The sequence below is a fragment of the Notechis scutatus genome, chromosome 3, assembly GCF_049901735.1.
Source record: "Notechis scutatus isolate UNSWTSFEM ecotype Mainland chromosome 3, rNotScu1.2, whole genome shotgun sequence".
Taxonomy (NCBI): Eukaryota; Metazoa; Chordata; class Lepidosauria; order Squamata; family Elapidae; genus Notechis; species Notechis scutatus.
The window spans coordinates 52,304,440-52,448,618 of record NC_142011.1 but is presented as its reverse complement, the minus strand read 5'-3'; the positions used below and the strand labels follow the sequence as shown (position 1 = coordinate 52,448,618).

Genomic DNA, 144,179 nt, shown 5'->3' with positions numbered 1-144,179 from the left:
TGCCCGGAATTTAGTGTGAAATCTTCCATCCCCAATTAGTTGTAGTGAAAACTTCATGGATGGCAATAATGTAATTATCTCCTATATGTTATTCAGCTTTCGTGGTCCTTTTCCCCCCCTGAACTTTTGCAAAGTCCCTCTTCTGAAGCACAACCTGTGGGATCAGTAGGATGTACAGGGAAGAGATCTGATACCCGCCTCTTGTCTCCCTGGGGAGGGTCATACCAGAGATAGAAGTGTCTCTCAGGAGCTGGCCACCATTGTAGTCATGTTCTTGCATTCGTCTAATTTTAATGTATCCCGATAGAAATGGTTAAAACCTTCTCATGTTTATATCATGATTATTATCTGAGTCACAGCTGGGGTGCTGCTAATTAAATGTATTTCTTAATTAACAAGATCATAGAGAAAGCATGCCAGCCGGGTTTGGTTTTCAATCACTGTTGACAAAAGCAGCTGATGCCAACTTTGAGCTGGGGGTGGATGGAAAGGAGGGGCTTTCATCATTGGAGATGCTGGGTTATCTCAAAGCCAGTAAGAACCAGTTTGCACCCAACTGGTATAACTAGAAAGATCAAAGCACATGGAAGCAACAGCAGTATGGTTGTTTTACCATGCGTCCAACGTACTTGTGCCAGTATCAGTTCCTATCAGTTTAGTTTACACTGATTGTTTCCATAAAGCGAATTCTATCTAGATACACTCAATCCTTTTATGATGCATGATGAATAGAGGCTCCTATACAGGAGTGGGATGCTACCGGTTCTGACTGGCTCTATGGAACTGGTAACTCTGAAGAGCAGCAGACACAGAACCGGTTCTGTGTCTGCTGCTGTTTGGCCCACCCGCCCGCCTGGGCTGTTAACTGACCTTTATTTCCTGCTTTTTCAACCTCAGCTGCTTTGCGCGGCACAGCTGAGGTTGAAAAAGCAGGAAAAAGTGGCTTTTCAAACGCTACGCACCCACGCGCAGCGCTTTTCAGCTGTCCAGGCGGCACAGCTTAAGGTTTTTACATGTGCACGCAAAACATAAGTCACCGAACCAGTTGAATCCAACCCCTGCTCCTATACTACATTTTTGTGGCTTATGGAGCTCTCTTTTGACCATACCACCAATCTTAGCATAAAACTGCTGAACATTTTCACTGCATTATTTTGCCAATTTATACAGAAAATTGTGTAAAACTATTAAGTCATAAATATGCTCAGAATATTAAGTTAGCTCCCACATCACTCCCTCTCTCTCTCTCTTTCTTTCAGATACACAGAGAGAGAAAGAGAGAGAGAGAGACAGATAGACAGACAGATAGACACACACACACACACACACACACACACACAAGCTGGAGTTACATCAATAGGTAGCATACAAACATAGGCAAATAAATAAATAAAACTATCCCAGTTCTTGGAAATCCTGACTTCGTTTGCCCATTGTAGTTGTCATTTTGTACACTGTGAACATTCATAGTGTACATAGACAGATACATAGAGAAATATGAAAAATTGCCTTTCCAGATATATTCTCCTACAATTTCCCACTGACTTTTCTGTAACCCTTTCATCTTCCTAGATTCCCACAGCATGGTTCAGAATTCCCACCCACCGTCCATAAGAATTGATGCTGTCAATCTTAACTTAAGATTGCTATAAAAGTAATAGATCTAAGAGATAACGGCTTATAAAGAAAATGATATTATTATTATATTGGTAAGAAAAGTATTAATTACAATACAAAAATTAACTAGCACAAGATATATGTACCCAGTCGACACACTGTATGAATGAAAGATGGAATTACTGTAAATATAAAAATATAAAAAATATAAAAGAGAGAGAGAGAGAGAGAGAGAGAGAGAGAGAGAGAGAGAGAGAGAGAGAGAGAGAGAGAGAGTTGATGCTGCTGGGAATGTTAGTCCTAACACTTCTAGAAGGCATATGGGGAAGGAATATATCTGCCCAATTTTGTTGCACGGTTATGATCCACTTAAGAAGATTTAGCTTTTCAGCTGTTATCAGCTAGCATCATAATTTTTTAGGAAAGTATTTATTCTACAGAAAGCTAGTGCTATTTTTCAACTATCTTTTAATATCTCTCCAGGTCTCAAATAAATGGCACAGATTTATTAATTCAAATAATCATAATGTTCAGTTTCAAAATTATCCGTCATGTTAATATCATGAAAATATATAAATAGAGAAAGAATTTAACAAATATTATTCATTAAAATAGAGTAAGAAGAGCAAGAATAAAGCAAGATTTTTTTTGCTATTAAAAATATAGAAAATGTCAGGCAAATAAACAATTTTTCACCTGGCTCCTGAAATTTACTACCATCAATTGATGATCACAGTCTTCTTCTGATGAACCATACATGGCTGAATGACAACTGCCAGCAGCCCAACCAGCAACTGTTAATGGTGAGAGCTGCTGGGATTAGAAGAATACTATGGCTTCAAAATCTAAGGGACTGGTTTGGACAAAACTCAACAGCACTTTTTCGTGCAGCTGCTGATAAAAATAGGATTGCCAATATGATCACCAGTGTCCAATGACAGATATGGCACAAGAAGAAGAAGAAACAAAACCATCCAGTTTTTCCAAATAAGGAGTGAGGAGTTTTCTAACGAGAACTTCTGATGACGATCTTAAGATATACTGGTACTAAAGGTCCATTTGGTCCCAAACCAGATCTGTCAAACATTCTTAAAGCTCCTCTATGTGTTTTGACTTCTTGAAACATGATTTTAACTAATCCAGTGCCAAGCCTAATTTCTAATGGCGGAAATAATGAATCTGGAACGCCGAGCATGATTATAAGGACAACCAGCTACAATTTACCTCAAGCTGCTTTCTTGGTGCTTCAGATCAATAAGCTGATGGAAAGCAGACGTTTGTCATCTATCCCCCTTTTGCTTTCCAAGAATAATTTTCCTGAATCTGATGACCTCAATTATCATTATCCTTAACCAGGCTTATGTGAATTAATTATCATAATCTAAAATGTTCAGAGAGCACCAGTTTGAAAAAGGCTGGTCAAATGGATAAAAGTGAAAATATAGATGTCAATCCCTTTAGTGTTGTAGAGTGGGTTATCAACAAGTGTTATGTTCTTCTTTATAGACAGTCAGAGAGAATAAAAGAGTTGGAAGGGACCTTGGGGTTCTTCTAGTCCAGGGGCTGCCAACCTTTTGGACCTCAGGGACCACCAAACTCATAATTTTAAATCCCACGGACCAGAGACCCTGGGAAAATCCCCAAAAAAGTCTGCAGGAAAATTTCCCACCCCGTTTTCCTACCGATCGATCATTCTTTATTTGGGATCTCAGCATACTGTCTCCAGCTCTGTTCTCAGGGGGAGAGAAAGGGAGAGAAAGGGAGAGAGAGAGAGAGAGAGAGAGAGAGAGAGAGAGAGAGAGAGAGAGAGAGAGAGAGAGAGAGAGAGAGAGAGAGAGAGAGAGAGAGAGAGAGACTTTTGGCTTCATGCAAGGAAAGCAGCAGAAGCAGCAGACGTCTTTCTTTCTCTCCCCCAAATTCCACCAGAAATGAGTCTTTTTGAGACTTGTCATGCCAGCGCAGCCTCTTGGAGCAGGATGCCTTGCTGGGTTCTGAAGACTCATTTCTGGCGGAGTTTGGGGGAGAGAAAGAAAGACTTTTGCTGCTTTCCTTGCATGCAGCCAAAAGCAGAAGGAAGAAGTGGAAAGAAGCAGCCCGGTGGCCAGGCCAGGCGCGTGGGACACATGAGGCAAGTTTCCCCCCCTCTGCCCTTTTCCCCCTCCCCTCACTACCTCCTGTTGTTCGCAATGCAAGTGACGCAAGCCTTGTGTTCTTGCTGGCCATGTGTGTGGTGCAGCCTTGTGTTCCCGCACAGCCTGGATTAATTGCTTTGGGGTGAGTGCTTTCGGGGTGACATTTCTCTGCAGACCACCAAAATTTTCTCGCGAGCCACCAGTGGTCCCCGGCCCACTGGTTGGCGACCACTGTTCTAGTCCAACCTTCTGCTCAAGCAGGAAACTCTATACCATTTCAGACAAATGGTTCTCTTCTCAAGAACCTCCAGTGTTGGAGCACCCACAACTTTTAGCACCGCAGGAAAAACAATGAACAGGAATCCAGAAAAGCCACTGGAAGGGTTGCCAGGTCTTGTTTCTGCATCCTAATAAGGCCGGTGCCAAAGAAAATGATGCACATGCCAGTTGCTGTGCCTGGGGCTGTTTCTGTATGGTCTGCAATATGCAGGCAAAACCTTCTTTCCTTCTCTTGACTTGAAGGAGAGATTTTGTGCAACCTGATATTTTGAGGGACTTTCTCTTCTGTTGACAGCCTCAGGGGGAACTGCTTGTTCTTTCGAGCACAGTGTGGCATTAGCCACTTGTACAGCTTGCTTCTCGTTTGATTGTGATGCTCCCCAGGCAGGGCTAGAATAATTCTGAACGCCCCTGCCTGCAGCCTGCGTACTGCAGCTCTCACAACTACCAGTATTGCTTTCTGTCTGCTTCCCAAACATCACGATGCAGAGTTTTAGAGACCTTTCTTGACAGCCTCCCACCCATTGCAGAAAGACCCCCCTAGATGTAACATAGGAAAGAAGCTGTCTGCCAGTTACCAAACCAGGAGTGTGGGGGAGGCTAAACTACTTGCTTTCTGGAAAGGAACACATTTCAAGCTCCAGGAATTCCTTTAATCACTAAAAAGGATTTTGTAGTGTGGAACAGGAAGATTGGACTGAAACTGTGGAGGGGGCAGCATTTCAGACTTCAGTAGCAATCAATAAATAGTTTATAAACCAGCTATTTTGAAATAGATTAATAATTATTTTAGCTATTGTTTTGCAATGTGTTTTAACTGTTGGTTTTCATAATCACCTAACTAATTCAAGAAAATAGGATATAATTTGGGGAAGAAGTAGTAGACGGAAGACAGCTCTGTCAAAAGTGGAGCTGACAACCAGGGCAGAATGAAAAGCCAGTGAGTGGGCCAGCTCTTTGATAATTCCTCTCCAGGCAAGGAGAGGACTTGAAGTCACCCACAAATGCTTCAGACAGTTGTTCCTCACAAGGTCTCCAGAGGTTTAGAGCTCTGGGAGATGGAATAGCTAACTTGATCAAACTGCAGTTGATACCTTTGAAGAGACGTTGTGTTTATATATTTCCTTTTCTAATCATTTCAGAAATTGCTTGTTCAGTGCTATTTATCATTTAGGAACTTTTGGATCAATATGTTTTACAGCACAGGATGGGTTTTCTTCAATCCTTAGAAAAAAATGTTTCAACTACAAATTCAAGGACTTTAAAAAAACTTTTGGAGGAGACAAAGAGCAAAAGTGTTGTGTCCGTCGCAAGGAAGGAGACTCGGAGCCAGTGACTTTAGTTCAGCTCATTTATTGATTCCCGAGATCGGCTCGGGTCCGAAAGAAAAACGGCGGCTTTTATTCTTTCGCCATGACAGTCGCGGCCAATGGCACCGCTTTGAATCTCCCGCGATTAGTTTCCATCAATCGCGGGAGATTCGCGGCGGGCCAATCAGTGCGGCTCGCTCGACCAATCAGCTCGCCGTGCATCTTGACCAATCACTGCGCGGTTCTACAAGAATGGTAATGACCGTACAGAACACCCCTCCCCTCTTGATAGGGTCCTACGTAACGTAGTCCCGTAAGTAGGCGGGGCTACGTACTTGTCTACTTGACCTGCGCAGGTTAGTTGGTGCTTGGCTCCCGGCTGGTTCGGTCGGGTTCTGTGTTGCTCTCTGCCCTGTTGATGGAACCGTCTGGAAGGCTGAGCCGGGCCTTTCGTCGCAGCTCCCTCCCGGTCTACCCGGTCTGGTTGAGCTGCGGTTTCCGCTCCCGCCTGGTCTTTCCGGGCTGGTTGAGCTGGCCTGGCTGCTTCTCCCTGGTGAGGTGTCGAGCTGGCTGCTTGCCGGTGAGTATTCCTGGTTTCTTTCTTGTGGGGTTTGGTCCTTGGGGCCTTCCCTCCCCTCTTGGTTTGTGTTGGGGGGGCTCCCTTCTGTGTTTGCTTCTGTTTGCATGTCGGTTGTGTTTCCCGTGGCTGTTCTTGACCTTAATTGGTCGATGTGTCGTTTCCATGCTCGTCCGTCGGTTGTCTGTAAGCGGTACGAGCGTGGACCTGTCACTTGGGTTATGGTTGCTGGTACCCAGAGTGGGTCTCCGGTGAGGTTTTTCGCGTATACTGCGTCGCCTGTTTTAAATATTCGGTCTTTGCTTGAGGAGTTTGGGGTTTTTTCTGGGTTGTATGTGGGGTGCAGTCTGTCGAGTGGGGACCTTAATTTTCTCCCCATCAGTAGTTCTGCCGGGCTTTTATTGGTTGTTGTATTCGGGGTTATGTGTTGTATGAAAAGCATTTTGTTTATTTTCTCTTGGATTTCCCCGTTTTCTATCTTTTGGATAGTTTTTTTTGTAAATTGAACCATCCGTTCCGCCCTCCCGTTCGCCGCCGGATGTGCCGGCGCTGTCAACATGTGTCGTATCCCCCGCTCCGCTAGGAATTTTTCGAATTCCAGCGAGGTAAATTGGGGCCTGTTGTCGGATACGATGACGTCTGGGAGGCCATGGGTTGCAAATAGTTTGCTGAGTTCCTTGGTGACGGCCTCCGTGGTGGTAGTTCTCATGTTGCTTACCTCCAACCAGTTGGAGTAAGCGTCTACCATGATGAGGAAAGTGTGGCCTTTCGTGGGCCCGGCAAAATCTATGTGAATCCTGGACCATGGTCCCCTAGGGGTTTCCCATTCCAGGATTGGGGCGGCCGGAGGGCTGGGCCTGGTTTCCTGGCATCTGTTGCATGCTGCCACCCAGGCCTCGATTTGTTTGTCCATTCCTGGCCACCAGGCGTAACTTCTGGCCAAGGCCTTTGTCCTAACGATGCCTGGGTGCCCCTCATGCAACAATTCCAATACCTTTCCCTGTAATTTTTCCGGAATAACAACCCGGTCCCCCAAAGTAAACAACCTTTTGTAATGACAGTTCTGTTTGCCAGTTCCGGAATGTCCTGAAGGTTTCGTCGTCGTCCTTTTCGGCCACCCCTTCTCTACCCAATGTAATACCCGCGCCAGACGTTTGTCTTTATTGGTTTCACGGGCAATGTCTGACGCGTTATGGGTAGATCGGGCAGAGTCTCTATGCTAAGGGTGGCCGTCGTGGGTGCTGGGTCGGTGTCCAAGTCCGGTAGCGGCGTGCGGCTCAGGGCGTCTGCGTGGGTGATTATCTTACCGGGTCAGTGTGTGAGCCGGTAGCTGTAGGCGGCAAGGAATTCGGACCACCTTGTCATTCTTGGGGATAGAATGTTCGGGGTGGCCCTGTTCCCTGCCAGGATTCCCAGCAGCGGCTTGTGGTCGGTGACGATGGTGAAGGTCCGGCCGTAGATGTACTCGTGGAACCTTTTGACGGCGGCAACGATAGCCAGGGCCTCTTTGTCCAGCTGACTAGTTTCTTTCCGGTTTGGTGAGGGTCCTTGAGAAGAAGGCGATGGGTGCTTCTTTTCCATCGGGGAGAGTGTGGCTGAGGACGGCGCCGATGCCAAAGGGTGATGCGTTGCATGTGACAGCTAGTGGTAGGGTCTCGTTGTATTGGATGAGGACGACATCCAAGGTGAGCAGGTCCTTGGTTTTGTTGAAAGCGGCTTCCTCGCGTTTCCCCCAAGTCCACGGGGCCGCCTTGTCCAGGAGCCTATGCAAAGGCTCCGCCGCAGTCGCCTTCTGGGGCAGGAAAACATTGTAAAAATTAAGCAGTCCTAGAAATGCCTGTAGTTCTGTTTTATTCTTCGGCCTGGGGGCTTCCTTGATTGCTCTGATTTTTTTCTTGGTTGGGTGAATTCCATGCCGATCTAAAAGGTACCCCAGGAACTCGACCCTCTCGGTGTGTAATTGGCATTTTTCTTTTTTAACCTTCAGCCCCGCATTTTTTAATTTTGTTAGGACCTCCCTCAGGTGACCCTCCAGTTCTTTTTGGTTGGGTGCCGACACCAGTACGTCGTCGAAGTAGGGTACCACCCCCTTGATTCCTTGCAGGAGTCTCTCCATGAGGCTCTGGAATATTCCTGGGGCTGACTCCAAACTGGAGTCTCTTACAGCGGAAAGCCCCCTGGTGGGTTACTATGGTTTGCGCCTCGGTGGTTTCTGCGTCGACCGGCAGCTGCTGATAGGCTTGCACCAGGTCGAGCTTCGCAAAGACCTAGCCTCCCCCCAGTGAGTGTAGGAGGTGTTGCACTACTGGGACGGGGTAGGCGCTCTGTTGCAATGCGCAATTGAGGGTGGCCTTATAGTCCCCGCAGATTCTCACCGACCCATCGGGCTTGACTGGGGTGACTATGGGGGTCTCCCATCGGGCATGGTCGATTGGCTCGAGGACCCCTTGTCTGATGAGCTTGTCTATTTGCTCATCGATTTTTGGCCAGAGTGCGAATGGTACCCGCCCTGGTTTCAGGCATATTGGGGGAACGCTGGGGTCTAGGCTGAACGAAATAGGGGGCCCTCGGTACTTGCCTAGGGTGCCGTCAAACACTTCCTGGAAGTCCCTTGCGAGTTGTTCCTCCCAGTCGGCCTCCCCGATATGGTCGATGCCCGTTACTTCGATTCCGAGCGGCGCGAACCACTGCAGTCCCAAAAGGCTGGGGCGGTCTCGGTCCACGATCGTCAGGGGGAGCCTTGCTGTGCGCCCTTTGAAAGTTACCTAGAACTGGCCTGTTCCAACTACCGGTATGCGATTCCCCTGGTAGTCCTTGAGGATTAGGCTCTGGCTTTCCAGTCCTCTCCTGTGGATTGTGGGCACCAGGCGCTTGATTTCCCGCCATGCAACCATGGAGAGGTAGGACCCGGAGTCCACCTCCATCTTGCATGGCTCGCCCTCGATGCCCACTTCCACATATACTTTCTGGGCGTCTGCGCTGGATGAGTGGCCGATGACGACCGTCTGGTGGGTTTCCTCTCTCCGCCAGTTCCCGCCGTCTTGTCGGCCCCGTCTGTCTCGGCTCCATCGGTTTTCGGCTTGGCGGTCTCTGGGCCTGGGGGTGCCGTCTCGTCTCCGGTCACTGCCGTCTCGCCGCCAGGGGCTGTAGTTCTTCTTGAGTCGGCAGACTCGGCGATGTGGCCTCTTTTATCGCAGTGCCGGCATATTGCATCGAAAAATCGGCACTCCGATCGAGGGTGGTCGCCTCCACACCCGGCGCACGGTTGCCCTGACTTACGACTCCGTCGATCACGCCGGTCTCAATCTGCCTGCACGTCCTCTTCCTCGTCCGTGGTGTCGGAGGTGGAGTCGAGGTCGCCATGGTGTGTGGTGGTCTCTCGGTGGCTTGCTTTGGTGCGCTTCTCGGTTGCCGTGCCTGCCTCGGTGGTCGCGTTGCGGTCCCCGGCGTCGGGCCTCCGCATTCGAGCCGCCGATTTCCGGGTTGCCTCAGCTGCAGTGCCGTCTGCAAGGACGTCGGCGAGGGCGATGTCGCCTTTTGCCATCAGCTGGCTATGGAGGACTGGATCTCTGAGCCCCAGGACGACGCGGTCTCGGAGTGCCTCGTCCATATCCGTAAACCCACACATGCCCCCGAGATTTTGCAGGTCAGCGATGAAGTCGCCGATGCTCTCGCCCGCTCGCTGGTCTTGCCGATAGAAGTCGTGCCGCCTGATGAGGGTGGGCACGTCGGGGGCATAGTGGTTTCGGAACAACGGCTCGAGATCGGCCCAGTCCATCGTTTTTACATCCTCGGGTTTTGCGAGGGCTTTTGCCATCTTAAACACTGCGGGCCCGCAGTGTGTGAGGAAGACAGCTCTTTTCTTTTGCCCATTTGCATCCTTTAGATTGCTACTTTTGAGGAACATCAGGAATCGGTCGGTGTACGATTCCCAATCCTCAGTAGCCGGGTTAAAGGGCGGTACGATGCTGGCCATCTCGTCGGTCTTGTTTCCTCAGGACACGTGCTCGATGTGGATCAGGGTTGGCATCCCATCCTCGTCGCCAGTGTTGTGTCCGTCGCAAGGAAGGAGACTCGGAGCCAGTGACTTTAGTTCAGCTCATTTATTGATTCCTGAGATCGGCTCGGGTCCGAAAGAAAAACGGCGGCTTTTATTCTTTGGCCGCGGCAGTCACGGCCAATGGCACCGCTTTGAATCTCCCGCGATTAGTTTCCACCAATCGCAGGAGATTCGCGGCGGGCCAATCAGTGCGGCTCGCTCGACCAATCAGCTCGCCGTGCATCTTGACCAATCACTGCGCGGTTCTACAAGAATGGTAATGACCGTACAGAACAAAAAGGATATTTAAAACTTTGTTTTCAGAAAGGTATAAGCAAATTAAAAAATCCAACTAAATCTGACACATGATTTTGATAAAATTACTATAAAAAGGGATATAACTTAAAGATAAATCTTTCATTCCGTGAAGCATACACAGAACTATATTCCATGCTACTTCTATTTCTAAACTATGACTAAATGCTAAAAGACTCTGTACTGCTGACAAGGAGCATCAAGACTCTTCAATTTAGATGTAAGAATTTTTCTGCCCACATCAAAAGCCTAAGCAGTTCAAAGTCTTGTTTCTAGAAAAACTCGGTCAACCACTGTGAGAAATGATATGCTGAATTTCTCTGATTTTTGATGAGTAAGCCTAAGTTGACTGCCATAAATATCAAGTCCAGGGATTAAGCCTTCTCTATAATAGCCCTCTCCCACCAAAAAATCTGGAATATGTTGTCTTCAGAAGTTCTGTTGGTTCCTACCGTCCTTACATTCCAGAAAGTCTTGAAGACTACCTTATTTCAATGGCCCTTTTGTAATTAAGTTTGAATGAGGGATGGACGAGTGTGCATGTGTGTGTGTGAGAGAGAGAGGGGGGGTGAGAAAGTGAGGAAGGAGAAAGATGGACATTAGCTTCTTACTCTTTCTATTCCAGTAAATTGATTCTGGTGATAGTGTAGCAGTTCTTATTAATAGTCACAAATAGTTTTTTTAGACCAGGAATCTGTCTTATGCTCTTTTCAAGCTATTTCTATTGTTGGCATCTTCAAATGACAAATTGCAATTCCCATCATTCTGCAGACTAGCCCAGGCTGGAAAAATGATTTCTATGCATTTTAACACCGCATTGTTTAATACATGCGCTCCCTATACTATCTCCACTCCCCCCCCCCTAAATAAAGTAGCCCAAGCAATTGCTGTTCTTAATCAGGGGGAAATAATTCTACCCTTCCACTACTAGTCAGTGTATTGTTGTTGCTATTTGTTTTCTTTTTAGTGTCTCCAGTTGGTTTGGGGATGCAAGTGGTCAAGGAGGCAAACCTGAGGCCATCCAAACAGTCCACACAAGGACATCCACTCCACACTAGAAGCAAAAGGTAGATTCTGAGTTGTTTCCCCCTGTCTTAAGCATTTTACCAGCCATTGTAGCTTCACTTCCCCAATAAAAGTCTGCGGGGGTGTCTGGTTTTCTTGGCTGACTAAGAGCAGCATCAATGGGGATGATTTCTTTCCTACATGTGTAATGTTTTCCCTGCAGTAATTGCTCATTCTTCCCACCCCATCACCTCCTCCTCCTCCCATTTTCTCCTCCCACTCTGTCCCCCTTCCCACCGGCGAACGAGAAGGCGGACTAGATTTCTCTTCAGTCTTGACAGCCGAATCGTGCGCCACCTGAAAAGCGGCAGGAATGAATCACATTTGAGCCTCTGTAGTGACTCACACATTTCAGGCATTCAGAGTACAGGGAGAACCACAGGTGAACCCAGTGAAAGCACAAATGAACACACTCCCATTCTCTCACACGGGTTCATTGTAATGCTGCTGGAAATCCTACAGGCGTTCTCCCCACCCCGCCCCCCATACACAATGGCTTCTTGCCTCTAACATGGAAACTAGGAGGTCAAATTCTCTGTTTACACTGAAGATCCTTTATCCTACTTTGGCAAAAATGTGTAAAAGCAGTTGGAGGCCTCTCTGGGAGCAGCAGCAGGCACAACAATGTTTCCAGTATCAGTTGCACTGCCAGGACTGTACTGGTATGTCACACAATCATGGACATATGTATATATACAGCAAGCCGGCACTTGCCAGAGTGAGAAGTGATGTGGGAAAAAGGAAGAAAGGAGAGGAGGAAAAATGTCTGTGTGGTTTGATATTATGGGACAGTTGTCGGGAAACCACATGGAGTGACATGCAAGCTCAAAGAGTATCTCTGGGCCTAGGAGGTATTTAAAAGAAATAAAAATTGGCAGAGTTTTCATCTTCTTTTGCTTGCAAGTATGTCTGGCTATCCAGAAAGTAAACAAAGGTAATCTGGAATGATAGTCAGCATCAAGCAGAGGAATAATAACATTTATGTTTTCATCCACTACTTTTCTATCTTGCATTCTATCCTTGTGTTCAGAGTTGCTAAAACACTTAAAATAGAACACAGGAACATAGAACATTCTTTTAAAAAACATAAAAACACATAAAAAACATAAAAACATTTTTTAAAAACATAAAAACATTTTTTTAAAAAACACAAAGATAAATAAAAGAAATAAAATCTGGAATGTCTCTTGGGAGAATCCTCACTGGTTTGCTTTCTAGTAAGTGTTTTTTTGTGACACAAAATGACACCAGTCATTTCGTGAAAATCCTTACAACATGCTCATCATCTCAAAACATTTTTAGACAGGTAGCTAGGCTAATTTCTGTTGCAGACAAAACACCAACAATTCCCATGGCACCTTGGAGACAGAATGGAAGGACAATTTTGATATTAGTGCCTGCCAGGAATTATGACCTTGGTTGTTGCTACCTGAAAACAATTTTGATGCTAAGCTTACCAGTGCATATGGAAGTCGATCTAAAACCCTCTCTCTCTTTTTAAATTTGGTAGTGGGTGCTATAGCTAACCAATGTTGCAAATGTTAACATCTGCTGAAGTAATGGATCTGAAATAGGGAAATTCCAGGAAGCCTAATAGAATTAATTTCTGTTTAAATGTGCACAGGCTTGAATGGATAAATCTACCATCTCTCTCACCGGTACTAAAATACCTGTTTGATTTATTGAGGTTCTTGTGACTTTGTATAGTCACAAAGAGCCTGATTTATAAATCACAAAAAACTTTGGTTTGAATTTCATTTCTCCCAGGAATTTACTAGGTAGCATTTATACAATCAGAGCCTTGGATGAGGACTCATATTTGAACTGAGTTCTAAAATGTTACTAACCCTGTTTGTCCAATATACTGTATTCCTATGTGAACAGTGAACAGCAGAGCCGCCTTTCTAAGTCATTTTGCAGTGCTCAGTTCTATATGGGAGCCTACTGCTTAAACAGGCTACTGCTTTTCTGAAAAGAGAAATGAACACCACATCCTTAAGATTAGCTGCTGTATCACAGAAGTGGAATATGGGGGTCATAACGGGGATTAACCAACGAAGCTGAATAGCAAGAGTTTTAAGATTCATAAAATAAAGTATTTATTCTTGGGGAATTTGCAGCTTCTATATATAATTCATTTCCAATTTCTACGGCTTGATAAAGGAATTGGATGCATCAATGTAGAATGTTAACAGTGATACCAGTATGTTACGATGGGTATATATTAGATTCCCACGACAATGGAATCTAGCCATTATAGCACCTGTCTATTTTTTAAAAAGGCAAAAGGAGTATTCCTTCTAACTATTGGCCTATTAGGATTGCTTTCAGATCTCTCTAACTTTTGAAAGCTTGGACAGTTTATTTCCAGCTCTGCTCTGTTTATTTGAAGATAAATTAAAGCTGGTGTTTTTCTCTAAACTGTGGGCCATCTTTTCCCCCATTGATAGGAAGTCTTGGCTCATCCCATCTACCAGTTCCTGAGTTGTTTTACTCTTTCCTACCCTTTCCAAGAGATCTAATATCCTATTTCTGGGGCCAACAAAATGTATTGTTTAGAATTTGTTTCTCCTTCTGCCCCATGCTGGTTATCATACTGTAGTATCATAAAATCATATCTATATGCTTAGTGATATTAGTAAAAAGTCTATTTGCAAAAGTGCTGGCATGCCATCATTTTCTCTTTAGAATTCACAGCATCCTAAAGCATTTAGAATTCATTTATTAAAACATAATAAGGCACTTATGAAGACTTTAGAGGATTTTGGTGCTTTTAATTACATTTTTTTTACAGTTCATCTTCCCGTACATAGTCCCTCCCCTTAAACACTATGCAGCATTTTTTTTAAAGACAATCAATGCATTCTGGTGAGAGAGAAGTCCCCTAATGATGGGCTCCAGCATAAATCTGAAAGCTGAGAAGACTAAACCTCTTCTCCTAGTGACCAACCCAGATTGGATCCTGAAGCAATCATAGCAATGCACACAACACCATGTACTGAAAAACGCAAGGGGTGGCATTGGCTATTTATTTTAGTTCCTTTTCGTACGAAATGGAAATGAAGGATTTTGGTTATTCTAGAATTGGTGGTAGCTTATTAGTAGTCCAGTGACTGGATCTTCTTCCTATAGTCCTATTGCTCATTTGGGGATTGAGCTGGGAAATGCCACATGATGTTAGTTGTAAGTTTGAAGTTAGCAGAAGTGACGATCACAAATTAGTTTTAATGTGAAGATGCTTCGTGAGAAAATGGAAGGGTACTAATGCTGATGATACCTCTTGGTATTAGTTGCTGGGGAACTTGGGCTCAAGAATGCTAGTGCGTTCAAGTTCTGCTGATGAGTTTTCTGCCAGCATGGCGTTGGCCACAATGGGCATATGCTAGGATAAATGAACCTTTTGTCTGATCCAAGGGGCTGTCTCTGTGTTTTTAACCTACTGTTTTCTAACCCCAGTGCTACTATCTTCAATATGAAATATAATAGTAAAGGCTTTGTTTCAGATATACAGATTACAACAGGACAGGGGAACCTGTAGCTCTCTCTACACACTGATTTTGGAGGCTCCCAAAAGATAGCTAACTCAGGGATGTTGAGGAGAGGCAAGTATTTGTGGTCCCGGGTTGCAAATATAATAAGTGTGTGAAATATAAAAATGCCATATAAGCAGTTGTTTTTATTCGGATTGTTTGAAACACTTAACCACCTGCTCAGAGTACAGTAAAGTTTCACTTCCCTTCTCCTTCTTATTTTTTATATCTTTAAGTTGCAGGCAGGAACATTGCTAGTTTTTGTGGAGTTAAACTATCAACTCTTCTTTGTTATAAAGTTTCCATGGACCTACAGCATAATGTAGGAACCAAAAAAACACCCAGTTCTCTATGGTTATTGCAGCATTGGATGTTTGCCTTCCATACTTAGATGTAAAGGGCAAGAAACAGAGGAATGGCCAGTCAGAATTTAAGATGAGCACCAGCCTGGCCTCTTTCTAATTCTTTGCAAGTTGGCTTGAGAAGCAGACAGGAGCATCATGGGAGGCAAACAGCTTAGCCCTAAGTGGAAGTTCAGTAATTAGAAGACACAATCTGAGAAGAAGACCATGAGCCACGACTTTCCTAGGGCTGTAGAATAGACAGGACTAACTCTAGGCATTTGGCATCTTAGGCAAAATCAACTTCTGGCACTCACATATACACACCCATAGTTTGGTTCAGCTTCCGATTTTGTTAGGAAGGCGCCCTCTTGTCTTAGGGTTTTGAGCTTTGCATTCACAATGTTCATCCCCAGTATCGTGTAGATTGAAAGTCATTTGTAGTTTAAAATTTGAACACAGAGTATAACTTACTGCCTTGGCAGTTTAGTTTACCATTATTTACATATTAACAGAATATTTCCATTTACACACAGATACACAGAGAGAGAGAGAGAGAGAGAGAGAGAACATCTGTCACAAGAAGTGGGGACAACCAATTCTCCAAAGCAGGGGTCTCCAACCTTGGCAACTTTAAGACTTGTGGACTACAACTCCCAGAGTTCCTCAGCCAGCAAAGCTGGCTGAGGAACTCTGGGAGTTGTAGTCCACAAGTCTTAAAGTTGCCAAGGTTGGAGACCCCTGCTCCAAAGCACCTGAAGGCAAGACAAAAAGTTGGAAGCTCATGAAAGAGAGATCCAACCAAGAACCAAAAAGAAACTTCCTGACAGTCAGAACTATTAATCAGGGTTGCACAATACTAGAGGTTTTTAAGAAGAGATTTAACAGCACTTGTCCAGAATGGTATAGGGTCTCCAGGGGGTTGGACTAGAGAAGACCTCCAAGGTCCCTTCAGACCCAAGGTCCCTTCCAACTCTGTTATTCTGTTAAGTCTTCTCCTAGCCCATAAATTGATGGAGAAAAGAAATAAGTAGGAGCAATCTCTGGTGCAAGATTGTCAAGTAGCAGCAAGGACAATCTGATATTGTGGATACCTCTAGGGTTCCTTTCCACTTTTTCCTGCTAAAATGTCTGCTGATAAAGATAAAAGCAATCCAGTCTCATCTCAAAGGTATCCTTGTAAGGCAAAAGACTAAGGAAAGCCTTTTCTGCTAAGGATTTCTAAAGCTACCTTCCCTTCTCAGAGAGCCTGCCAGAATTAGAAAGCACGACCAATAGACATTACAGACAATAGATATTACAGATCCTCCATAGACAGACATAGATGGACAGACAGACAGACAGACAGACTCTGTGTGTGTGTGTGTGTGTGAGAGAGAGAGAGAGAGAGAGAGAGAGACCTAGACATAGACATGTGCACACATACTGTAATAACATATAGTTCAAGAGTCCCCACTTCTAATATGCTAAATTCACATGTTTATATACAGTAAGTGCAGAATATAAATGGAATAAAGTAATATAATTATCTATTTCAAGATAGGCAACCTGTAGTTCCAAGGACTCTTGGAGTTTCCAGGGCCTCTGTTGCAGTCCCCAGAGTTCATTTTGATTACTATAACTGAAAACATGTGCTACAGGTTCTCATCATGTTGAGATCAGAAACCAATAAAAATGGTAGTGAAAGCCCTTTAAAAAAAATAACATTGTTTTAAAATGAAAATTTTAAAATTTAAAATTTAAGGTTTTGTATAAAAGCCAAAGAGGAAAAAAAACAAATCCAGTTCCTGCTTATGTATATTACGTGGCTTGCTCACTACAGATGTAAGTCTTGGACTCTCAAGAAGTCTCGTCTCCTCTCCTCTCCTCTCAGAGGGAGGAGGTGATCATCCACATATGCATAATGAGCATATTATAACCAAAAAGTAGCCAAGATTCAGTTTGAGATTCAAAGAAAACAAATGCCTTCTGAAGCAATTCAATATTCGACTATTGTTTGCAGTTTGGGAAGCATCAAAAGTTGCTGCATTAACAATAGGATGAAAGCAGATACTCATAAAGATGATAATACCCTTCAAAGTTTCAGGCAGGTCACTTTACCGGTTTCACTAAATTAAGTTTTTAAAATATTTCCCCTCCACTTGTTAAGGTCAAAGCAGCAAAAATGAGGAAAGGATTACGTAGTCTTTATATTCTCCAGGAAAGTACCTGCAGAGTTCTGCTAAATCAGTGTGGAAAATACCCTACATGACATGCTTGGTGCTACTTGTGGAATATTTTTTAAAAACACACACTCAGTGAACACATTTTATTAAATTATCAACCTTCAAATAGAGATGTCTAAACCAATTAAAGACCCAATTTGGTGCAATAGTTAAGGCAGCAGGCTAGAAACAGGGAGACTCTTTGTTCTCACCCCACCTTAAGCACAAAGCCAGCTGGGTGACTTTGGGCCAGTCCTAGGAAGGAGGCAATGGCAAACCACTTCAGGAAGGAAGGAAGGAAGGAAGGAAGGAAGGAAGGAAGGAAGGAAGGAAGGAAGGAAGGAAGGAAGGAAGGAAGGAGAGAGAGAGAGAGAGAAAGAAAGAAAGAAAGAAAGAAAGAAAGAAAGAAAGAAAGAAAGAAAGAAAGAAAGAAAGAAAGAAAGAAAGAAAGAAAGAAAGAAAGAAAGAAAGAAAGAAAGAAAGAAAGAAAGAAAGAAAGAAAGAAAACAGGGACTTTTCCAGTCTCTGAGAATTGGACATGATTGAACAGGGGGGAAAATAGAAGATAATAGTAAGAGCCACTAATAGCAGAACAGCACACCCCCAAGCATGATGTAAAAGAAAGTTTGGGGAAGTGGTTAAATTCATTCATATCAACACCAGACAGCCAGACACAATGCTCAAATTCTCCTCTTTGCCCGCTCTTCCGCCAGACCTGTTTGGAGAATATATGTAAGAAAGGTTCAGAAAATATCCACTCAATTTTAAAATTGCCTTTGAATCTCTTTGTAACAATTTGAAGGGATCTTCAAACTCAAAGGTGGATGAATCAGTCATGTATCTTTGAATCAAATCACTCACTTGAAGTTTTAACCCTTCTAGAGCAAAGATACAGCTGGAATCTTTTTAATTGGAAGCCTAAATAGACTTGAGCTGTGGAAATGTGTCTTGGAAGAAGAAATGAAACTTGTTGAAGCATAAAATTAAAACATTTTTTTCAACAGTAATTGGATTTTTCCCCTCCCTTTGTTTGCATTTCTTGTTGCATTCCCTTCCTGTTTGGGTTTCAATCTGCATGTACACACAGATAATCTCCAAACATAAATAGTCAGCAGAAAAATGGAATCACATTTTCCACTGCATACCGAGGTATGAAAAGTTGCAAAAATACTAAGCAGATCATCACATTTCTAATCAGAAGATGGTAGCATGAAAATGGTGAATAGGCATGAATATATATATTCATAGCATGATAATTTTTGGATTCTTGTTGAACAAAATGTATTTCCAAAACTTTATTGTTGTCTTACTGCCTTTATTAGATCCAGGTGTGCACCTGATGTACATTAGGCCCAGATAGGCTTTACTGTTCTAACTCTCTGTTCCAGATCTGTCTTTATTGCAAACAATTAACAATGGCCACATCAGAAGTTCAACTCCTCTACAAATACCCACAATACCTGTTTTCATAATTTGTATGTTTGTATTAAAATACTATCAAATTTCTCAACTGAAAAGTATACCACTGCTTGGAATTGCTGAATAGTCTAATTCTCAAAATCTGAATAACTGGCAAATAAAATGCTATTTGGTTAAAAAAAACAATAGGATATACTATACGATGTCATGGGAAAACTATTTCCTGTTTGGTAAATGTGATCTTGAAGTTAATAATTCCAAACTTTTTCATTGCATGCGGCACACAGATATGTACAGTTTTATAAAGTGGAAATAAAGTTATAATCTGCACATCTTTCTTGGTTAATACCATGGTATGCTTTCCTAAAGTGGTAGGATGTTCCAAGAACAATTTTTTCAAGATCAAGTTTATAGTATTAGAAATAAAGAGGATATGCTTTTGCATATGTAATAAAAACAATTAAAAATATATGTATAAATTTGCATCAAAATACAAATTTATTTTTGTTCAAAGGCCTTGAACATAAAAATTCTGTATTAATCTCAAAACAATTCAGAACTTCCAACAAGGTTAACTTACATTTGAAAACAGAACCGATTTTGTCACAGTTATATTATGCTACGAAGAGCTATTGTCTTGCACCTTTGAAGCCCTCTGCTCTGGAAATCCTGGAACCATTTGTAGGAATTCTTGTTTCAGCCCACCTCCCTGGGCCCTAGGAGGGCTTTCAAAGGGAAATACGATATTTCTAGAAATATTAATCCCTTGTTTATGTAACATAAGCCAAATATATTCTTCTTCCTCCTGGGCATCTGCAGAGGGATATGTCTGAGATGCGCACTATGACATGCCTATGCAAATCCCACTCTTTTTGTACTTGTACAAGACACCACACACAAGAACATAAAGAGATGGTGTTTCCCTAGTGATAACACCATGTGTTTTCATTTTGACAACCTCCAATTGTCCAGGCAGCCATGATATTCTTTTGTCAGATGCTAAGAAGCCCATAGTCAAAGGTCTTTTGCTCATGCAACATTCTTCCTTCTATTTAGTCCTTGCTTTTTAATGAAAGGAGATTTCCAACACCATTTTAAGATACGCTGTTAGCCCAGAGGCAATTCTGTTCAACAGCCCCTAAGTAACTTGTTTCTAGCATTGACACAGGCTAAAAATGTAGCCAGTTAAAGAAACCTTAGGCATTCTGTCTGAATGGCGATTACCGTCCGTCCCGTCCCCCCCTGATTATGGATTCTCGAGCTTTTTTATTCTGCCCACCTGTGCCAAGAAAGCACGTGCCAATTTGTTTTCCTGTCTGTGGATGGATCTCTAAGGAGATATGGTTTCCATTTGGCTAAGCACACAATATATAGCAGTCAAAGAATCATACAGTTGGAAGGGAGCACAGTGTAGGAGTTGCTTGTTCACCATAAGCATTTCATCAGACCAACCAGGGTGGGGGAGAACCTGTCACACCATTGGGTGACCTTTCTTGCCTTCTCTTGGTCCGTTGTTTTACTGGTTCTCTGCTGAAACAATATTTCACCAATTCACTGGTGGAGGGGAAAGGCACTTTTATTGTAGGAAGGAATCTTCCGAAGGAGGACAGATAAGTAGGAATTCTAAGATGAAATGGCTGTGAAGAGCAGCTATTAGGAACTGAGGGAGGGAAGGTATTCTTGCCATAATGAACAAAATAGGTTCGCAAGGAAATGAATTAAAACAGGCAGAACATACAGAAGCGTGGCTTGTAATAGCTGAAGTCAGAAAGCCTTTATACCGGCCTAGGCACAAGTTGAGGGTGACACTGTACTCTTGCCCTCAAAAAATGGTCAGTGAGCTATTCTCACACTGAACAAGCAGGCTTAGTGTTAGTGATCTCATCGCTATGGCAACCATCACAAACAGGTGGAAAAATATTGGAACTGAACTTCACTTTGTTCCATTTTAACTAAAAATTACATGGGCATTACTAATGCTTGAACTAAATGACCCTCCTAATAAAGATATTGCAAACCATAAAGTTATTTTTGTTTATGAATGAAATGAGGAAGTTTGATTCGTATAAACTTCAAGACAGAGTTCAGTGTATATCTAAATATACTGTCACTACCAATTCAGAGGATGAACAAATAATGTTTGCTCCTTCCTCCACTTTGCTGAAAATACTGCTAGAATTTCTGCCTTCTTTTGGAACCGCAAGACCCTTGGCAGTTGAGTGTGTGCATATATATATATATATAGCAGCAATTTACTCTCAAGTTAGGGAACCACTGTTATGTCTAAGGCAGGCAAGAATAGGATAGAAATCCAAAGACTGCCTTGATATCTATGGGAAAACCGTTTCCCAGTGACTTCTGTCCATTCTAGGAAGATCTAGCAGGATGGGTTCTCTCTGCCACCCTTTTTCAGAAGTCATAGAATGTGCCTTATTTTATTTATTTATTTGTCAAGCATATAGTAGATAACAGATATAATTAGAACATGATTATGATTACATGAAATGGGTACAAATAAAAAAGGACATTAGGACAGGGACGGTAGGTACGCTTGTGCGCTTATGCACACCCCTTACAGACCATTCTTAGGAATGGGGTGAGGTCAACAGTAGATAATGTAAGGTTAAAGTTTGGGGGGTTTGGGGAAAAAACCACAGAGTCAGGTAGTGCAAAACCACAGAGTGCATTCCAGGCATTGACAACTCTGTTGCTGAAGTCATATTTTCTGCAATCGAGTTTGGAGCGGTTTACCTTAAGTTTGTAAACCTTATTTCTAAGTTTTTAAACTTTACTTACTTGAGAAGTAAAACTTCTCAAAGATAACTCCTGTCTTTGGAATAGGAAATCCCCTGAAATAAGATTACTTTCCACCCTGGTGAGTTTTTAGAAAGATCATGCTGGCTGTGATTATGATAAGTGAATCTATCCTGTTTAGGCTTTCCCCCCACTATTTTGTTGAGAGCATTCCTCAAACACTGGGGTTACCATATTTGTAACTTAATTATAGTTTAAATTTTCTTCCTGGAATTTGGAGTGGTGGTACAAGGCTTCTGAGATTATAGCAGCATATAATTCCTGTTCAGTAAATAAATAGATAAATAAGTAAGCAAATTGTTGAGAGGTCAATCCATCCATATCTGTATTTTGGGGTAGAGAAATCTTTGGTCATCCAAGTTGGGACTCATATGCATACAGCTCATTAAGATAGCTTTTTTTTTTTTTGCTCAAGGTTGATATTACTTTTCACTTCCTTTCACTGGGTGGAGATGGCAATCCAACAGGTTTATTTTATATTAGAGGTCAAATAACAACATAAACAACATTGACCCATTTCCCATAGCTATCGCATGCAGTCTGTTCTCACTTTGTCTATGTTTTTTTGGTCCTGTTTTTTTCCTGAACAAAAGGGAGCAAAGGTAGATTACAACTAGGAATAAAACTATAACTTTGCAAAACAAATTCCATAAAACACTATTGCATCAGCATAATACAAATCTTTTATCTGCAATGCTTTATAAACCACCATTCTTGGGAAGCTTCCAAGTGCTTGAAGTAGGTATGCCTTATGCTAAGGAAGTTCCACAAATCTCATGCTTTCACCGTGTACCTGCGACTTTGTTTTCCTGTAAAATATGCTTGTGTGTGATATTCTGTTGGCTTTCTGTACTATCTGTACACCCACAAGCTGAGCAACTGTTGACAACAAGCAGCTTATATGGATAAAGGGTTAAGAGAAGATAATAAAAGCAATAAGGAAACTGGATGCCAGTCTAAAGTGGTGGGTGCTTTTCCCATGAAATGCTCCAGTGATAGTTATGCATGATATATCTTATAGTTTGTCATCTCCTGGTGGAAGGCTGAGGCTTAGGCCATTGTCAGATTATGGAGATCACACCCAGTTATGACTGTTTGTGTCTTGGGTAAGACAGAAAGTGGAGGAAGCAAGAAGATCAGTTTCTGCCCTCTCTAGCATGCACTTACATCTCACAACTGGGGAAAGGATATTTTATGAATTATGCTAAAGGTTATAGAATGAGATTAGCAAAATGGTGATCCAAGGGACCCGTCTCCTTATGCCTAACGCATTAGTAAAATATTGCTGGGGCATCTGAATTGCTTTGAGGGCAGAAATGATATGACATATGCATACATACAGATACTGATGTGGGGAGAAAGCAATCACAAAAAGCTTCCTCACACACACACACAAAAAGAGTAGCACAGCAGAATGTCTTGACATTGAAATGATTGCCAGAAAGAAGTGAGTTCTAGAAGAAGAAAAAATGGACTTTATCTAGTAAAAGAGAAAACAGCCCTAAGACACAAATATTTTGGAGTGATTTCCCCCTGATTATAGCACCATGTGACTAACTGAAGCCAATGTCAACGTTGAGTAAAAAGCAATCCTATGAAATGGGATTTCTAACAATTGTACCAAGAAACACCGGAAATCTTACTGAAACTGTAATTCCGCCTCCAGATATCTGACAGCTAAGTCCCACAGCAACCAGTAAACTAAGTGGACATGAATACATCTCTCTCAAGTGAAGAGACAAGATAGGCCTGTCTATATTGTTTTCTTGGTAACAGCACAAAAGGGCTCTGCTGTTGCTTCCTTTTGGGAATTATTTTTCTCCCAACTTCCAATCTAGTCTGTAACGTTGGGATTTCCGGGTGTTTCCAGGCAGGAACAGTCTTGCTCTGTGTGCCCATTCCTAACTTCTGGAATGTCTTCGGATTCTTATTTATTTTATTTATTTATTTGATTTGCCAATTGTTTACAAGATAATAAGTATAAATGTATACATAGTTGTGAATACATGAAATGGGTACATATAAGAAAAATAAAAGAAGAATAAGAGAAACAATAGGACAGGGACGGTAGGCACGTTGGTGCGCTTATGGACGCCCCCTACAGACCTCTTAGGAAAGGGGTGAGGTCAATAGTAGACAGTCTAAGGTTAAAGTTTTTGGGGTTTGGGAAGAAACTACAGAGTCGGGTAGGGTATTCCAGACATTGACCACTCTATTGCTGAAGTCGTATTTCCTGCAATCAAGTTTGGTGCGGTTTACTTTGAGTTTGTATCTATTGTGTGCTCTTGTGTTGTTATGGTTGAAGCTGAAGTATTCACTGACAGGTAGGACATTGCAATGTATGATTTTATATACCATGCTTAAGTCAGACCGAAGACGGGCGTAATTCAAGGTTTTCAAGTTCTAGAATTTCAAGTCTGGTGGCATAAGGTATTCTACAACGAGTAGAGGAGTGGAGAACTCTTCTTGTGAAATATTTCTGGACTTTCTCAATTGTGCTAATATCAGATACGTAGTGTGGGTTCCAGACTGATGAACTGTATTCGAGTATTGGTCTAGCAAATGTTTTGTATGCTCTGGTTAGTAGTGTGATATTACCAGAGAAAAAGCTACGTAGATTAGGTTAACAACTCTTAATGCCTTTTGGCTATGTAGTTGCAGTGGGCTCTAGCACTTAGATCATTAGAGGTGAGTATTCCAAGGTCCTTTACAGAGCTTGAGTCATCAACAAGATCTTGACTATTCAGCTTGTATTTTATTTTCTGATTTTTTTGCCAATATGTAAGACAGAGCATTTATTTGTTGAGATTTGAAGTTGCCATTTGTTTGACCACTCTGATACATAGTCAAGATCTTTTGTAGGGTAGCAGTATTGTCTGTGGTATTGAACAGCTTTACATCATCAGCGAAGAGAACGCAATTGCTCTTAATATGATCACAGAGGTCGTTTATGTAGAGTATGAAGAGAGTTGGTCCTAGAACACTGCCTTGGGAACACCACTATTGACAGGTACTGGATTTGATAGTACGCTCCCGATTTTGACCATTTGTTGTCTGTTTGACAGGGAATGCTTCTATCCAGTTATTCAGTTGTCCAGAGATACCATAGGATTTTATTTTTAGGAGTAGTTTGTCGTGTACCACTGAATCAAAGGCTTTACAGAAGTCTATGTAGATTGCGTCTATTCCTTTGCCCTGGTCGAGTTGTGTCGTCCATATGTTTTTGCAGTGTAAGAGTTGCAGATTACAGGATAGTTTTTTTCTGAAACCAAATTGTTTATTGGAGAGTAGGTTATTTGTCTCTAAGTGAAGGATGATGGATTGGTTAATAATTGATTCCATGACTTTACAGGTGATGCAGCATAAGGAGATTGGCCTGTAATTTTCAACTAGGCTTGGGTCTCCTTTTTGAAGATGGGGATGACTGTGGCTTGTGACCATAGGTTAGGCAAGGAGCTGGTTCTGAAAGATTTTCAAAGATTATGCTTAGAGGTTGGCTATGGCAGTGGATAGCTTTCTTAAGAAGTAGGCACATATTCCATCCGGTCCAATAGATAGAGATGGTTTTAGGTTGCGTAGTGCTTTTTCAACATTGTCTTCTGTGAAATCGATATGTATTAGATCATTGTTGTTATCTGTGGTACGGCTAGGAAATACTGGGCATGATCCATTGCTGTTTACAAATACTGAGCCGAAGAATGTGTTAAAAATGTTGGCTTTAATGGTGTCATCGTTGCAGTCTTTACCATCAGGTCCTATCAAGGAGGATGGACCTTGAGTCTTTTAGTTTGTTGTTTACAAAATTGTAAAAAGCACGGGTGGAATTGGTGCTTAGAAGGTTTTCCTCTTGTTTAATGTGATAATTGGTGCATTCGGTCTTTATCTGGTGGCATAAATTTTTGTATCGGTTTTTGAAATTGGCAACGTGACCAGATTTGTTTTTCCGCCAGAGTGATCTCTTTTTGGATTGAAGTTTCCTTATTGATATGGGTAATCTGCTTTTTTGTTTTGTTTTGGGAGTTGTTGTTGGTACATATAGTTTGATGACTCTTTTGACTTCAAGTAAAAATATGTTGTAATGGTCTTCAACAGTATTGCATCCAGTGAATAGAGATTGCCAATCAAGGGATGAGAGATCGTTGTGTATAAGATCATAGTTGCCTTTTTGAAGTTACAATTGGGAATTACATCATTGTGGTGATTTTTGTGTGGACATATGTTGAGACAAAAGTCAATCATATTGTGGTCGCTTACTGGAAAAAGGGTTCTTTAGTTTGTATTCCGTAAATTAAATTCAAACTATTGCAGAAGATGAGATCGAGGCAGTTGTTTAGTCTAGTGTTGTTGGTTACTAGTTGTTCCAGTCCCAGATTTGTAGTAGCATTGTAGAAGGTTGTGTGTATGATTTCAGTTGTACAATCATTTAGGGTCCAGTCAATATGAGGTAGATTGAAATCACCAAGAAAGATAAAAGGGTAATGGGCAAATTCTGCGCCAAAAAAAAAAAAGAAAAAAAAAAAGATTCTGCGCCAAAGCTGACCATAGGAATTTCGAGTCCAAATTGTTGCTGGCCAAAAGGGGTCCCAAGAATGCTGAATTCTGCATTCAGTGCTACTTTTTCTCTTCAATGTAAAGTTGCTGCAATAGAATTGTCAGGAATCCAGTGCATAGCCTCAGTCCCTGATGTGGGATACGAGAGCCTGAACTTCACAGCATAAATCTAAAGCTGCCGCATTCTTGGTGCCAGATCTGACCCATTTCCTTGCTACCCTCTTTAAATGCTTTGTACGTGGCTTGTTCTCTTGTCACTTTTATTTTTTAAAAACCCACATCTTTGTAGCTTTTAATAGATCACCACATTCTCTCTCCTTCTTATTTTATTAAAAAAAGAACCCGATCTAGTTTAGCATTTGATCTTCGTTTTTCCTGCCTCCATTTAAAAAAGCTGTCTTTCCTTTGGCTCTCATCACAGGTCCCTGCTCATGCAGCTGGCAGCCATATAAGAATGCTGGAGGGAGCTGTAGCCAGCCAGCCACGCCTGATAATGCAGCAAGGAAGGGGAGTGGGGGATAGAGAGAGAGAGAGAGAGAGGGAGGGAGGGAGAGAGGTGGGGAAGAGGAGGAGGAGGCAGGGAATGCTCTCCTGTCCTTGGATGAACTCCTCACTGGCTCACTCATTAGAGATGCTGCCACGCGGCGGCTGCTTCTTGGGAAGCTTCTTCCACACAGGGATATTTTTAGTGCCTGCTTTATCCTCTGAGCAGCAGGAACTTCTGCATTACTCTTGCTGCATAAAACAGGCTGTCAAAGGAGCTGCCAAGGCAACGAGCTGCAGTTCAGCCAGTTTTCTCCAGCTGGGACTCGAAAAGCTTGTTCTGCAGGCAGTGCAGAAAAAAGCCGCCCATCTTGATTGCATTCCTTTGCCCTCCAAGAGGAATTTCAGTTGGGAGTCTTGAGTCTCATCCAACCATAACTAGGTTGGAGAAGCTGCCCTGGCCTTAAAAAGAGTCAAGAAAGGCTAGCAAGTCCAAATTCTCCATAGAAAGGGCCAGGAGCATCTTCTTTCCAGACCGGTCAGGAGGATGCAGGCACATCGCACCATACCACAACAAAACCACCTATTTTATTTATTTATATAGCCGCCCATCATATGAAAAATGGACTCTGGGCAATGTACAAGATTAAAAACAATCAATATATAAAAGCAATTATTACGAAGCAATTTTAAAATTCCAAGAGAGCAACAGATTTTAACAATAATATTGCAGCCATCTCAATATCTCACCTGTCCCCCGGGGCCCGCAGGCTTGCTGACATAACAAGCTACTGGGGGACTTCCAGAAGTTCAACAGGGGTGGAGCTAGCCTCATTTCAGAAGAAGGGAAGGAGGATATTACATAAAGTAGGTGCCACGGTCTGATACTTGTGATTTACTACCTACTGAGTAAATCAGGACACAGGTAGTTCTTGACTTACAACAGTTCATTTAGTGACAATGGTACTGAAAAAAGTGACTTATGACAATTTTTCACACTTATGACCATTGCAGCATCCTTATGGTTTCTTAATCAAAATTCAGATGCTTGGCAACTGACTCATATTTATGATGGTGTCCCAGGGTCATGGGATCACCTTTTGTGACCTTCTGACAAGCAAAGACAATGGGGAACCCAGATTTTCATAACAACCATGTGGTTCACTTAACAACTGTGGCAAGGAAGGTTGTAAAATGGGGCAAACTCATTTAACCGCTGTCTTGCTTAGCCGCAGAAGTTTTGGGCTCAATTGTGGTTGTAAGTCGAGGACTATTGATACAGGTAGTCAGGGGTGGGATTCTACCAGTTCGTACCTATTCGCTCGAACCAGTTGTTAACATTCTAAGCAGTTCGGAGAACCGGTTGTTAGAAGAAATTATTGGCCTAATCCTGTAAGGAAGGCAGGAAGGAAACATTCTGGTGTTGCTTACAGAAACTGCCTCTCCGTTTACCCTTATTACATTCTTGGCAGGACTAGACTTCCTGTCTCTGGAACTTCTCTGGAGATTTTTTCCCCTCCTTTGCTGGTACTTTGCTTGTGTGGAGTGACCATTCAAAGTTACAATGGCACTGAAAAAAGTGACTTATGACCATTTTTCACACTTACGACTGTTGCAGCATCCCCACAGTCATGAGAGGCCAGGCGAGAAGATGCATGCCTCAATGTGAGTGATATTGAGTTGGCCACACCCAGCCAGTAACATGACCACCAAGCCATGTCCACCCAGTCACATGACCACCAAGCCACACCCACCACCTAAGCCAAGGCCACAGAACCGGTTGTTAAAAATTTTGAATCCCACCCCTGCAGGAAGTCCTCAAGATACGGCCCTAAAGGAGCCAACCCATTTAGGGTCATAAGTCAAAAATATCGTAAAATGAATGAGACGCAATATTATGACATTTTTTAAATCAAATTCATTAATCGAATCAAACAGGTCGCTAAGTGAATGAAAATCAGTCTTACTATTTCTTCCCCTTCGTTAAATGATTCCTGCCATCATTAAGTGAATGGAGAGGTTTTGGCATAGAACTTCCGGCTGCTGCTCATCAGCTGTTTCCCGCAAGGTGGTGCAAGCCTTCCACCTAGGAATTAAAGTGCCTCCAGGCAGGCAGCTAAAATGAGATGGGGGGAGAGTTTGTTTGTTTGTTTATTTAATTTGTCAAAAGCTTACAATACAACAGAAACAGGATTAAACATAAGTTTAAATACAAGAAATAGGAACTAATAATTAGGGACAATAGGACAGGGACAGTAAGCACGATTGTGCGCTTATGCACCAGTGGTGGGATTACTACAGGTTATGTGGGCGTGGCTTGCTGGGTGTGGCTTGCTGGGCATGGCAGGGGAAGGTTACTGCAAAATCCCCATTCCCTCCCCACCCCACTAACCGGCTTTTCAGCTCGGTTCTCCTGTGCAGGGCAACAAAAGAAGACCCAGCTGATCAGCTGGGACTCAGGGAGGCAGAGAATAGATGGGGGCAGGGCCAGTCAGAGGCGGTATTTGCCAGTTCTCCAAACTACTCAAAATTTCCGCTACCGGTTCTCCAGAACTGGTCAGAACCTGCTGAATACCACCTCTGTTATGCACACAAGTTACAGGGTTCCTGGGGAAAAACCCATTGCTGTCGCTGATCAGTTCTTTAAGGTAAAAAAGACCTGAAAGCAGAAGAGCTGAACTGGGGGGAAAAAAGCTTAGGTATATATCTAGACCAGGGGTCCCCAAACTTGGCAACTTTAAGATTTGTGGACTTCAACTCCCAGAATTCCTCAGCCAGCTTCCTCAGCTCCTGAGGTAGAAATATAAAAGCAAGAATGTGCTCATCAATGTATAACAATCACTTTTACAGGCTCCATTGTTACCACAGTATTTGTTATCACCTTTTATTACCTTTTCATTAAAGGTTTTTGCTTAGCTAAAAGAGAAATACAGAAATATATAAAGAAAGGAAAGGGGGTGGGAAGGAAGGAAAGGACCAGAAAAGAATAAAGTTTTTTTAAAAAGATAAAAGAATTACAGGAGCTACAAACTCATTAACCCGCCTTCCTCCTTAACATTATAATAATCCCTTCAGAGTCTTATTCAATCATTTTTCAATCATCAATTCCAGAAATTACCACTTTTATGTTTTCAGCAAAAAAAGTGAAAAAAAATGTTCCAGTCTTTTATAAAAGTACTTATTGTCCCTGACCAAAGAAGAGAGTTTTGTTATGTCTGCTAGTTTACACAATCAATTCCATTCAAATTATCAAATGCTTTTTCCACATCAAGAAATATCTATATGGCTTGTTTTTCATGATGATGTTCCAAATATTCTAATGTTAATAGTATTTCTAATATTTATTCTTAACTGTCTTTTAGACAAAAAGTCACATTGATATTCATGTATAAAATCTTGCAAGATACCTTTCATCCTTTCAGTTGAAATCAGAGTAAATATTTTATAGTCACTGTTCAGTAAAGATATTGGTCTGTAATTCTTTTGATAAAGTTGTATCTTTGGACATTCTCAGTCATCCAGGTCATGGCTGTCTGTCCCAAAGATGCTTTTCAAAAGGCAATGGGACTTTTCTTTTTTCAAAGAAAAAGAAAGTTCAGTTGCCTTTTGAAAAGCACCTTTGGGGTAAATTTGGGTTTTGGCCTTCTTTAGGAATTAATGCTAGATTTGCGCTTGTCCAACTGGTATTCTTCCATCATCCACAATAGAATTCATCATTTTGAAGGGGTTGTAACAGTTAATTTTGTATTCTTCGCAGAAGAACCGATAGAATCAGGACCAAAATTAATAAAAGAGATCGAGAAATTTAGGGAAGTGGCTGGCCTAACAATTAATAAAGATAAAACCAAAATGATAACAAAAAATTTAACAGGTAACCAAAAAAAGAAATTAGTGGAAGTAACAGGTTTACAAATTGCAAAAAAAAAAAAGTACTTGGGCATCTGGCTTACAGCAAGATGTTTAACAATAAAAGAAGATAATTATATAAAGTTAGTACAACAAATAAAGATCTAGAAAAATGGGAAAAAATACAGCTATCGATGTGAGGAAGAATTGAGGCCATCAAAATGAATATCCTACCAAGACTACTTTTCCTCTTCCAAACGATCCCCGTAAAATTGGATAATTTTTTTAATTGATTGAAATAAAATGACCACAAAATTTGTTTGGGCAGGGAAAAGAGCAAAAATAAAATTGAGTGCACTACAACATAATAGAAGCAGAGGTGGATTTGGACTCCCTGCCTGGGAAATATATTATAAAATGGCAGGTTTAATATGGATCAACGAGTGGGTCAACTTAAGAAATAAAAGAACTTTAACCTTAGAAGGGCACAACCTGCAGGCAGGGTGGCATGCCTTCATGTGGAACCCAGGAAACAAGACTCATACTTATTTTCATAGGCATGTAATTTGAGATTTGCTAATGCGAATCTGGTGAGATATTAAGAATAAACATATAAAAATTCCAGGATGGGTATCCATCATGGAGGCATTGATACACACCAATGCACTAGAAATTGGAAAAAATGACTAAATATTATGATGTTCTAGACCCCCAAGGAATACTAAAAACAAATCAAGAGTTCAGGGAGCAAGAGCTGAACATGGATTGGTGGCCATATCTCTAGCTCAAAACAAGGTATAAAAAAGTTGTGGAAGAATATGGAATAGAAGTAAAACCAAGCCAATTAGATAAACTTTTAGAGGGTACAGATGAAAAAGCAATTTCAAAAATGTATAATTATCTATTAGAGTTTGAAATGGCAGAGGAATTAGTTAAGGGCCCAATTATAGCATGGGCAAGAAATGTAGGGCATAATATTAATTTGGAAGACTGGGAAAGAATTTGGGGAAAAAATTACAAAATAACAAAATCGATGGTATATAAAGAGAATCAATACAAAATGTGTTATTGGTGGTATCTGGCCCCTTTGAGATAAGCCAATATGTATCCAAATTTAAGCCCACTTTGTTGGAAATGCAAACAAACAAAGGGCACCTTCTTCCATGCTTGGTGGCTTTGCCCGAAGAGTAAGAAGTATTGGACAAAAATATGAACATGGATAAGAGAAATTTGGAACATTCAATTAGAATTTAAGGCAGAAATCTTTCTACTGGGAATAATAACAGGTGAATATGCAAAAGAAATAAAATATTTAATTTTACATATAATTACTGCAGCGAGGATAACGTTTGCACAATGTTGGAAGAGTGATCAGATGCCAATAGAAAACTTAATAATCCAAAAGGTCTACAATTGCACTGAAATGGACAAACGTACCCTAAAATTAAAAGAAAAGGAAGACTCAAAATACAATCTGGGAAAATTGGTATAATTGGTTAAATAATAGAAACCAGCGAGTAAATAGATAAAGAAGGATGAATATAAAGAGGTTATAGTAGGAGTATTAACCAGATATATGAAATAAATATTAGAATATTGTTTGATAAGAAAGCACTGTCTAACTAATTTGTAACATACACATTTGTTGTTTTTGTTTCATTTTTAACAAAATGTTTTGTATTTTGTATTTATCTTTACAACGTTTAAGAAAGTTTTTCTAAAAAAATTTTGGGGTTTTTGGCCTTCTTTAGGATTAATACTAGATTTGCGCCTGTCCAACTGGTCTTCTTCCACCATCCACAATAGAATTCATCATTTTGAAGGGGTTGTAACAGTTAATATTCAAAATATTTATATTATCACTATCAGCACTAACCATTTTTCTGCCTGCAATAATTTGAGATTGAAAAGACTTTACACATTTTTTCCCCATTTCTGTATAGGTAATTCTTGAATTACAAGCAAAATGACAACTGGTCCTTGCATTTACAATCATTGTAGCATCCCCTTGGTCACATGATTAAAATTTAGGTGCTTGGCAACTGGCTGCAACATCATGGGATCATGTGAACTCCAACTGGTTTCCAACAAGCAAAGTGAATGGGGGAAGCTGGATTCAGTTAACAACTAGAAACCAGTAGACGACTCATCAACAACCTTCTGTATGCCGATAGCACATAACTGACTGAAATCAAAAATGATCTGAAGCATCTATTATCTAGATCAAGGAACATGATCTCAAAATAGACCTGCACTATAATGTGAACAAGCCAAAGATTGATCATTTTACCTTGACAGTGAATACATAGAAATAATTTCAATTAGCTTGGATCTTTAATCAATAACAAAACTACAAATAGCCAAAAATTACTCTTGGAAAAAAAAGCCATAAAGGCCATAGACAAAATTCTTCAATGCAATGATATTTCTTCTATAAAGATCCAACTTGTTCAGATGATGATATTTTCAATAATATCATGTGGATAAGAAAGTTGGACAGTGAGGTGACAAAAATGGAAGAATATAGATTATTTTGGATTGTGGTGCTGGTAAAATAATATGAGTGTTAAGGACTGCACAAAGAACACATCAGTTAATACTGGAGGAAATTACTCATAAGCAAGCCTATTCCTTTCACAGTTTGGACACCTGGTGTGAAGAGAATGATCAGTGTAGAAAGATATCCTATTTAGCAAGGTTGAAGGAAAACAAAACTAGGAAGACTGGATTTAAACAATAACAAGAGCCATGGATGTCACTGTAGCAACAGGTAATTTCCTGACTGAAAACTGAGGGCAATTATCCACTGGACTGCCATGAGTCAACTTTGACCTCACAGCAACAACATGTCAGAGCTCCTCTGATCTTTTTGCTGTCTCTGCATTTCAGACCCAAGGCAACCAAGTCCTCAATTTGAACATAGATAATAATTCAAAAATGAATCCTGATAAAAACAGATCTTGATGCAAGAGTACCACTGTGATTATAAGAAGATGGCATAGATATGAAGGAGGTGCTGAGACTCTTTGGGACAAAACATTCTGGTAATTAGGTTTGGGTTTATTTGTATTCCTTACCTGGTATATGGACTTACTGGGTTTTGATGTGGTGTTGCCTAAATCTCCTTAAAAATAATTGAGTAATTCATCCTCTACCCCAGGTAGTTTATTCCTTTGCAGGAATAGGGCTTACAGCCACCTGATAGAAGAAAACACATTAGTTCAGGGGTGTCAAACTCATGTCATCACGTTGTTGTAACATGATGCATCATGACTTCCCCCCCTTTGCTAAAATGGGGGTGGCGTGGCCAGTGCATGATGTATCCGTGACACCCCTACATTAGTTGCTCCTCTAGCTTACTTGTTAAGCTGTTTTATCAATACAGTACTAGATAGTTTAGATTTTAGTTCTTATTAGCTACCGCAAGAATGGGCAATATTAGGAATTATAAGAATTAGCAATTCCTGCCTAAGCAGGGGGTTGGACTAGAAGACCTCCAAGGTCCCTTCCAACTCTGTTATTCTGTGCTATTAACATATGAAGTTCAAAATATCTAGATACTAGATTACCTGTCCTCATCTAGTACTAATGCCTACCACAAGTAGCATATGTTCATTGATAACTTTGAAAGTTCCCATGATGAACTTTGTATGCACTATAGATATATATTAATTGTACCATTGTCTCATATTAAGACACTAGCTTAGCTTTCTTAATGATAGATCTTAATTGTATGACAGAGCATAACTTGGTTTTCAGGTCTCATTCCTTGATGGGTGAGAAAGGCTCTTGTTTCTTTCACCAAAAAATTCAAGTCTCCACAGATTCTTTGGTGCACTAATATGTTTCTGCCTTAGGGGAAAAAATTGAAACCAACTTCTGTATCATAAATGAGTTAGTTTTTATTTTAAAAAAACCTCAAACCCTATTCTGATACATGGAAAATTAATGAAAGGTCAAGCGAACAAGTTAAGGACTTCAAATATTTAGGTATACATTTTCACATTTTATTTGTTGAATTCATCAATTTAGCAAAGTCATGACATGACTGCAGAAAATACTTCCAGTACAATAATTAGATTTGTAAGCCATAAGCAAACGATTATGTGCCTGCTGTAGTCAAACTATTCAAAGCCAAGCTAGTCAAAGCTGTATGATGCCCAGATCTGGGCATATAAAAATGTATTTATCTTGGAAGCCATTCAGTTTAATTTTCTGAGAATCTCTCAGTCAAAAAAATGGACTTCTCCACAAGACCATTTGAGATTCTGCCAATTTATATACTGATTAAAACAGATATTTGCAGGTGATTTTTTAGTCCAGCTCACTTTTCTTGTAAATTACCTATCATTAAAAAAATAGGCCTAGTTTTGACTTGTTATGAGCTATTCCTCTCAATTATATTCTAACTGCACAGGGAAACAAGTTTCTAGTTTTAGAAGTCCAATAAGAAAGATTTGCATATCCATTATAGAATTCTTGTGAGTGCCTCTTCATCAAAACTAGCTATCTTCATGATATTCTCTACATTTTGCAGACATTCACCATAGCACAAATCAACATGTTGGCCTTAGTTGTGACATCTAGAAGATACTATAATATTCTTAATGAGCCCATCTCTGTGTCTGCTTTAACACTGAAGTTGAATCTGTGATCCCATCCTATTAAATTGCCCTTATCATGCATGACTTCATTGCATCCATTGTTAGAAAATTAACAGACCTTCTGCAATAAATGAATATAAATCAATAGTAATTGTAAGTTCATTCTACTGAAATGTCTATAAAAGTTGCAACATTTTTAGCCAACTGAAACTACTGAAGGAATAAGTCACAATGAATTAAGTTTAGACTGTTTTTATTCTCACTTTTTATGAAGTCTGATTGGTTTTTATTTTATCAGTCTTGTCCTCAAGCGACAGTTCCAACCAGATGTTGGATTCAATCTTTTTAAAGTCATGACTATTATGTAAATTGTTGTGCTATCTGGATGTCTTTCTAAAGTAATAATTTATCAATAAACAAACAACCACTGAAAGTTGACATCCTTATTACTGGGGGTCCTTCCTCAGCTTCAAACTCCTAATTTACTGTTGAGTGATTTCTCAGCAAAGATATATTCTTCATACAATCTGCTTTATTCAACGTCAATTTCAACAAGAACTTCTGGACTTGCTTTGACTGCTATATCCAGAGATTAAGAGCAGGAGCTGAAGTATGATTTCAAATCCTTTTATGTTTTTTATGTACAATTGCTATCCTTAAAAATATGTTTTTAACACTGATGACCAGTGCACTCTATTCTTAGTGTGAAGCCTTTATGTAGATTATAGACAACTTCTGAGGTTTTTCAGTAGTATCAGCCCCTTGGAACATCTTCCAAGAAATTTCAATTTATGGGATACATGCTGAGATGATGAGGGAATTCCACCCACCCACTTATATGCATTCTGCTCTTACTCTCTGTTTACTTTCCCATTTCTTCTCTGAGGTTGCTGAAGTTTTACTACTCCAATAAAATAAAAATTATAGACTCCTAGTTGTCTCTGCCAGCAGAGTCTTTGTGTTTTAGTATAGTAGAGATTATCTCCTTGTTAGATTTAGGCCAGATTTCTTATGTATGTCTAGAAAAAGACTCACTTGAAAGTATTGAATATTGAAATTTAGCTGTGCCATATGTAGTAGTTGTGTAAAGATCTGCAGGAGCAAGATAGGAGTTCAAGAAAGCATTTAAAACTTACTTTCTCTGGTATATTTGTTCCACATTGCACAAAGATTAAAATCCTGCAACAGTGTTCCTATTCTAGGCCATCTGGATAAATAGGAATAAAGTTAAGAAACTTGAATACATCAATGGAATAATTCCAAATAGGAATAAAAAAACAATGAAATTATGCTTTTAATTAAAATATAGTATACCCTAACATCCATCACCCCCTTTCAAAAAATAATTTCCTTTGTTACATAAAGAGAAGATGTGACTCAGCCAAGATTGTGAATTTGAGATTTGAGTTTCAAAGCCAATAAGATACAAGTTGAAACAATTACATTCAATGAAAGATTCAAACATAGGCAATAGTTTTAGCAGAATGGAATCAAAATAGAATGCTGTATATTTAGAAGACATCAACTTCCAGCATTTCACTTAAATAGCCTTATGAGTTTCATTACAATAAAATCTTGAAATATTTGTTCTCCAAATATAGATAGTTCTAAAGATACAGACAGCTCCCTGTATTTTTTGCGCAGAAATTCAAAAAATTCTTTACCGTACTGATTTATATACTACCCACCTCACACCTGAGTGATGAACATAGGTTTAAAAAACCAATGGAATAAATTTAAAACCATTGCTGCATTCTGAACTAGTTGCAGTTTCCAAGTGTGTGGGCAATTCTGTGAAGAGCACCGTATATATGCCTTATATAGTGTATACTGCGGTAATCCATTGAGGAAATGATCAAGGCATGAGTGACTGTGAACAGTGCCTCAAAGTCTAGGGAACAGTACAATTAATTCACAACACAAAGTTGCATTCTGTTCTTTGCATTGCCTTCTGTTCTTCAAACAGGAACCATGAGTCCAAGAGAGCTCCTAAACTACACCTGGGTTCTTTCTGTGTATAATCTCTTTCTCTATAATCCTCTCAAGAACTAGAGGTAGAAAATTCCCAGATCCAGGAAGTCTAAAGTCACTCAGTCTTTGTCCTGTCTCATGCACAGAGGTAGATTTGTAGCTGTGCAGATGCAGATAGATAAATTCCACAAAACATCCATAACAAAGTACATTTATTGGTACATCAAGTATCTTCATAACTCACGTTTGTGACGAAGCTCTTCTATAATGACCAATCCTTTGTATATCAGCATTGCAGGTAAAAAATGGTTGTTTTCCTAACCCATCACGTAGCAATAGAAAGAAAGCTATTATCAGTCTATGAGTGCAGGCAAGAATGGAGGAAAACCTCCCTCAACCCCTGGAGGGTCAATTTAGTGACCAAGCAGGATTGCAGATGTAGCCCTGTGACATGAACTACATTTCCCAGGATACTTTTAACTGCATTTACCATGATGCATTCCCTTAAGGGGACAGCTCATAATTCCTAAGTAACTATCCAATTCCCATAGACTGGCTGGGACAGCACACTCCCCGCCTGGAATTGTAAATTCCACTATTAAGGGAAGAGAAAAAATCTTAACTATAAATCTAAGATAATCAGAAAACAGTAATATTAACTGAATAGCATATAACTATATAACTAAGATAAACAGCTATATAAGTAAGAAAAAAACAGTAAACATTAATAAAGCATCAAACAAAACAAAGCATGCAAAGCTTGAGGTTCAATCTTCAAGTTCGGCCTCTTGGTGCAGGTCTGCTGGTCACCTCTGGTGGCCTTTTAGGGTGTACAGGTACTCTTGGTGGCAAAGGTGAAAGTCTGGATGTCACTTCTGGTGGCCTTTTAGGGTTGGAACGGTACTCTTGCTTCCACGGTGTCAAGGGGCATCAGGAATGTCAGGAAGCTGTTGGAAAGGGCGTTGCGGAGGCATATGCCTGTGTAGAGTGTCTTAGTGGACATCTGGTGGTTGCTGGCGGCCGTTTAGGGTGTCCTAGTGAAAGTGTACTGATCGGCAGTGGCCTTTTAGGCTAGAATGTCATTCTTGTTTTCAATGGTACCAAAGGGCGTTGGAAGGTTGTTGGAATGGGTGGTGCTAAGGCATTTGCCTGGGTTGAAGCCTGCATCTGGGCATCACCGACAATTCCTACTATTCCCCATTCAAGTGGAGATTTGATGGCCACTGGGCCGTCTACAGGGCCGCTGACTGACTCAGAGAAGATAAAGGAGCGTGGGGCATTATTTCCCAGAAAGAGTAGGATATCAGCCTCCGGATCTAGAGCGGGGAAGTGATGAGCAAGGTGCTGTAGGTGAGGCATGCTACTTATGACCTCAGGTGTTGCGATCTGACTGCGGTCATTCAGTATCCCATCGCATTCAAATACAGGCGGTAGTGGGAACCGGGAACTTCCATCCAAAGACTCTATGCAGAGTCCAGTAGCTCTCCTCCCTGCGTGCTTCTTAGTCCATGGCATGTTGATACAGTGAAAGGAAGTTTGTTCTGTTGCACCTCAAAGAGGTTGAAGAATGCAGGTTTGGCCAGGGTGCAGGTGCTTTGAGTGTCTATCCGCACGTACATTTTCATGGTGGCTTCAGGGTGTCTTTCAGGGTACACTTTGGCTAATCAGATGGGAAGACACGAACGAGGGTGTGGTGAGTCAGCGCACAGTGCTGTGCAGTTGACACTCATGCTTGGTTTTGGTTGCGGTTTGTCAGTCAGTCGAGGGGCCCTGCATGCTTCTGTATTACGTTGCAGCTCCTTGTCCGAAGGAGGGTTACAAGGTATCTGCCATGGTGGCTTGGTGTCTGGATGCAGCGCGGTTGGGTGCTGGTCACTTTTGCAGATGTGACATTGCACTTTGGTTGTGCAGTATTTGGGCAAATGTTTGGATTCACAACACTTGTGGCAGTATTGGTGCTCCCTTAGATTTCTGAAGCTGTTGAGGGACTCTGTTTGCCGGAAGACAAATTCTTGGAGAAAGGCAAAGGGTGGGTCTCGTCTGCGGTTTGCGGCCAGAAAGGCATCGGACAAAACAATCCATTGTTCTAATATTTCTTTTGGGAGTTTGGCGATAATTGCTTCTTGTGTTATGAAGAAATCAAGGCAAGCCAGTCCTGGTAAGTCAGAACATTCTTTGGCTGTTCACAGCTCCGTAAGGATGCTGGAAAAGTCCTCTAGGTTTCATGGATGGTGATGCACAGGAAACTGTAAAGTTGTTCTAGGACCGAGTATTCCATCAATGTGTCTTCACCATATTTCCGGTTCAAAGCATCCCACACTCATTTTAGGGCGGTGTCTGTGTCGTTAAGTAAGCCTGTATAAATTTAGCTAGACCGTGGTCCTAGCCATGCCAACAGAAATTTAAGTTCTTCACCGGGAAGCAGCTGTTCGCTTTGGGCAGTGCTCATGAAAATAGACTTCCATAGTAGGTATTCTCTGCCTGGCTTGTCATTGAATTTGTACACACCGCTGGCTGCTAAGTCTAACCTTCCACACCTTAGTGACAGTTCTCTGTTACTTCTCTGTGAGGGCAAGTCATCTCTTCGTATGACGTCATCGTATGACATCATTCTGGCTCGAAGGCATGTGTTTTGGACAGTACGTGGTTCGCCAGAGAGTACTTTATGAGGAGGTCGGTATTTGCCCCCACATATGTAGGTAGTACCTTTTGAGGTTGGGTGTAGGTTCCACGCTGTGCATCAGAGTTGTTTAGCAGTTGTGGTGAGAACTCTATAGCCTGAGGATTGAGTGTGGCAGTTGTCGACGATGGTATGTCGACTCATCGAAAAGTTGTTGTGAGCACTGTTGGGCTAATTTGCTCACCTGGCAGGCCATGAGATGTTGGAGTAGGGATGCTAGTGTTGGGAAGAGAATCTCGGACCTTAGTACGTACAACATCAGTTGGGTAAGGTTTGCTGGGTAAGGTTGGCGGGAAGTGAATCTCGTATTTTAGGTCGTACAACGTCAGTTGCATAACTGACATGTAAAGTCTGTGTTGAGATTCATCCTTGTGCCTCTCTGATTGTGAGAGACTGTTAGGCAACTGAGGTGGTTCCATCTGCTTGTTTGTAGCGAGTGCTGCTCATCCATGTAGGTCTTGACCTGTGTATCTGGGCTCTCTTCTCCCAAGTCTTCGAGGTTGAAGTTGAAGGAGGCAGCGTTAGCCACCTTCTGCCATGCAGCAGCCCATGCTGTTTTCGCTGCCGTCTGTTTGTCGTTCGAGTAACTCCACTTGGGCCTGAGTTTTGGCTATTTCTGCTTGTTGATTGGCCATTTCTGCTTGTTGATTGGCCATTTCTACTTGTTGATTGGCCATTTCTGCTTGTTGATTGGTTATTTCTGCTTGTTGTTTGGCTTGAGCTTTGGCCATTTCTGCTTGTTGATTGGCCAGTTCAGCCTTCTGCCGTATCACCTCTGTCATAATACATAAATCTGCCTCTGCTGTTGCAGCTTCAACTTGGGCTTCTACAGCTTGTTCGGCGAAACTTGCTGCTTTGGAGGCCTGAGATGCGCTGCTACGACGGGGGGATATTCTGGAAGGATGGTGGGAGCTGGCAACAGAGAATTGGCACAAGACACTAGAACCTGCCTGTGATCTAGCTGGTTTAGAATGGAGGGAAGAAGACACATGTGATTGAGGAGCTATGTCGGATGTGGCCTTCTCCCTTGACGCTACTCCATGCCGAAGCGCGTTGTGGAGAGCTGCCTGGAGGGCTGTCTTGCTTTCCTCGACACTGTCTTCGCATTCTTTGTGAAACTCCTCGAAGTATTGGATGTGTGTTAGGAGTTTGGGGTCACTCAGTCTTGACTGGATGGACTTGAGGTTGTTTTGCTGCATCTCCACCATGCGAAAAGGGCATCTAGATCATCTAGCAATGTGCGGAGTTTCTCAGGGGGCAGCTTATGTTTTGGGGCATCACAGATCTTCTCAAGCTTCGCCCATGAGTCTGTGTAGCAGCGATATTGCTGCTGCCAATCATTCTTCAAGTGTTCTTCCATGGGTTCGGTAAGCTTCTTACTCTTTCTGAGGTTGTAGGCTTTTGGAGGTATCGCGGCTTCTCCATAGAGTTAGACATCTAAAGGCAGTTGTTGGGAACCAGGTTCCATGTTTACAACAAGAGTGGGTGGAGGATTCAGGTCTTCTGGTACATCAGAGACATCTGTCATGGCTGAGGAAGCTGCCATGCTTCAAATTGGCAAAAGGTGACTTTGGAAAAATTTAGTGGTTTTCCATGCAATTCCTTTTTTTTCCCTTTGTACTAAGGTGCACTGCAAGCAGGTACAAGAAAGTAGAATTGCTGCTGGATTTAATACTTGAGCATGTAGGGGCACTGCAGAGTCTGGGTGATGCTAGCACAGCACACAGTATGGCTGCTCCTAGGGTGTGTTGTGAGCTTGCGACAGAAGGGGGCGCTAGAGGTTGCATCACGAAGTCTGAAGACTTGAGGGCAGAATGCAGAAATATGCCTATAAGGGTCACTTGCTTCACAAGGTGGCAGCAGAGGGTCAGTAAGACGCTGTTGCTACACCCATGTTAGGTTGCAGATACTCTTGGGACCTTTTGAATTAAGTTGATTATATGGTGCACAATAGTTTCAAAAAAGGGATTGTCATTGGATAATGACTCTGGTCAACATTTGAGAAACTGTGTAAAAAAAAATCAAAGTTTGGGAAATTTCTTCTTGACCACCAGATGAGGCTGTAGGCTGATTTACCAAGATGTGGTGTTGCCCGTTAGGAGAGGGGTGGTTGGGTCTCAAAGGTATTTAATCCTTATTCAATGGAAGAGAAATTAATCAAAGTACAACAATTCAAAGGGTTATTTGCAGTCCTTGTTATGCTTAAAATTTTCCTAGCATAGAAATAAGATGGATAAACTGTATGCTTTGTGAGGGAAAGGAAATTGCTTTTGTTCACATAGCTTACTTGTTGGAGCTGTGATTTATAACCCCAAGTTAGCTCAAGGAGAGATGAAATAAAGGAAGCTGTTTGTCTGTCCCTTGAAAGATGGGAAGTTTGCTTTCTCTCTTGTTATTTGAAAATGAGTCTTTGAAATAGCAGGAAGAGAAGTTGAGCAGAGAAGAGGGGTGGGTGGGTCAGAAAGTTCTTTGTTTGTAGCATGTGGGGGATTCCAGCCTCTCCCACCATGCAAACAGCATGTAAAGAGTTTAAGACAAAGGGGTCTGTCTCGTGGCAGGCCATTTTTATGGTGACGAGGTATTTTAATGACTGACTTCCTGTGGAAGCTTTAGTTGGAATGGCTAGCTAGATGCAGTCTTTGTCTCAGAAGGAAAAAGGAAGAAAGGGGTAGCAAATTCTCTTCAGTAGCTGAGAATTGTAGATTCAACTGTGTTTGAAAAAAAAAATTGTAGGTAGTAATTGGGGAGAAGCAGGGCAGATTGGTAAAACCTGGCTCCTCCCTTTGTTTTACAAATTGACTCTTCCCAGTTAGGAGTTGGAATTTGAGACACAGCAAATCTTTCACTGATGAGAAAAGGAGGGGGAATTTATTTATTTATTTATTTATTTATTTATTTATTTGATTTGCCAATTGTTTACAAGATAATAAGTATAAATGTATACATAGTTGTGAATACATGAAATGGGTACATATAAGAAAAATAAAAGAATAGGAGAAACAATAGGACAGGGACGGTAGGCACGTTGGTGCGCTTATGCACGCCCCTACAGACCTCTTAGGAAAGGGGTGAGGTCAATAGTAGACAGTCTAAGGTTAAAGTTTTTGGGGTTTGGGGAAGAAACTACAGAGTCGGGTAGAGTATTCCAGACATTGACCACTCTATTGCTGAAGTCGTATTTCCTGCAATCAAGTTTGGTGCGGTTTACTTTGAGTTTGTATCTATTGTGTGCTCTTGTGTTGTTATGGTTGAAGCTGAAGTATTCATTGACAGGTAGGACATTGCAATGTATGATTTTATATACCATGCTTAAGTCAGACCCAAGACGGCGTAATTCAAGGTTTTCAAGTTCTAGAATTTCAGGTCTGGTGGCATAAGGTATTCTACAACGAGTAGAGGAGTGGAGAACTCTTCTTGTGAAATATTTCTGGACTTTCTCAATTGTGCTAATATCAGATACGTAGTGTGGTTCCAGACTGATGAACTGTATTCGAGTATTGGTCTAGCAATGTTTTGTATGCTCTGGTTAGTAGTGTGATATTACCAGAGAAAAAGCTACGTAGATTAGGTTAACAACTCTTAATGCCTTTTTGGCTATGTAGTTGCAGGGGCTCTAGCACTTAGATCATTAGAGGTGAGTATTCCAAGGTCCTTTACAGAGCTTGAGTCATCAACAAGATCTTGACTATTCAGCTTGTATTTTATTTTCTGATTTTTTTGCCAATATGTAAGACAGAGCATTTATTTGTTGAGATTTGAAGTTGCCATTTGTTTGACCACTCTGATACATAGTCAAGATCTTTTGTAGGGTAGCAGTATTGTCTGTGGTATTGAACAGCTTTACATCATCAGCTAAGAGAACGCAATTGCTCTTAATATGATCACAGAGGTCGTTTATGTAGAGTATGAAGAGAGTTGGTCCTAGAACACTGCCTTGGGAACACCACTATTGACAGGTACTGGATTTGATAGTACGCTCCCATTTTGACCATTTGTTGTCTGTTTGACAGGAATGCTTCTATCCAGTTATTCAGTTGTCCAGAGATACCATAGGATTTTATTTTTAGGAGTAGTTTGTCGTGTACCACTGAATCAAAGGCTTTACAGAAGTCTATGTAGATTGCGCTATTGCTTTGCCCTGGTCGAGTTGTGTCGCCCATATGTTTTTGCAGTGTAAGAGTTGCAGATTACAGGATAGTTTTTTTCTGAAACCAAATTGTTTATTGGAGAGTAGGTTATTTGTCTCTAAGTGAAGGATGATGGATTGGTTAATAATTGATTCCATGACTTTACAGGTGACGCAGCATAAGGAGATTGGCCTGTAATTTTCAACTAGGCTTGGGTCTCCCTTTTGAAGATGGGGATGACTGTGGCTTGTGACCATAGGTTAGGCAAGGAGCTGGTTCTGAAAGATTTTTCAAAGATTATGCTTAGAGGTTTGGCTATGGCAGTGGATAGCTTTCTTAAGAAGTAGGCACATATTCCATCCGTCCAATAGATAGAGATGGTTTTAGGTTGCGTAGTGCTTTTTCAACATTGTCTTCTGTGAAATCGATATGTATTAGATCATTGTTGTTATCTGTGGTACGGCTAGGAAATACTGGGCATGATCCATTGCTGTTTACAAATACTGAGCCAAAGAATGTGTTAAAGATGTTGGCTTTAATGGTGTCGTCAAGTTGCAGTCTTTACCATCAGGTCCTATCAAGGGAGGGATGGACCTTGAGTCTTTTAGTTTGTTGTTTACAAAATTGTAAAAGCACGGTGGAATTGGTGCTTAGAAGGTTTTCCTCTTGTTTAATGTGATAATTGGTGCATTCGGTCTTTATCTGGTGGCATAAATTTTTGTATCGGTTTTTGAAATTGGCAACGTGACCAGATTTGTTTTTCCGCCAGAGTGATCTCTTTTTGGATTGAAGTTTCCTTATTGATATGGGTAATCTGCTTTTTTTGTTTTGTTTTGGGAGTTGTTGTTGGTACATATAGTTTGATGACTCTTTTGACTTCAAGTAAAAATATGTTGTAATGGACTTCAACAGTATTGCATCCAGTGAATAGAGATTGCCAATCAAGGGATGAGAGATCGTTGTGTATAAGATCATAGTTGCCTTTTTTTGAAGTTACAATTGGGAATTACATCATTGTGGTGATTTTTGTGTGGACGTATGTTGAGACAAAAGTCAATCATATTGTGGTCAAGCTACTGAAAAGGGTTCTTTAGTTTGTATTCCGTAAATTAAATTCAAACTATTGCAGAAGATGAGATCGAGGCAGTTGTTTAGTCTAGTGTTGTTGGTTACTAGTTGTTCCAGTCCCAGATTTGTAGTAGCATTGTAGAAGGTTGTGTGTATGATTTCAGTTGTACAATCATTTAGGGTCCAGTCAATATGAGGTAGATTGAAATCACCAAGAAAGATAAAAGGGTATGGGCAGGATGCAGTCCATGTTAGTAATGTATTTAGCTTGTTTACATGTTCGATGTCATAATCAGGTGCTCTGTAACATAGTAAGAATCGAATTGTGATATTTAAGGATAGTTCACAGATGATGGTCTCAGGAAGAGCAAGCTCCTGGGTAACTTGGATATTTTTTAGATGTAAGGATTTTTATAGAAGATAGCAACACCACCTCCTCGACGATTTTCACGATCTGATCGGTAAACATGATAGTCTCTTACTGTGGTAATGGAGTCGGGAGAAATGCATTGAGCCATGTTTCACAGACAAATATAATGTCAAAGTTAGCCATATTTAGGAGGATGAGAAATTCAGGTATTTTATTCACGAGGCTTCTTGCATTGAGTAGTTTGCATTTGAGGCCGGCAGTAGTTGGAATTGAGGTAGTTGGGGGCGTGCGTGCCTAGTCTTGGGTGATGGTGGATCGGTTGAGGTAGGGTTGTGGTTGAGGGTAAAAGCTGAGTATTGGGTTGCATGGCTTACTTTTGATACAGTCAGCATGGTAGTCAATGTACAGGTCCTTCTCTCCATTGTCTAGACGGTTTTGAGTTCAATGCGGAGTACACGGGAGCGGGCACGTTGCTGTATGGTTAGGTCAGGGCGGCAACGGAGGTTCTTATGGTTGGTGTTGGTTTTGGCGAGTGAGTTTATAGTACAAATGAATTTACGTTTGCTTGTTTCATTTTGCAAATGACTCTGCACAGGCGTGGGGCTACAGAGCCGTCACTGTTATTGAGCTCTCGGCCAATGCGTGAAATGTCAAGTATTTCATCAGCGGAGATGGTTGATGCTTGAAATCCCGGTGTTTCGGACAGGGGTCATCTGTTATTGGGACCCAGACCAAAAAGATGTTGGAGCTGTCACGCCAAGCTTTCGATGAGGATTGGGATACATATTTGCTGTTGTGTTTTGATTGGTTGGATTGTGGTGTTGGAGAGAGGTTAGCTGAAGCAGTTTTTCGTGTTTTTTCGGTTGATTTTTTTTGGCTCCAGGATGCACATGGTTTCAAGGATCTCTTCCAACGATCCTTGTGCAGCCCAGGATGCACTATGGTTTCAATGATCTTCTCCAACAGACCGTTTGGGTTTGCAGAATCGATATGGAAACCATTGATGATTCCAGGTGAAAAATGCTCGTTCCCAAGCGAGGTTCACACAGAGACATTATGGGTATCTTGTTTCAAGGCAGCAGGGCGGGACCCTTGGTGGGCTTGATGCAAAGACAAAGGAATCCTGCCTCAGTAACAAATTTGATAGCCTTTGAAAGCCAGAGCGTAGGATATTTAGAAAGTCTCTTGCACAAAAGGGGAGGGGGGATTCTTGCCCTTCCCTGTAATTCAAACTGAGGCACAGAACTTAACATGGTACATTCACTCCTGGCTTCAATATTACTTTGCTTTATCATAAATCCAATTAACAATTTTACTTTTCTGATGGGTTAGGACTCATCTTTTACTGTCCTGTCTCATGCACAGAGGTGGATTTGTAACTGTGCAGATGCAGATAGATAAATTCCACAAAACATCCATAACAAAGTACATTTATTGGTACATCAGGTATCTTCATAACTCACATTTGTGATGAAGTTCTTCTATAATGACCAATCCTTTGTATATCAGCCTTGCAGGTAAAAGATGGTTATCTCCTAACCCATCTCGTAGCGGTAGAAAAAGCTGCTATCAGTTCATGAGTCCAGGCAAGAATGAGGAAACCTCCCCCAACCCCTCGAGGGTCAATTCAGTGACCAGTCAGGATTACAGATGTGGCCACGTGACATGAACCACATTTCCCAGGATACCTTTAACTACATTTACCATGATGCATTCCCTTAAAGGGACAGCTCATAATTCCTAAGTAACTATCCAATTCCCATAGACTGGCTGGGACAGCACAGCCTTGCTAGATTTGAGCTGAAACATGTTCTTCCTCATTCCTAACTGACCCCTAGAGCCCAACTTTAGAAACAGAGTCTCACATCTGCAGGGCAGTGCCTCTAAAAGCCATTAGAGAATCACAGATGACCATAGCTATTCCACCACCGCTACCCTCGAGATTGGGCTGATGCCACAGCAGAAATCCAGACATGCACATTTTTGAACTCCCACTTGTGGCCATCCAAATTTCAGTAATACTATACAGGCTAGGTTAGCTCTCTCATTGATAATTAAGTCATGGATGAGGGAGAGTTTATTTTAAGCTGACCTGACATCAAAAAGCTCCATCCCCATCATCAACCTAAAATCACCATCAATGGGTAAATGATTTGATTGATTGGTCCCTTCTGGACAGCATTTGATGGTTTCATGTTAACAACTCCTCCCCAACCAAAATACACACATATGTACACACACACAAATTCATTTTCTCCCATCCACTTTCACTGACCAACTAAGGGTACAACTTCCCCAATCTTCCTAGCTGGAAAACCCAAGGCTGACCACTCCTCTACCCATGAGTTCCCATCCAGGGGGGAGATTGCTAGAGCCAGTCACAGCCTCTTCCTCCAAACCAAATGCAACCTTATCATTCCAGTCTGTCCATTATTATATTTCCAATAGAAGAGACTATCTGTAGCTCAGGGTTGAACTGTGGAGTTCCTGGTGCTCTCTAAGCTGTCAACATCATCATCAACATCACCATTACTGATGATGTTACCCTGTTGTGTAATGAAACATCTGCAAGTAAGCAATCAAGTTCAGGGTACACCAAGACCTCCACATTACACTGTCTTGTAAGTGAAAGACAATACGTTTAGGCATTGATTTGATTGATTGATCAATCGATTGATTGATTGAACTGGATGCTTTTCTGGATGATAGATTTATTGGCAAGTTTAGTCATTGACAAGTTTAGTTGGCAAGAACTCATTGGCAAGTTTAGTCATCTGGAAATAATATATTATGTGCTACTTCTGCAATAATTTGTGTGGGGGGATTATTTATTCACTTATTTTATTTAGAACATTTATTTGCCACTCATCTTGTATTCAACAACTCTAGGCGGCTTTTATTATTAGGAAGTATGTGTTATCTGTCCTGAGCATTTAATACACTATGATACCAAGAAATAGTCCATATACACACAGTTGTTTAATAGCAAACACTCTATTAGTTTTTCTCACAACTGAGGCAGATTAGATCAGGGAGTCCCCAGCCCCTGGGCTTTGGCCTGTTGGGAACTGGGCCACTGAAGTGGTGGATGAGTGCACGAAGCTTCATTTGCGCGTGCGTGGGACCATTCCCATACCAAAACTGCCAAAGCCACTGGTGTCAGTCCATAGAACCAAAAAGGGACTTCCTGATTAACAAGGACTCTATTACAGTACAGGCAAATAGTTTGAGAGGTAAGGAAGAATAAAAATAAAATATCTGAAGTTGTGGAAAGTCAGAAGAACAAAGAATTAAAAAAGAGAGAAAACACAATTTAAAAGTACAGCTGAATAAATCTGAAAAGCTCTTTTTATTTCCAAGCAAGCCTACTTAAACATATTTTATCAGAGGAGTGAGACAAAACAGCAGGATTTTCTCCCCAACCACTCTGATAGGCAGAGTTTGTGCTTTTATAAAATTCATTGGCTGGTTATGTTAGTATCTGAGAGCCCATCACATCACTCAATTTGCCCCTTTAGGTTTCATCATATATGGAAGAAAGGATACAGCATTGTTTCAGACCTTGTAAAGCCAGAAGCACCAAAAACAGCATTAAAAGCCACTCAAGGCACACATGATTCAATTCAACACTTCAGACTGCCCCATGAATTCACCCTTTCAAGAGTTCACATAGTCTTTGAAAGGACATCTGGAAGCTTTGTTGCTAATAAAATTTACTGATGAGCAATAAAGTTGGCTTAAAAAATATGAAAATACTCAGCTAGAAGAATCAGAAACAAGGGATTAACAGAACCTGCACACTTTGAGGTTCTCAATATTTATATTATCGTGCACAACTGGCCCAGAAGTTACTAAAAATGGGCCAGAAGTAAGTGGAATCACCAGTGTAGTGGAATTGTTAGCTATTGCAATTGTAAGCTTATCCCAGAAAGTAACCTTGTAGACAGAAAATAAATAGTTCTAATAGAAGAGAAGACAATACACGTAGCTCAGGGCTGAACTGTGGAGTCCTTTGTGGTCTCTGAGCTTGGTTGCTTGTTTGCAGACATTTCATTGATATATCAATTCATTAAAATAAATGTTTCCATCTAGCCATTTTCTCTATATCTACCTGTAGAAATCTATTGTACCACAGTATATATTTTCTTTTGATACATAATTTAGGTAAATATTGTCTACATGAGATATTCTGTCTTTCAAGATTCAGGGATATTTAATTACTCTTCAGTATCCATTCTCCTTAATCTTGATTTTTTAAAACATTTTTCCTTGGACTTATTTTGCATGAAAACATGATATTCTTCTGAAATGAGTTATTTATGGGGCACAAAAATGGCAGCCTCACCCCCATCACCAAAAGACCATCATACCCACAACAAGAGAAGTGCTTCTCCTTTGAACCCAGTGACTGTGGTGGGGCAGGGGGAGGAAAGTGGATACAGGCATTTTTCCAACTAAACATTCTGAGCCAGAAAACATTTGGCTGGATTTATTAAGTGTTAGACAGATGAAAGATAAATAACGTCTGATCTTACTGTGCAGAGAGAGGGGAAGTGTAATTACAAAGAAATGCAGACGGCTTAAAGTGGAAATCAAACTGTTCTAAGGAAACACTATTTTGAGTGTTACAGAACAAACAGGATTGCACTCAGAAGCTGCTTTTAGCACAGTGACTGAGGGGTGATCCTAACACCCTCCTTAACCTATGGTTGAAGACTCCCAACAAACCCTCTGTATAAGACATGTCCTTAGGATGCAGCATTTCACCTCATCTCTAGCCCACAACTGAGGAGTTCATATTCAGCTTTAGGCACTCTGGTTTTAAAGTTCTTTTTTTTTCTAACGTTTCATCCAAACAAGCTTGCCATATACAGGTAGTCCTCGACTTACGACCACAACTGAGCTTTAATGGCAACTGCCAGCACTTTGAATTGTACACAGAAACCCTGGCAACCAATGCTGCTCACACAGTAGGGGCATTACATATATCGAATATTCACACTATTTACTATCCCTGAGGCCACATTGTGCACCAGTCGAAGCTTCTGAATTCTCTTCAAGGGCAGCCCTATGTAGACTGCATGGCAGTAATCCAAGTGAGAGGTCACAAGGTCACAATATATTTTGAGTTTCTGGGAAATAACATCTGAGCACTGCAAGTCATGGTTACTTATTGCTAGCATGGCCCCTCCCTTGTAGCACTTACAAATTTGGCAGAATTGAAAGCCAGTGAGAAATTGAATTAAATTAGAAATTCTAATAAGTTTTCCCCTTCCAGCATGAGTGACGAGAGATAGGTGCAGAGGATGAGCACCATTAAGGGCAGAAGAGAATGCTCCAATGATCCTTGGAAACTCTCTGTGGTGCATATGACCTGAAATTTCATTTACTTCCAGGTTTTGGAAGATAGTAAATCTGACTCTGAAAGTAGCCTGGCTGAGAAGGCTGTGGCCTGGATCTGCGAATGGCCTTGGGGTACAGTGGAAATGAGTTCTCTCAAGATGCCATGATGTGACTTCCCTCTCACTTCTCCCTCACCCATTCTTTGCAGCTGGATTATTTTTGGACATAGATTTACCTGTTTTCCAGAAGACTGGAGTTCTGTTTTTAGAAATATTCTGAGGGATAGTTTATTGATGCAGAACACTGACATGCCAGCAACCTGTCACTTGAGCAACTTGAAAAATGGCTAAAATATCTATCGCAAGTAGCCAATCTACCCACACATTAAAAAGTGTCAGTAGTAAAAAAAAAAAAAGTGTTTTTTCTCACCAAGTGGTGATGCTGGGAGGGAGGATGCACAAAGCCAGGGGAATCAACCAGGGATGGGATTCAAATGTTTTAACAACTGGTTCTGTGGGCATGGCTTAGTTGGTGGACATGGCTTGGTGGTCATGTTATTGGCTGGGTGTGACCAACTCAATATCACTCACATCAAGGCACGCATCTCCTCGCCTGGCCTCTCATGACTGTGGGGATGCTGCAACAGTCATAAGTGTGAAAAATGGTCATAAGTCACTTTTTTCAATACCATTGTAACTGTGAATGGTCACTCCACACAAGCAAAGTACCAGCAAAGGAGGGGGGGGAAACTCCAGAGAAGTTACAGAGACAGGAAATCTAGTCCTGCCAAGAATGTAATAAGGGTTAACGGAGAGGCAGTTTCTGTAAGCAACACCAGAATGTTTCCTTCCTGCCTTCCTTACAGGATTAGGCCAGTAATTTCTTCTAACAACTGGTTCTCCGAACTGCTTAGAATGTTAACAACCGGTTCTAGCGAATAGGTGCGAACTGGTAGAATCCCACCCCTGGAATCAACCAATCACTGTTCTTGTTTGATCTGCAGTAAATCTGTAAGAACAGCACCATTCATGAAACTTGGTAGTAAAGAAGATGATCTTGACCATTAGGGCAATGCCAGCTACTTTTCTGCCTGTTCAAGGACTAGAAAAATGCACGTTATTGTGGTTGTTAGGAAGAGGTCTGAATTGTTCAGCCATTAAGTGGAATATCTCAACTTTGTTCTGTTTATGGGATCCATCATAAGGCCTAATAGGTTGCACCAGGAACATACCCTAATGATCCTAGAAGTCCTCAATTTTGTTTCTGTATATAAAGAGAAGGGGTTTTCCCCTGGAAATTCAATTTTTCTACAAAGCTTTTAGAGGTAATCATCTCAGTCTTATTAAGGGCAAGGCCCAGCATTTTGGTTGCTGCTACAAAATGCCACATTGATCAATAATAAAGCTCCTCTTATTTGAGATCTTATTAGTAATGAGTAGGCTGACTTGGCATATATTACCAAGACCTGGCTGGGCAGTTGTTCTCCAGGAGTCTCTGTTGGCTTTCAGGGATGCTGCTCCACAAATTGCCAACTGTGAGACCCTGTTTTTGAAGATAGAATTGGAAGTATTGCTTATGTACTAGCCTCTGCTGCATGCATAGCAACCTCCTTGTCTGAGCTCTTGGGCGCTTTCTCAGAGTAGGCTGTGGAGTTCATCGGGCTTATGGTCTTAGAGGACTTCAATTTGCTATCCCTGGGCCCAGCCTTGGAAATAGTTTGGGAATTCATTGTCAAATCATCTATCTCAAATCATCCATGACCCAAAGTGGCCACACATCAAGCATTGTTTTCATAGTTCTCACAAGAAATGGATTAGGGAGCTCTTCTTTCAGTAGCTATGCAGTCGATATGGACTACTGCAATGTGCTGTACCTAGGACCATCCTTGAAAAGTATCCAGAAGCTGCATCTGGGATAGAATACAGTAGTCTGGACAGTTGTGAATGCCCCTGGGGTTGCCTATGTAACACCTCTGCTGTGTGAGCTGCATTGGGTGCCAGTTTGTTTCTGGGTCCAATTCAATATATTTAAACTTTAAAATCCCTCCTGGCATAAGAACCAGATTATCTGAGGAAATGTTTTGTCCCAATTACATTGGCCTGTCTCATCTGGTCAGGCTGGAGCTACCTGTTGCAGCAGACCATGTCAATGGAATAATTTGAACTGGCAGGGTCTAGGAAGAAACCTTGTCTGCCATTGCTCTTGCCCTATAGAACTCTTGCTCCCTGGGTTGAGGTTGTCGCTATTCTTCTGACTTTCTAGAAGAGTGTTAAGACCTGGCCCTGCCAGCTAACATGGGGATCCAAGAATGGAATGCAATTTTGGTAGTAGCTGGTAGCTTGAGGGCATTATTTCAGTCTTTTTAACTTTATTTTTGTATGGATTTTATAGGGCTTTTACTTCTTTTTTTTCTTTTTTTTACCCAGAGTCACTTGGAAAGTGAGATGGGCAGTGTATAAATCAGATTAATAAATAAAGTTCTTCTTTCCCCTTAAGAATGCCAAGAATGGTATAAACTTCAGTTTTTAAATATGAATTAAGGAATTGCAATAATCTTCTTTGGTCTGCCACAGTGATTGTTCTCTGAATTGTTATGCTGAAAGGAAACTGTTGAGAATCAATAAAAGTGAATAACCTAAATGCAAATTAGGGGTTGAAAACCTGCACACTTGATTGGTCCTTATACAACAACTTGGGATTGGGCCAGAACCAGTCCCTGATTGGCCACTTTTGGGACTGTCCTTATTGGTCAGTAGTTTGAACCTGTTGCACATTTTCATTGATTAATAAGGCAGCAGCTAACCCTATAAAGGGTTACTGCTGCCCATAACATTGCTCTGTTATGTTCTATCACTTTATTAAAGAGTTGAAGTCACTGGTCAGATGTCTGGTCTCCCTTATTCTCCATACTTAACACTGGCGACGAGGGTGGGATCCGGAGACCGAAGAGCTGACTAACCTACAGAGCAACTAACAGAGCACGTGGTCGAACACGCACCATCAACGGCAACATGGCCAGCGGTGCCGTACCACCCGCTCCATTCAACCCAGAAACCGAAGACTGGGAGGCCTACATGGATCGGTTCCAGATGTTTCTGAAACCAACAATTTGAAAGATGCGACAACCGGCAAAAAAGAGCTATCTTTCTAACTCATTGCGGACCAACCGTGTTTAAAATGGCAAAGTCGCTTGCCAAGCCAGCAGAGGTAAAAGAAATGGACTGGGACGTCCTCGAGCCGTTACTACGGGCTCACTACGCGCCCACCGTGCCAACCCTAGTGAGAAGACACGAATATTACCAGAGGGACCAACGGAAGGGCGAAAGCCTTGCCAATTACATCGCGGACCTCCGGAACCTAGGAGGCCTCTGCGGGTTCGCAGACTTAGAAGAAGCCCTCCGGGACCACCTGGTTCTGGGCCTAGAAGACGGCGCTATCCAGAGCAAAATTATGGCTAAGGGGACATCAGCCCTTAAAGAAGCCTCGGCAGCGGAGGCGACAAAGAAGTCGGCAGCCCAAATGCGCCGCACCAACGCACCGCTACGTAAACTCGCCACTGATACCTCACCTCGCTCAGAGAGACACCCGGTATCAACTCACCACGAAGACCTAGAGTCCCCGTCCAACAGCGATGAGGAAGAGGTCAACCGACTTGAACGGAGAGAGACCAGTCCACACAACACTCATTTCGACCGTGTGCCGGCTGTGGAGCAAATCACCCACGATCCGGCTGCAAATTCCTTGACGCACTTTGCCGCCATTGCGGAGAGGCGGTCACATCGCAAAGGTTTGCAGAAGCAAACAGAACTCCAAACCCGACAGGCGAGATTCCAGTCTTCAGGATTCTTCGGCACACACCGAGAAAAAATTGAACCACTCCTACAGAAACAAGCCGTCCAACCACTTCCACCAGGCGTGAAGAAACCAGGCGGAAGAGACCCACCAAACAATCACCATAGGCCACGCTACATCCCTTGATGCCGGGAAAATCCGAGTAAAAGTCGCCATCGAAAACAAACCTTGCGTGATGGAGGTAGACTCGGGATCTTCCCTCTCGATGGTGTCGTGTAAAACGCTCCAACAGCTTATTCCAACGATTCGCCGCCAAGACCTTAACCCACAAAGGGTTATACTCAAAGACTATCAGGGCAACCAATCCCGTCCGTCGGGTCCCGCAGATTCCAGGTCTCATTCAAGGACCGCACCGTCGCACTACCACTGACTGTCGTGGATCGAGATAGGCCTAGTCTTCTAGGCCTTCAATGGTTCAGACCGCTCGGAATCACTGTAGCCGGAGTCCACAAGGCCGAAAGCGTCGATTGGGAAGAAGCACTCGTGCAAGAATTCCAAGACGCTATGCCGAACGGACTAGGCAAGTATAAGGGGACCCCAATCTCGTTTAACTTGAACCCTGAAATAGCACCCATCTGCCTTAAGCCGCGTCGGTGCTGTTCGCCTTAAAACCTAAAATCGACGAACAACTCGATAAGCTGATAGCGCAGGGCGTACTGGAACCCACCGACCACGCCCGTTGGGAAACCCCAATAGTGACGCCTATCAAGCCTGATGGGTCCCTAAGAATTTGTGGAGACTACCAGGCCACATTAAACCACGCACTGCAGCAAAGTGCTTATCCAGTACCGGTAGTGCAACATTTACTCCATTCCTGGGCGGCGGAAAGTTTTAGATCTAGCCCAGGCATATCAACAATTGCCTGTAGACCCAACCACAGCCGGGCGCAAACGATCGTAACACATAGGGCGCATTTAAATGCAACCGGCTCCAATTCGGAGTAAGCGTCGCCCCTGGAATCTTCCAGAGTTTAATGGAAAGGTTGTTACAAGGGATAAAAGGCATTGTCCCATATTTCGACGATGTACTCATCGCCGCACCTAACAAAGACATCCTAGAAAAACACGACTCAGAGAGGTTTTACGAAGATTCCAAAATGCAGGCCTCAGAGTAAAAAAAAGATAAATGCCACTTATGTACCGAAAAAGTAGAATTTTTGGGATACCTCCTGGACAGCCAAGGAATTCATCCCACCGAAGACAAATTACGAGCAATTAAAAGGCACCCACTCCGAGGAACAAGGCAGACCTACAGGCGTTCCTTGGACTTATCAATTTCTATAATGTGTTTTTACCCCAAAAAGCAACAGTAGCTGAACCATTGCATAGACTATTAGACAAAAAAGCAACGTGGGTTTGGGGACAACGGGAACAACATGCTTTCCAACAAGTAAAGAAATTGCTAACTTCTGATTCAGTACTTATGCAGTACAACGAGACTCTGCCGCTCACTATCACGTGTGATGCATCACCATTTCGGGTTGGGGCAATTCTGGCCCACGTGTTACCAAAGGGAGCGGAGGCCCCCATCGTGTTTTTTCGCGAACATTAGCTAAAGCTGAACGAAATTATAGTCAGCTGGATAAAGAAGCTTTAGCTATTGTTGCTGCAGTTAAAAGATTTCACGAATATGTTTATGGCCGTGCGTTTACAATAATCACTGATCATAAACCGCTACTGGGGATCATTGCGGGTAATAAACCAACCCGTATATATTATCCCCCAGAATGACCCGTTGGTCTGAATTCCTGGCGGCCTACAACTACACCTTGCAACACTGCCCGTGGAAATCAATTCTCCACGCCGATGCATTGAGCAGAACACCGCTCCCAGATGCTGTTGTGGATCCAGCCCCAACCCTCTCAACACTACAGATTGAAGCTCTACAGGCACCACCCTTGACGGCTAGAGACATTGCTTTTGAAACGAAACGTGACCCAGTTCTACAACACATACTACGCTGGGTTGAACGGGGGTGGCCAACGGACCAAATCGCACCTGAATGGGCGCCCTTCAAAGCCCGCCAAACCGAACTGTTTTCCCAAAAAGGCTGTATCTTGTGGGCGATTGAGTCGTAATCCCTGGCAAATTGCAACAGACTGTGTTGGCGGTATTGCATGAGGGACATCCGGGCATTGTGCGGATGAAATCACTCGCACGCAGCTATGCTTGGTGGCCGGGAATCGACAAAAGAATCGAGGCCTGGGTCGCTACGTGCCAACATTGCCAGGACGTCAGCAACGCCCCACCTAAAGCAAGCCCAACCGAATGGAAACGCCGAGGGACCGTGGTCCCGTATTCATATTGACTTTGCGGGCCTACCAAAGGTCACACTTTCCTGATTACTGTCGACACCTATTCTAACTGGCTCAAGATTCATCGAATGCACACAACTACAACTGACTCAGTTATTAATAAATTAAACAGACTATTTGCCACACATGGGTTTCCGGATGTGTTGGTCTCGGACAACGGCCCACAGTTCACTGCATTGCCCTTTGAACAATATCTTGCTGATCGGGGCATCCGCCATGCGCTGACCTCGCCCGCGCACCCTGTGGCGAATGGATGTGCAGAACGCATGGTACAATTTGTGAAAAAGACCCTGCACAAAATGGAATTTGGCAACATCGACGAGAAATCAATCGAATTCTCTTATTGCAGCACATCACGCCCCACAGCGTGACCAACAAAACACCCGCTGAACTTCTTATGGGCCGGAAAATACGATCGCACCTTGACCGGCTCCACCCCGCTTCGCACCGAAAAACCTTCGCTCCAGCAGCAAATGCCGGGAATTTAAGGTAGGCGATTTAATCTTTGCCAAAAACTTTTCCGCGACCCGCTTATGGATACCCGCAACTCGCTACCCACCTCACCGGGCCTAGATCTTACCGCCTGCTAACAGACGATGGGAGGGTGTGGAAACGCCACATAGACCAGCTCCGATCGAGATTACCACCCAGCGGCCATGACTTCCCGGTTCACCAACTCAAGGGGGAGGGAGTATCGAGGAATTGACTTTGATACAACTAATAGCAGGTCAACGGGAGCCCTACAGCCCAGCGAAGCACTGGAACGTGAAGCGGGAGGGAGTTGATGTCTTCAGGGAACTTTAATACGGGGAAACTGAACTGCAAAACCCCGAAGAAACACGCAGTAGCAGAGACAACCACAGTGAATGCAGCACGGAATCGCCGTGCAGCGAAATAGAATTTAACAAAGGTCATCCAAACGCTCCACTGGAACCGGACATTAGACAAAACCCGGTGGAGCCTCGAAATCATCCAGGCAGACCAAACGGCCTGCCTATCTTGAGGATTTTATCACAGCTCCCTCAAACGGAACCCAAGGGGAGGGGTGTTGTGAATCAATAAAAGTGAATAACCTAAATGCAAATTAGGGGTTGAAAACCTGCACACTTGATTGGTCCTTATACAACAACTTGGGATTGGGCCAGAACCAGTCCCTGATTGGCCACTTTTGGGACTGTCCTTATTGGTCAGTAGTTTGAACCTGTTGCACATTTTCATTGGTTAATAAGGCAGCAGCTAACCCTATAAAAGGGTTACTGCTGCCCATAGCATTGCTGCTCTGTTATGTTCTATCACTTTATTAAAGAGTTGAAGTCACTGGTCAGATGTCTGGTCTCCCTTATTCTCCATACTTAACAGAAACATTTTCACTAATCTGAAGCATTACTAGCCCAAATTTGCTCCATATACTGAAGGTACTGAAAGAAGTAACAAAGTGCCACCACTTGTTCTGAAGACAGAGACAGGAGAGAACAAGACAAATCATTAAATATACTCTAAGCATAGATTAAATTATATTTGTATATAATGCATATATAGTACAGGTAGTCCTTAACTTATGACCACAATTGGGATGGAAGCATCTATCACTAAGTAATGCCTTTGTTAAATAAATCATGTCCAATTTTGCAACCATGTTTTGCCATGGTTGTTAAGTAAATCACCTGAGATTGGACAATCGTTTGTCTGAGATGGTATAGAAGATAACCAAGATCCCTTCCAACCCTGTTATTCTGTTTAAGCAAATTTGGCTTATCCCATTAGCTTTGCTTGTTAGGATATTGCAATGATCATAAGTAATAAGTTACTTTTTTCAGTCCTTCATAATTTCAAATGGTTGTGGAATTAATGATCATAATACAAGGAGTACCTGTAAAAAAGGAAACAAACAAAGCACCCAGATAAGAGAGGTACATGATCCAATAAACATCAAAGATAATTTTAAAATACCTATGACATTTTCAGATTTTGACTGATCTAAGTGGATGCATATTTTTTCAAACTGAACTTTGAACAAATTAATTAACCCACAGAATCTTTCTGGGCTATGTAGGAGAATTCCCAGATATTAATAGCATTTCCAGAGTCTCACAATCATTTAATTCAACACATGCATCTTTTCTGCATTTGTGGACAGAACAGAATTAATTGAAAAATTGTTCTTTGCTCTAATTTTGACATATGTTTTACTCTGGTTTATGTGGATATGATAAGTTTTTGCTTTTTATATAGCAAGCTAAACTAGGCTTAGGTTGAATAGCTTATGAACTAGCTTGTTGAGGAAACCAGTTATTATCTTGGATGTGGGGATCAGATCATTGTATTAAGCCATAATAAGTTGTATTTCTTTAGTACAGAATGCTCTGTCAGTGCAGTAATTATATTATGTGGATATTGTTCTTTCTGCCACTTTTTACTTCTGATCATGATAGATAGGTATGTAGATTAAATGGTGAGCACTCTCAAACTAGTGTAGGAGTCAGTTCCATGTGCTTTGGGACAGATTGACTAGCATTGGCCTGAAGTGGAAAAGAAAGATCAAGATCATATGATTGTAGAAACAACGCAGCAGATAGACTTACCCAGCCTGAATTTATGAATGGGTAGGCAGATGCCACTTCCCTTTGGTGACTCTTTCTCACAGTGTATATTTGGGTCAATTTACAAGAAAAGGGTAGGAGACATGAAGACAACAGGAAGGGGGGAAATTCCAGTAAATAGCCTCTAGCTCTTCTCCATTTTTAAGAATGGGAAGTCACTGAACTTCTCATTGGGGATTTCAGTTTCTGCTTCATGAGGAAAAAGATCCTTTTCTCTAACCTTTGCTTAATGTTAGATCTTTGCAGCAACTGACAAACACACCTTGTCCCTGTTCTGTGCTACTCTTTGTATCAGAGACATGCATTTTTGTCAGCTTCCTGGAAAGAAGAAAGGAATTTGGAATGAGACATTAAGTGACTACCATTGATTTGGACTTGGAGGATGAAAAGGCCTTAGCCACCAGTGTAGTCCCTCAGGAGGAACTTTTTCTCCAGCTCATACTATACTTTCACCAGTATGTTTTGTTGACATTTGAGAGTTCCTATGAAGTTAGCTAAGCCTCAGAATTATACCTCAGCCTTCAGTTGCTATTTGAAAAAGGCCTGAGGGGAGTTTACAACTCCCATCTTATCCTGGCCAGTTGCCAAGTCTACTGTTAGTCTCCATCTGTGATAGAGAAGATTTTTTGGACTTCAGAGTTCACTCAGCGATCAGAATGACTCAAGCCTAGCATTGGATTCATCATACATTCCTGCCCTTTCACCTACTGTTCACATTTGCTCGATTCTAACAATCACATGAATTATCATGCCTAAGAATTGTTTTCCCATAACGTCCAAGTATATTTTTAAATAATAGATATAATCTAACTGTGAATTTGTTCTGTACTCTGACTGTACCTTCAAACGGAGGCTTGTTCCAGTGGAGTTGATAGGAATCTAAACTCTAGACCCTTTTCTGCTGTTTTTATTCTTTGCAGTCAAGCATTTCTTTTCTGCAGACCAGTGCAGATACCTTTTCTATGGAGCTAACAAATGAGGGATTATTTTGGCAATATCAGCTAAACACTAAATAGCCAAATAAAGTTACAATTACTGTACAGCTTTAGTGGCACTTACTTGCTAAGGGCTCATATCATACTAAAAGAAGAATATCCCCATCAAATATTAAATGAACATTCAAAGGCATGTTTTCCTTAAGCAAAGCAAGAGAAAAACAAGCATCCAGACTCAGCAAAGCTTTTTAAAGGGCAATATTTATTCAGCTTTCATCTGGATTCAGAGCCCATTTCTTTGAATCTCTTCCCTGTCCAGTGCTATAACTCAGGACAATTTCAACAACAGATCTCACAGTGCTCTAAATAATCTTATAAAGTGGGCCTAAGCTTAATTTTAAGTTATATTTTGGTACATCATCAGTCTACTGCTAACCTTTTCCTAATCACTTTTCAGACAAGAAGACTTCTGTGTAAGTCAGCATGTGACAAGAATCAAACTCTAATGTAAAGACCCAGAATGGCAATAAAAATAGAGACATGGTAACCTTTGGCTAGGAAGCAATTTCTCAAGTTTATTAGCCTGATGAAAGCAGGAAGTCTATTACAAGAATGAGAAAACCTTTGGTAACTGGACTAAAGACAGCATGGCCATGTGGCCCTGTTTTGTCCTGTTTTGTAACACAAAATTGCAGCTTCACCAGAGAAACATTCTGTTCCAACATACCCAACCTGCTGCCCTCTAAGTGGACTTCCATATTTGCTAAAAAGCATAACCAGGACTGCTGCTATGGGATTATGAGAGTTGCAGTCTAACCCATCTGGAAAACATCAAGTTGGAGAAATCTATTCTAAGCTTTTTTGATGTGGGAGGCATGTTTCCCTGAGACTTCTCCAGCTTTTAAAGATGTTAAGCTAACATATATTTGACTAATTTTGTAGAATAAGCCTGGATTCATTGGGGAAGGAAAGTCAAATGGGTTTGAGGAAAGCAGACAATAATATAGCTCAGAAAGAAAGAAAGTGGAGTTACCATATGACTTCAGAGACATCACTCTGCTTACTGGGCAATGGAGTGAGGAAGGCATTAATCAGTTCTTGTCTGCAACAGGTGAAACCCATGGGCAAAGAAAATCTGTTTAATGGTACACTTTTGAACAAAGTGTATCCTTTGGTTTCCAGTTAATTTAAATGTCTTATTCTCATTGAGCTTCAGAATATCATCCTGAAGGGTAATTGTGCCATGAGATGAAAGATAAATATATAGTCAGTCAGTCAATAAAGGCTAACAGTAACTACTTTGTCCCAAGGGGTAGCCGAGCGGAGGCAAACGTTCCTAGAGGTGAATGAGATTCTAGCAAGAGAAATTGCCCCAGGTCTTCACATATCACCAGATCTCACAGCAATGAAAGATAGAAATGACACTCTGGACCAAAGTGAAATCTATCCCCATTTCAGATGGATTTCAGAACAATTTGATGAAACCTTCAAGGATCTGTATGCTTTTATATTTAGGTAGCACATACATTTGAAGCCTTCACTAATCCTCCAGTAAAATGGGAAAAGGCAAAAGGAAATGGTGGCATTAGCATCTAACTTTTGGGTGAATCACAAATGGTTCTGTATTGAATCACAAAGGGTTCTACCTTTTTAAGTAAAAAGGTAAAAGAATTGCTGTGGATTTTATTCCACTAGTCATTGCTGACTATAGGGGACAGTGCTCATCTCGGTTTCAAGGCCATTGAGCCATCGCTGTTCAATGACATTTCCACAGTCATGTGGCCAGCACGACTTCACAGAGCGCGGTTACCTTCCCACCAAAGTGGTACCTATTTATCTACTTGGATTTGCATGCTTTCAAACTTTCAAGCTAGGTTGGCAGGAACTGGGGCGAGGATGGGAATTTACCCCGTTGCCTGGCTCTCAGGTCCTGAACCTCTGGGCTGCTGGATGTCCAGCCAGTACAACCAGCATCTTAACTACTGAACCACTGCACTGCCCCTTCCGTATGGTAAAAGTTGAATATTTATGTTAACAACCAAAGAACTAATACTCAGAAATCTAGATGAGCAAGAAAATGACTGAAATAGCTCAGACCTCTGTTTTCATTTGTACCCTGTATCGATGACAGCAGAGAAAATGCTGGCCAATTCATTTAATAGTTTTCCCTAATCTGGAATGCTCCATGTTAGGATTCCCATCTTCCAGCACACAGTAGTGGGATTCAGCCAGTTCGCACCAGTTCAGGAAACCAGTTGTTAACTTTCTGAGCAGTTTGGTGAACTGGTTGTTGGAAGAAATGCAGGAGGAGAGAGAAAGAGAGAGAGAGAGAGAGAGTGAGAGAGAGTGAGAGAGAGAGAGAGAGAGAGATGATAGACACATAGACAGACACATAGATGATAGATACTGTATAATAATTTTTAAACTCTTGCATTTCAGCCAGCTTCTTCTCCCATTAATTCTTCATGAAGTTTGGGCAAACATAAAAAAATGAGAAATCTGGATGGACAAGCTCTGACCTTTCAATTAGGACCTGTACTCAATGATTTTCCATGTTCCTTTCTTCATCCCCCTGTATGATTATAACATAAAACTACCTATCCACAAGTATTTTTTTTCTGGGACTTCAAATTTGTCTTGCCTTCAAATTAACCAGATTTGCTGCTTCCAGCAAAAAATAAATAAATGAATAAAGGACACTTGGTTCGTCTGCCTGTTCTGTATTTTATAACTGAGAGTGCACCCTGGTGTACAAAACTTAGACTGCAAAACACATTCCACAAATATATTCATATTTCTGGTGCCGCTGAAGACCCCTTTTTTCACAATTGTATAAGTATCCCTCTAAAACAAGGTCTCTGTTTCAAATAAGTGAACACAATTTTTTTTGCAAGGCACAGTAATAGATTAATTTTGTTTTGTTTAAATTCTTCTTGATTCTTAAAGTTGTATTTTTGCAAGTAGAAATAATGAATCACAGATTAGGCATTAGGCATTAAAAATAGGAAGCAAATGCTTTTTTGAAAAAAAACTGTAAAACGAATTATATTTTCAAAGGTAGCATGAAAGTCTATTACTTTATTAAGCTCAGAAAGTCACAAAACAGATTATATGCAAATGATAAAAGCATGTTCATTTAATGAATATTCACACATAGCATCATTTAGCATCATTTTTCCTTCCCAGAAGCTTTAAAATTTAGATGATTTGTTGGTCATTTTAGCAAAGAAATGTGATTTATAAAATATGCAGTAATGGTCACTCATAACTTTTTTCTCATTTTTTTCTTTTATATTGAACCTGGCCTCACTTAGATCGGACTATGGCGTCACCACTATTGTTAAAAACACAAAAATCTTCCAAATAGACATCATCAGTTCATGCCCTTCTTCTTTAAGCCACGGGCACTCTTTGATTTAACTAAATATAGAGTCTCCTTCCATTCAAAATTGATTTTATCAATTTAACAGATGAGTCCAGGCCATTTTCTTGATTGTAGCAGTCTGCCTTCTTCCATTATGCTTTTTTTAAAATTAATTATTTCTTAGTCTAGCCTGCAGTTCCGGAATCCTCTATTCAAGCAGTGATGAAATTCACTGCTGTTTAGCTTACAAACCCAGAGAAGGTCAGCCAGATGCTACCCCTGTCATCTTTCATGTAGTGTAATTCTAATGGGGAGGGGTTTCAAATAGAAAACCAGTTAAAGTGGGGCAGGAGAGAGGCATAAACTGAGGTTAATTTAAAAAGCAACAGTTGAGATATGGCAAATGGATGACTTATCATGCCAAAGCCACTTCTCCTGAAAAAAGTAATGCTAAAAGACACTGAAGTTTTGTAAGAGTTCCATTTGTTTCAAAAAGCCAGATTTATTTATTTATTGATGGCATCAAGAAAGTCAGAAAAATCACTACAGAGCATTTATATGATAATGACACCCTTTTCTATTAACAGTACTTCTGGAATCTGGTAGCCATATATGATATCTGACATACAGCCTGCATTATATCGAATGATGTGGGCTAAACATTCTAAAAGTGCACAAAGGAATTTCAGCATTTATTATTAAATTATTTGGACGTGCACAGAATCCATCTTGCAAGCTTTTCTCTTGTTTATGCTGTAACATCCACTGAAAGTGTTGGAATACCCACCCCAGAATTCCCAATCAGGATGTCTTACCTTGGAATTTTGAGGGTAGTGTTCCAATCTATCTGGAGGATATCAGATTAAGTAGCATCATGTACTGATAGATAGGGATAATAAATACTGATAAGGCATACTAATGGATTAAGCTTGGAGGGGAATAGTTTTAGAACAGAGGATTCCAACTTGTTGGAGATGGTAGAAATTTTGGAATTCTGAAAATATGTCATGAGTGTTCTCACAAGATAAGGAAGTAACAAGATACAAACCCTGACAGAACAGAATGTTTCCTTCAATTTCTTTTAGCTTCCTCCCAATTGCTTCCTACCAGTGCCAACTTGTCTTTTTCTCTGGGTAATAAGTAAAGCATGGAGCTGTATCCATGCCACCATATTATCTTTTGCAAAAGCTGATCACAAAAGTATTCTTGTATTTTTTTAAAAATGAGGGAAGTTTCTGCTTTCATTTGGAATTTCCAGTATTCCTCTAAAAAAAAAACCACGATCTTCTAAAAACACAACAGCTTCTCGGAAAGAGTCAAGGAAGACAACCTCAAGTAGCCATGGACACCATTTTAGAATGTTAACAGGAGAAGAGAATCAAAGGGACAAGGAAATAGCATTTGGGCAAAGAGAAATCTTGTCACTCTGACCCCTGGGGAAAAGTGGAAGGTAGATGGAATTACCAAAGGAAAACAGTTTCAACAATTGCTACTTTTAACTGTATTTATCTCTCAGTAATTTAATAGTTCATCTCGCAGTAATTTAATAGTTCATCAAATAAACATTGATATCCTGCTTCTGAATAATTGACAATAAAATACACAGTACAGATAAATGGTTTGAAGACCATTGTGGATGGGTTCTTCCAACAATGTAATGATAAGTCCAGTAAGACTGATACATGAAAAAATAAGCAGAGATTTACTGACCTAAAAGGAAAGGGATTGCAACCTAAGAAAATAATCATCTAAAGAATAAAATAATTATATGCTTAGAAGTGTCAGAAAATAGACCACACAATCTGCAGCCATTACCATGTAGTTGATAAAATAAATTCAGATAGTCCAACTTTATTTCTGATTTGAAACATTCAACATGTTCCGTTTCACCAATATAACCTTCTAAAATACCTTTGGGGCATTTCCTGGTATACATATGACCAATCTGAGACAACATTCAGTCTCCAGTTATGATCGTTCTGATATTTTTAGAAATTCACTAAAAAGCCTGACAGAAAAAAGAATTACTTGCCATTTTCCCTACATTCTTTTTCTGAATATGCAGATTTAATTTAGCTATTATAGCAAAATATTAAATGTAGGTTTAACCTCTATGAACATATCTAAATGTTTTAAAAGTAGTGTAAGTTAGCATGCCATATACACAATTCTCCTTGGGCCTGAAAGACAGGTTGAGCCTGTCATAGATTATATTTTGTAGTTGGAATTGGGATAAAGATCCCATTCACCTTTTTTTTTTTAATAGATGGAAGGAAGCACTTTTGGATTCTTCAATGTCAGAATCTCTGATCAGATAATAATTTCCCTGACATAACTGTAGATCAAAAGAGGTCTATGCACAAACAGGAAGTATTATTTATGCCAGCATGTAATATGTATATGAACAGGACAGTCTATCAATAAAAGTTTGCAAATTTAAATGACAAATCAACAATTTACTAGGACTTGAATAGTTCGCTAGATGTATGGTAGTTCCACTGGCAGGCTCACCAGTAAGCCAAGGAAATCTCTACCAGACACAAATGCTATGATTTGAAACCACTGAAAAGTTATAACTGAAAGACATGAGTGAATTTATAATATAGATTCAGTGCTTATTACAGTGGTAATTCAGACTATGAAACAGCCTCAGAAGGAACTTGAATTATTCCAGATCATCACATGAATCTTCTTCTTCTCCTCCTCCCCTGGCTGACAGTTCAATGGCTTTCATCCAGCGCTGCTTCAGTTCTTCGGTTTCAGCAACCAGGGTATAGGTCTGTTTGGACTGTACCAACTGGAAGATGTGACGGGGATTGTTCTGATATGGCTCCTTGATATGGTAACCCAACAGGGGGATAGAGGTGTAGGCTTTGACATCCTGGGTCAGGTGAAGAAAGGATCCAAATACAGTTATTTTCAAATGTCCCATAACTAATTTCATATCTCTCTTGAGATATGATCACTTTGTTATCATCAAACTGATTTGATTCTCTACTACTACCGGTAAAAATCCAAACTAATTTTGTCCATAGTTGTCTGGGTTTTTTTTTTCCTCTTTTCAATGTGGTTTATTTTGTTTTACCAAAATCAGCCTCAAGAGGCCGCTATTGCTTAAGTACGGAAAAGTTAACTAAAATTGTTGCATACAGTCTAGATGGGCAGCCGTATAAATGTAATAATCACTGACTTCAATCCTCTCTATTCAATATTTTTATTCACCATCAGGAACCCCCAAAGCTAGAACTTGAAAGTTTCAGATCATTCTGAAGTATTTTTGACTAAGCAGAACTATATATTAAATTCCTCAGCAGAGCCGAATTATAGAAAATCTTCTTGTTTGTGCTGGGAATTGTGCATCCTGCCTCTCATATATTCTGATTTCTACCTTGGTTTCTCATCAATTACTTCTGGGCTCGTGTCAAACTGCAGCACATCACTCAGCTAGGACTCTCTATTTCTTACTGCTTTTCTCCTCAGTGGAATACATTCAACCTTCCCTGCCCTGGTGACTCCCAAACATGTGAAAGTGTCAGGCTGGGGTGGGATGATTTCCCTCCAGAAGTGGAAAATCACAGGGAAGGATGAAGTTGGAACAAAATGCTTCTGTAATTAAATAATATTTAAGTTTGTGGAGACCCAAGCTCAATGGAGACCCTTTGCCAATGAAGCCCATAAAGTGCCATTAAACCAATCACCATCTTTCAGTTCCAACCTACTCTATGGGATTCCTGTTATGGGGGGGGACAGTGAAATAAATAATATGTGCATCACCCTGAGCATATTAGTCCATCTAATATATTTTCTGAGATGATGCTGATGGGAAATGGTGGGAGGAGAAACTGAAAAATATTCACAAGTACATCTTACAGTTAGTTTGGAATGGAGAACTTTTCCTGTCACTAAAATTTCTTTGTTCTTATAAACCCAAGCTTGATATTATGAAAGAAAGGGCAGGGTTCTAGGAGATGGGAAACATCTCATTTGTCAACCTTATTAATTTCCATCATAATAAACTCTATGCAAAAACGTACCTGAGGTGCGGCATAAATATACAACACCAGTGGATCATCTCGTGGGATCACAAACCAACCACGCATGTTCCCCTTTCCATTTTTATCCATAAGCTGCAGAAAACTGCACATTAGGCTCTGTCCTGATATTTCTGCAGATTCTTTCTACCAATTAAACAAATGGTTCACAGCATTATTAATAACTCTTACCCAAAAGAGAACATGGAGATTTCATTCAGCTGTCATAGATAAAAGCCTCCATGGAGGATGAATGTGTCTGAAATATTGTATAAAGCATCAACACTGATAACTAAGTAACTATCCTTAGTCCAGTAAGGAGCTTGACCATATCCTACAACCAGCTTCTATAGACAGAATTGCTCCTCAAAATCTAATCACACGATGTTGGCAAAAATTTGCTGATGTTAAACTCCTTCCATCTCCTACAACTTTGCCAGGATTCATAAAATGATGATATTAGAAGAAGCCTCATAGACCAGGGGTCTCCAACCTTGGAAACTTAAAGCCTGGAGGACTTCAACTCCCAGAATTCCTTTGCTGGCTGTGGAATTTTGGGAGTTGAAGTCCACCAGACTTAAAGTTGCCAAGGTTGGAGACCCCTGTCATAGACCTTCTAGAAATGAAATATATTTGGCAGATCTGACTAAGGAACATAAAAAATCCCAAACAGGTAATGTCATTCATCCCAAATTTTGATGTCATCCAGGCTTTCCATGCATTGATAATGTAACTTCATAATGGCCTTGCAATCAGAAATCAACAAGCTGAATGGAGCCAACAGATCCTTACATTTCTTAATCTTGATCTAAATAAAATGAAACAAATGTGTTTTTCAATGAGTTGTCTTTCTACAACGCTCATTATTTTTAGGTAAAAGCTTTTCCAGTTGCATTCCTAGAACAATTCAGAGGCAAGCTAACTTAAGAGTCAGTGTTTGTCTAAAATCAGCCAAGGAGTTTATCTTGGAAGGAAGGACCTAAACTAGGCTTCCTATGCCCAAATTAGGCATATTAACTGGAGGTTCTTAATATGTATGCTAATATATACTAATTAGTCCCTTATGCACTGCATTTAGAAACAGTTGTTTAGTTCTTTGAACTATACTGGATTTCAAATTAGTCTCTCGATTAGAGAGTCTAGTCTGCATAGAATAGTGTGAGCATACTCAGAATAAAAGTTGGCTTGGGCTGCACTTGTAGCATATTCACCAAAATGTGCCAAAACTAATTTCTTCTTTAATTCATCAAAAAAAAAAAAAAAGCTGCACATGGTTATAACTAAGGCTGATAATTTAGCTGACATATTGTATATATTTTACAAAATTTCAATCCATGATCAAAGTCATAATGGGCAACGGAAGTCACATTGCCACAATTTATAGTGATATTTATGCTACATAAAAGATTGAGACTTAGAATATAAGAGAGAGCATGGATTAATGAATGAAATACAAGATTAAAATAGTTATATTACAGATAGTCCGTATTTAATGAACTTGTTCAGTGACCATTCAAATTTTTAATGGTGCTGAATGAGAGGTACTGATCCTTAAAGTTTTGGCCATCACAGATTCCTCATGGACACATGAATATAATCTGGGCACTTAACACCTGGCTTGCAATTACATAATTGCAGTGTCCCTTGGTCATGTGGTCATCAACTGCAACCTTCCTTGCTGGCTTTGGACAAGCAAAGTCAATGGAGAAAGCAGCAAGTTTCACATGGCGACTTCATAGTCATAGGATACGGCAATACTGTAATTGCAAGCAGGTGTCAGGTGCCTGAATCAAACTCATATGACTAGAGGGATGCTCAACAGCAAGAAGTTCAAAGTGTGGGATTCACTTAATGACAGCAACCAGGAGTGCTGGAACTCGTATGATCATATGACATCATGCTTCATGACTGTGTCACTTAGTGACAGAAATTCTGGTACCAATTCCCATTAACTGAGGACTACCTGTACATGAAAGCGCTAAAATGTATGTCAGGCAGTATGAAATGATGTTGTTTAGGTGGTTGTGGGTGCATAAGGAAGTTTGAGTTCATAGGGTGGTAATAGGTGCATATTATGCTCTACTGTAGTGATAATGGGAGAAATGAATCTGCTAAAAACTTATTCAAGAATAGATTAATCTTTCAATAGAAATAATGGAAAGCGGGTGTGAAAAAGAGGATATTGAAGCTACTTGGTACAGAATGAAAAGAAATATGTTAGTGGGTCCCAAAGAAATCTCTAGTATATGATAATTATAATGATTTTTTTTTAAAGGATGCTTGATGGCAGCAGAACGTGAAAAAGGCCCTGAGTGAAGAAAAATGCATATAATTAGTGCTGTAAGAAACGAAGTTAAAAGGCATTTGTATAATGTGTATATAGAGAAACAAATAATTGCAAAGAATATAGTTATAGAACATATAACCATTACAAGAGGCAAAGAAAATGCAGAGCAATTTTTGATGGAAATTAAAAAATGTGCTGAAAGTGGTAAAAAGAGCTAAAAAAGAAGTCTGTAGCAATTAATAATGATGAAGTGATTTTGGATGAAACTGTAACGAGACAGTGCTGGAAAGAGTATTTTAATCATGTATATGAGAATGATAGAAATGTGCTGAAGAGTGAAATTGAAAATAATGTTATAAATCGGGGTGCTTAAATCTGGCCCGCGGTGCTGGCCTGGAAATAGCAAAGGACCAGCCTGCCATGCCTCTGGCAGCCAAAACAGGGCACAGGGGGCTGCACACAGCCCCTGGTGCCCCATTTTGGCTAGCAGGGTGCTGCACAGGGTGTTTGTCCCATCTCTCTCCCACCCCCTCGGCCAGCCCACGGAGGAGAACTACAATGCTGATCTGGCCCTTAAAGAAATCCAGTTTGATACCCCTATTATAAATGTTACTGTCCAAGAAAAGAAACTGGTGCAAAAGTTATAAATGCTGCAATCGCACTGAAAAATTGTAAAACTGTAGGTAAAGATGGCGCAAATAGAAAATGTGTTTCTTTAAAAATATAAAAATACAGGTACATTTTTTTTATGGCATGGCTTGTTTAAGGTGTGAAAAGTTTGCATCTATTTTTGATCATGGACCATATAATGGAAGAATGCTATTATTGTTCCCATATAAAAAGGGAAAAGTAGCAAAAACAGCGAACAACATTTGGGAACTGGAGTGGGCTTTATAATATATATACCTGGCAAAAAAGGTATTGAATGGTGTCTTGCTCTTCAGCAGGTCTTTGACAAATGTATGAATGTGAAAAACAAAGTTTATTCTATATTTGTAAATGTAGAGAGAGCATATTACAAAGTGAATATGCTTCAGTGTTTTGTGCAAATATCAAGTTGAAGTTTGGTTGATTGTAATTACAGTGGCATGTGATAGAAATAAAGAATGAGAATAAATGGAATGCATAAAAATGTTCAACATTGAACAGAGGGGAAGAGCAAGAATGTGTGTTGTTCCTTTTTTTGCTTAATGTATTCATGGATCAATGCACAATGAATGTTTGTAGTGACATGAGAGGTATTTTGGTGAAGATATGATGTATATGCCAACCTTCAGTTTTTGTAGGCACACAATACCATAATTGTTAGCTGAGGACTCAAATATTTCTAACAAATATTAGAAAAATGGATGATACAACAAGGAGAATGGATTTGAAAAGTAATCTATTGAAGTCTAAAGTGATTGATACCAAAGGAAAATGGAGTGAACCATTGCATCTGATCTATAACTTGTGAAAAATAGAGCAATATATTTTCTACCTTAAATGGAAATTCACTGCAATGAAGAAATCTGAAGACATGCAAATGTTGATAAAAAGGTGGTAGGAGTAGGAATAGGAGTAGAAGTGATAGGCTGAATAGAGCAATGAGTGAGAAGTATGAAAAAAACACCATATGTACTTGTGGATAAGCCATGAATTTTAGGTTCCAAAATACACCCCAAAATCGAGTTTAGTTTATCTGCAGATAAGCTCAACTGCAAATATACATAAGAATGTTTTTTTTTAAATACACATACATACAAGTAAGCCCAACCTCAAATAAATCTGACTCTCTTTTTTCCCCCCACCAAAGTACATGAAAAATATACTACCTAGAGATAAGCCAGTTGTAAAATTTTAAATGGATCTCTTCTGGAAACAAAAAACAATTGTTGATACAAATATAAAAACTAAGAAGCCTTCCAGAATATATTGAACAAAACACAAAAAAGCCCTGAAGGTTGGCTTATACAGAGATGAACTTATCTGTGAATATATGCAGTATATTGAGGTGTTTTGGTCAGAAAGAAAGAATAATGAAACAACCCTATGAAAGAAGAATGAAGGGCTCAAGAAGAGATGAGAGTCTGAGAAAGTCATGGTTAGCTCTGATGACAAAGAAGTGAGATGTTTAAAAAATAAAAGGCAATATAAACAATAAGCATTGAATATATATGCAACTTTAAACAATACATACAAATGTGAGGTTATGTTTCTGATGGAAGCCAAGATAATTTGAAAAGATAGAAAAGTATGGAGAATTAGACTGAATGGTTTTAGTGTAAAGTAGCTTTAGCTATGTTTGTTTTTTCTTTTTTCCCCTTGTACTGTATCTCAGGCTTTTAATTTATTTGGCTCTTCTATATTTTTCTCCTTTCTATGCTGCACGATGTTGCTTGCCTGAAAGGAAAGAACACGATGGCTATATGTGCATGCTTCTGCACATGTTGATGGGGAAGTGTTTGCGAGATAAGTACTTTCAAAGTGACAAAAGTGAAACTACTGCAATAACAAGATTCCTACTCAGAAGGTCAAGTTATCAACAGACCAAGAAACAAGCTCAAGAAAGAGAAGAAGCAGACCTTCCAACTCTGCTTTTTCCTCACCTCCAGAATTCCTTTGTGCTTCCCATGCTGTTCGACGGGCAGTAAATTCCCTGTTAGGGAGACATAGCACTCCACACAGACACGTTTGAGTCCATTCTTGTCATATTGCAATTCAGCCCTGTATTCAGAACACCGGGCACACACCACCTGCCTCCAGGAGAAAAACCACAGGTTTGGAGAAGGTTAAATGGGGTGAGGTTTTTTTTTTTTAAATGTTCATTGTATCCAGTTCTTGGAGACTGCTTGGACAAGCCCCTGCAGTTTTCTTGGCAAGGTTTTTCAGGTCTGCCATTGCACTAGCCATAATCATCTTTATACTCAGTACTAGCTCCTCAGATCGGCAAGACCTATCAATGACCTTGATTGTTCTATCCCAAAACAATTGAGGGGTAGAGAACAAATAAGCTCACTCACATAGCCACAAGCTCGGCAGTGATGCCTTCTTCGTGTGATAGCATTGAATGGCTCTCTGCAGCGCATGCACATAGTGACCAGCTTGTCCCTTACCCACTGAGGAGCCCACTTGCCCAGCTCCTGTGACTGGCTCTGCTGCAAGAAAAGAGACTCTGAATCAAGCAACCCTTTTCAATCAACCTCTGTCCACACAGAGGGTGTGACAGCCTCAATTCAAAGTAGCATAACTAGAGTAAATGTGACTTAACAACAAAACTTTGTTAGATGTGTTTTCTGTACAACTCCTCTTCCCCTTTCTTTACCAGAGACTTTTAAGGTCTTTGTCAATTTACATAGTTACAATCTTGGGAAAATGAGCTCGTGGTTTTAAAAGAGGAAATGAATATGGGTAGTTCCAAAGTGCAAAGGGAATAGAGTCACAATAGGTGTGTAACTGGAGATTTACACTGGAGTCTTGCGCCTCTGCTTCTTGCCCTTGGCTTGCAGCCTTGAAGGTTTCACTCCTCTTTTCTTTCTTGTTGATGGCAGACTGGAAGGTCTGGGAGGGAGGAAGAAAACATTTTGAATAGAAGGATTTCTGAAAAGAAGCGTAGTTTCCATTTACGTGTGTAAATAGCTGCTCCTATCTGTTTAATTTAAGACTGACCTAATCAAAGATGAAGCATGGGTGGATTTATATATGGGTATATATGGGTGGTGGATTTTTTTAAAGAGGAAAGTTCTAAAACCTTTCCCTGCCTTGGCTTAAATTCCTTATAGAGCTTTCTGCTCTCACTTTTATTACCCACTATATATGTGAATGAAATTGACTTCCCTTTAAATGCATGGGGATACCCTATCGCATACTGTGTTTGAGCCCCTAAAGATGTCCACGTGGGTTCCCAAAGGTCTTAATCTAGCTGCCAAAATTAGAATTTACCAGCACCAGTGCCTTCTATACTGAAGGGTACTGAATTAATTGTGGGTGATTTCTTAAGGTGTAGTTATGTGGCAGCATCTAACTGACCTTATCTGATCTTGAAAAGCTAAATAGGGAAGGACACGGTTAGGGCTTGGTTGAGAGAACATTTAAAAATGCCAAAGTTGGGAAATTAAAAAAAAGGAAAGGAGGGCAATAATAAGTCATTTCCAAATTGCTGCTAAGAAAATTGCAATGATATGTCTATGAAGTCTGACTTAAAGGAGATTTTATATTTCAAGAGAAATTTAACTTCCAAATCCCCCCCAACACCTTCTGTCATTTCAGAGAACTAGGGGGGGAAATTTCTGAGAAACTTTCCCTATTCCATTCATGCTTTGGATTCAGATTCCTCTTATGAGACTGTTGATTAGGCCGTAGCTCTTCTTCCTGTCTCTCAAGGTTATTCTCATAACCCATTATACTTCTTGAGAGTATTTTGGTTTCTTCATTGGCTAGGATGCTTCCTAAAATTAAAAAAAACAAATTACCCTAATCCAGGCATCCATCTCCTCCTGGGACCTGCAGAGAAAAAGATGTCATTTATTGGAGAGGCAGAGTTTATATATATATATATATATATATATATATATATATATATATATATATATATATATATATATATATATATATATGTGTGTGTGTGTGTGTGTGTGTGTGTGTGTGTACGTACACACACACACACACACACACACACACACACACACACACACACACATATATATATATATATATATATATATATATATATATATATATATATATATGGTGTTCGACTTGGTTCGGGTATTTTCCCACGTCATTATAGTTGTGCTTTTAAAGTTGTAGCAACTTTAACTTCCTAACTAATGATAGCCGTCCATTTACCCGGCCAAGCTGCACTAAAGACCTCCAATAAAGTAACACAATGCTGCCAGCCAATCAAGATACAAAAAGAGCCAAAAAACAGACAGAAGATATTAGAGACACCAATCAAGCAGAACACAGCAAACTCCGAGACCAATAAACACAGACCAAGACTCCCAACCAACCAGGATGAAGAAAAACCATTCTGGCACAGCAATAGGCTGCCCCAAATTTAAATCTGAAACCACTGTAAAGTCTGACTCACAGACGGACACAATACAGAAGCCTGATGATGGCAGATGAGATTCTGCTGAAACGCTGCTACAACTTTAAAAGCACAACTATAATGACGTGGGAAAATACCCGAACCAAGCGAACACCACATGTAAGTACCACTAAAACTTAAGAAAACAAATATATATATATATATATTGCTAGAATAAAAAAAGGCTACATTTCTTGCTTAATTACCTAGCTTGTAGTTCTAGAGTGCGCTGCTTCCCTGACACAAGGAAAGCATGAGGAAACTGTACATCATTTAGTTCTCGAACCTAAAAGAAAAAAATTACAGCACTGAAATGAGAGTAAATACTAATTTACTTCATATGGCTCATTCAGTTATATATGATTTAAAGACTCCATTGCTTTAAGGAGTTGCAGAGAAGTGTTGACTAGCAAACCCTGAATTTACTAAAGTAGGACTTTTCAAACCATGTTCTCCAGGACAACTTGATGACGTTCCATGAGGAACAATGTTCACTCAAACACAACCAATTTTCTGCCACTAGTATTTGCCTCTTGATCAGGGGCTCTGGGAAATACCGTATTTGCCGGCGTATAAGACGACTTTTGCCCTAAAAACATGCCTCCAAGTGGGGGGTCGTCTTATACGCCGGTAACACATTGTCACCGGTGCAAGAGCGACGGGGCGGAGCTCCGCAACTTGCGAAGCCCCTTCAAGCCCAGCCGAAGTCTCTTCCTCCTCCTCCTCCCACCCACCCACCCACCCTCCGCCCGGCTCGGGCGCTGCGGAGGCCAATCTGGAGGTGGGGTGGGGTGGAGCGGGAGGGTCTCTGGCGGGCCGCTTAGCCAGCCCCGAGCCACGAATGGCCCGGGGAGTGGGGGGAGAAGGTGGTGGGGGTGGACTGTGGCGCCCCCTTCTGGGCAGCGGGGGGGGCGGCAATTTGCTCCTCCCGCTTCTCCTCCCTCTTTGAAAGACCGGGAGGGCTGTGCTTGGGGCGGGGGTGTCCTCAGGAAGTTCCTGATGGGACCCCGCTGGGCAGGGCCACCCGGCTCCCGAGCTGCTTTCCAGGGTCCCCTTGGGAAGAAAAGGGTCCGTGGGCGGTGGAAGAAGGCGAGCGCCCTCCTCCCGCCCCTGTCCCATCCCGTCCCTCCTCTTGTCCCCTCCTCCTCCCGCTTAAGAGAGAAAGATCTGCCTCCCCTGCACCGAAGCTTCCACCCGGGCGCCGCGTCTCCCGGCCAGCGCGCGCTGCGACTTGGGAACCGGCCAAGCGACTTTAAAACCGGCGGAGGCCAGAGATAGCCGGAATTACCCTCCACACCACACACACACACACACACACACACACACAGAGAGAGAGAGAGAGAGAGAGTTGGCAGCTGTCCATCCCCCACCCTTGGAGTCCCGATGGCACGCACGCGGGGCTGTCACAAAGAAAGGGAGAGGAATTGAGTGCCAGCCTGAGAAAGGCGAAGCTGCCTCTCTAAAGCATTTTGGTGGCTTTGTAAGTTTGGGGAAAGGGGTTGGGGGTGTCAATCAAGAATTATATCCAGAATACCCCAAGTGTTACAACTTACCGTATTTGCCGCGTATGAGACGACTTTTTGCCTTGAAAAGCATGCCTCCAAGTGGGGGGTCGTCTTATACTGCGAGTATATAACAAAAACTATATTTTGAGTGGAAATGTTGGGGGCTCGTCTTATACGCCCAGTCGTCTTATACGCCGGCAAATACGGTACTTTTAAACTAACGGATTCTGCAGAATAAAAACTTTGGAAACCACTGCTCTAAAGCAGATTCATCTTCTCTCTCTCTCTCTCTCTCTTCCCCTTTTGAATTCTTGAATTCTTTACCCTAGTTGCAACTCTATCCAACCTCACTCAAAGAAACTTCCATAAAAGTCATCACAGCTGTTTTACAAATTGACTTGAATAAATAAATGAATAGACAATACATTATTCTGACCTTCATGCCATTGACATCAATCCGGTGGCGCACTTGAAATTCGGCACCCACTTGAATGACTTTTGGTACACAGTACAACAGCAGGTTATTGAACTAAAAGTTGCAAAAACAAAACAAATACACAAATACACACCGTGTTTGGAGAACGTTGGACAAAACTAAAAGGAATTGCTATCAATAAAAAACCGAATTAAAAACGCAATCCTTTTCTCTCTACAGATCTTGTGTTATAACTTCAATGGAAGAGAGGCCAGGAAACAGATATCACAAGAAACTTTATTGCTTGCAAGGTATAATAGCAGCAACTTGAAAGGCCAGTAGAGTTTCTCTCTGCACCCTTTTATAAATGAGAAAATCAAAGTGAGACAATCTTGAATTTCTTTCTTACCCTTTCCAGTAAATTAAGCTAAGCTGACATAAAAATCATAACAATATTTGCAATCATTTTTCAGACTATGTCTGTAAAGCTCAATAAAATATTTTATCACCAATGATCCTCGCCAGGGTATTCCTTTACAGGTATGACCTATGACCACAATCAAGCCTGGAAATGTAAATCATTGCAGTCATTAAGCAAGGTACCCTCTGACCACCTCAATCTGTATCTGTACCTGTATCTCCCCATTGTGGCTATTGAGGACCACGTGTGTTGTAAAGTGGAAGCCAGAATGCCTAAGGAAGTGTGAAAGGCCTCCAGAGGTCCAGTGCAGGCGTAAGCCTCGTACTCAATTTCAGGCCCAGGCACACACACTGCAGCGGCTCCCCAGCTTACATGTGGCCTGAGCCAGGCCTTCCAGGGTCACCCCAAAACCCCAAGTCACCTATGCACAGCTTCCTGTCTTGCTGGGTCCCACAACCTTGTGCCTCTTTTCTGACCCAACAAGTCCCACCGATTTGGCTCTCCTCCCTAACATGTCATACTTTGCTCCATTTACTTCTATCAAAGATCATCATTCCAAAATTCCTCCCAATCGATGTGATTCATGGCTTTCCTACAGAGGCTACCTTGTGCCATTCTGGAAGCAGGCGCCAATTTTTTGATCTCTCAGAAGCGCATGATTTGGAAAGTTGCACCTTTTGGAGATATAATGAGAACGGTGCGGGGCAGCCTCCGTAGGCCATGCATCACATCGTCTGAATGCTTTTCTGGAAAGGCAATCTTTGAAAGATATAAGTGTCGCAAGGCATGATGGGGCGGGAAGGCGGCCCAGAGAAGGGAAAGATAGTCAGGATGGGGGCAGCTAGTTGTAAAGAAGGGCAAATTGTCAAGCACCCAAATTTTCATGAAAAGACTGAAGGGATGCTGCAACAGCCCTAACTTTGAATATAGGTCACATGTCCATTTATTCAGCACCATCACAATTTTGGAGTCACTGAATGAATGTTTGTAAGTCTAGGGATACCTTCACTTTTTCCAAATTCTTTTTTTTTTTTTTAATATTGCCCCTGTCAGCTCTGAAGCCATTTTGAGCTGAAGCCATTTTGGAAGCATCTTCAGGGCTGCCACAGCAAGGCCATTTGGAGCTGTGGAAATATAAGTGGGGGGAGATAGAGATAGTTGGGGATGTGTAGTCAAACATTCTTTCCCATGGGAACCAAGGACACTCTACCAGGTACTGGAGGGGCATGGACCAAAGCCAGCCAAGATGGTGGCTGCAACCTGGTTGGACCATGTGACGGATGTGTGACTTGGGGAAAAAGAACTTTGGGGTTTGATTTGGGTGGAGAAAACCTCGGATCCTTCAGAGTCAGGTTTTTCCCAGATGTGCCAATATGACATGCCTAATAAATCTATACTTTGAGGAATATGCCTGCCTTGGAGTTTTGATTCTGTTGGGTGTGTTAATTGGAACTCTGATAGCCCCAGTCCAAATAATTTGGGAGTCAGAAAGATGTCCCCATCAGAAACCTGATACTATCTTCCTGCTCCATCACTTTACAGCTAATAAATTAGCCATTTAGAGTAACCTTATGGTGAGATAGATGGCAAATAAATTTAAGAAATAAATAAATAAAATAAAAATATCTCACCAGGAACAGGTATCTCTCTGAGGTATTGTTGAACCGGAAAGAGATTTTCTGAATGGGTCCTTCTTTAATAAGTTCATTAGAAGGATCAACAATGTCATCATCAAGGCCTAGCCTGTGATATACTTCCCATAGGTTCTGGAGTCGTTCCTGCAGAAGCCATGGAATAATGATTAACAAAATGGAAAACAGTAACTTGGCTATTGAGATACCTACCTATAAGTAAGGGACAATGAGATCAGATGGATGCTTACCATTTCAGCGATGGCAGCATTAGAATGCTTAGCTGCTGTGAAAATCATTTCCAAAGCTTCTGCAAGAAATAATAGTATTCTTACAACTCTTTTATACAGTTAGTTCATGCCTGATACTAGACTGGCATTTGTGACACTGAGCAACAGAGGAATAATTTGGCCAAACTATGGCACATTAGAAAGAGCATCATTACCATGAACATCTAAAATCATTCAGTAAGGAGACCAGAAGGCATCATTTCAGAGGCAATATTGATCACTTTTCTCACTTTTTTTCCCTCTCATTCTAAAAGAAGGGACCAAAGCAAAACTCTTACTCTGTGCATCTTCCTTGTCTGGTGATTCCAAAGGTAGTTTTTGAATATAATCCTTCAAGAGGAGTTCATATCTGGGAATTCTCTGTATTGGTTCCAACATGTGATGCTGCAAGGTTAAATTAGCAGATACTTCCCATTTCTGTGCAGGACAATAACGATTAGAGAAAAAGAAAGTAAAGCCAGGACAATGAAGGCTTCATTAGTATCTGTACATATACACATACACAACACAACCTTCCTGTCTTGACTACAGATTTCTGCTAAGGTTCTGTTTCTACCCTTAAGCCTTGGTCCCTTTGATGAATGGGAAAATAGCTCCTGAAATATGCTTCACTTCATCCTCAAATTTCCCAATGAGGAAATCAACAGCCAAACAGTACCAATCTAGGTGGAAGCCACCACCTCAAGATATTCTTCATGTCTATGAAGAGGCTTATTTTCAAAGGTGATCCTAGTATATATAGTTCCTATAGTCCATCTATTTTCAAAGGTGATTGTAGTTAAGAAAGAAAAATTAACATCTCTTCTTGTAGACGAGGGTCCCCAAACTTGGAAGTTTAAGTCTTATGGACTTCAACTCCCAGAATTCCCCAGTCAGCTATGCTGGCTGGAGAATTCTGGGAGTTGAAGTCCACAAGTCTTAAAGTTGCCAAGTTTGGAGACCTCTGTTCTAGACCATCACCACTAAGACACATTTTCAGCCAGGAGACTGCTTTTTTTTTTTTTTTTTAAGAACACAACCAAAAAGGGAAGACACACAATTGTGGAACGGAAGCTTTAGTTATTCCTCCTTGCAAACAATAATTCTCCCACACATTCAACAATTATGCTTTTTTTTTTTATGCAACGAATTGGTACCAACAAAAAAGATTTTGAATTATTGTAAATTGTTTTGAAATTGAATTGATAAAAAGGGACTTTCTGGGGGAATCCTACTGAGTAGAAAAGGATTAACACTTTCTCTATATCCTGACCCTGTACATCATAGATGCACATGGAGAATAAATTTAGAAAACTACTCTTAGTGCTAATAGAAGTTCCCTTCCTAAGCCTAAGACTAATTCCATGGAGGAAAAAAAAGAAGAGAAATTTAATCTTTCAGAAAGATAATAAATGGAGAGGAGACACCTTTCCAATTAGCAGATCTTGGACATGGAATTTTTTTTTTTAAAAAAAAAGATTTTTCTTCATTTTTGTACTTTTCTAATGTATTCCTATCCTGCATTGTAAAGCATGGAAAGGGACTATAAGGGATTCTAAGCCTACCTATTTAAGCCTTCTACTATGAAATGGTTGGGAACAATCATAAGTAATATTCAAAGCAGTAAACCCAGAAATTTCAGATAAGATATATGCATACTAGATTATATATCTAAACAAATATATAGCTAATCAAATTAAAAACCTATTTGAATAAAAAAAAAATCAAATTGTATAATGAGCTCTGAAATCATTTCACCTGAATGTTTGAGATGAGTTCCTGGAATGGTAAGGATTTTTCCGACCACACAGTAATCAGACGCGTTGCCTTGTCAAAGTTCTTCACATATTCACTATACATCTTCAGGAAAGGAGCCAGTTTCTGGATGATATCCCCAAGTCTGGGATTGGAATCCCTGTAGCAAGATTTGTAAGAGTGTTGGGATCTCAAAAAAGGTTAAAATAGACTAGGAATCCTGGAGAAATATCCAGCTGCATCTATCACTGGACCTAACTCATCTTGTAATAAGCAATTGTCTGATTTTTAAAAAATATATCCAGCAAAGTAGTACTAATTTTCTATTAAATTCTTCTGCAAAAATGATTACAATAGCTTGTAAAAATGTATTCAGATGGTGAATATGTTTGAAATATATTCCAAATAGGTAAACAGGCAATAAATGATCTGTGCTTGCTTTTCTCTTTTGTTGAAACCTTTTATATAACCCACTATGGCATTTCACTTTTCAGAGCTTGTAACAAATGTTGAAGATAGCAGGTACTTCTGTAAAAATAGATACAAACTTGCTCAGTTAAGAACAGAAGCTTACAGGGATGTATGCCTTAAAGGCTATTAAGGGGAAAGTCATATCAAAATAAATAGGGACAGATAGGAATGTAAATCAATTTAAATCTATAAAGTGCCAGGGTAAATACTAAAAACTATTTGCCTATTACATTCTACCCTAGAGAAAATCTGAATGGTCATGATGGATTAATGCCAACTTGATGCACATAATCAATCAGCGAATTGCATTACATTACAGGAGTGTTCATAAGAAGTGAATTGTTGCTCTGGATGTTATTTTTATAGAATTTAAGAATACAAATCAATGGAATAAATAATTACATAAATAAAAATAGTATTACTAATATAGCAACATTAGTAGTAATGTTCTAAAAATGCTATTTGTCAGAATATCCTTTTCTCTGCCTACTATAAAAACAACAGGAAGTCAGCTAGTCAGCCATTCAGGGAACTATGGTGTACTGAAGATTGTTCTATAAAAGTGTAGCTGATGATGACAGCAAAGATCAAAGAACCAGTGAGTAAACTGGTTCCTTGAAATCTCTCCAGATAGAAAGGGGACAGGAGATGGTCCACATGTGTTCCAGATGACTGCTCCTTGTGAGGAGAATACAGAATAGTGGTTTTAAGCACCAGGAAACAATGGGATTACCCATTTTGCTCACAATGGCAGCTGAATCTTTTAAAGGGCATTAAGTTTGCAAACCTCGTGCTCTAATCACTTTCAGAAATTGCTCATTAATTATTTCTAAGCTATTGGAGACTTTTGGAAGAGCAAATCTGAAAACAACAATGAAATTGTTTTCAACTGCCTTTAATCCTGAATTAAAGAGAATGTTAACCATAAGCTTAAGAATTTAACAATCGAAAATGAACAGGAAAAAGCTAAATAAGATTTTTATTTTACAAAGTTATAAATAGACTAAATGTCCAGGTAAAATTAGAGTAGTGAAACTTTTATAATAAGATTTTGTTATTAATTATAAAGAACAAATAGCTTATGATGGGGAACTGATTGTTTTGTTTTTAAAAGTCATAATGAAAATAAGCAATTCCCTGATTTGAAAAACTGACACTAGATGGGATTATGGTTTTAGATAAAGGAAACATTTATAAACTTGTAAAGTGATGCAGAAAATTATAAGACTAAAAATACTAAGGAATTTTTTTTGAAAAATAGAACCAGAAAATATAAGCCACAATATCAACATTTTGTGATAATGGATAGACAATGTCCAAAAGATTTTGTTGAAAACATCATATACTGTATATAGAACAAACTTTATCTGACAAGATAAAGATGACATCAAAAGTGGATTTACAGTTGATAGGCCAAGAGAGAAGGACTTATAAAAGAATGTTTCACTGGATCTACAAAAGAAAGTTGCTGAGGTTTTAAAATTTAAAAGAGAAATATAAAAGACAAACCAGGAAAATGACTTGGGTATTTTTTTTTCCTATTAGATTTACAAAATAGACTTATTAAAGACTTGAAGAATTCTGTGCAATTGGGATAAAGAAGAAATTAAGGAAAAATTAAATGCTACAACAATATTTGAATGAAATAAAGATTAATACTGATAAAAGTAAAAGGAAGGAATATGAAGTTGGTTTATTTGACCAAGGTTAAAAACAAGTTATGTTGTTACTTCTGACAAGCCTTTATGAACTTTCTGCACTGAAAAGATGATGTTTTAGGGATTTGTTTTACATAAGAGGTAGGATATGGAATGGAGACATAATTGTTTGTAACCTTAGAGGGGGTAAAGAGTCACTAAATTTGTTTGTGCTTGTTGTGATGAAGATTGAAAGCATGAGTGGCATGATGCACTAGTGGTGAAGATGCTCACCTTCCATTTGGAAGGTTGAGAGTTCAATCCTAGGTAGCAACAGATGTTTCTCTCCTAGGGCACAAAGAAAAAAATATCTGCTGCGAACTTCACATGGCATCAGGAAGGGTATCCAGCCAGTAAATGCTCAGCTCCATCCAATTGCCCCAACTCTACCTCAAATTAAGACATTATAGGGTTGTAAAGGTAATGATGGTTGGAAGCCACTTTTTATATATTTGTCTTCTTTTTTTTTTTTCCTTATCTTTCTTTTTTCTTGTACTTTTTACTCCTTTTCCTGTTCTCTTTTCTTTAATAAAACTTTAAGTTTAGTCTGTATTAGGTCTTACTATTATAACTGAAATTCTTTATAAAATTATATATGCATATAAAAATAAACTCAATTATAAGGTTGCATTATGCACCATGTACCATAACACAACGTTCTCCATACATAAGAGTTTTTCAAGATTGGACAAAGTGTTGAGAAAAAACTCTCAGTGACTCAAGTTTAAACTACTTGAATCATTTTCACATCTAGCTTTCAACAAGCTATTAAATTTGTTATATTTTTCCAGGAAAGTAGTAGGCAAAAAAGACAAGCAGGCTGGTTTCATAACTTACCAGTCCTCCATACGTTTTTTCAGCTCTGGCAAGAAAAACTGGGAATGGAACTGGTAAATGGAGGAGATATTAGAGAAAATCATTTTTACTATATCTTCCGGAAATGCCTTCGTAGTTCTGGCTTCTTTCATTAGCTCTGAGAAAAACACCTGTAAAGAACATTCTCAGTCAATGAAGAAACATAGTTTTAAATATGATGCTTCACCCTACTTTCCTGCAGAAACTTCTGTAAGATCAATAACATCTTCCTGCAGACCGAGATGATAAAAGCACAATATAAAGGGGGGAAAAGAGGTGAGATTTGATATGAGGAGAAAAATCAGGAGATTTGGATTAGCATTTTCTAAATTTATAGCAATTAAAAGTACCAATTGTTATAATTATAATATAGAATTATAGTGGTTATAATTACTATAATAGTAATTAAAGGTCATCTGGAATAGAAACAAAATAAAAGACATCATATAAATAAAAATCCTTAGCAGAGCAGAGGAAAAGATCCTGCTTCCATTCCTCATTCAGCTACAACCAGATAAGTATTATAAGATACAGGGACAGAATTGACTAAGGGATAGATAGGATTTTTATTTTTCATATAATTTTCCAAATCAAAGTAGTTCCATTCGGTGAGTAGTTAGGAGTTACTTTGACAATGGAATATCAGAAAGGGCTCTGTTTTTACTATGTGAAATTTTTTACTTTTCAAAGTATTAAAATTGCTTGCTACAGAAACCTGATATTCATTAATTTTTTTAAAAAATGAGTTGTACAGGATGAAAATATCCAGAAGGCAATTTTATTATATCTTCATTCATTGTTATTAAGTAAAATAATAATCATGGAGGTAGTTTATTTTCAGCTTTTTGATAGTGGACAGCAGAAAACTGAAATGCAGCTGCCAACCAACCTGGTCTAGAAGATGAAGGCGAACCACATAAGCCTGTTCTGTTTCCAGCAGCTCCAAAGCTATTTTTTTCTCCTCTGGTTCCTGTGAATACAAAGTAAGGAGAAATAAGTTTGGAAACCTATGATTTATAATCATTTAAAATATTTTGATAGATGGAGATATCATTAGTGATGATATGCAGCTTTTGCGACTGCATCACCAACATAGTAATTCAGTAGTAATCATAATTGTTTTCCTTCATGAAATATCTGAAATTTCTAGTGAATTTCAATGAGCCTTTTTATGAATTGTTGTAAAATCAGGTTACCTACATAATTTATAGTGAGATATCATTTTCTCTTAATTATTATGAAACAGCTCAATGATTTGATTTTGGTCAAAACTATTGAAGTGTCTATTTTCAAAATATTCTTGATTTTCCCACAATCTTTCTATACATCATCCCAAAAATATTTATGGGCTATCCCTGGTTTGCAAATCACAACAGGAGAAGCTGTACACAATATCAATGGCGCCTTGATATAACCTATTACCTGATTCTTGCTGCTTCCAGATTGCATGGTGAAGTATGGCTGAGAATCTGGGGCTTGTTTTGCCCTCCAGTTGCTGACAGTGATCTTGTCTCGAAAAGAGCTGAGACATTTGACAGGGAGCATTTTAGGAGCTTGCTGTTGCTGCTCCAGAGACTCTGTACCGCAGTGCACCTGGCCAGGCTGTATAACTGCAGCTTTCTTAATGTTTCTCATGACTTTTTCAGGTGTCACAGGTCGCAGCATGGAAGATGCCGTAGGACTTGGAGTTGCTAGCTGAAACCTCAACTGGGAAAGGATCTGTTCTTTCTCAGGACTGCAGCAGGGCCTGTCCACATAAAAACAAAGGTTTTAGAAATTTCTGTTCCATATACTTCTTCAAAATAAAAGGGAGGCCCAAACCAAAACCAAAACTTGTATACCTTTATATACGTGAATATGCATATTCAGTGTAATAGTACTCATTTAAAGGCAGAATTAAATAGTTAGAATTTAAACATCATTGAAAACAAACAAGGAAATGTTATAAAGGCCAACAGCAAGCAATAGATGCAATCTACATAGACTTCTGTAAAGCCTTTGATTCAGTGGTACACGACAAACTACTCCTAAAATTAAAATCTTATAGTATCTCTGGACACCTGCATAACTGGATAGAAGCATTCCTGTCAAACAGACAACAAACGGTCAAAATTTTTATTTATTTATTTATTTATTTGATTTGCCAATTGTTTACAAGATAATAAGTATAAGTGTATACATAGTTGTGAATACATGAAATGGGTACATATAAGAAAAATAAAAGAATAAGAGAAACAATAGGACAGGGACGGTAGGCACGTTGGTGCACTTATGCACGCCCCCTACAGACCTCTTAGGAAAGGGGTGAGGTCAATAGTAGACAGTCTAAGGTTAAAGTTTTTGGGGTTTGGGAAGAGACTATAGAGTCGGGTAGAGTATTCCAGACATTGACCACTCTATTGCTGAAGTCGTATTTCCTGCAATCAAGTTTGGTGCGGTTTACTTTGAGTTTGTATCTATTGTGTGCTCTTGTGTTGTTATGGTTGAAGCTGAAGTATTCATTGACAGGTAGGACATTGCAATGTATGATAAAAATTGGGAGCGTCCTATCAAATTCTGTACCTGTCAACAGTGGTGTCCCCCAAGGCAGTGTTCTAGGACCAACTCTCTTCATACTCTACATAAATGACCTCTGTAAAGCTATTCAACACCACAGACCATACTGCTACCCTTCAAAAAGATCTCGACTATGTATAAGAATGGTCAAACAAATGGCAACTTCAAATCTCAACAAATAAATGTGTTGTCTTACATATTGGCAAAAAAAATATCAGGAAATAAAATACAGGCTGAATAGTCAAGACCTTGTTGATGATCCAAACTCTGTCAAGGATCTTGGAGTGCTCATCTCTAATGGCCTAAGTGCTAGAGCCCACTGTAACTACATAGCCAAAAAGGCGTTAAGAGTTGTTAACCTAATCTTACGTAGCTTTTTCTCTGGTAATATTACACTAATAACTAGAGCATACAAAACATTTGCTAGACCAATACTCAAATACAGCTCATCAGTCTGGAACCCACATTACGTATCTGATATTAACACAGTTGAGAAAGTCCAGAAATATTTCACAAAAAGAGTTCTCCGCTCCTCTGCTCATTGCAGAATACCTTATGCCACCAGACTTGAAATTCTAGACCTAGAAAACCTAGAACTACACCGCCTTTGGTCCGATCCAAGTATAGTATATAAAAGCATACATTGCAATGTCCTACCTGTCAATGAATACTTCAGCTTCAACCATAACAATACAAGAGCAAACCATAGATACAAACTCAAGGTTAATCACACCAAACTTGATTGCAGGAAATACGACTTCAGCAACAGAGTGGTCAATGTCTGTAATACTCTATCTGACTCTGTGGTTTCTTCCCCAAACCCCAAAAACTTTAACCTTAGAATTTCTACTATTGACCTCACCCCTTTTCCTAAGAGGTCTGTAGGAGGCATGCATAAGCGCACCAACGTGCCTACTGTCCCTGTTCTATTGTTTCTTTTATTTTTCTTATATGTATCCATGTATTCATAACTATGTTTTTACTTATACCTATTATCTTGTAAGCAATTGACAAACCAAATAAAATAAATAAATAAAATGATATGCAGGAATGAGATCATGCTGTCTCTAAGATAGGAAAATTTCACCCACTCACTATTGGATATCAAAAGAAAACAAAGCAGAAAAAGCTATTGTTTCTTGATGTTGATAATCCTTGATCACGCAACTTTGCAAAGCATTTCTGGTCTATATGTGGATTAGATATTTGGCTGCAGAAGTAATTCAATCCTTTTCACAGTGATCCAAGGAGTAGCTCAATCCAGCCTATTTTTGGTTCTAGAATTCAGAAAAACAACTCCAATCTCCAGTTGGCACAGAAAAGCCATAAATGCCTGCTGTTTCTTTAATGATGCAAAATGAAGTTTGGAGAAACTGTAGAACATTATAAGTAAATTGATCTTTCTCGGTTTCTTCAATAATCTGGCCTAACACATTACAACATGAGAGCCATATCATGAGAGCCATAACGGGAGGGGAAATATGTAAACATGTTTCCAGTAAATCTGGTTATATTTAGACTTTTGTTCAGGAATTTAATATACTGTATAGCACCACTTCCTTCTTCCCGCACCTCCAATTTTGTGAAGGATGGCCTAGGAGAAGGTGACTGACCCAAAGTTACCTGACAAACCTCTATTAATTAATTAGTTGCTTGTATTTTGCCCACCCACCTCCCTCACATCATGTAGTAATACCCAACATTATGAAATGATCATAAAAATTTATAATCCCTTGATAGACTACAAATGAGTCTCTAAGGCAAACTATGTAGGGCATAATATGGAAATTTGCCATTATTACAGATAAGTTCTGATAGGATTCTATGCTGAAAAGTAGAATATAAACAACTGTAATATTGTCCACATGTATTATAGCAGGTATCATTTAAATGAAGATAACATGTAGAATACCATTTAATATCAATTTTTCGACTTGTAATTTCATAAATATCTACATTTGAAATTATGTCATTTTTGCAGTTAATAATATTGATTTTTAATTCCAAAAATGTTTACCTTAGTACAAAGTACTATACTCTCTACACAAAAGTCTCATCAAGTTTAGTGAAGCATTATCCAGTTTAGAAATAAGTTGTACTTGATGCCATGTACTTACGTCTGAATAAAAGAAGGAATGTAGCTAAATATCATAAAAATGAATCCAACTGATTCCCAATGCAACCTTACAATATGAAAGAATAGATATGGGATGGAGGATCCTCAGAAAAGCACTCTGCTCTCTCTCTTTCTTCCTTTCTATGTAGTCATCAGTTTTTCTGTTCATGTCTCTTATATGTAAGATCAGCCTATGCAAAAATAAACTGCATTTCTTTTACCAAATTGAGTGTTAACTATCAAGGACTACATCCTCTTTTCTGTTTCACAATCTTCATAACATACTTAAGCTTCCTCAACTTTTCCAAAAGTCAGTAATTATTTCTTTTGACCAAAGTTTCACTTTAAAGAGCAAACCACAGTTCACAGTCAACAAGAGAACTGTACTCAGAGGGCTCCAGAGCAGCCAAACCAGATACGTAAAAATGGGGACTCCTAAGTTATATAATAAAATTTCAGAAATCAATTTGACCTAGATACCAGATCTAGTCTACAAAACTCCAGACAACCAATAGATGGTAGCAAAGGAATTATATTTGCTATCCCATTGTTCCTGCACAGCATTACAGTTGTTGTCCCTGAACCTCTTCTCTCTCTCTCTCTCTCTCTCTCTCTCTCTCTTTCTCTCTCTCTTTTGGATATTCAAAGAATCTGGGCAAAGAATCGGAATAAAAAGACTAAATACAAAGTTGTCAAATAACTTTTATGCAGGTCTATTCTCCATGGTTTAAAGCACCAAGGAAAAAATAGTCCTTATCACTTTTCCAAAAAGGAAAATTAGATTTGTGTAGCCACAATTTTCTGACCAAAGCATTTTCTCCCAAGTGGTAATATAATAAATCCTATATTTTAGTCCTCCACTATTTAAGCTCTTTCCTGTTCATCTGGCCTTCAACCATGACCTTACAACAGTTCCCCAAATCCCTTGTACCTGAAGTTTTCAAATATATGCACCAGGTTGACCACTGAGGATTCTGGAAGCTTCTGTTTCTCCTCCATCATTCTTATTCTTCTTTATGATCTCTTACTTGGAACTTTTCTGAGAAATAGCTGCATTAAGAAAACTAATAGGACTATATAACCAAATGAACAATCTACAAATTGTCTCTTTCTCTGGGAAACAAGAAAAGCTTCTTGTAAATTACATCCTATAAACAGGAAGCTTTTGAGGAAGTACTGAGGGCAAAACTGTAAGTGAAAGGATCAAAATGCAGAGCTTCACAAAATATAATTTGTTTTAATTATAATGCATTTAACTTTTCTATTCATATACTCTTGATTCAATGAAATATGGTTCTGTTATATTATTAAGCTTCATTTATTTATTTGTCAAAATTATATAAAATCCAATGCTATCAGAAGAGACAGGAAAAAAAGAGCTTGCCTGGGGCAAACCATGTTACAGAATTAATTGTACTTGCCTAAATATTAAATAGGTTTTTATAGGGTTTTGTAGTTTATCTTTTAAATCCAGACACTGATTTGATATGAAAATTTAAATCTTTCAAACACTGAGGTGCATCATATGAGTATTTCAGGATATGTATATTGTTTGCATGATAACCTAAATAGACAATTCAGTAACTGTTGAATTGTCTACTAACAGAACCGCATGAGTACTTTTGACACAACAGATTTTCTTTTTAGAATGAAGCTACTCATAAGAAACACTAAAAAAATCTGGAATTAAAATTAGTGGTATGTCATAGGAATGTAGTACAAGGTATACTCTAATTCAGTGGTTCCCAAACTTTTTCAGTCCACTGACCCCTTGGTGCTACAAACTCATCCTTGGTGCCCCCGACCAAGGGGTGGGATTCAAATTTTTGAGGGTGTGGCCTAATTTGAGAGTGTGGCTTGCTGGTCACATGACTGGGTGGGCATGGCTTGCTGATCATGGGACTGGGTGGGTGTGGCTTGCTGGTCAAGTGACTGGCTGGCATGGCTTGCTGGCTGGGTGTGGCTTGGTGGTCACATGACCGGGTAGGTGTAGTTTGGTGGTCATGTGACTGGGTGGGCATGGCCAGGTGACCGGCAAACCAAATACAAGTGGTCCTCACTTAATGACCGGTTGTTTAGCAAGTGTTCTAATTTATGACTGGCCTCACAGCTCACACAGTAAACAATGTACGCCCATCCTAACAATATTTCAAACAAGAATCTTAAATCGGGAAGCAATGGGAAGGTGTAAAAAAATATCTAGGTCTCTATATTGTTAAACACAATCACTTTTCACAGATGTCCTTCCAGGAATCAATCTAGGGTGTCTAGGTCAAAGATTAACATTTTGACATACTGTCTTAATACTTTAAAACATTAATTCTTACCATTTTTTTTGCTCTCAAGACCCCTTCCCACTTTTAAAAATTATGGAAGACCCTAAAAGAGCTTGTGTCTGTATATTAAAAATGTATTAAAAAGTAAACTGATGTATTGGTAGAATATTTATTTATTGAATTATATAAAAGTAACACTATTAAACCCACTAGCTACTCACATAAGTATTTTTATGAAAAAAACTAATATTTTTTAACAAAAAGGAGAAAAGTTTTGTTTATTTATTTGCGGATGCCTTTAATATCTGACAAATAATTTTGATTTTGCAGATCTGAGAAGGTTTTGAAGGAGCCTCAGCTGTTCTAGGACATTTTAAGAAACTAAAAGAAAGGGTCCAGGTAGTCCTCAAAATATGATCACAATCGAGGCCAAAATTTCTATTGCTAAGTAGGAAATTTAAGTGAGTTTTGCCCCATTTTACAACTTTACTTGCCACATTTGTTAAATGAACCACTGCAGTTAAATTAGCAACAACTGTTGTTAAGTGAATTGGGCTTTCCCATTGACTTTGCTTGTCAGGTAACAAAAGTTGATCACATGGACACTGCAACTGTCATAAATATGAATCAGTTGTCAAGCATCCGAATATAAATCACATGACCATGGGGATGCTGCAAAGGTCATAAGTGTGAAAAATAAGGCATAAGTCACTTTTTTCATTGCCCTTGTAACTTCGAATGGTCATCAAATGAAGTGTTTTAAGTCGAGGACTACCTGTACTTGAGAGAAATAAATGGGTTTTGCTGCTAGTCTTTTTTTCTCGAGTCATAATGGTCTCAACTAACATCTCCTACAAAAACTCAACTATGCCACCCAGAGAAATGAAGTATCAACAAAGGATAATATTTGTAGCTCAGGGTTGAAATGAAGGGTCCTTGGTGCTCTCTGAGTTTGCTTGTTTTCTTGCAGACGCTTTCTTAACCAAACTAGGTAACATCATCAGTGCTAGATGATGTAACCTAGTTAGGGTAATGAAACGTTTGCAAGAAAACAAGCAAACTCAGAGGGCATCAAGGAACCCTCCGACAAATGTAGAGAAAGGGCGGGTTCAAATTTAGCTGAGTTATTCGAAAGACCGCCAGGCGGCTAAAGTTTCAGAGATTTGTTGTCAGGCGGCGAAACAGGACCGCAGCGAAGAACTTCAGTTCAAGTGTTCAGAGCCAATGGAAACAGCAGGGCGAAACGCATTCAGACGTCCCACTGATCGCTTCGAACCATTATCCAGGCAAGAAATGGCTTCCTCCTCGGCTTCTTCTTTATAACGGATCAGTGTGTTTTATGCCTCCTCGCTGCAATGGAAGCGGGCTCTCTCTCTCCAGCCAGTCCTAACCGCGATCAGCTTCCGAGATCAGCCAGTGCCGGGCTTGTGCGAAATGGGGGACGAGGTCAAGTCGCGAGACTGGATTTTGTCAGAACCGAAGCGGAAAGTCTATGGAGATTCTCAGTCATCCAGATCAGGGTTCTCCAACCTTGGCAACTTTAAGCCTGGCGGACTTTAACTCCCAGAATTCCCCAGCCAACTTTGATGGCTGTGGAATTCTGGGAGTTGAAGTCCGCCAGGCTTAAAGTTGCCAAGGTTGGAGAACCCGATCCAAAACTTGGTTGTCCCAAAGGTGCTTTATCAGGAGGCAACTGGACTTTCTTGTTTTTTTTCTTTGAAGACATTTCACTTTTAATCCAAGAAGTGGCTTCAACGACTCTCTAAAATAATACAAATGACCAGCTGCCTGCAAGGAATAGAAATCCTTCCACTCTCCACCATGCAGTCAGAGCCGAGGAAGCTTCTAGGATGAGAAGCGAAACGTCTTCAAAGAAAAAAAACACCAAGTCCAGTTGTCTTCTGGGGAAAAAAAAAAGCACCTATGGAACAATCGCAGGGGAATTTTTGCACGGGGGACTGGGGGCGCCACGCCAATCATTCGGCGTTGCTATGTGGCTTCGGTTTGCACCAGGAGGGCATGAAAAAAAATCACTTTCATGCAAAAATAAAATAATATAAATGCTCGCCGAGGCCAAATACGAGTCAAATGCATCAGAAGATACGAATTCCTCTCTCTGATGCTGCCCTCAGAGGAGAGACGCGCGAAAATGGAGATACTGCAGGGATTTTTTTCCCCCTCCTTTTTGCTATGGAGAAATCCGCCCAGGGGGCGGGGTCTGTGAGGAAGGATAAAATGAGATTACGCTTCCTTGTCAGTTGAGTAAATATAGCAGAAAGATCCCATAGTCGCCCTCGCTCCTGCGAGATCAGCGACACGATCTTTCCCTTGTCCCGTCAATAGGAGGGAAACGCGTTAGTTGTACCCTCGTTTCGTGTTCCGATTTGCCAGGCGCCTTTCTACCTGTATTTTTGTCTCTATGTGGGAGGCGGGCTAAGCCAACTGCTCCTTGCCATAGGGCCTTTGCTTCGAGGGACGCGATGACGCGAAAGGGTCTGGTCATGTGAACGCGGGAGAGCGCTTCCTGGTTGGATGCGGGCGGGGGTGGGGGGAGATGGCTGACATTCCTGTGGGTCCTGGGATTACTCCCGCCGTCGGACCGAGAATGGGACCCGGTCCGGCAGAAGGCGCGGACGCTCTTTTCGTCGCCCTGAGCGCTGGTTTCACGGTCCTCAGCCACCCGCTGCTCTACGTGAAGCTTCTGGTGCAGGTGCGGCTTGGGGACCAATCCTCCAATGCAGGTTTCGGAGGGAAGGAGATGTCTTGCTCGGGGTGTGGGGACCTGTGGATTTGCAGCCTTGATAGGTGAGGGGCGACCGTTGAGGTCCGAGACGCCTCACGAAGGCAGTTCTTGATAGGTGTCCCTTTTTCAGGAGGCAATTGGACTTGCTTGGTTTTTTGCTTTGAAGACGTTTTGCTTCTCATCCAAGAAGCTTCTTCAGCTCTGACAGAATGGGGGAGAATGGAAGGGTTTCCCATTCCTTGCAGACAGCTGGTCATTTGCATCCTTTTAGAGGGTCCTTCAAGCACCTGGAGGTTTATCTGTGTCCTCAGAGTAACCTGGGTAGTGTTCCTGGTTCCTGCAATCTGCCATTTTTCTTCTGGAAATCCATTCCTACTCCCACACCATTCAAAGACTTCTTAATGGGTGCTTAGCTTTTTGCTCCTCGGGTCTGTGGGTGATCCATTATGAAGGGCTGGCTTTGCGAAAACGGTGCCGATTTCCCTACAGCTCCTCTTTGGTGCATATACCATAAAGGAATTTGGCTCCTTCGACTAGTTGCTTCCAAAAAGTCTTTTTTAAAAAGATGAGAGGATTAATAGATTAATAGATCCTAACAGATTTGTTACTGAAATTTGGGGTGGGAGGGTGGAAGATGTGAAGTAGTTTGCCATGGCTTTCTTCTGATGTTTTATTGCCACTTTCACCTCCAGAGCCCTAAGATTTACTGCTGGCTTTCCTTCCCAGCAGTATGATCCTTTTGCTTTTGATTAAGTGCTTCCAATAACAATGAGATAACAGCAATAGGCATCCCTGCCTTTGGAACCTCAGAGATTATTTTCTACTGTTGAGTCTTCTCAAGCATATTTAATAACGTGTTTTGGTTCAGAAAAATTTAATTCAATGCAAAGGAGAGAACTAGAATGTGTTTTCCCAAAGTGTCTAGACTTCAGTATACCACTTAGCACAAAAAATAACCCACAAAAGAAGTACGAGTGTTTTGGGTCTATAAATAAAGTGTGTGCATACATGCATGCACATCAGGCTAGAAACTTGGAGACCATGAGTTCTATCCCTGCCTTAGACACATGAATTTAACTGGATGACTTTGGGTCAGTCACTCTCTCAGCCCTGGGAAGATGGCCATCGTAAACCACTTCTGAAAACCTTGCAAGAAAAGTACAGGGATTATTAGTTCACACAGTCACTAGGAGTCAACAGTGGTTGAAATTTTAAAAAATGAAGCAAATAGAGTAGGGGTTGAGAGCAACAAGGAGTGGCCCCTATCTGAGCTCTAAAGCTATGGATAAAGTTCACTGGGATGGAGATATTTGCAAGAAACTGGTGTTACTTTTTCCATTTATTTTTTTTAGGTTGGGCATGAACCTCTACCTCCAACTGTTGGGAGAAATTTACTGGGGAGGAAAGTATTATACCTTCCTGGATTTTTTACGTATGGTAAGCATGACCTGATTAAATTTTCCTATAGGTCTAATGAAAATAATGTAACCAACTCAGATAATGAATAAAAATATTAATACAGTGCTAACTCAGATGTTTTCCTTTTCAACAAACATGATTGTTGAGTATACTTTTCTATAGTTCTATGTATCCACTGAATTAAATCAAACTTGCTTTTAATAGGAATCAGATTTTGTTATTATTGTTCAGATGTATAACAATATAATCTAAAACATTTTATTCTTCTTGATTTAGAAGAATTTATGCTTAGAGCAAAACTCACAATTAGATCCTTAATATGTAAAAAAAATCTAGTGATAAATAAGCCATAAAAATTTTGTATTTCTATTTAGCTTTTTTTTTCTTTTTGAGTAGGCAAACACATTTAAATGTATGGGCATTTTTTAATCATAAAGAAAAAATTCCTTCTTTAAAAGTCATTTTCTATAAAAAGATTTTGTTTCCATAATAATTGCAGTAGTTGAGGATTCAGCTAACTTCTTTTTGTCATATTAACTTATCTGGGAGAAAAGTTATTAGCATTTACTGATTGATATTGATTAGCAATCTATTTTGGAAGAGATGTGATCTCAGTTAAAAATGGAGGGACACATTTATGACAAGTACATAACAGAAAATACACAAATACAGTACAATTTGCTTTAGGAAAAAACCCAATGATTTGCATTTATTAGTATTTGCTGTTGATATACAGTATAAAACTTTATTCAGTTAATGTAGCTTATATTTAGGATTCTTTGGTAATACCGTTTTTGCTTGCTGACTACATGATGGAACTCTTAATACTATTTTATAATCATTTTGTAAACTTGTTCTAATGAAACAGTTTCTCCTATAAACATATTTAGAGAACAAAATTTACTTTCAAGTTAGCTAAATGTAGAGTCAGTTTTACAAGCATAGTAGTAAGCTATTGCAGCATTATAACATATTAGCTATCTGAAGTTTATAGTACCTTAAACTTTATAAAATTCCTTCCAAAATTTTTGCAAATTATTTAGATAATAATCTAAAGCCTTTTGGTTGGAAGGAGGCAACATAGCTGAGCACAAGTTAAAGGAATGTTCATACTCTCCCCTAACACTATAAAATCCAATGTAATTCTTAAGATCACAGTTGAAATAGTTGAAAATGCAAGGTTTTCTCACAGCTTTTACCATCTTAATGTCAGTGGATAGTTTAAATCCTAACATGCATTATCATATATAGATACCCAGTCAACTGAATCATGATGAAGTAACTTCAGTGTAATTTATTTGTAGCCAGGCACATTGTGGAAGTGGATGGGAAGATGGGTCTTTTCCGTGGTCTTTCTCCTCGTATCATCTCTAGCGTTTTATCTACCATAAACCGAGAACAAGTGAAGAAGGTACAGTATGTCACATATTTGTTCTCTAATCTCTTTGTGTTAAAAAGGCTACTTGTGAAGCCAAATTGTGTAATAAATGTCTAGGCCAACACTTTCTCACAGTTGAAATCTCAGCTTCTGCATTTGCCTAGTTGGACTTTGGAAGGGATTCAAATTCAAAACAGCAACAGCAATAGCAACAATAGCAACAACTCTTGTTGTACAATAAAGCTGCTTCTTCCAACCAGTAATAGTGAAATATTTTTTAGAACCTGAGGTGTTGAACTTGAAAAGCAATGGTAGTAGCTGACCTCATAGAGGAACCTAAAGCATATTGGATTCTTTTTAATGGTGTGAACTATTTCCTGAGTTCTCAGAATTTTATGCCACAGTTGCATATTGATAGCCTTCCTGAACTATATTTCTTATTAAGGTACCATCAAGTTGCTTTAGGACTATCTGAAAGTCTTTACCCTTGTGAGAATAATAAAGTGCTGGTCTTTTCTTAGTAACATTTTATTTCCTGTGAAGGCCTGTTAGTTTGTCAATCATTGGCCTGTCTTTGACAGTAGGACTGCTAATTTCACTTTTCTACTATTTAATGACACGTCCTCATTAAGAATGGAAGATGGGTTGGTCTGTCTCTTGCCAAGACAAGTTGGCCACCATCCATGCCTGCTTGCAAAGCTCCAAAACCTCAGCACTGTCTCATTCAACTATGTAGATTATTGTTTCCCTCCATTGTGCCCAATGCTTAGAAGAGCAATTCTTTCATATTTCTTCAACCAAAGTGTAGGCTTGCCCATGCTGTGGTTCAAAAGCACCAGCATGCTTTTGAGCTGAACATTTTCAGAAATCTGTGTTTCCATTACTATGTTAATGCAGCAGTGCCATGACTCAAAAGAAGGAAAGCTGGAGCGGGGAGGGGGCTGGAAGAGAAAGCAAAGTTGAATGATTCTTTGGGTTAAAGTCCTCACTCCATACTCCAGGTAGTCCTTGACTTACAACTGGTCATTTAACAAAAGTTTGAAAGTACAGTGGCCTCAGAAAGGGTGCTTGGTGGGGAGAAGAAATCTTGTGGTGGGCTGCAGAAATGAACCTTAGATTTTGGGGATCTATTTTTTTTTTCTGCAGTTCACACCCTAGTTCTCTTCTTTACATGGAGGGGGGGGGGAAATACTGCAATGGTCTACAGAAATGAAGCTTCAATCCTGAAGAACCCCCTTTGGCAGGAAACTCTTTCAGTCTGTCTGCTTAACAACCAGTGTGACTGCTTAACAACTGCATCTGGGAGAGCCAGGATTGTGGTCATTGAACAAAGTGGTCATATAGGCACCTCGCTTAATAACTGCTTCACTCAGTGTGAGATTCCAGTCCCAATTGCCATAAGTTGATGACTTTCTGTATATTGGATTATCACATTAGTCCAAGTACAGGTTACAACAAAACAATGAATGTATAGTAAAATGATTATTTTACTATACAATGAATACAATGAATATATAGTAAAATAATCACCCCATGCACACTCCAATTTCTTAGAGGAGAAGTAAAGTACAGATATAATAACCTCTCTTCTATTCAAATCTTGGGAGTATCATTGTTAGAAAAATCTCATATGTCAAATACTATTTGTTTATCATAATCAGGTCTCCTGAGTTTACTTTCTCTGTTATACCTCAGGCCTTCCCTCTAGAAGATATGGAGCATGTTTCCAATAAGGATGATATGAAGACATCTCTCAGGAAAGTGACAAAAGAGGTGGAACTTTAAAGCAAATTTTCATTGCTCAAATATGTTATATTTGGAAAGACTATATATTTCAAAGAATAATTATGATTGACATGAATGTTGAATCCTCAAATCTTTTCTTTTCCAGTGTGATTAAGCCCAATTTGAAAAAATGTCTCAGAGCCTTGTGAGGTGGGAAAGACTATATAAATAGTATAAATTTAAGGATGCTAAGATTTCTCCTGCTAATCTATTCTAATGCTAAATACTAAAATTGTTAACATGGTTTCCTCTGATTATTTTTAATACATACAATCTTGGGGCTACTAAAAGTGGGGCCAATCTTTTAGTGTTCAGGAAGTTTAAAAATGAACTAACACTTTCAAAAATTCCTGTAGTACACTGAGTAAAACTGAAGTATCTCTCAAACTTATATAGCTTGATTTATTTTTTCTCTTTCAACTTACCTCACCACGTGTTTGCTGCATGGGTACTTTGGGGTTCTCTTTATCATCTTTGCTGCCTCTTTTTACAGGTAGTCCTGAAGTTATGATCACTCCTTAAATGACTGTTCAAAATTATGGGGCTGAATAAATAGTACTTACGCTCAGTCCTCAAAGTTACCACCATTGCAATGCTACTCTTAGCGTACGATCAAAATTCAGGCACTTGGCAGCACATTTGCACTTACCACTATATGGATGATACAACTCCCACCCCTGCCCCTTTCTTATGTGCCCTTTTGGCCCCCTGTACTTAGCAACCCCAGCCATCCTGTGTTCCACTGCCCAGCTGATCTCTGTCTTGCTACTCCTGCTGCTAACCCAAGCACTCCCAACCTCACCCTTTTGCTTGACAGCTGCTGGTTGCATGAGACTTTCTTCCCAAGATCCTGTGCAGCCGTTTCTTTGTGTGAAACCTGGAGAAGAAGGGCTCACATGACCATTACTTGCCTCACAAAAGGCTAGGCCAAGCAGACTGCATTGGCAGTGAAAACAAAACAATAGCAAAGGAACACCTGGGTGGGGGAGTGCAGAGCAGCAGAGGCCTTGCAGTAAGCCAAGGCCTGCTAGGATTGGGCTGGGATTTTCTGGGGCGGCTGGGGCTTTGGTTGCATTTCTGAACCAGGCTGGGGCAGCTCTGGCTTCCTGGGCAGCTATAGCTTTGCACTTACTGCTGGCCCGAGCTGGGGCAGCTGCAGCTTTGCACCGCTTTACAGTTCAGAGGCTTCTTGCAGCCCTAGAGCCATGGTGTGCCAAGAAGCTCCTGAGCTGTGCAGTTCTGGGACTATTTTCCATCCCAGGAGACAGGGTGCAGGGTGGCCAAAAAGGCTTAATGGACAGTTGAAGGGAGTAGAAAGGTATGCAGTCTCTTACCAGGGGCTCAGAGCTGAGAGAGATCAAGCCAGGAATGGCTTGGATTGGGATGGGCCCTCCGCTTACGATTGGTGGAATTTGGTTAATGACTGCAAAAGAGAAGTGCTGGGATTGTGGTTACAAAGCAATGGCACTAAGTATCACATGAGGTCAAGCTTTATGACCATATTGCTTAGCAACGTAAATTCTGGTCCTGGTTACCATCGTAACTCAAGGACTACCTGTATCTGAATAATATACAGTATGTGATAGTCCTATAGATCTATAGTGTAAAACAGAATGACTTAGAATAGCATAGAAACTATATTACTATGTTCCGTGTAATCCAGCAAATACTTTTTTTTCAAATAAGGAAACTAAGATATTTAACAAATTTCCCATTATGGTGTACTGATTGTGAGATGATTTGCTTAAGATAAAAAAAGTGCTCTATTTTTATATTTTATCAGACTTGCCATGAGATGATGATGCAATGTGTATCCCGAATTATTTCTCACCCACTTCATGGTGAGCTATGGAATCTGCTCTTGTCAAGTCCCATATCCACTTAAACATTCATTTTGTGGTGTTTTTTCCTATAAAATTATAAAATTCATAATTTAAATTTATTTTATTTACACAAGTATCTGCACATTATGTCACTTTACTATGACCAATTTGCAGTTGATTCTGAGTAGTTATTTGTCAGGGATAGTGATGTGCAAAATGTTTCAACCTGAAACGTACTGATTTGGACTAAATGATTTGGACTTGAAATGAATTTAGCCTACCTCTACTTTTCATTCAAAATGATCTATTTTGAGGTGGGATCATTTCTGATGAAGTCAAAATGAGGTGTTTCAGCAACAGAATCTTTTGCTCTGAGAAGACTTTGCACACTTTTGGTTATATTATCCATATATTACCATATTTACCTAATAAGACACCCACCCCACCATACTAATCAACTGAGTAGAACTATTGAAAACAAAGGAATTGGCAGGACATACAAATAACTAGATGTTTCTTTCGAAAAGTGTATATGCCTTGAAAATTAGTCTGAAGATTAGTCCGAGCTTTCAAAAAGATCTTTTTTGCCTGATATATTTATTTTTAAAACTTTGCCTTCTCTTCTTTCTTTCTCTGTCCACTTAACTTCCACCTTCCTGGTGCTATTCCCCTTCCCTTCTTGTTCATATCCCTCCTGTTTTTCTGTTTTTACTGGAAGTAAGGAGGTGTGTAAGTTTGTAGGTGTGTGTTTCTGAAAGGAGTTTGAGTGTATAATAGTTGTATATGCAGGTGGGAAACATACTGATTTTATAATTGGATGTCTTGCATTATGGACAATACTATAATAAGTTATTAAAATTTGTTGCTTTGGGCCCTGGCCTATATTGGAGTGTGGTTCCTATCAGGATTATATACAAGTATACAAGTATGTGCACAAAAGTGTTTTATTGGCACACATTTACTGAGGAGGCATTTTCAGACTGGGTTCATCTGGAATTGACAATTCTAGATTGGCAAGATGAAAAAGTTAGGCATTTCCCAGGATGTTTGTCTGTTGGTATATATTTTGTTCCTATCTACTTTTCCTGTGGTAAAATGTCCTTAAATTCAGAGTCATCTTCATATCTATAAATATCATACTTTTAATATCAAAAGAAATAAGGCTCTGAATTCCAGGTCACTGGGAATACAAGCCATTGATACTACTTTTGCAGATAATTGTTTTAGGTTTCCAATAGCCATCTGATCCATCACTGTGGGAATCCTGGGAATTCTAAATTCCAGTGGCCTGTAGAATGTTTCAGTTGAAACTCCTTTTGGTATTATGAGTCAGTCAATGTTGAGATATTTTCTCAGTATAAAAATACGTAAGTGAACTACTTCTATATTCATATCTCTTGTTTTTTCTTCTGAAGTAATATCTATGCGCTGTATGGTCCAGTTCGTAGGACGAGAAGTTAAGTACAGGTGAGATCTTAACATTCTATAACTCAATCTCAGAATAATAACAAAGGGTTTTATAGTATTGCACTGGGCAGTAGTAATAAAAATATTTTATCAATATATCAATAATTATTTCTAAGAAATATAGATGTTTCTTTTCCTATTATTGAACAACAATGGCAGCAATGTGATAATATACTTTAGGCTGAAGAGATGTGAGAGAGCACTTTGGCCCAGGTCTAATGGTTTTCCTTTGTCAACAGCAATATATTTAGTTCAGTCAAGACAATTTGGAAAGAAGAAGGACTCTTGGGATTCTTTGTGTAAGTAAGTCTATCCCAATTGCCAGCAAATTGAATTAAGCCTGAACTTGATGTGTTATTGAAGATCAATTCTCATACCACTGAGAAGAATCAGCTCTTGTTCAGAACAATCAGCTTTCCTTAAGTTATAATTCAGTTCAAAGGTCAGAATTATTTATTGAAAGTGTATTACATGTGCTAATGCCTTCTGGCATTATATACAGGTGAAACTCGAAAAATTAGAATATTGTGCAAAAGTTCATTTATTTCAGTAATGCAACTTAAAAGGTGAACCTAATATATGAGATAGACTCATTGCATGCAAAGCAAGATAGTTCAAGTCGTGATTTGTCATAATTGTGATGATTATGGCTTACAGCTCATGAAAACCCCAAATCCACAATCTCAGAAAATTAGAATATTGTGAAAAGGTTCAATATTCTAGGCTCAAAGTGTCCCACTCTAATCAGCTAATTAAGCCATAACACCTGCAAAGGGTTCCTGAGCCTTTAAATGATCTCTCAGTCAGGTTCAGTAGGAATCACAATCATGGGAAAGACTGCTGACCTGACAGTTGTGCAGAAAACCATCATTGACACCTTCCATAAGGAGGGAAAGCCTCAAAAGGTAATTGCAAAAGAAGTTGGATGTTCCCAATGTGCTGTATCAAAGCACATTAAAAGAAAGTTATGTGGAAGGGAAAAGTGTGGAAGAAAAAGGTGCACAAGCAGCAGAGATGATTGCAGTCTGGAGAGGATTGTCAGGAAAAAGCCATTCAAAAGTGTTGGGGACTTTTACAAGGAGTGGACTGAGGCTAGAGTCAGTGCATCAAGAGCCACCACACACAGACGGATCCTGGACATGGGCTTCAAATGTCGTATTCCAGTTGTCAAGCCGCTCCTGAACAATAAACAACGTCAGAAGCGTCTTATCTGGGCTAAAGAAAAACAGACCTGGTCTGTTGCTCAGTGGTCCAAAGTCCTCTTTTCTGATGAGAGCAACTTTTGCATCTCATTTGGAAACCAAGGACCCAGAGTCTGGAGGAAGAATGGAGAGGCACACACTGCAAGATGCTTGAAGTCCAGTGTGAAGTTTCCACAGTCTGTGTTGATTTGGGGAGCCATGTCATCTGCTGGTGTTGGTCCACTGTGCTTCATTAAGTCCAGGGTCAACGCAGCCATCTACCAGGAGATTTTGGAGCACTTCATGCTTCCTTCACAGACAAGATTTATGGGTGATGCTGACTTCATTTCCCAGCAGGACTTGGTACCTGCCCACATTGCCAAAAGCACCAAAACCTGGTTCAATGACCGTGGGATTACTGTGCTTCATTGGCCAGCAAACTCGCCTGACCCCCATAGAGAATCTATGGGGCATTGCCAACAGAAATATGAGAGACATGAGACCGAACAATGCAGAAGAGCTGAAGGCCGCTATTGAAGCATCCTGGTCTTCCATAACACCTCAGCAGTGCTACAGGCTGATAGCTTCCATGCCACGCCGCATTGAGGCAGTAATTGCTGCAAAAGGGGCCCCAACCAAGTACTGAGTACATATGCATGCTTATACTTTTCAGAGGTCCGATATTGTTCTATGTACAATCCTTGTTTTATTGATTGCATGTTATATTCTAATTTTCTGCAATTGTGGATTTGGGGTTTTCATGAGCTGTAAGCCACATCATCACAATTATGACAAATTACGACTTGAACTATCTTGCTTTGCATGTAATGAGTCTATCTCATACATTAGTTTCACCTTTTAAGTTACATTACTGAAATAAATGAACTTTTACACGATATTCTATTTTTTTGAGTTTCACCTGTAAAAGAGAGAAAGATAATACTTGACAATTTACTGTCTCTTTTAGTCAGACACAATTTCACACACAAATAACAATCTCTCATAAAATAGTTGGACTTTCTCCTTCATAAAGTTCCTAGATATATTTTTGAAGAATTGCAAGACCTGTTCAAGCACAGTGATTCAAACTAGGAAATTATTAATCTGTTTCTGCACTTACATTTTAATCAGTGCTAAATTTAACTTAAGTTTTTTTTTACTTAAGGATATATAGAATAAATCAGTAAAGTTTTTTTGAATTAGAAAATAGACATCACTGTATTAAATTAGGAATATGATCAATCTATACATTTCCTGGTCACCTGTTAAGATTTGCATCTCGTATGATTGACTTTTCTTAAGATTCTCAATAAAATCTTAAGAGATTCTACTTTAAATTTTTTGAATGGTCCAAATCCTTTCTCTAACAGCCAAAAAATGGTAAAATATTGCATGGATAAAATGAACTGAGAGATCCAGGTTGTTGCTCTCTCTCTCTCAGTCCTTGGAAAGAAGCAATGCAAATCACTTCCAGAATCTTGCAAACAGAAATGAACAACTTAGTTTGGACTGAGAGACTTTTAAATGGCACACTGGTGGCCTTCCTCCAAAACTCAAATGAAACCAGAGCAAAACAGTATATAGAACCAAGACAAATATTAGATATTTAATTTGTAAGGAATTACAATATTAAAGGACTTGCTATTGCTCACTTACTTAATAATTCCCCTTCTGTTCATTTCCTATCACATTATCACTGTTGGAAAATCTTTTGAAAGGATGTAAACATTCAGGAACATGGCCATTTTATCTGCAAACAATTTGCATGCCTGAAACCTAACTTCCAGGAATTTTTTTCCGGAAAGAGAAATGAAAGGCATAAAGAAGATAGTATTCTATCTCATGGCGAGTGAGTTTTTACATTGACAGAATACAACATGAAAAAGGGGTCTTTTCATCCACCATATCCTTCCTGGAACAGAGTAGCCAACAAAGTGGTAACATCTAAAGCAGATGTACTAGTATTAGCAGTTAATTAGAAAATAGGGTAGGCTGTAGCAAGAATATAGCTTTCAATCAGTATGGACCCTTGGATGGTTGAGTTAGTAAAATCTTTCTGTTTCAGTTAAACATTGGCACATGCATAATTAGTGACTGTATTATCCTATGGATATAGATACAATACTAAATGACTCATCATCACTTTTTGCATGCTCAAAATTATTTACTATTGCTGAATTAATTAATTAATTCATATTTATGATTAGTTTTCTAAGGCAGGGTCAGGGAACTTTTTACCTTTACCCCCAAAATTTTTATAAACGCATGACGTTACCCCCTTGATTTGAAAGGAAGGAAATCATACACTATTTGAATTCAAAATGTTATTGGATGTATTTAAAATTACTTTGAAAGCTTCAACCGGGAGAGTCGAGTTTGGTGGTTTGCTTGCAGACATTTCATTATCTGACTAGGTAACATCTGATGTTGTTACCTAGTCGGGTAATAAAACGTCTGCCAGCAAACCACCAAGTTCAGGGAACGCCAATGCCTCCTCATTGCAACCCTGAGCGACAGATAGTCCCTGCAGGACGGCTGAGAGGCTCGCCTCTCGGCCCTGCCTTCATCAGCCCCATCCCTCAGGTGTCTCCCTCCCTCCCTCAGCCTCATCCCTCAGGTGTCTCCCTCCCTCCCTCCCTCAGCCCCATCCCTCAGGTGTCTCCTCCCTCCCTCAGCCCCATCCCTCAGGTGTCTCCCTCCCTCCCTCAGCCCCATCCCTCAGGTGTCTCCCTCCCTCCCTCAGCCCCATCCCTCAGGTGTCTGCCTCGTTCCTCTCTCAGTCGCTCTCTCACTCCTCACCAGCCCAGGAAGAAACTGCTTCAAAGAAGCCGGCAGGGTGGCTTTTCCTGTCGGCGCAGCTTCCCAAAGTGCCCGTTCACCCCGCCCGCCCCGCCCGCCGCCCGCGGTTCAATCCAGTGCTCCGTTCTGCCTGCCTGCCTTCGTTTCTGGTAGTTTGAGCAGCTTCGCTGAGAATAATAACTATTCGCCTCTTTTTCTCAGCCGAAGCTGCTCCGAAACTACCAGAAACAAAGGCAGGCAGGCAGGCAGAATTGATTGGATTGATTGGCGGCGGGTGGGGTAAAACGGGCGCTTCGGAGGAGCTGCGCCGACAGGAAAGCCACCCCCGGCTTCTTTGAAGCAGTTTCTTTCTGGGCTGGTGGAGGAGCGAGAGAGCGACTGAGAGAGGAACGAGGCGGGAGGAAACCGAAGCTGCTGAGCCAGAGAGCAGGACAGGCTTCCGTTGCTTCCTCCCTCCCCTTCTCTCATTTGTGTCCTTGATTCCCGATCCCAGCAGCATTCACCGGCGAACAGAATGTCGGAAATAAAATGCCTGGGGGTAATGAGAACGCAGTCGCGCCAGCGCGACCGTCCTCATTACCCCCAGGATTTTCAGTTTTACCCCATTTGGGGTAATTTACCCCTGTTCCCCGACCACTGTTCTAAGGCATATTGCTGTGTATCGGATTTTTTTGTTTTCTGTGCATTAACATTTGGCCTAGGGTTCATTCTTTCTTTTCTTTCCTCAATGTGCATTAGAACATTGATGAAGTTCTAAGATCTTGTATCTTTCATTTTCTTACTACATGCCTTTGGACTTGATTTAGTCTCTAAGCTCCAAACAATCTCTCTAGGTATTTGTATTCCAAATACAAATTTCATATGTATAGTCTTTACGTACTTTACTATTATTATTTTCTAAACTGTATGAGGTTAATTTAAGAGTATTGTTATTTAATATTTTCTCTTTTCTTTTCCCTCAGAGGTTTAGTTCCTCATGTCCTAGGTGATCTTATTTTTCTGTGGTGTTGCAACCTTCTGGCTCATTTTATCAACACTTACGCTGTGGATGACAATGTGAGTGATGAGTAATTTTATTGTACTCTAAAATTTCTTCCCCAAAGATCCATTGCGGTGTAGTGGGCTGCTCCCAGCTAAGGGGCACATTCATACCTCAGCCATGAAAATTCATTTTGAACCAGTTGTACATCCTCAGTCCAATCCACCTCATATGTGTGGTGGTTGAGAGGATAAATTTACATCCCCAGGTAGGCTTCCGTGCAAGCCTGGGAGAAAGGGATATAAATCTAACAAATAATTCATCATGATGTCAAGCAAGAAAGTAGATTGAAAGAAACCAGAATTTCACAAGTTTAAGTATTATTGTACAACAATTATTTTGTTCTGGCCAATTTTTCTTTTTGTTTGTTTTATGCTGGCAGTTTTCCCATGTTCACTTACTTTTTTTACAGAAAGTAAACTAAGTCTAAGGAAAAACAAAATATACCAAACATTGAAAGGTATTTCCTAACTAATAATAAAATTTGGTATTTCTGGTTATTGTTGAGGTAATTCCCCGTTAGGAGAATGAGCGCATACAGGGAGACATAGTGAGAGAAGTGAAGAATAACACACACACACAGCACACAGATACACTGTACAGTAAATGTAGGTTTTTACTTCCAATAAACGTTTAAGCAAAGTTCAAGATAAGCAGTCCAAGTCATTCACAGGTAGAGCAATCAGTGTTCAGTTCAGGGATAATCCAAATATTAAAGTCCAGTATCAAAAACAGTTCCGTAACAGACTTACATGAACGATCAGTAACAGTCATTAGGAGGAACGGCAAAACTCTCCAACAGAAGGAAACAGAAACTCACTGAGACTCACCCACTTCACGGAGACTCTATTCTGAGACTAAACAACCCAGGTTTCTGGCTCCATCTTATGGCCATTTGAGAAACCACACCCAATTACAGTTTTAGGATTCTCTTAAAGATAAAATGTCTATCCTGGTTTTTATATTTCCAACCCAAATAACTGTTAGGTGACTTATATTCCTAACAGTTATTAATAAGATTCAAATATTACACTTGGTCCAGTGTGACTAAAGTTAATTATAGTCAAGTAGGGTCTTATTCTAATTAATCTCTTGACTTTTTTCCTAATAAAATTATAGTTGCATTGGTTCCGCCTCACCCATCTCTTATGATGCCATTCCTTCTGAGGGTCAATTATTGATGAGATTGCTATTGTGTTAAGGCTTCTGCCATGCATGTGCCTTAGCAAGAGTTTACTGCCAAATGTTTTCCTGTATTTATTTAACGTGTGTTGCCCTGGTCCCCAAGAAACTTTTGGATTTGGATTATTGTTTTTTCTTACAGTTCAACCAAGCTTCTGTCATTCGGAGCTACACTAAGTTTGTGATGGGGGTATGTAAGATTTGTGCCTTTTGAAATGTGTATAGTTGCATGTTCCTGATTCACAGCTCTTGTCGCTCCTCCCAGGCTTTATCTCTAATATCTTAGGAGTGCAGTTTCCAGCCAGCATGGCCAAAGCCAATTCCATTCTCTGAATTGGGCGGGAAAAACAGAAGTCTTGGCAGCACTTTTCCAACTAATAGATTTTATTAAAAGGCGTAAGCTTTTGTGAACTGTGGTTCACTTCATCAGATGTTTGAGTGACTTGATATACATATAATATAAAATGAGATGCTGGGAAAGAGAGAGAGGAAAGCAGGTTGATTACACAGATGAAGGTTTGGATGTGAGACAGATTACAAATACCTCACCAATTGATAATTGTAATATGTAAAAAAAAAAAAAAAACGTAGTGTGGAGCTCTTTTGAGGCAGCTTGAACATTTTTTGATCTCTGTGAGTTCAGCAACCTCGGAAAGTCTTATCAAATACAAATGGTTACAGGAGGCCAGGCCTTTTCCTTTCAGGTCTCTAGTTGGATGGTTCAGTTCCTTGTGATTTGAGATCTCACAGTGGAGAAATTGACTTCTGTCCCACTCTCCTGCTACTCTACCCAGCCCTGTTAGTCCTTGGTATCAGGTGCCAGTGCTGAGTAACCAGATGGGTAGCAGCTACATGTAATTGGAGTTCTAGTAGAAAAAGAGTCAGCTCTTCATGAATTCTTCTCTCCTTACCCTTATAAGTCCTAGCTGTCTGGAGATGGCAGTGATCATTTGTATCGCAGGCTTTAAAACAAAACAAAAAAAGGGGAAACACTACTATAACCCTGGAATAACTAAAGGCAGTTAATATCAGTTTACATCTCAGTTGGCTGGGAATAAGACTAAAGCAACATTATGATGGTCTATCTTTTCAGAACAGTTGGTGAGAAATCTTTTGCTGCAATTAATAGGAACTGAAGATATATTCTGCTTTCCAGATGTACATATCAACAGAAAAGTGCAGCTGCAATATACTAAGTACTGAGGACTCTTTTAAGTGCAGGCTTTTTTTTTATTTACAATTGCTTCTGTGGCCCACTGAATTGGTTATATGTATATTACTGTAGTAATATGTAACCCAATTCTGGTAAAAAAGATTAGTAAACTTGTCATTTCCTATTACTTTTGCACAAAATCTTGTTTACCTACAATATTTGCTTTTTTTTTTTTTTTTGCTTAACAGTGAAGAATAGAAGGAATGCCTCAAATATTTCTTTGTTACAGATTGCCGTGAGCATGTTGACATACCCTTTTCTTCTTGTGGGTGATCTCATGGCAGTGAACAACTGTGGGTATGTGATATTAAACACCACCCCCCACCACTCCAGCAAATACAACTTAATCTCTCTAGTGAAAATTTAGTAGGCTTCCTGTTTGGCAGAATTACTCAATAGTCTCAGTTTCCTAGATAAAAGACTTTAAGTCTTGTATGCATAAAGAAAGCCAACATTACTTTCCTGTCTTCTTTGTCAAGAAAGAAAAAAGAACTAGAGAGAGAGAATAGACTTTAATTTATACGGATAGATTTGGAATCAATGAAGGAAGAAAATAACTGGTTTGGTTGTATATGTGTCTGGGTTGTGTTTGGGGCAAACATTTTTATCAATTATATGCATTTTTAGTTTAATAAACATAAAGCATATACATTCTTTTTTGCAAGTATGTTTCAAGTTTATAAACATTGACAATTTTCAAATGACAGAAAACTTAATGAAGAATTTCTTATCCTATAAATTTGTCCAATATCTAACGAGAATGCACAAGTAATACATTTTGCAGATAACTTCCTTTCTTTTTTATTATAATTTATTTTAGAAGTGCAGTCAGAAAAATGATAAGGGAAGAATGAAAAGGGAAAAAGGAAAAATTAATAGAAAGGGAATGTACAGGCCTTATAAAACCAACTACAGGTGAAACTCGAAAAATTAGAATATCGTGCAAAAGTTCATTTATTTCAGTAATGCAACTTAAAAGGTGAACCTAATATATGAGATAGACCCATTACATGCAAAGCAAGATAGTTCAAGCCGTGATGTGTCATAATTGAGATGATTATGGCTTACAGCTCATGAAAACTCCCAATCCACAATCTCAGAAAATTAGAATATTGTGAAAAGGTTCAATATTCAAGGCTCAAAGTGTCCCACTCTAATCAGCTAATTAAGCCATAACACCTGCAAAGGGTTCCTGAGCCTTTAAATGGTCTCTCAGTCTGGTTCAGTAGGAATCACAATCATGGGAAAGACTGCTGACCTGACAGTTGTGCAGAAAACCATCATTGACACCTTCCATAAGGAGGGAAAGCCTCAAAAGGTAATTGCAAAAGAAGTTGGATGTTCCCAAAGTGCTGTATCAAAGCACATGAATAGAAAGTTATGTAGAAGGGAAAAGTGTGGAAGAAAAGGGGGCACAAGCAGCAGGGATGACTGCAGCCTGGAGAGGATTGTCAGCCATTCAAAAGTGTTGGAGACTTTCACATGGAGTGGACTGAGGCTGGGGTCAGTGCATCAAGAGCCACCATACACAGACGGATCCTGGACATGGGCTTCAAATGTCGTATTCCTCTTGTCAAGCCGCTCCTGAACAACAAACAACGTCAGAAGCGTCTTACCTTGGCTAATGAAAAATTGAACTGGTCTGTTGCTCAGTGGTCCAAAGTCCTCTTTTCTGATGAGAACAACTTTTGTATCTCATTTGGAAACGAAGGACCCAGAGTCTGGAGGAAGAATGGAGAGGCACACACTGCAAGATGCTTGAAGTCCAGTGCGAAGTTTCCACAGTCTGTGTTGATTTGAGGAGCCATGTCATCTGCTGGTGTTCGTCCACTGTGCTTCATTAAGTCCAGGGTCAACATCTACCAGGAGATTTTGGAGCACTTCATGCTTCCTTCACAGACGAGCTTTATGGGGATGCTGACTTTATTTTCCAGCAGGACTTGGCACCTGCCCATACTGCCAAAAACACCAAAACCTGGTTCAATGACTGTGGGATTACTGTGCTTGATTGGCCAGCAAACTCACCTGACCTGAACCCCATAGAGAATCTATGGGGCATTGCCAACAGAAATATGAGAGACATGAGACCGAACAATGCAGAAGAGCTGAAGGCCGCTATTGAAGCATCCTGGTCTTCCATAACACCTCAGCAGTGCCACAGGCTGATAGCTTCCATGCCACACTGCATTGAGGCAGTAATTGCTGCAAAAGGGGCCCAAACCAAGTACTGAGTATATATGCATACTTATATTTCAGAGGTCCAATATTGTTCTATGTACAATCCTTGTTTTATTGATTGCATGTAATATTCTAATTTTCTGCAATTGTGGATTTGGGGTTTTCATGAGCTGTAAGCCATAATCATCACAATTATGACAAATCACGGCTTGAACTATCTCGTTCATATATTAGTTTCACCTTTTAAGTTGCATTACTGAAATAAATGAACTTTTGCACGATATTCTATTTTTTTTTTAGTTTCACCTGTATAACATTTCAAAATTATATGTTATACATCTGCCTGCCGCAGATCAATGTAAAATACTTAGTATTTTAGGTCAGTCTTAAAATTAGTCAATATTAAACTTTGATAAGTATATAATAATTGGCAACCATATCCAGTATGAGTCAAATTATACAATACAGACTGAGATTTTAAAAATTGAAAGTTCTGCCTAATCCATAAAATGGGCGTATCTAGCACATTGTAGAAACATTTATTATAATCTTATGTTAGGAAAAACTCAAGGCAGTTTCTTTCTAAGGCAAAAACATGTTTTTTTCTGTAGCAAACAGACTTGTTGCCATGTATGCCTTGCTTGTTACTTTCTCTGTCATATATATGTTCTCCTCTGACAGCTTTCTTTGCTATGTAGGTTACTTGCTGGGCTTCCTCCATATGTACCTGTGTTTTCTTCTTGGATTCATTGTTGGAGACACCTTAGTGCTCAGGTGAGTATCATTCTTTCTCTGAAATGGATATTGGCCCATGTAAATAATTCCATCTTTCTTTTTTCTTTTGTTTTACTGTTTCTTACCTTATTCTGAATTACATGCACATAAAATCTAGCAGCAGACAAAATTGTCCTCTTGTTGACTATGAAAAAGATTGCCTTCCCTCGCCTTTTATTTTTAAATTTTCTTCCTTTCCTTTCCTTCTTTGAAAGCTCCTTCAGTCTTTTCTCACTGAAGGGAATTTACAATGCATGGGTTCTTTATATGTGTTATATTAAGTAGAGATTTAATATAACACCGTAGAGATGGATAGCTAAAAGGCACAACTTGAAATCTGGCAAGAAAAGGCGGGGATCTAGTTTTAAATTTTGCTTTCCTTCTTCTAAAAAACACTACTTTTTACTGAAGATAAAAGACTTTGTTAACTTGCCTGTGCATCAAAACATTTTAATAACTTTCATATATTAGTTGGTTCCTGTTTTCTTTCTCCCCTTATACTTTTAACACTTGAGATTATTAGTTGCATTTTTCTAATTGTATATATCTCTTGCTTTATTTTAATCTCAACTATGACATCATTATTTGTCTTTATATGCATATTTTTTATTTTCTATAATATTAGTATTATCAGTTCAATGGTGTTTTTCAGCATGTTTTAAGAAGTGCAAACAGGAACATTCTATGCCTTTATTAATTTATTTTAACATCATCAGTGTCAGGGTTCCGACCAACGCCCTAATAAAATCAGGAAGCTCAAGCCATTTCTCAAAAAAAAAAAAAAATACAACTGTTCACTAGGAGCACCATGTCAGCACTAAGTGAAGCCAGCTCTGACTTTACCCAGTTCACACCTTGCCTCTGACCCTGTTGCCCCCTCTCCCCAAGGTGTGTCACCAGTCACATTCCCCAACAAACAATTTCACAGTCATAGAAGTCACTCCCTCCAGCCATTTCGGGTCTCTGTGGAGATGGCCTTGACTTTGGCCAGCTAGGCTGTGTCTTATTTTGACTGAGGTGTGAATTCCTCAGTTCAGCTGTGAGGCGCAATTTTCCATCCCCCTGCCTATGGGAGCAGGTCAAGAAAGCTTCGTGAGTTGACAATAAGAACATATGATCAGGTGACAGCTTGATTCTTGCAGGCTTTGAATTCTGCTCATTTTTTCTTCCCCCTATCATTTGTTTATGCATACTCTAATTATATATTTTTTTTGTCTGAATAGGGGCGTCAATCTAAGATTTTTCTTATGTGTTTTCTAATAGTGTTCTCCATGCAATAAGATCTCATTCTTCTTTTCTTTCAAAAGTTTATACAAATTTCATTCATGTGCAGAGGGGAAAAAAATAGAAATATTTGAGAATTAAGGTTGTTCATTGGAAGGAACAGTGTTTCATTTTCACGTCTAGTAATCTTGGATAGATTTTTGCAAGTGAAAACAGATTTTGTGTTGCCTATGACACTTGCAGTATATAATAAAACCTATAGAACTATATCACATTATTGTTAGTCATATCCCTTTGTAACCATTTATTGATACAGTATATTTATTTGAAAAACTGATACTTTTAAAAATAAACTTTAACAATGTATCTCAATCAGTATCCAAGGTTTTCTATTCATCAGACATAGCAAGAACTGGAAACTGATTTTACATTCAATATAAATCTACCAAAAAAAAAGCATTGTGGTACATTTGAGAAGTTTTTCATTCCAGTGCTCCAGCTCTCATAACAAAGAAGCTGTATATTTTTTTAAATTGAGTTTCTGTAAAACCTTTTAAATACCACTGTTCAGAAGCAAAGAGTTTTTGATTCCCTGTCACTGAACCTTGTTCACTTAATGTCTTTTTGTCGTGCTGCCTAAAAGGAAAATAAAGAGTGTCTTAAAAGCTTCTAAATAGCTAGTATGGAGAATTATTTTGCCCTCATGAAGGCTTTGGGAAGCTTTCATTTGAAATCCTACTAGGAATAGGGAAGAAACATATCAGACACTAAAATGGTGGTGATGGGGGGAGACCAGGGTTGCCATTGAAAATAAATTTGTGCTCCATGTGAATTGAATCTCTAGGCAATATCTTTCCTCTGGCTGACATCATCTTATAGTAGCATTATATTTGCTTTCTTTCATCAATATTCAAAAAGTTACAATTTTTGTCCAGCTCTCCACGTTTTGTTTTACATAGATATATTCCCATGCTCTCTGAGCTTGAAGTTTCGCCGCCAGGTATTGTGGTCTCTCTGTCCCTGTGATTATTGCAGTTCTCAGTTGATCAGCAAGAAGTTGCAACAGATCTTAATAAACCATTTTCTATAACATGTTCCTCTCCTTTCTCCAGGGGCAGCTCTTCAGAGGTTCCAGCCTACTTTTTCGTAGAGCATCCACACCAGCAACTTTTTTTGTTGACTAATGTGATAGACAGAAGCAAACTTAGATCCTTGTAGAAGAGACTCTAAAACACCTTGTTTTTACCATTCTTTTTCATTTGTAAAATGAAAGGCTTTCAGCAGTAAGAACAGCTGATTTCAGAAAGCTTGACAACAAAATGTTCAGATATTTCTGGCTAGATCTTGCCTGCCAGATGAAGGGAACAGTGCTGGTCAGGCCTTAGATCAAAGGGGCAGCCTGAATAATGATAACTTTTCAGGTTTTCAGGCATAGTCATGGTTTTGCAGGATATAAGAAGCTGATTTACCTTTTTCCCTAAATAAGATCTAAGATGGAATGCAGATTTCCCCGTTTAGTACCATTAGAGAAAACAGCTTAAACTTTATCTCTTTATCAGTTTTGGTTTTTTGCCATGTAATTTAGTCTACATATTAAATCCAACCGATGTTGGAATACATTTCATTCCTAACATTTAGCAAAACCACAAACACCCTTAATACTGAATTTTTTAATCATGACATGTATAAACCTGATTGTTTAGATTTTGTAATATCTCTAGGCAGCTTATTGAACATCATCTATTTTTAAGTTAAATATTTGACAAAGACACTTCTTAAACCCTAGCGTAGAATGGATTATTTACATGGATCTATCCAGAATATTTTTTGTTTTGTATTGATTACAAATTTAAGCTCGATTCCGGTAGTTCCCGACTTATGACCACAATAGAGACCAGAATTTCTGTTGCTAAGCAAGGAAGTTATTAATTGAGTCGTGTCCATGATCTTGGTTGTTAAGTGAATCAGTGCAATTGTTAAGTGAATCATGCAGTTGTTAAACAAATCCAGCTTTCCCTATTGACTTTTCTTGTTGGAAGCCAGCTGGGATGGTTGCACATGGCAATCACATGACACCCAAAACTGGTTGCCAAGTCTCTGAAATTTGACCACCTGACCATGGGATGCTGTGAAGGTTATAAGTAGGAGGACCAGTCATAACTCACCTTCTTCAGTGCTGCTGTAACTTTGAACAGTCACTAAACGAATGTTTGTAGATCAAGGAATACTATATGTTGTGATTTAGGAAGAATTCTATAATAATGAAAATTGGGCTACAGAGCCCTTAGTACAAGAAAAGGTCATGTATGTATGATAATTGAGTTGTGGTAGTTCTCATGTCATACAGAGACATTCCAGATGTCAGACAGAACACTTTTTTTATATTAAGATTCAATACAGCTGCAGAGATAATACATCTGACAATAACAATTATCAAGTCAGGCTTTTGGGGTGATTTCTGACCAAAGTAAAGTAGTAAGAGCCAAGAAAATGATTTTGCTGAATACCATGAGCAGTATTTTTCCTGGTCAGCAATGTTATATAAATATGAAATAATATTGCACTACATTACTGATTTTATTTTTTGATAAAAACTTGGTTGTGTTGGGATGCCTACTGCAGGTCACTTATTCTAGCTAAGCAGCATTTGCCATGTGAACACTTAACTCATTAGATCATAGTTAGCTTTTCTAGTATTTACTTCAGATTGTAAGTTTACTGATTCAAAATTCACTAAATACAGTTGGAATGGCTTTTGGACAAACCGCTACAGGATTGCACTGTTAAGATAGTTTTTACTGCTGAGCTTTTCCTAACATTTAAACATTTAACATTTAAACAACTTGGCCTTACTTGCAATTCCTACAATCAAATTACTCATTATATTAATTTTTGCTACAAAGAGATCTGTCAATTAATGTGAGTCCCACTTTAAGCAGCTTTGCAAATAGCATAGTAAATTTATATTTCTGGTGATGGAGTATCTTTTTTACCAATTAAATATTCTTGCCTGCTGACAAATTGTCATATTCAGAATACCTATTCATGTGAATAGTCTTAAATAGAGCCAAAGGAAGACTGAGTACTGTAAATGAAAGTGAGAATTCATGTGGCTTTAGTTCGAAATTTTATACAGTTAAATCATGCATATCACAAGGTAAGAAAAAGCTATTTTCAAATTACAATCATGCAGAACAAACCACAAAGGGAAAATGGGAAATATGCTGCTTTGTTTTTTTGGTGCTACTGTTTAAAAAACCTGAATTGATGTTGGTCATCGGGAAGCTTAACTAAAGAATAAAAATGTAACATTGGGATTCTGAAGTACATTAATTCATTGTACAATATTAATACTGAAAATGTTGCTCAGCAAGCTGTGTTCCAGCTTTATCTATACACAGAAGAAAGTCTTGTTTCCATCTAGGTTTGCTGTAAATAGAGCCAGTGACTCCATACCATTTAACTTTGGTGGTAGGTTTTATGTTTTCTGCATGTGTGTATTACTCAGTAATTCCCAAATGGATCTAAGCTGGCTTCAGGAAAGCATTGAAGTGCTTTCTGGGTCAGGAGCCAAGTGCATTAATTTTGTAACTTTCATACAGTGAAGTATGGTATGTCTATTTTGTCATTGTTTTTCTTGGTATTTTCTTTTAACCCAGAAAGGAAAATATTCACAATCTCTTGCTTCAGAAAAGTTGTAGGAATTCTTTAGGGATGAAATTTGTCTTTCAAATGCAGTGGCCCAGAAATTTTATTTTATCATCACAATCTTTTGAGCCAATATATTTGTCCTGATGATTTGAGGATTACATCTGAAAAATATATTGTGTAAGCATTCGGCACAATTTATTGGGGAACGGTTTTTATGGAATCTAGAAATGCAGGTGCTTCCATAGCTTCTGATCTTTGCCAAAATTTTAAAGTTGTTTATGTCAAAGTAAATGAACAGCTACAGCAAATTAATTCAAAGCTTACTTGATATCTGTTTGAAAATAAAATGTGAAAATAACCTCAACTGTATTAATATTGCTTGTTAATGTAAATAAGTAAATGAATTCAAATCTTATTTGACATTTTAAAAATAAAATGTGAAAATGACTTCAATTGTGTTAATATTGCCTATAGGCTTGTAGTTTTTATCTTTAAATACAGCTAGATAGTCAAGAAAAAAAATTGCACATTTGAATCTAGTTCCTTCTGGTATCAAGTTGAGAATATAAAATCCAGGTCTAAAAAGCAAGCAAAATGCTTTCTATTCTATCCAAACGATTTTAAATTGGTATTCGTTCCTTGCCCTGAATTAGATATTATAGCTGATGGTATTGTTTTCAGATAAAGATAAGTGAATACAGAATACAGGCCAAGAAAGAAGTGAAATTTTGAAGGCATTTTTTTCTGAGTAATAGGGTGGCCTTTTTTCTTAAATTCTTTAGCAAGTAACTTCTAGAATGTAGATTATTTTAAAGAGAATGATGGTATTTGGTATCTTGATTCTGTTGCAATATTCTTTTAAAATAAAGATTGAATTAGGTCCTAGTTCTTATTTATTTATTCATTCTTATCCATGCTATTTTTGGACAAAATTTTAAGTCGTTTTATTTAATCTTTAAAATCTTTTAGTGTGCTTTTAGTTTTGTCAAAGCTGTTAATCATAAAATGTGCAAATTGAGCTCAGCCATGATATAGTTATATTTATATAAGTCAAGGCTAACTACATGAACTACTTATCTTTTAAAGATACCAGTTTATGACATACTTACATAGATTAAATGCTTTATAATTAGGAACACAATTCTATTTATATTCACTCTGAATTAAATTCTATTGACTATAATATGAGTAGCTCCTATGAAAGCACATACTGTTATAAGCCAAGTATGAGCTGATAAAACCCCAGTGAAGGTCATACCTGTGTCATGTAATGACTCATTAACATTAGACAAATTATTGTCCCTTAGCCTCAATCAGTATCCACTTTTTGAGTCAGAGGAGAAAAGTCACATACTTAATGAACAAGTAGAAATGATTAAATGGGGATTACTAATGCTTTATATATGGAAAGCTTTGAACAGTACTATTCCAAAACAATAATTTTTAAATAAATCTGATGGTGGTTTTACCCTTCTTTAACATGATGATCATTATCTAAGCAATAAAAGCCATATTAATTTTTAAATTAGACTATACAAGTGGTATTTTTTTCTTTCCTGTGCAGTTTGAGATTTCTTAGACTTCTGTCTTTTGCCACCTTCTGTCCTAATTTATCCCTTTAAACTAAAGGCCAGTACTGAGTTTTGTTCAGTCATTGCGTTTTGAAAATAGTCTTATTATCATTACATGACAAGATATTCCCCATATATTGGGATAACTTCAAACTAATGACAGGCTATGATTAGATACAAGGCAGTTTCATATGGCTAGTCTGAATGTTCTAATTCTCCCAGTCTGTTTTCAGAAGCATTTGATATATTTTACAAATCTGCTTCAGAGATGATGCATTTGCTTTTTTTTTTTTTGTCAGATCCTATTCTTGTTTGCTTGGGAGAAGAGGGATATATCAATTCCTGCATTTTTGTGTTCAGTCAGCTGGCAAATTGCTGATTGATTTGGTTGTACAACTGAGTAGTATATTAATAAGACAACAGAGGGCAGACGGTATTAAAGATTTTTTTAAAATTCAGCAAAGGTACAGAGTTATTTACTCAAATTCAGAAAATGAGTTGATAGTAGATCTTTTTTAGATTCATTCATTCTAAAGCCAACAAAAGCTTATACAGTATTGTTTATTATTAAATTTAGCTGATCAGTTTGTACTGCAGGCAGCTTGCAAGCACGTATAGCACAGGATTTAAAATGCAATTTAAAATAATACAGAATATTGTAACTATTTTAATTTTTAAAACATACAATTTTAGATTGAGAATCAAAAGTTAAAACAATTTTAAATTGAGAATCAAAAGTTAAAATCTATTTAATAAATAGATATGAATTACTCTGGCTCTGTAGGGGGTAAATATTGAATTTACACAGTTACTAAGCTACTGTACTATGGGTTGATTGTTAGCTAGGATTGCATAATATGGTGAGCTAAATAGCAATCACATGATGGCTTAGCATTATATGTGAATCCAACAAAGATGGCATCAAAAGACCTGTTCTGGGAAGGTTATATCATAACTGGAATGCCACCGCTTAGAGATTATTTCCTCTGGTCATCCATCTCTCATTTGCTGAGGGCACTCTAAGAAGAATTTCTGAATATCTCAGAATTGTGTAGCAGGAGGAATCCTTTTCGGTAACTTGAATCTTAAAACTCCACTGCACTCCACCAAGAACTTGGCAAACAACTTGGATGGAGTGGTTCTTTCTAAAAAACCCAGCTGTGCTTGTGGTAAGCCCAGCACAGACTTGGCTGGGTCGAGGAGCCACCAGTAGTAGAACGATACCTCAGATCTACTAAAACAGGACACATACAGCTGAGACCTCACTTCCTTCTTCTGATCATTACCTATTTTTAGCATAATGCAGCTGTTTTGAATTTTGAGAACTATTTCCTTGAGCAAAGTCACTAAGTACCTCCCGTTTTGTAATTCTTCAGCCTTTCTCAGGGACAAACTGGCAAGTGGTTCATTTATTTAATATTTGTGGTGTATAATTGTGTTGTTCTCTTATATTTTTCATCTTTCTTGAAGGAGGGCATATTATGCCCGTCTCCCTTTTTGTTTGTTTCCTGTGTGTTTTATATCTAGTTCCTTTTGGAGATAATGGTATCGTCTTAAACAGATTTTCCATTTCATTTCCCCACCCCCAGCATTATGAAGAGACCTGCTGTTTTCCAAAAAATTGTAACTGAGAAGTGTTAATCTTCCAATTTTTCAATGCATTTTTGTTATTTTTCAAGCAGGGTTCTTAACAAAAAACATAGTTCAAATAAAAGTTTAAAGCAACTATGGCTTTAATTCTCAAAGATGAAGTTGGAAAATGATGTATGATGGAAGAAAAGAGTTTAGTTGCTCATCTTCCCCCCCCCCTCAAAATTGACCAGCACAGTCATTAAATTATTCAAAACACTTGAGTATCTATGTCAGAGCATACCTAGAAAGGTTTATAGTTTTGAAGGTTGACTCAAGCAAAAGGTGAGATAAAAAGTTTGAAATTTGCTCATATTACAAGATTTCATTTCCAAGTTTTGAATCAGAATTTAAAAGTTAAGTTTTCAATGTAGGTGTTTTCATATCAGTGGGTCCTGGCATACTTTCATTATATTGTGGCTTGTTTGTTCTTTTAAAAAAATAAGATATTAATTCTAAAAACTGTTTAGCTGCTACCATTGCCCCTCATTGTTAGAAAAAGATACAAAATTTTGTTGCAAACTAATGGAGTGCATTGTAGAAAGTAAAAGCCATCTTGGCAGACTTGCAAGATAAGCCCACCTCTATAGATTTGCAATTTAAAATTGAATAGACTCTTGATTCTGTGAGTCAGGATTCGGCTATATGTACTCACCTGTAAAATCATGCTGAGTCCTTTAAGATTAAATCTCTCACAATTTTAAGTATTTGTCATGCCTTTGAAGCTTCAGCAGTTCAATGATATCCTGGATGTTTTTAAACTTTAGACTTTCTTTGTCACAACATTACTATACAAATGCACCATTCATAGACATTCATACACACAGCCAATCTGTAGCAAAAAATAATTTCACAGAAGCCAGCTGGTGTCGGGCAATTCAAAATATACATAATTCCAATAACAACAAGAACATACCTACACAAAAGGAAGGAATATCGGCCCACTAAAGCTGGATAGCCACAGAACATTGTCAACTGGATCAGGAATGGAGAAATCAAGAAACCTTGAGGGTAAAAAACAAAATGGAGTATCTGGGAAAGCACATGATTGGTTGAACACCTAAATAGAAACTTTAGTCCAGGCTTCACTTACTAAACACTAAATGTCAGTGTTTAGTCACTGACTAAATGTCAGTGGCGGGTCAATATCAAAATTGTGAAATCAAACATTGATACTGATCTAGGGTAGTTGGCAAGCATTTAAGTAATCACAATATTTGGCCCATGAGTCTAGGAGCAAATATGTTTCAGATCTATCTTGATTGTCTGAAGTTTCATTCTATAAAGGGGATAACGACTTCCCAGGCATCAGGCTCAGGTAGCTTCCCTGTATAGGATTAGAGTGGCCAACTGTGCAATGAAGGTGCTTTCCAGTCAGGACAAGAGTGTGTGGGATATGACTAAAGATGATGCAGTGTTGCTTGCTAAACAGAGGAGCCATTATTGATGCCGTGGAGCACGCCCTTGGCCTAGAGTGATAGGAATGTTTGCTTTCCTCTGCTCCTGTTGTACAGTGCCAGAGCAGGCAGCACGTAGACAAGAAGACAACAGATCCCAATAGGAGGGGGAGCAGGGCAATAAGCTTCCCACAAAGGGCATGACTAGATTTTGGCATACAAACAAATCGGCAGTGAATAGCTTGCTATCCATTAATCCCTAGTCTCCTTTCTTGGTGTTTTATTTGGAGATGACATTAGGAAGCCCATAATACAGATCAATTCTTGAATGCTGAATTCAGAGTGAAAGTGGCAGGCATTGAAATCATGTCTCAGTCAGGATCAGGACAAATTCTATGTAAGTTGCAGAGATATTTTTTTTTTAAAGAAATTAAGATAAAAATTATAAAATAAGGATAAGAAGCAAAAAAGAATACTTGTGTACAAAATTCCTTTTTTTCCCTAGAGTGGAATGGTTAATGCATTTCCAGACAGGAAAGAAATTTATTGTAAAAGTAATTATTTCTTATTATGATAAGTGCACTTCTGGAAATATGTGAACCACATCCAAAATATGCCAGACATCCCATTCCAAAGGAAAAAGGCATGTTCTGGAGCCAACCATTCCTTATCGCACAACTTTTTTTAATGAAAATAAAAAGCTATCAACTAGAAATGACCTGGTCTAAATAAAAATGTAGTCATTAAGATGTTACATAATCACTATAGAGATCCAAGTTGAAGTTTCTATATGATCATGGATCTTTTGGACCATTAATATAGTCCATATTACAAGGTTATATGAGGAAAAAATGTGGCGGGATCCCAATATAAATGCAAATTTGTAATAGGAATAAAACAACTCTGAGGGGCTGAGAGAGATTGACTGGCTCAAAGCCACCCAGCTGTTGCTCATGCCTAAAGTGGGACTAAAAGTCATAGTCTTGTTTTCTCAGTCAGGAACTTTAACCATTAACACTAAACTATCTCTTAATATCTTAATAGATAGGCACAGTCACAGTGGCAGAATGGAACATTATGCTAATTTACTCGCAAGTTTTAAAATTGTTCCATATATTGCAGGGATCCCCAACCTTTTCGGCGCGCGGACGGTTCCGGCATCAGCTGGGCGCCGCGGCCAGTCTCCCGGCGTCAACTGGGCGCGCCATCTTTATGACGAAAGCGCTTCCGGTGGCGTCACGGGCGCTTTTTCATCCAAAATGGTGGCGCCAACACTTCGAGTGAGCTTTTTCGGGTAAAATGGCTTTCTACCGGAAAAGCTCACGAGAAGGCTCAGCGCCCGCCATCTTTTATGGCCAAAAAGCGCTTCGGTGAGCTTTCTACCGAATGAAGCTCACAGACGCTTTTTACCAAAAAAAGATGGCAGCGCCAAGCAACCAGCGGCCCGGTAAGGCTTGTTCCGCGGCCCGGTACCCGGTCCGCGGACCGGCGAGTTGGGGACCCCTGATATATTGGGCCTAATCACAAACCTACCTACTGTTTTTTATATTAATAGGCAGATACATGGATCCTTTTAAGCAAGAAACAATATCTAAAACCTATAGATAGCAGCATAAATGAGAACATTTTTCTGCCTCCATTATTATTTAGATTAGAAAAGAACCCACGGGTGTGAAACTTGCAGCATCATATTACTGTCACGTGATGTGGTGCGACATTTATCCCATTTGTAGAGCTGGGGTGGGCATCCAGCCTGTGGTCCGCCAGTTTGACACCCCTGCTCTAGTCTATTAGAAGCTGAACTATCATTTATTGGCTAAGCTGCATGAAGGTGATGGAAACTGAAGGTTCACATCCTTAGGGAAGTGTAGTTGAGTGTTTGAAATTATCTGTATTCATTCAAAATAGTAAAACTATTCCATTTCATTTAATGCCACTAATAATTTCAGCTTTCTCATACATACCAGATTATTCTGCTAGACAAAATAGGAGAAAAATGAAATGTGAAGAAGGTGAAGTGGAGAAAGATATCCAAATATTCTTTCTCTCAGCCATGAAAATCTTAAAAAATTATTGGTGTATTTCTTACTGTTATTCCTTAAAAAAACTTTTTCTTTATATAGAGGAAATTTATCTTGCCTTTTCTGACAATAGTTATTATAAGCAATACTGAGCATTACATTAGTATTTTTAAATGATCAAACTATATATGATAGGCTCAATTTGAGGTACAGAGTACAAGATGTGGACAAGAGTACAAGATAACATCTAAATCTGGGAATCACAAATTCTGATAATTCGTCATGATCAGGTGTGAAAATTTGTTTTCTTACAAAGTCAAAATAAAACAACTTCATGTCAGATTCCAATCCAAGCAACTAACAAAGGGAAACGAGGCTTCCTACCCATAATAGAGGATTTAGGATTAGTTTATCCATAGGTGACACAGGATATAGAGGTAGAAAATGTGAACATTGAGTCTACTATATGGGATTTGTTTTTGATAACCTCACAATCATTGTTTTTCATAATGACATTAGATCTACTGAAATAAAAGATATTTAACAGACATTCTGGATCCTTGAGTGCCTGGTAATTGTTTCTAGTCTAGGCCATCAAGAGAACTTTGAGTTTGTGTAAGCTTGTTGGATAGTGTGGGGCATTTGCAGGTTTGGAGCCATTTGCTAAGCATGGAAACTTGGAAAAATGTCTTACAGGAACAGCTGAAAGATGTGATAGGACATGCACTTCCAACTAAAATGTCTGGGAAGCATCATCATATGGGTGACTGGTTTTTGCTAGGCACACATCCTAGACCCTTCCTTGGAGTAGTAGCAGTGGGAAGAAAGTTACTCGAATAGGCTACCGAGTCCCTTAATGCAGGAGTCCTCAACCCCTGGTCCATGGCACAATATGGGGCCATGGCCTGTTTGAAACCAGGCTGTGCAAGCAGGCGAGCTCATGAGCACGCAAAGCTCCATTTGTGCAAGTAGCGGGCGCACGAACAAAACCATCCCCTCTCACCACCACCACCACTGCTGCCTTAAAGGGTCTCTTTTTAGTATGCAAAGAAAAGAGGGAGCAGTTGTTCAGCTTTGCAATCAAAAGCGTTTCTTTCATTTGATCCTCATCCCCACTTTTTTCATCCTTCTCTTTGGGCATTCTCCTAGTCAAAGGGTGGACTTCCTATTCCTTCTTGTAAAAGATGCCCTATCACCACCCACTATGCTTAGTTTGAACAGGAAACTCCAGGGCAAGGGAACTCTTTGTCAGGCCAACACCACAAAGTTCTAGAGCAGTTCTAGAATGAGAAAAAAACAACTTTCCAGATCCTAGGTAATAACTGATTCACACAAACTACCTAGGTCAGGGGTATCAACTTCAGAAATGTCATGTGACAGCAAAGTGACACGGCGAGTTTGACATCTGTGACCTAGATAATATTAATACAGTAATAGTACATTAAAATAAGACAGAGCATAGGAGTGAGATTTCACAAGGTTTAAGCATAATACAAAAATAATTTTACAGAAAAAAACTTCTCTGGTGAAAATCAAAAACTATGACGTTACCAACTAGTAGCTCCAATCTGGCTTTATTTTAATTTTATTACAGTATTACTACTATCCTTCCAAGTAAGGAATTGGTTTACTATGTTAAAATGAGTCCCAGTTTTACATGTATTACATTCTATGATTTGTTTTCAATCCCAGATTACATGTTTTAAGAGTTGTTTGCCATCCAGAGTTAAGTGATTGGAGCAGCCTATAAGCATACTAACTAACAAAATAAATTGTACCTCTTTTGTTATTCAATCATTTCAAATGTATTTGCTTTTATGGCTCGGGTGGTTGGATTGCTTTTATAATTTTTTTTCTCTGATCTGATTTTTCTAATCACCATTTGATTATTTTTTTTTCCTGAATCCTTTAGAATTTTTCATGCTGTGAAATTGATGGACTTTTTTTTAACCACAGGATGCCTTCGGATGATATAAAATATCTTAGGCATTGTAAAAAAAAAAAAAAATGGTGACTGCCAAAGGCAGCTGCTTTCACTAGAGAAGCATAAGCCCCATTCTGCCCCAGAATCAGTGATGAATAGGTATGAATGAGACAACAAAAAACCCCAAATAATAGCATTTGTTTCTTAACAAATGAAGACTGGAGCAAATGATTTTCATTCGGTTCAGGTTTGCATTCATTACAAAAACAATTTGCATCCCTATCAGCAATTGCTTCTTGTTTTATTATGCAAAAATAATGGAGAACAAAATAAAATGCCATTCTGCAGCAAAAACAAATAACCCCAAAACTTCTTTTTTTTTTTTGTCTCAGGTTTTCTAATTACCAGTATCTTCTCTAATCTTAGAAATTTCACAGGAGTTGTGAAATCGATTTAAATCAAATTGTAAAAAGATTCTGGTCTATTTGATTTTACTTCTAAAGGAAATTTTATATTGCTTTTCTTTATAATGCTCTACAGAAAAGGAAAGCCATCATTTGAAGTAATAAAATGTATCAATACAATATTCACATTAGAGGAAGAAATATTTTAAATATTTCCAGATTATCTTCAAATACTTCAGGTTAGCTACAAAGCTGTTTGTCATGGCAGAGCCCACGTTGCTTTGAACCATTTCCATTACTTACTTCAAAGGCCAAGTCATTCTTTTTTTAAAAAAAAATATCCCAGAACAGATCATAAAGAAGTGGATATGTTTAGTGTGCATTCTTTCTGCCTCCCCAAGATTGATGTGGGGAATACACAGTACTTATTTGTGATTGTTGGGATCTCTTCCTCTTAACAATACCAACTTTACTGTACTCTTCTTGCCAGCTGATGTTTATTAAGTCATGATCCATTTCTATATCTAGCCAAAAACCTGATCCCAGATTTAAAAAGGGGAACGTTGCAAGAAAAGACTGGTGGCCTTGTTGCTGGCATCACAGTTTATTCCCGGTGTCACAGCACCAACCATGTAGTATGATTGCTTGTATTTTCATGACAATGAAATCTACCTTAAGGAATCATAACAGGAGAACTCAAATCAAAAAGTTGTTTGCCCTCATGGAAACAAGGAAGGAGTAGGAATAAGGAAGCTGACCATTTCTTTTTCAAATAGAGAGATGACTACTGTATTCATTTACATGTTGCTTTTTGTCCAGTATATTCAATATGGCTTAGAGTTTAAAATGATCCTAGTGCAGAAATATCCCTGGGGTTATCCTGTTTTTGAACATGGATTCTTTTAGCCCAGAATTGGTAGGTTTGCCTCTAGAGGGCTCTGCTTGGTTCCAAAGGCTGCTGAGCTATAACAGCGGCCATTAGTCACCAAGGGACATCCCTCAGTCCAGTTAATTTGGTCAGGGAAACGTGCTCGTAAAGCTTTGCTACATTTCTTTCAAGCTGAAGAAATCAATTCTCAGCAGTTTGGATAGGATACAAGAGGCCCAGATATAAAGGTTGCGGGTTGGGAGGGAGAGAAAGTGAGAAATTGCCAATTGTTTTGTTACAGAATTAAAAGCATTTTATTAAGGATCTTATTTTTCTTGTTGATAGGAGAATACTGGGACTGTCTCGTAGGAAGAAATATATGGCTATAATGTTAGGTAAAATGGCTTCTGTTCTTACCCCCAATGGGTAAGAATCATATGTGTAACTGGAAAGACTTTGTCTGCAACCATGATGCCCAAGAATATTTCAAAATTTCTGCATATACTAGGCTTGGATGTTCACCACTATGGAGGGAGAAACAGTGGGGTGGTTAATGCTACTTCCCTGGCTCATTTTGGTTCTTTCATTTCCTTTACCCCCTTAATTCTAAATTGCAGGAGCAACATCTAGAGAGCCACTTATGTTGCACCAGATGTAAGGAAAAGCTCCCCCGTCCCCTTGCTTTCCCTTGATTAAAACATTAGAATTCTTTAATCTCTCTGAATTGAGTTCCTTCCTTAAAAGCTGCCTGTTCTCTTTGATACACCAAAGCAGTTCTTGTCACGCTGCCAAAGGAGGCCGGGAGGAGTGTCACACAGCTCAAACTTTTACAAGCTGAGTGAGCCGGAAAACAAGCAAAGGCACACAGACATAGACAGAGAGAGAAAAAGAGAAAGGGAGGCAGAGAGCGAGAAAGAGAAATCTTATTTTTAATTTTTTGTTTTTGTGACATTTGGCTTTGAATGTATTTTTTTTTCTTCTTAATTTTTTTTTTTTTTTGTTGCCTAACTTGACAAACCTTTGTGAAACTTGGAAGAGAGGAAAAAAATGACGTCACTGCAATCTGGGGGTGCCTTTTGCGCTGCCTGTCAGATCCAAAAGAAAAGAACACAGCAATAAAACAACGGCTGTCTCTGTCTCCTTCGTTAAACATGGCACTAATTGGATGTTAATTTCTCTTTGCTCTTCTCGCTGTTTGATTGTGAGAACTTGGTTCTTCCCCACCCACCCCCAGCAAGACTCTTGCCAATAGCAGGGAGTCCATACTGTATGTTCCCTCCCAACCGTGGGCTCAAAACAATTCAGAAGCCGGGCAGTATTAAAAATGCAGAAAGGGGAGGAGAGGGAGGGATTGGATTTGGGAGTTTCACGAAGCTCAACATTTTCCATTCATTGTGCTGTACAGAGTTCGGAGTATTCCCCCCGCCCTTGTGTTCTGTCCAGTCTCCTTGGCAGCATGGAAAAAAAAAAAAAAAGAATTAACCCAACCACTACCCAACCCATGTGTGAAACAGCATGTAGGAGAACTCGTGCAGACAAGAAGCTGTTGCTGCCTTTATCACCCGGGTCACTCTTAAGGGGTGTTTGTGCTTCTTAGCTTGAATTCGAGAGGGTCCTGAGTGCATCTGAATTGATTCCCAATGTACATGCATGCACACCCATGCATACAGCAGTGCAGGGGGGAAAGGTAAGTTAAGTACAGGGTTGAGGAAGAGCAGGGTGAAATTTACCAAGGGAGATGGTGGGTGGGTGGAGAAGAAGAAGAAGGGGAGGGGAAGAAGCAGGAGGGGGTGGAGGGTAGAAATGTGGGAGTAAAGTCCTACCTGGGATCGGTGCCAACTTCCTGCACAGGGCTGCAGACCCGCAGCTTTGAGGCGACTTTTCTCTCTTGACATGATTCCAAGAGGCAAGGAAGGCAACAGGAACAGGTACAACAGATGCAGAGCAGCCTTGTTTGCCAGGGTGTTGGTGGGTAAACCCTCTTCTCCTCCCCCCCCCCCCTTCATTCCCTCTCGAATCCTTGTTGCAGACAGCTGTATTTTTAAATGATCCTTCCAAATAGGGTCGACAAAGAAGGCTTTTTCCTTTAATTTTTTTAAAAAAATGATTTTATTGTACGGCTTTGGAGGGACGAAGGGGCTTTTTATTCTCTTGCAAACATCTCCTGTCCATTAAGATTAACATGCAGGAGATGTGACTGTCACTTTGCTTATTGACAGTTGCCTGTACAGGGATGGGAAATGGCTTTGTTCCGTGCTGCCTGGGAAGCAGTGCCAACTCTGACTTGGCAGCTAAGCCAGAGTGGGCAGGGAGAATGTGGGGAGAGGGAGAGCGAGACAGAGAGAGAGAGAGAGAGAAAGAACGACTGCTGAGGCTTCCAAAGTGGAAATGGCTGTAGGCCCATTTCTGAACGAGCAGCTATTCAGTGCCCCTTTCGCTCGCTTGCTTGCTCGCTTTCTTTTTTTTAAATTTCTTCTCTTTCTCTCTCTCTCTCTAAGGCTGGCACAGAAAAAAATGGAAAATGGGAGCTGGAGGGAGGGTGTCCTCTTCTGGCATATCCCGGTAGTTTGTTTGCTTGCTTTGATTTGTTTTTAAACCATCCTCATCTCCATTTATGCCTCTTAACTCCATTTTTGCCGCCGACAAAAGAAACATTTCGCAAAATGAAACTGCTTCTTGTATAACATAAGAGGGTTGTTTTGTGTTTGTTTTCTTTTTGTTTCATTTTGTCTTTCATCTTCTTTGGCTGTGTTTTAAAGGAGCTTGCCGCCTCCAACATCTCAAGTTAGGAAAGTAGAAGTCAACATTTATTTTATGTACATATCTTAGGCTGCTAACACAGAGAGAAGAGAGAATGAGCTTCTTGTTTGAACTGGCATGGGTTGAAAGAATAGGTATTGGATGGAAATTATGCTTTGGAAATGGTTCTCAATAGAGACTGAGAAACTTTAGAGATTGGGAGCTTGGGAGGGGGTGGGTTCCATGGATATTTTTTTTCCCAGTTTGCTAATAAAGGGAGACTATTTGAAGGGTATATTGAAGTGGAGTTCCAAGTGGAGGAATTTGTGCCAGCTTCTCTTTATGCCAGCCTCTTGTCAGCCTTGGCATCTCATTCGGATGAAGCCTGGCATGCAGGCACCGCCCATTTCTTGGCGCTGAACTGCTCTGAGAAGGAAAAGGGAACGCATGGGGGGGGGGGACTGTTTCACTGAAACTGGCCTTTCTTGAAAAGAGAAACCATTCCTTATGATTGTCCAGATCATCGAAGTTAAAGCCAGCGGCTACTGAGCAGAAAAATCTTTCTCCTTCCCGGCACATCTTTTTCTGGTACGAAATCAAATGTAGCTCTTTTGAAAATATTTTAAAATGTCATTTTATTTGTCCAAGTGCTTGGCACTTGCTACTCCTACATCCTTTCTTTCCTCCTCCATTCTTCTCGCTTTTTTATGTTAAAATATTCCATTTGTTTAAACCAACCCAACTTGGTGGGCTTTATTATTTATTATTTCTCCTGACTGTTAATTAGGATTTTATTTTTATTTTTCAAAATACTTTGATTCTGGGTAATTGGAAGCTAAGGTTTTTGGTGTGTGGTGTTTTTTTTTTTTGGATTTTTGCCACCCTACGCAAGGGAAAGAAAATTGTTGAATCATATCAGACTTGCAATTCAACATGGCAGCCCCTGCTAAGATTGTCTAGTTTTGCAAGGCTGAAAGACATTGCAAGAAATGCCCCTTTCTGGGGACATAAATTTTGATAGAGCTAACAAAGGGATAGAGAAATAAGTAGCTCTTTGGAGGAATGATTGGGGGAATTTTATATGCTGTCTTCAAGAAGAGGGAGAATTCGGCCATGTTATCCTCATCTCAGTATTTTGTAAGTGTTAACTATTTGTAATCTGTTCTGTACCTATCATTTAAATGATGATTTATTACTTGTTCAAATTTTCTTTTTGTTTCGCTGACACAATTTTAGGGTTCACCAAGATCATTTGGGGTATTAGGTTGTTTTGTGATATTCTTCAAGGTTTGTTATGTGAAATCATTATTTTTTTTTATTGGGGGAAATCTATAGACAATGTTTTTCAGAAATAAGAAAAGTGGGTGAAATTTTCAAAATACCCACTTTGCTTAATTTTTCCTTTCACAATCAAAAACCATTCTCCGGTTGCTACTGATACAAACTTTGATGGACTACACTACAGCAAACTTTAAGCCATTTGCCATGCAAGAATGACATGGAATGGAATTTAGTGTCTTTGATTTGTGTTGATAAATCTGGCCTCTTTATGTCAAGCTTAATTTAGGCCTCTGTTGTCCAAAACAACAGACTTTGTTTCTCTGAAAATAAAAAATTCCATCAATAAGCAATTGCATTTTTGTAAACATTGTACTGTTAACAAAACTTTTGTTCTGCTAATAACAATTTTTCAGGACAACACACAGAAAGATATCTTAGCTCTGCTTTCGAAAAGCACATGTTGGATGTAGAGCTTCAACAACTGCTTTTGCAAACTGTGAAACATGGAATATTTCATTAATTCTTTCTAGATTCCCTGTTTCCCATTGTAATAGTAATATTGAGGATAGATTTTGATTCTAGTTTCTCTCATTCTTAGGAGGGCTTGCTTTAGTTGGGGGGAAAAGATCTTCTTTGCAAATGCAGAACCTCTCTTTTTTGTTTGCAATTTTGCCAATAATCTATTCGCTAGAAAACCCATTGTCTCCTAGATGAAATCTTTATAACCCTAAGAGCAAACAGTATTTCTCAGTTCTTGATGTTTTGCAAGGTTGTCTTTTACTTCAGTAATTACTCTTCTCATATTACTGTGCATTTGCTATAATCCACCATTTTGTATCACGCTTTCCTTGTCCTTCTCACTACTTCAGTGAGTCTGTCTATCCTAATATAAATTTCAACATTTTGTTCCCAAGTAGGTGTGAGGTAAAATGTCATATTTCAAATAATGTCTTGATGAACTTCTTGACTTCCCTCATTACACACATACCAACCCCTGTGCTGAATTTCTTAGACTTTCTGTAAGGCCCAAATCAGATTTAAATGAAAGTGTTAAAATTCTGCTGAGATCACGATTAGGAAATTTGTGTGGGTGCACAGAAAACTGCATGATGGATTTTACAGAAAAATTAATATATCCAGCAAGTAGCAAGGGCGACAATTCAAGTGCTCAGAATCTTTTAAAAAAATTTCAATTTAAACTTCTGTACTTCATGAATCCATGCTTTGTCTATTACTATCCACTGAATGTATTCAGTTGTACTATATACATCCCTGAAATAATCAATTCATCTTTGGGGGAATATGTATTCATTACTCAAGAACATCAGAGATGGTACTTTACTATTTAATATTTAAGAAAACAGCAAAAAAAATCTATTTATCAAGTTGCCTGAGAAATGTGAGGAAGGCTGCCAGAAAGAACAAGATGGTGGCAGGGATGGGCTACCGACACCATTTTGAATTAGGCCAAGCTCAGCAGATATTCAACCAGGTTCAGAATAAAGGGAGATACTTTTAACAAGAAACATTACCATTTTGAGCACTTTTCTTCACATTTTTTGCACCATCCCTAATAGTGAGCTATAGTCATGCGGTTTATTTGCTAGCTTTAACAGCATAATTGCTGTTAATTTGACCTAACCTGCAATTTAAAATTTAAAAATGTGGTCTTCACTGATGAAACAGAAATCTGGTTTCCCACTGTTTCCAAATATATTGGAAGGTGGTTTTCCTCCTATATCCCTTTTTAGTGTAAAGTTCTTCATCATTTTTTTCATTTGTGAATACACTCGATTATTTAAAAATTTTCATCAGTATATTTTTTGGTTTATTCCTCTTTTTTGTACTTTTCGCTAAATATTTATTTAAATATGCCTTTGATCCTCTGTCACTTTTAAGTTTTCTTTTTTTTCTTTTGAAGTACATATTATTCTTTTTGTAAATAGGGTTTCATGGAAGCAGGAATTTTATGGAAGCAGGAAATAATATTTGAATTTATACTTCCAGAAGCACATCACTGGAACAATTTCAATAGTGCAATTCTGCTACTTCACATTGTAAAAAAAATGGTTTCAAGAACCAGAATATTAGAGAAATGTAATTTCTAGACTAAGAAGTTATTTCTAAATTAAACACTATATGGCTGAGGGGGAGTGATGGAAATCAAAACATTACACAATACTGCCATTTCTTGGTGTATGTAAGTAACCATTTGTTTAAGTAACCCTCAACATAATTTGTCTAGCTACCAAGTCTGGTCTCAAAACTAGCTTATTTGCCATTAATGGCGTAATATCAAATGAGCCAACAGTTGAAGAATACACCAATAGCATAGTCTTTCATAAAATGATGCTGTAGCTATTTAATAATGATGAACTTTGGAGTCTTTTTGTCCCACTGAGTTAGTATTAAACATTTTCCAAGAGGTAGGATTCTTCATATAGACTTATTCAGAATGTATTCAGACTTTCAGTGTGAATTTCTAGAACTTTCCCCAACTTTGGCTCCTCAGTATAAATTCTTTTTATTCCCTATCAAAGATTGTATTCAATATTTACTATCATTGTGTACTTGTGTAAAGTACAGGTTTGTGAGTATATTTCTATTGGCTAGATTATATATCCCTCTTCGTCTGAGAAATTAAATCCAATATTCCTGATTTTTTCCCCTTCCATTTCTTTCCAAATCTCACTTGAATTTAAAGCATGGCTGTCAACTTCAGAGAATTTCTGTTGCTTTCTTTTTAGCTATATTTTATAATTTTTTTAAGTATCCATCCTAATTTTGGCTTTTATGTTTCTTTGCAAAATAGTTTAGATACCGTCCCACTATAGCACTGAAATGTCGTGATTTCTGTTGGATCTTATAAAATATTAACAAAATGTAACATTAACAAAATGTAACATTCTTATTAAATTTGATTACTTTTGAGAAGTATCCTGTAGAAATGCTGACATATCCATTTGTAACTTTCATTTTATAGGGATTGGGAACACTTCTAGAGACTCTGTGACTCTGTGAGTTTAATGATGTGTATGTGTATTGATAACCTCAGGATAAAATGATAACCGATGTAATTACTGCATCCAGTTTTGGTCACCACATTATAAAAAAGATGTTGAGACTCTAGAAAAAGTACAGAGAGGAGCAACCAGGATGATTAGGGGACTGGAGACTAAAACATACAACAAACGGTTGCAGGAACTGGGCTTGGCTAGTCTAGTAAAGAGGGAGACATGATAGCGGTCTTCCAATATTTGAGGGGCTGCCACAGGGAGGAAGGGGTCAAGCTCTTTTCTAAAGGGCCTGTAGGCCAGACAAGGAATAATGGATGGAAACTGAACAAGGAGAGATTTAACCTGGGAATAAGGAGAAACTTTCTGACAGTGAGAACAATCAACCAATGGAACAGCTTGCCCTCAGAAGTTGTGGGAGCGCCATCACTTGAGACTTTCAAGAAGAGATTGGACTGCCATCTGTCAGAAATGGTGTAGGGTCTTCCGCTTGGGTGGGAGGTTGGACTAGATGACCTACAAGGTCCCTTCCAACTCTGATTATCTGTATCTGTAATTACTTCATCACTTTAAATGGCAGACTAGGCAAACAGTGGTTCTGTTGCTTAACAACCAGATTTTGGTTACTAGTTTTAAGTAGACATCTCTTTTTTCTCTCTCTCTCTTTTAGTCATTCATTCATGTATTCACAACTATGTATACGCTTATACTTATTATCTTGTAAACAATTGGCAAATCAAATAAATAAATAAATAAATAAATAAATTCACTCTATGGATAGTATCAAAATGTATAACTTGGTCATAAGTGCAACCCTACCCCAAAAGTAGTGGTTTTAAAACTTTTACCTAAAGGGGAACTCAAACATTCACTTTAATGATCATTTTTGATTGATTTAATCATTGATTTGAGAAAAATAGGTACACTCTGCTTTTTTTGGATTACAAATTACAAGTATGAGAATCACTAAGTGAGTCATGGATATTTAATATGTTAACATTTGTTTTTAAAAATTATTCTGACATGTTAAGTTCAAAGGGCATATTTCTCCACACCATAGATTGGACAATTTAAACATTTATATTAATATGTTTAACATAGCAAATAGAAACGATTTTCTCACTAACCCTTCTAGTATTAATCATACACATTTTTAAAAAGTAGGGGGTAGAGAATAATGCCTTGAATTGCACATTCATGGCTACCTTTGACTTTTTGATCTTCCACCAACAGGCTCTCCTTTCACACTTACTTGTTTCACCTCATTTTTTCAGACATTTTGTAATATCCCTCTGTTGCCTAGTGAATGAAAGTACAGTGAAATCTTGATTTACCTTTCTTTACATTTAAAGCACCAAATGTGCATGGCAATTTAGATCAATTATGTAATAACATCATTTGCATTGATTTGGACAATTTGCCTGACATCATTGCACAATTGATGAAAACTGTTGCAAGTGACAGATTTGTATCATTTCTGCAATTATGTCATCATGGAAATGATATTTATTCAGTTTATATACACTTTCATATTTAATAGACATATGTTTGTTAAGTAAATAAACAGTTCTAAGATTTATGCACTTCTCTATTAATTCATTAAAATGAAGTTTAGCTATATGCATTTTTTTCGCTTTATAGAACTATAAAGACATTTTTGTAGTAGGTCAGGGAATCATTGGTATATGATTCATAGATATCCTTGCCAATACCTAGTTACTCTTCTCCTGTTAATGAACTTTACCTATGAATCATCCTATAAATTCTCAGGAGACATAGTAGAAGTCTCCAGATGTTGATAAATTTTCATTTCTAGCATCCTTTGCCATTGGCCAAGTTGCTTATGCAGCTAGAGTGTGTAGTTCAATGTTTTCTGGACGGTCACAAAGTTCTTTGCCACTATTAAAGTTCTTCCATCAATTATTTGAACCAGAGTAAAAGGAGATTATCCATTACATTCTTCTATGCAGCAGAGGGATAATTGCTCGTACACAAAGAACCAAAGCTGTGTTGGGGAGAAAACAAGTCTTGACAGCATTTAAGGCATTATTTGTACACAATTAGTGTGTTCAAGTCTAGAAATCTTAACATAAAATGATTGAGGGTACAACCAGACCTTTGCTTTTTATTTGTATTGATGATTGCCAATGCCTGTTTCCAGTGGTGGGATTCAAAAACTTTTAGCACCGGTTTGGTGGGCATGGCTTGGTGGGCGTGCTTTGCACATATGCACACACTTTGCATGCGCGTGTGCACCAAACACTCACTTTGCGCGGACGCAGAGGCATTTGCGCAGGCGCAAAGGTGTTCCAACTCACCTCCTGCAAGCCTGCACTCTCCCAGTTGCTTCAGCAGCTGCTGCATGGCACTCTTCTGTGCCGCGCAAAGGAGCTGCGCTTCAAAAGCAGAAGATAAAGGTGAGTATGTGAGCCCAGGTGGGCGGATGGGACCAACAGCAGAGCAGCAGAGAGAACCGGTTTGGTTTCCACTGTTCATCACCGCTATTGTCTCGGCAGAACCGGGCAGAACAGGTAGCATACCACCACTGCCTGTTTCCTAGAAGAATGACTTATAATTATGAATTCAAGGGATCCATATTAAAAGAAGTGCTATCAGTGGACTAGCATCAACAATTGTTCTAAACTCTTATTTCTCATAATTTGGGGACGCAGTGGGGGAGTATCAGACTGGAGGTGACTTCTATATCATATACTACTACACCCTCACATTCCCTCCACTCATCTTTTAATCTCACTATATTTTCCTTGTTTATTGTATTGTTTCATTATTTTGCTACTGTTATGCTTACACTTTTTACTTCCCTAATTTTTCTGTTGCAAGTTGTCTAGAGTAGCCCCACAGCGAGAGAGGTGGCAAATAAATTTAACAAATAAATAAATTTTAATGCTTAGAATTTGAAATGCTTTCTTAACAAGTTGTTTATATTAAAATACATTTTAATTCTTGTATTCTAAAAAGATTTCAGTTAGTTCATCACCTCCACATTTATCTTATCATTGTAATAAGGCATAAGATAATAATACATTACATTGATTTGGTTTCTATTACTGGATGTCAGTATTTATATTAGACTCCAGTTTGCTTAGGCTAAGAATATTTCATATAGAATTTTGTTTATTTTATTAATTGGAAGACTTTTCAGTCTGTGGAAACAGCCCACAGTAGCTGAATTGTGCAATCAAACTATACCTGTTTCATTTGTTTATTTTTTTTTTGTCAAATTTAATATTTTCATTTTACTTGTTAGCCGTGCCATGTCATTGTTTTCCATTTTTCCCTCTGTGGCATGATCTGGTAATGCACTGACTATGAATGCTGAATTGAGATGCATATCCTATCTATAAAGTTATAGTAATTAGGATTGGGCATGCTTCAAAAAGTATTCAGAAGAGGGGTTTCAGGCCTCACATAAGAGTGAGCCCAGTACTTCTGTTATTCATTAAAGGAGCCAGGACTTTTCAGGCTTCTGAAAAAAAATGCCATTATTTTAAGGGGTTGTTTGATTTAAATAACTGTATTCTTAAAGCAAAGATGTATTTTGCTTTCAGACTCACATAGAAACTGAAAAAAGCCTCAATCAGTCCCATTAGTGAATAGCAGCATGATGTCAAGCAAGTTCTAAACACTTCTTCTAAATCAGAGCTGTCAAACTCGCAGCCCATGGGCCGAATGCTGGCCATGCCTACACCCAGTTTAGCGAAAGAGGGAAAAGTCATGATATGTCACATAACAACACCGATGCGAGTTTGACAGTCTGTTCTAAATCATTCTGGAAGAATACCAGAGGTGGTATTCAGCAGGTTCTGACCAGTTCTGGAGAACCAGTAGCAGAAATTTTGGGTAGTTCAGAGAACCGGCAAATACCACCTCTGACTGGAGATTTTACAGTCTCCTTCCTCTGCCATGTCCACCAAGCCACACCCAAAGAACTGGTAGTAAAAAAAATTGAATCCCACCATTGAAGAACACATACCCTTAATAAGAAATTATTATCAAATCTTGCATTATAAACTCAATTCATCATGGAGAGAGTAGTTTGTGATTTCTCCTTTTTATACATGAACTTCCTCTTTATTTTAGAGATAGATAGATGATAAATAGACAGTATGTCATGTGACACTGCCATGATGATATGAGTTTGACACCCCTACACTTTATTCATTATAGAGTCTTGGTAACTTTTAAAGCAACTTTTCCCAAATTGATGTCCTCCACAGGACTTAATGTTAAAAATCCTGACATTCCAAGCCAGCCAATAATCCTGTTGGTTTAGAATTTAGGCAGTTCCAACACATTTGGAGTACATTGAATTGAAAAAGGAGCTCTGAAAGTTGTTATAGAGTCTACAGTATAACCTAATTGGACTCTTGATTCATGTCTCTAACGTATCTAGTGTTGCCACTGGAATAAGATATGAATAAGATATTCATTTCAGATTTTTTTAAAAGATATATAGCACTTCTAAAACTTGCAAAGGTAGCATAAACATATATTTTCTATTTGTGAAAACTCACATTCTAATATAACATAGTCCAAGACTAGTTCTATATGTGCAAAGCAAAACCTAAATCTCAAAATATAAAATGTATTCTTTAGGTGACTTGATTCCAAGTTTGGGGCAAGGAACATGCCACTTTCTTATTGTCAAAAATTCATGGCAATCTTCCAGCCCTACATTCTCTCCTACCCCCTACACTGACATATGGGGGATTCCAAGCCAGGCCAAATGTTTCTTGGTCTTTGTTATTTCTTTCTATCAAACGCAAGGATAAGAAACGACACTGCCAATGATCCAATTCCCCCATCCTTTATTGGTCAGGTGGTGGGAATGCAAGTCATCTATGCAATGGCTACAGCTGGAGTGCTAGTCAGAGAGCTCTTGGAGCCTGCAATGCTGCTCTCAGTCAACTCAGTCCCTAAATTTTATTATCTGCATAACACTACAAATATCTGTAGCCCATATACTATCAATGGGTCCAATCAGAAAGAATGCTTTTAATAGGATGTTTCAAATAGCCTTTTACATTGGAAAGAACTGGAAGGAGCTAATTTTATAGTGATCTAAGGAATCTTCTTTACCTTCCTAATGGTATTAGGAATATTGTGATCTCAGAATCAGAGCAGCTATTCTGCTTATAATTCACAAGCTTCATAAATAGCTTTCTACAGATAATCCCATTGAACACTTAATTCATTGCCCATAGCTCACAGGCTTGACTCATGCAACATAAAAAGGGCTCATCAGCATGTTCTGCTAATCTGTGGTGCAAAAATCCTTCACTGTTTTTCAGGACATGTCCTCATCATTTACCCTCCATTTCAGTAGCTGTCTGAAAGCCAGTATTTATTTATTTATTTGATTTGTCAAACAATAAATAAATAAATAAATAAATAAATAGATAAATAGATAAATAGATAGATAGATAAATAGATAGATATGCTAGCATGAAAGTAGTATTTTACTTCTAATCACAGCAGAAGACCTCTCATGTGGACGTTCTAGGATGAATGGGAAATGATCCTTGTATTACTGATAGCTGATTCCAGTTGGCATAGAAGATCTGTATGAAACTTGTCTGGCTTCTGGACTCTGTGCCTCTATGGCTATTTGTTCTGTGGTTGAAAGAGATTGTTAGATTACTATCCAGTTGGCATGTTCTGAAATGAGGCATTTTAGTTGAGTTCACAATATTGCAAAGTATTACTACAGTAAGTCCCATATAAAAGGTTGGTTGAATTGAACTCAGGAAATGTGCTTTTAATTTCTTTATTATTTCATTTTTATGCAGTGAAGAAAATCTGCAGCCTTCAATTATTAAGATACTATTTTTTTATAATGTAAACTGCTGATTATGCCTATTGATAGGGTTTTGGCTTCAGAAGCAGATTTTAGTAAACCCTGTCAGACCTGTCTGGCTGCGATCTTTACAATGTGAGCCAATTTGAGAAATCAGAATGGAATAGAAGGCTAAAGACAAGCGGATTAACTGTCAAACCTGCTGCAACGAAAGAATTTTTCCTGTTTCGGCCAAGGAAGAATCACAAGCACTGCCTATCTCTCACGAGGCTGAGCTAAAACTGGGGAACGCTGGGGAGGAGTCCCGTGGAGGAGGAGGAGCGTTCCACAAATTAAGCCCAGCCTACACATGCAGAGACTGAAGTACCTCCCACTACTGGATGCTCTTCACAGCTCAAAGAGAACGGGTGTGTCAGGTAAGTACCAACGCCCTTTATGCCTATTGATAGGGTTTTGGCTTCAGAAGCAGATTTTAGTAAACCCTGTGATAGTTGAATAGCAGCTATTTGAATAGCAGCAACACTTATAACATTAGGTCATTGACCTATATCTCACTAAGCAAGATATGGGGCACTTCTAGACAAAGGTACAGTCCCAGTTTTTGAGTGAAATTATCTTCATAACAATCCAATTATATTTTTACTGGAGGCTAGCCATTACAAGAAATGTCAATATATCTTTGTTGTTTCCTTGAATAGGAAATGGCTATAAAGGCAGCAAAAATGGGGACACCTGGAATATTCATAAAATAGCCTGAAGAATAGAGGAGAGGATGTCGGAAGGTATTGGTCATGAATGTAGAGAAGGCATTTGGTGAAGATCCAACTATTTGTCTTGCTTTCCCCCTTTTGATCATCTTAGCTTTTATTCTCTTCTCAAAGGCAAAGCAAGATAAAAGGGCAGCCCATCTTTCCACTTATAGAAGTATGTTTATCTTCCATTCTAAATCAGCAAGCCAAAACACCACTGATTCATTCCAAATATAAAATGGATGCTGAAGGGGGTCAGCTAGAAATAAGCTCCCACAGCAGCCATTTTCTTTGTGTCTGGCATGCTCTCTAAATGTCAAATGTTCCTACTGGTTCAAAAAGGTAGCACTTAAGATCTGGCACATACATTAGAATTACCGAGTAATTACACTCAGCTATTAATCACTGTTCCAGTATGGAAAGCAGACATATTGGAAAGACTCCTCTGATCTACCTTTAACACAAAAAATAGCTGGCTTTCTCTTTGTAAGCATGTTGTAGAAGAAGCCTTTTATAGAGCCTATAGTCTCCATAATTGCTTTAAAATATTGAAATATTACTACAGCTTCCTACTAAGGCAGGGTCAATAGTGTTTGACATGACCAGGTGGTTTCCATTACTTTTGCCTTTTCCCATTGGGAAATTTTCCAGAGTTTATGTGTTTATGAGCTGAGTCATGCTTCTACTTTATGCCAGCAAGCAGTTCTAGGAAAGATGCATTTCTCCTTTACATTGGCCAAATAAAAGCAGAATCTGATCTTTCTCAAGCTTAACTCTTGTCCTGGTTGCATGGAGGCAAGATGTTTCTGGAACATTGGATATTCTTTTCTTACCAACATTGTCCAAGGTTCGCCCGCCTCTCTTGCTTATTTCCTGCTTCCAATTTTCAGGTCAAGCAAGAAGGCTGCTGCCTGATTAGGAGAGGGAAACAAAGAACCTGGGCTGTAACTATCCAGTCCAGTGGTGGGATTCAAAAATTTTTTACTACCGGTTCTGTGAGCGTGGCTTGGTGAGCATGGCAGGGGAAGGCTACTGTAAAATCTCCAGTCAGAGATAGTATTTGTTGGTTCTCCAAACTACTCAAAATTTCTGCTACCAATTCTCCAGAACTGGTCAGAACCTGCTGAATACCACCTCTGATCCAGTCATATCCGAACCTAACTTTTTTCACTCTGTATGCACCATCCTCAAAGAAAGTTGGGCCAGAATAAAACCTGAGTTGGAGCCTGGGGGTCATTTTGACATAATTGGACATTGCAAAGAGACTGGGATGCCAAAATGACTAATTACCGTAAGTTATTATTGGAGCATTTCTTGATGCAATACATGAGGATTGTGGAATTGTGCCTCAAATCGGTTGGGAAGATTGTTCATAATATCAAAGGAAATTGTCTTACTGTTCATTTCTTGGATGTCTGAAATCAGTTATTATTTGATTAAATGCCAGAACTGTAAATAATTGTATATCATTGGCCAATGTGATTATGATAAGATATGCTATAGGGCAGTGCTTAAACCAGTGTTTTTTTAAACTTGGCAACTTTAAGATGTGTAGACTTCAATTAACTAGGGAATTAAGGGAGTTATCTCATTTCTTTTTTAAAAAAAAACATCTATCTTTGTATGCTTTTTTTTCTTCAGAAGATGTTCACCTCATGATAAATTACATGTTTAAGAGAAACACTGTTGTGACTGATTGGATAACACTTTTTCAAAGTTGCTTGTAGTGAAGATAAAGTTAGCAGTGCAAGATAATTGTTCCTATACCCCTGCCACTTAACTACAGGAAACACCACATGAATAAATCGTATCATTCAGCAAAAAATATTTGTTGCATCAGTTACTCCAAGAAATATATCTCTATTCAATAGCATAAGAAAGAGAAGAAAACAAAGCTGACTCTTTCTGAGCACATGCTGGAAAGACAGTGAACTTTAAGGCATCTAGTAACTTACCACCAGTAGCAGTGATAAAGGTGTCTGTATACCTATAAATGGACTTTTTCCCCCGGATCACTAAAAATATGGCATTTATGCCATATTTTATACATAATAGGAATATAAAATATATCTATTTTTTGCAACCAAAATTTTATATCTAGAGAAATAATTGTACACAATAGATAGGAACTGGAATTTGGGAAAATGTAATAGAAACAAGTGATTTTTCACATGTTTCTATTCACGAAGTAATTTTTCAGAATCATTTTTATTCTAGAAAAATTCACAGTGATTTTTCCAGAATAAAAGAATGATGTGCTACAGATAAGAGTATATTGAACAGGAAATACTATTGCTCCAAGCTATTCATTTTCAGATGAATAAATTCTGTACAAAGTATAGTTCTTAAGAATTATTGTTTGAGCCATTTCTTTTCTTACTGTACTGATGTCTGTTGGATAGTTTAAACAGCAAAATGTTTCATCATGTATATAGCATAAGCTTTATAGGTATCATGACCTGCTTTCTGCAAGGTATTTTAGTCAGTAAAATAAATACTTTGCTGGCATAGAAGACACTAATTTGCAATTACGATTACATTTAGAAATGTTTATATGTGATTATTGGATAATTAGTAAATCAAAAAGATGATACAGGAACATGAAAGTTATATGTGTGTATTTGTAATTATAATGGAAATTTTAAAGATTTCAATATAGTCAAGCTATACTTATCTGTATATCTCATCCCTATTATTCAGAGAATAAGCCTCAGTGAAGTAACCTGAAGAGCTGTATATGGTACTACACCATCAATAAGTAACTTTAAATAACTCATTTATCACTTACTAGAACTGTTGCTTAAAATTCCTGGTTTTGGTTAGTTGAAACAAAGAAGAGGGAAGGAGGGAGTAACAAAGAAGAGGGAAGGAGGGAGTAAGGGAGAGAGAGAAAGAGCGGGGAGGTATCAGATCTCCAAATATTCACTTAGGCTGATTCATTGTGGTTGGCCACTTAAGGGCCTTTATAAGTCCACTAGATGTCCAGTACAGTAGTCACTTGTTGCAGACTTCCAGATAGTCTTATCTCTAAGAAAGGGTTACTTTGCAGAGATACTGCATTCTCCCAGCCTGCCAAATTTTGTTGCTGAGAAAGTGCAATTAATTCCCTCAAGGATACATTCATTTTACTTACAATTGCCATGTGGAATGTGATTGCCGAAAGTGCCATAAACTGCATAGGATTATTTGTAATTTTAAAAACTAGTTCCATTTAGGTTCTACTTCATCTCTTGATCCAACATTTTTAAAAGAACGAGGGAGAGATTCTGGCAAGATGAGTGCAGAGTCAAGGAAGTTAAATCTATCTATTTAAAAATACAGAGCAATGATTTGTTTTCTTTTCAAGCATTTAAGAAAAGTGAAAAAAAGTCATGACTAAAATGTGCTCTGATACTACACCAGAGATGACCCCAGAAGAGATTTTTTTAAAAAGTCAAGTTGGCAGTTGTTATGAATCAATAAAAGTTAATATTCTAAATGCAAATCAGGGGTTGAAACCCTGCAGACTTGATTGGTCCTTGTACAACAACTTGGGATTGGGCCAGAACTAGACCCTGATTGGCCACTTTGGGAACACTTATTATTGGTTAGTAGTTTGAACCTGTTGCAAGTTCATTGGTTAATAAGGTAGCAGCTAGCCCTATAAAAGGGTTACTGCTGCCCATAGCTTTGCTCTGTTCCATTCTGATTCCTGTTATTATTAAAGAGTTGAAGTCACTGGTCAGATGTCTGGTCTCCTTATTCTCCAAACTTAACACTGGCGACGAGGGTGGGATGCGGAGACCGAAGAGCTGACTAAACC

At 39.3% G+C, this 144,179-nt stretch overlaps 2 protein-coding genes and 1 long non-coding RNA gene across 8 annotated transcripts; 1 reads left to right on the top strand and 2 right to left on the bottom strand.

Moving 5' to 3' along the window:
• Nucleotides 1-65,585: 65,585 nt before the first annotated feature.
• FGD2 (FYVE, RhoGEF and PH domain containing 2) lies at nucleotides 65,586-89,982 on the bottom strand. Of its 4 annotated transcripts, none has more exons than XM_087959892.1 (16): nucleotides 89,762-89,982; nucleotides 85,581-85,905; nucleotides 85,048-85,128; nucleotides 84,141-84,289; nucleotides 81,139-81,295; nucleotides 79,680-79,818; nucleotides 79,363-79,421; nucleotides 79,112-79,258; nucleotides 77,081-77,173; nucleotides 75,346-75,425; nucleotides 74,520-74,550; nucleotides 73,516-73,608; nucleotides 73,071-73,202; nucleotides 72,657-72,803; nucleotides 67,785-67,928; nucleotides 65,586-66,631 (listed from the first exon to the last, which is right to left on the bottom strand). In XM_087959892.1, the coding sequence occupies exons 1-16, from the start codon at nucleotides 89,830-89,832 to the stop codon at nucleotides 66,416-66,418; spliced, it is 2,064 nt and encodes a 687-aa protein (XP_087816018.1). In that variant the 5' UTR covers nucleotides 89,833-89,982; the 3' UTR covers nucleotides 65,586-66,415. The 4 variants fall into 4 exon arrangements, with proteins under 4 accessions (XP_087816018.1, XP_026533630.2, XP_087816020.1 ...); XM_026677845.2 differs by having other exon boundaries at nucleotides 73,071-73,205; nucleotides 89,762-89,953; XM_087959894.1 differs by lacking the exon at nucleotides 89,762-89,982 and adding an exon at nucleotides 88,832-89,004.
• A 3,629-nt stretch (nucleotides 89,983-93,611) lies between these two features.
• Nucleotides 93,612-117,409, top strand: MTCH1 (mitochondrial carrier 1). Of its 3 annotated transcripts, XM_026677846.2 has the most exons (12): nucleotides 93,612-93,816; nucleotides 95,202-95,286; nucleotides 96,573-96,679; nucleotides 98,342-98,419; nucleotides 100,215-100,272; nucleotides 101,670-101,721; nucleotides 101,961-102,020; nucleotides 106,664-106,757; nucleotides 108,065-108,112; nucleotides 109,365-109,432; nucleotides 112,012-112,087; nucleotides 114,424-117,409. In XM_026677846.2, exons 1-12 carry the CDS (start codon nucleotides 93,661-93,663, stop codon nucleotides 114,493-114,495), a joined length of 954 nt encoding a protein of 317 aa, XP_026533631.1. In that variant the 5' UTR covers nucleotides 93,612-93,660; the 3' UTR covers nucleotides 114,496-117,409. The 3 variants fall into 3 exon arrangements, with proteins under 3 accessions (XP_026533631.1, XP_087816022.1, XP_087816023.1); XM_087959896.1 differs by lacking the exon at nucleotides 109,365-109,432; XM_087959897.1 differs by lacking the exons at nucleotides 109,365-109,432; nucleotides 112,012-112,087; nucleotides 114,424-117,409 and adding an exon at nucleotides 108,627-109,339.
• Nucleotides 117,410-119,223: 1,814 nt separating this feature from the next.
• Nucleotides 119,224-132,503, bottom strand: LOC113418773 (uncharacterized). The gene is made up of 3 exons (XR_015748540.1): nucleotides 128,600-132,503; nucleotides 127,795-127,861; nucleotides 119,224-121,166 (listed from the first exon to the last, which is right to left on the bottom strand). It is a non-coding gene; the product is annotated as an uncharacterized LOC113418773 (long non-coding RNA).
• Between the last annotated feature and the right edge of the window lie 11,676 nt (nucleotides 132,504-144,179).

Excerpts from the sequence above, each read along its gene's own strand:
- MTCH1 (XM_026677846.2), top strand. The coding sequence starts at position 93,661 with ATGGCTGACATTCCTGTGGGTCCTGGGATTACTCCCGCCGTCGGACCG. Across the intron at positions 100,273-101,669 it reads TATTTCTCACCCACTTCATG|TAATATCTATGCGCTGTATG; the intron begins GTGAGCTATGGA and ends TTTCTTCTGAAG. Across the intron at positions 108,113-109,364 it reads ACACTAAGTTTGTGATGGGG|ATTGCCGTGAGCATGTTGAC; the intron begins GTATGTAAGATT and ends TCTTTGTTACAG.
- FGD2 (XM_026677845.2), bottom strand. The coding sequence starts at position 89,832 with ATGATGGAGGAGAAACAGAAGCTTCCAGAATCCTCAGTGGTCAACCTG. Across the intron at positions 85,906-89,761 it reads CATATATTTGAAAACTTCAG|GCCCTGCTGCAGTCCTGAGA; the intron begins GTACAAGGGATT and ends TTATGTGGACAG. Across the intron at positions 85,129-85,580 it reads CTGGAAGCAGCAAGAATCAG|GAACCAGAGGAGAAAAAAAT; the intron begins GTAATAGGTTAT and ends TTGTATTCACAG.